Source organism: Piliocolobus tephrosceles, chromosome 11 (genome assembly GCF_002776525.5).
Source record: "Piliocolobus tephrosceles isolate RC106 chromosome 11, ASM277652v3, whole genome shotgun sequence".
Classification (NCBI taxonomy): domain Eukaryota; kingdom Metazoa; phylum Chordata; class Mammalia; order Primates; family Cercopithecidae; genus Piliocolobus; species Piliocolobus tephrosceles.
The window spans coordinates 74,694,573-74,826,070 of NC_045444.1; the positions used below are offsets into that span (position 1 = coordinate 74,694,573).

Here is a 131,498-nt window from a genome sequence, read left to right on the forward strand (position 1 = left end):
AAATTTGTATCATTTTCAAATTTGTTCACGTATGTTACATTATTGGATCTCTTGAATAGAAGTGATTGGATAAATGATGCACTTTTCTGTGTTGGTTTCTGAATGTTGGAAGTTCTCCTATATAGAATTTAGCTCTCTCTTTTAAGTATGGCACACTTAAAATCTCTGAGACTATTCTTCTCATACTTCTTTAGTATAAGAGAATAAAACGCAGCAGGATTCATGGATTTTAATTTCTTTTCGGGACAGCCTTTTGGCTGTCCATGTATCAAGACCTTGTAAATTAAATAGATGGGGAAGATAAGATTATGCTCATATGAAGATGGAATCTTGAAGAAGAGGGGTGGGAAATAAACAATAAACAAACAAATGAGATGATTTCAGGTAGTGATAAACACTATAACATAATTAATCCATGCCAATCAGAGTGTAACAGTGGTGTGGTGGCAGTAGAACAGGTAGCAGACCTCTTAAGATGAAAGGTAACAAAAAATGAGTCATATAAGATGAAGCTGGAAAGATAGGCAGGGGCCTGATGGGGAGCAGTTAATATTTAAACATAGGCCTAAGTCTAAAGTAAATATGGGGACAAAGGTGAAAACATGACACATAAATGTTATATAGTCGGGTGAAATAGAAATAATGCAAATAAAAATGGTAAGAAAAGGAGAGTGAAATAAACAACAGAATAAGCTCATTGATAGATTGCATAGGCAATAATGGAAATTAAAGACACCATCGAAAATTAGCAAATAAGTTAGTAAAAAAATAAGAAAAGCAGTAGACTAAGGGCATTTAAATAAAGAGTATATACAAAGGTAACAACTAGAACAACAATGAAAACATTCTTATATGCTAAAAGAAATATAAAAAAGTGTAAGAGTAAAGAAAACACAAGATGTGGAGAAACACACCAAATATGCCATAATGCTCATAAAAAGTATAACATAAAGTAACATGATAGAACTGAGCTTAAACATAAGGTCACATCAATATAGGTGATTGGAATTAACTCACATTTTAAACTAAAAAAGTTTTCAATTTGAATCTAAAAGCAAAACTAAAAGCTTAGACACACCTCAGGCTAATAATAAAAAGAAGGGTAAATGTAAAATATATTAGACAGATACAAAATATAGAAAACAAGGTTTGTAATCCTAATATCCAATATAGAATTCAGTGTGAAAAAGGACAGTCTTAATATAGACTATTGCAATTTTGACAATCATATACTAGTTATCAAGTATGTATGGAATATTCACAAAACTTGATAATACGTTAGGTCACAAAGAATGTGTCAGTAAATTTTATGAGGTACAAATATTTTTAAAAAGTATTTGATCCTAGTGCAAGAAAAAATTAAAAAGTTTAAGCCGGGCTCAGTGGCTCATGCCTGTAATTCCAGCACTTTTGGAGGCCGAGGTGGGTGGATCACCTAAGGTCAGGAGTTCAAGACCAGCCTGACCAACATGGTGAAACAGTCTCTTCTGAAAATACAAAAATTAGCCAGGTATGGTGACAGGCACCTGTAATCCTAACTTCTCGGGAGGCTGAGACAGGAGAATTTCTTGAACCCGGGAGGTGGAAGTTGCAGTGAGTCAAGATCACGCCATTGCACTTCAGCCTGGGCAACAGAGTGAGACTCCATCTCAAAAAAAAAAAAAAAAAAAAAAGGTTTATAAAAGCTCCTCCATTTGGATATTAAATAAAATTTTCTATTAAGCTTACTTGGCAGGAAGGGAAAATAACTTATGAATATGTAATTTATAAAAGGTAACATAAACACCACACATAAGAATCTATATGTTAAAGCAGTAATCAAAGGAAGACTTCTATAATTAATCATATTTATCAATAAGGACTAAGAAATGCAAATAAGGGAATAAAAAATATATTCTCAGGTTAAATACTAGAAAAGGAGCAACAAATAAATGAAAATAAAATAAAATAAGTAAATGATAAAGATATAAAAACAAAAATCAAGAAGGTAGGGTATTTAAAAACAGTAGATATATATAATAAAAATATGCATGTTTTGAAAAAAATTAGACAGTAAGAAAAGACAAGTATAGAAATATACAAAATGAGAAATAACAATGAACACAACTATTGAAACAAATAGAGCAAAATGAAACTATGCAAATAAATCTGAAAACCTAAATAAAACGGACAACTTCCTAGGAAAACATTCTACCAAGTGAACCCCATTAGATATGAAAAGCTTAAGCAGACTCTATCAGTCTAGGTCCATTCAGCGTCATATCAGCAATGTCAGAAACTAGCATGATGCCTGTACAATAAAAAGTTAATCAAATTCCTCAAAGATTATAATATGGGGCTGAGACTTCATTCATATATCCTTGTATTGTTTTCATCAAGGTATATTGCTAGCCTTTCTAGCTGAAACCAAAACACTTCTGATGGTAGAGAAAAAAAGACTCCATTTCTGAAAGCAAACTTATTGTTTAATCCTGCAGGTATCTGGATTGCCACAAATGAATTTTCCATCCTTTAATGATCTTTTTGATAAAGTTAGGGGATTGATTGGGAAGGAGCAGGATCCTGAGTATTAGAATAGAGACACCTGTGGGCCATGCGCCAGTAATTTAAGTATCTGATCTAATTATTTCTTTTCTCCAACTTATCCAGAACACTTAAAAACAACCAACCAGTCTTATTTTACATCTTGTTTTCAATAAGCTGTTCTATAGCAGCAAATGCTTAGTCACCCAAAGCCTTTCCTTATATTAACACTAAATTACAGATGTCTATAGATGATATTTATATACTTGTTTGCCACGGTGTGTAGTGTACTGCTCTTACCACTAGGAAGAGTCATTAATAACTAAATCTAAACAGTAGAGAGAATCAATTCTATATAGGTAAATATCAGTTCAGTCTTAAATTTCTGTTTATTTGGAACCACTCTTGGTTTAACTATATGCATAAGAATTTGTTGTAGGGATTGGTATATACACACACATACATGCACATGTATATTTAAATGACAGGGAATGTCTCCTTGGAAACCATGGAGTCCAGAAAGAAGTGGCCCACTATTTTCTAAGTTTGGAAGGAAAAGAACTGTCAAGAATTCTATATATGGAAAAAATATCTTCGAGGAATTAAGGGGGGAAATCAAGACATTTTCAGATGAGTAAAATCTTAATTTGTTTTTCACCAGCAGGCACATGTTAAAATATTGGTGAATAGTATTCTAAACAGAAAATGAAAGATAGAAGAAATCTTAATATTAGAAAGGGTTAAAGAACACAGCAAAAAAAAAAAAATGGTTGATACAATAGTCTTTCTACTCTTGAGTTTCTGAATTATGTTTAATGGTTGAAGGAGAAAAATTATAAAATAATGTCACATAATTCTAAATGTATGTAAGAGAAATATTTAAGGTAATTATATTATAAATGAGGGAGGCTAAAGAGATATAAAGAAGGAAAAGTTCCTACATTTCACTTAAATTGGTAAAATAGCACCAACGGATTGTGAAAAGTTATGTATGTAAAATAAAATATTTAAAGGAATCAATAAAATATTATACAGAGACATTGAAAATATTATAAATATATCAAAATAGAATTCTAAAACATGTTATTGTTTGTAGAAAGGCCAGAGAAAGAAAACAGAAGAAGGAAAAATAGATCAGAATACATAGAAATAAAATAGTAAACATGAGACCCTAATCAAATTAACTGTAAACAGTCTTAATACACTAAGTAAAATAAATTCTCAGAGTAAATTAATGATGTGGCTCAACTATACGTTGTTCACAAAAACTCTTTTCAAATATAATGTGAAGGCAGGTTAAAATAAGGAATGGAAAAAACATTTCATACAAATACTAATCAAAACACAGCACTGGCTGCATTAATATCATATGAATCAGACCTCAAAGTAAAGAAACCTACAGGGACATAGAAAGGCATTATGTAGTAATAAAAGGATCAATCCAACAAGAAGATATCATAATCCTATATGTATATGCACCAAACAAGATAATACAAAATATGCATAGCAAACCTGATGGAGCAGAGAGAAAAATCCACAATTACAGTTAGAGGCTTCAACACACCTGTCTCAACAGAACAACTGGAATAATCAACAAAGATATAGAACTCCAGAACACCGTCAACCAAAAGAATCTAATCAAATTTTATAGAATATTTCTGACGATAGCAGAATGCACATTATTTTTCAGTGCCCATAGAAGGTATTCAAAGATATACCACACTAGTGGCCATAAAACAATACTTAACAAATTTTAAAAAATTAAATTACACCAAGTGTTCACCAACTATGCAAACTGAACAACAGCACTCCTAAATACTCTTTTGGTTAAAGTGAGTCTCAAGAAAATTAACAAAGTACATTGACTGAGTGGAAGTGAAAATAAAACACATTAAAACTTTTGAGATACACTAAAACAGTACTAATAGGGAAATTTATAGCCCAGACTATATGCATTAGAAAGAGAAGAAGTCTCCAACTAATAATCTAGTCTTCACCTCAAGAACCTAGACAAATATCAAAATAAATCCAAAGCAAGCAAACAGAAGAAAATTATAAAGAGCAGAATTCAACGAAAATGAAAATAGCAAAACACTAGATAAAATCAATGAAACAATAAAATCGTGGGAAAACAAAATCAATGAAATGAAGTGATATTTCTTTTTTTTTAATTTTTATTTTAAGTTCATGGGTGCAAGTGCAGGTCTGTTACATAGGCAAACTTGTGTCATGGAGGTGTATTGTACAGATTATTTTACCACCCAGGTGTTAAGCCTAGTATTCATTCATTGTTTTCCCTAATCTTCTCCCTCCTCCCACCCTCTAGGGTGTGTTGTTCCCCTCTATGTGTCCATACGTTCTCATCATTTAGCTCTCACTTATAAGTGAGCACATGTAGTATTTGGCTTTCTGTTCCTGTGTTAGTTTGTTAAGGCTAATGGCCTCCAGCTCCAGCCATGTCTTTGCAAAGGACATCATCTCATTCTTTTTTGTGGCTGCATAGTATTCCATGGTGTATATGTACCACATTTTCTTTGTTCAGTCCATTGTATATGGTCATTTAGGTTGATTTCATGTCTTTGTTATTGTGAATAGCGCTGCAATGGACATTCACGTGCATGTGTCTTTAAAATAAAATGATTTATATTCCTTTGGGTATATACCCAGAAATGGGATTGCCAGATCAAATGGTGTTACTGTCTTTAGGTCTTTGAGGAATCGCCACATCATCTTCTCCAATGGCTGAACTAATTTACACTCCTACAGGATATAAGTGTTCCTTTTTCCCCACAACCGCGCCAGCGTCTGTTATTTACTGACTTTTTAATAATAGTCATTCCGACTGGTGTGAGATGGTATCTCATCGTGGTTTGAATTTGTATTTTTCTAATGATCAGTGATGTTGAACGTTTTCATTTGCTTGTTGGCTGCATGTATGTCTTCTTTTGAAAAGTTTCTGTTCATGTTCTTTGCCCACATTTTTATGGAGCTGAAGCAAAGTGATATTTCAAAAAATTCAATACAATTAACAAATCTCCAGAAAGATTTACAAATGAAATAGGACAGTAGACATAAATTATAAAAATCAGGGACAAAACAGGGAATATCATTACAGTTCCTGTGCACATTAAAAGAATAATAAAGGAACAACATTAATAACTGTACACACATAAATTTGACAACTTAGAAGTGGACCAAACAACACAAACTATCAGGATTCATCCAATATGTAATAGATAATTTATAGTTTTAAAACTTGCAAAAGTTAAATCTTCAGGCCCTTATCATTTCACTTGAGAGTGCTACCAAAAGATTAAAATAGAATTAACACTAATTACACACAATATCTTTCAGAAAATAGAAGAAAATGCTTTTTATGAAGCTAATGTTACACTGATACCCAAACCAGACAAAGGCATTACAGTAAAAGGAAATTAGGGGAAGTATACCTAATGAATATAGGCAGAAAAGTTATTAACAAAGCATTATCCAATAAAATTTAGTCATATATAAAAATAATTATACACTATAATCAAATATATTTTATTTCAGGGATCCAAGTAAGTTTCAATTTTTGTAAATCAGTGTAATCAACAGTATTAACAGGCTAAGAAAGAAAAAAAATCACATGATTATATCAATCAATCTAGAAAAAGTATTTGACAAAAAGTCAACGTTCATTCATGGTAAAAGTTCTCAGAAAAATGGAACTAGGGAAGAACTTGATGCAGAACACCTACTGAAAAAAAAAAACCCTTACAGCTTATATTTTACTTAATGCTGAAAGATTGAATACTCTTCTTCTAAATATTGAGAACAAGGCAAGCATATTTGCTCTTAACACTCTTATTTACACAGTGCTGGAAGTTCTAGCCACTGTAATAATGCAAGAAAATAAAATAAAAACATATGTATCAGAAAGCAATAAATAAGACTATTCCTACTTATATATATTATTTTCTACAAAGGATATTTAAAGGAATCTACAAAAATACATCTAGAACTTAAAAGTAAGAACATATAAGTAAGTTCCACATATTCACAAGATATAGATAAACATGCAAAAAAAGCATATTTATATACTATCAATGAAGTGGACACACAGAAAATTACAGTACTGTTTACAATGGCTCAAAAGTGAAATATTTTAGGTATAAATCTAATGAAACTTGTACAAGATTTTTATCTCTAAAGCTACATGATTCTGATGAAGGAAAACAAAGAAAATCTAAGTCTAGATAGAGATACCTTATTTACGGATCGGGACTCAACATAGTAAAGATAACATTTCTCTCCAAAATGATATGCAGGTTTAAGCAATCCCAATCAAAAGTCCAGAAAGACTTTTTTTTTAAGGTATAGACAAGAATATCCTAAAACGTACATAGAAATGCAAAAGAAAAGAATTCGTAAAACAACTTTGAAAAGGAAGCATAAAGTAGTAGGGATACTATATAGTCTTGGTTGTTTATGGTTTAAACTCTGTGATATTGATGGAGGGAACAGATATGTAGGTCAACAGAACAGAATGGAGAACCTAGAAATAGACCTCCATAAATGTGCTCAACTAATTTTTGACAAATGTGCAAAGCAACTCAGTGGAATAAAAGATAGCCTTTTCAACAAATGATACTGGAGCAATTAGAAATCGATAGGTAAAGGGAGAGGGACGAGAGAGAGAGATAAACTTGACCTCAGTTTTCTTCATTTTACAAAAATGTAGTTCTTTTGGTGATGGATATGTTCAGTATCTTACTTGTGATGATAGCATCATGGCTGTAAGCATGTGTCCAAACTTATCTAGATGTACATATTAAATGCTTGCAATTTTTCACATATCAATTTTACCTCAATAAAGTTAAATAAACCAAAATTAACCCACATCTTTCTTTGTTCTCGTTTTCTTTCCATAATTGGTTGCTTTCCCCTCCCCCTACATTTTTGCTTCATGCTTATTTTCCCTTCCATTCTTCTCTCATTCCTCTTCCTTTTCTCCTACATCTCTACTCCATCTTTGTTACATTGTTTAATTTTCATTTTATGCCTTTTTTTATTTATGCAAAACTATTTGGAGACACTTATAAGATCAAACATAATGCAAAATAAGAGTATTAGAGATACAAAAATCAGACATTAAGTGAAACAATACGATTAAATTGTATTTGTCACTCCTTATGTATTGAAGTGTTTGATATCATTTAAAAAATCTCTAAAGTTTCTGGGTAACTATAAAAAGAAAACAATTTTCATTATGTAAGAAATTAAAACAGGTCTTAGCATGTAAAAAAAACTATTTCCTTGAAACTAAACTTGGCAGGATAATTTTGCATTGGTTTGGATTTGAGAAACATTATACAGCTAAGCAGGCTCAGCTTAAAAAATTTTTTTTTGGATGAAGCTTTTCTCTAGGCAATAGGGTACTTTATCATCACTAGCATTAGGTCTAACATTTATCACTAACATGTTTTAGGATCTTCCTTGGATTATTCATTCCTTTAGTCTCAACTGTGTGGAATGCACTGTACTGCGAATACTTACAAGTTTACTGCAGCTGTCTTGGCATTAACTCTGCAATTCCCAGTATCAATAAACTTTCCAAGTATCTTGTATTCACAGTGCTGTGAGAATCCTATTGAAAATGACCTTCTATGTTCTTTACTGCTAGGGTGCTACCATAGTCTTATTACTCAAACAGTGGTCTGAGAATCAGAAGCAAGCATCACAGAGCTTACTTAAAATGTAGAGTCTCAGACCACACTAGACCTACTGCTTCATACTGTGCAATTTAACAAAATCTCCAGGTAACTCACATGTACATTAAAGTTTTTGTGCATATGTGGAGGCTCATTATATGGGGCAGACTCACTTGTTGCCAGGTTAGTACTTAGTGACCCCCTCTTGGCTAGACTATGGTGAGGACAGAACAGAACACTGTTGTATAAAAGCCTGCATCCAGGTATAAAGAAAAAAGTGTAAAGTAAAAACATTATAAGTAACTTTATATCGAAAAAAAGTTATTTTTGGAGATAATAGACAGCTTGAAATTGCATTTTTGTCATAGTCAGTCATATAAACCTACCTGTTAATTTTCTACATTTAGAATGAAAATAGAGTTCAAGGATATTATACACTCATAATAAGGCCACATCCTACTATTTAAAAAATTAAAGAATGGGTGAAGTTATCATCAAGGCAAGGTAGGTGCTTTATCACTATTATTAGTACTAGCACATATCACAAATGTACGTTTTAAGATTTTTCCTGAACTAGTCATTTCTTTAGTGCCAAGTGTAGAAATACATGGCAGTTTGGCTTTCATTGGCCATGTTACAGAACAAATTTAGGTCTGTATTTTATGTCTCATTTTAAAGTATAGAATAACATAAAAGCCCTACATTTTTTACTGATACTTGAAGGCACTATTTCTAAAATATCATTTTCCAATGCTGTGAAATTTATTTTCTTCTTCAGTAAGAAGAAAATTTCTATTTTCCTGAATGATTATTGGTGAAAAGGGCAAAAAAAGGACTAGAGTCAGAGTAACAAAGCCCTATTTACTTTACTCAGGCTTATTGGCTGGGTAGTACAAGAGTTACTTAATTTTGATTTTGATCCTTTGTTTCTTCACCTGCAAAATGAGATAATTATTAAAAAATAGCCAATTTTGTAGGAATAATAAATATATCAATATACAGTATTATTTCTGCCTTCATTTTGTTTGGAAACCCAAGATTTCATGGTATATTTTTAATTTTATAGGATCACATATAAGTGAAGGGGATCAATAATTATAAAAATAGTTTTGACTACTTCATTTTAAAGTCATGTATGAAAAATAGAAAAAAAATATATTGTATTTCCTGGTGTTCAATCTTAGGGAATTGTGGTATAATCTGTAAGGGTTTGATTTTGCAGCTGTGTTCATTAATATAACTTTGGAGTAAGTCTTGGAAAAAAATTATTGTTGCCAGGAAATCCATCACTAAGGTTTTTAAGTTTCACTAAATTTTCTAGTATCGGATTTCTCAGTCAGATCAAATCTTTTCATTATAGCACATATTTAAAAAGACAAAAAAAAACCTTGACAAAGTGTGAAGCTTATCACTTCACACTTGAGGCGTCTCATCTGTCTTCTAACTGCTTGCCATGATCCATCAGCTAAAATCACCAATTAGATTAATCTTGTTTAAGCTTTGGTTCGTTATGTTTTGGTTCACCATTTCTTGCCCAGAAACACTGGATGAGCCTGCACCGTCTACTAAATTAAGGTCAAATTCCTTAATCTGGTGATCACAGTCTTCTAAACTATGAGTAACCACTCTGTAGCTTTATTATCTATTTCCATGGAAATGGGAGACTCTATCCCAGATGTCCTAAGCTTCTTACGCTTTCTGTAAACACACATTAGGCTTTTCTTCCTTTAATGACTCTACAGCTTGTGACTAACACACTTCTCTACCATCTTAGTCTATCAAATGTATTTATTTCAAGGCTCACCTTACATGTCGAGAGTAAACATAAATTTAGATTTCCAAGAGAGTCTATTCTATATAAGTTTTAATGGGAGTCATCATTAATAAGATTCCTTTAACCCTCAAAAATATTTCATCAGATGGTCGTGAATTCAGTCATCTTAATAATCTCAAATATTTTAGTAGAAAGAGAATCTATTGTGGTATAAAGCCTTACCCATAATGAAAAGACAACAATTGTTTAAAAATAAGTAAAGCAGGAGAAGATAGTGTAGAGGAAATAATAATACAAGAGGGGTACCAACAAATATGAAGATTAACTGTGGTAAAGAAAGACTATACCTGAAATGACTCTCTGTTTATGGCGGAAAAGAAAAATAAGTTAGCAAATTAAAAATAGTATATGCAAAGCTGCTTATTAAATGCTTGTATGGTTCAAAGTGATTGCTTACATTGTTATTTAATGGTATCATGCTTTTAATGTTCACTTAATGTAGTTATAAATGACAAATTGAAAATGTTATTTTTTTAAAAATGTGAAACAAATACAAAAAGAAAATGATGGTAGAAATGGATAGTACAGAGTAGTAATTTGGAGAATAGACTCTGAAAGCAGACTGTCTAGGTCAGAGACCTGCCTTTTCTTCTTAATAGCTCTATCATTTTGCCAAGTTTTCTAACCTCAGTTTCCTCATTGTCTTGGTTTCCTTATTGTGAAATGGAGGTGACATATCGGTACCTACCTAATAGGATAATTATGAAATCTCACTTAGTATAATGCTCGGGAATCAATGAGCCATGTATTAGTAATTGTCAATAAAATAATTATATTTAATTTGAAAATCAGACTTGAATGGAAAAGGCACTAAGCACATTCTATTACTTCTTGCTAATCTGAGTGATAAGAAGATATTGTGCCAACAATGCTTTTTCCATATGGTGAGATTCATATACATGAAGCAGTGTTTATTAGGTAGCTTGTTTAGGTATTTAGGCAGCTATTTAAGTACCTTAATTTAAGTTGGTCATAGCACTTATGAGTAAAAACAATTGCAAGGAGAAATTTATGATTACTGCCATTGGTTGAACAACTAATTTTTTTTAGACAAAACATATCTTTAATTTGTCATCATTCTTAAATTGTAAATATACATAAAGGTTATGTTCTGTATGTGCTTCTTTCTACATTATATTTAAGTCATTGGAAGAATATTGAATGTGGAGTGCATACTTGATCTACTCTGACAAAAAATATAGGCTTTGTGCACCTCCATTTTATATATTTATGTATATCATCAAGGCAAATAAATTTAAGATTCTTGATCTATTGAGTTTAAGATGGGACTAGAGTTTGGAAGCATGCACTTACATGTCAAGTCCTTCCTCAAAATGTTTGGAAATATTTTAAAAATTGTTTTCTGTGGACTCAAATGCAAAATTATGGCAGAAAAGTGTCATTCTACAGATGAACAGATCATAGTTCAATGTCAACAAAGAGCTTAAAACAATGAGCCTTTTTAAGGAATCATAATTCAGATATTAGAAACTAACACCAAGATTAACAGCACAGAATCTCAAAGTTATGCTATAAAAAGAGATCAGTGTTTATCTCATGGTATATTTATCATATAGGTTCAAATTAATTTCTGTACCACCTACTTGAGTGATGCCTATGTTTCAGTTATCCCATCCATAAGACAGTACCATTTCATAGATTTTTTTTGTTATGTATGTAATCTCTCTTTCACATCTGGAAAATTTCCTGTTCACCCACAGTATATCATTTTAAAATGTTTTCAAAATAATTTTTTGGTTTATTTTAAATAATTTAATTTTTCTAGCTTTGCTACATGGGCAATCCTGTGTTTGAGCATTTTTTTTTTTAAGTGTAATATACTTTGTAAATCTCTTAAACCTCTTCAGGAGGGGAAATTATCGTATTTAATACAACACTGTCCCCAGTTTCTGGTTTCTTCATAGCATTAATATAAAACTATGTCTCTTTTCCAAACACAGTATGTTGTGCTACCTTTAAAACATAGAAACCAAATAAATTGGGATAGGACCCTTTATTTTCCTCTGCAATGAGTAAGGAATCCTCCCATCATCACCAAAAACCTGGAAATAGGCTGATAGACAGGAACTCTAGTGTGAGGAGTATTCATTAAGGTTTCTGTTATAGTTTGTTAACATTTCCTGTCCAGAAATCAATTTAATATTCTTTGCATCAGGAAGTTTGAAGTTCAGGTCTTTATCCTGAGGATAATAACTAGCTATAGAATAATAAGCAAATGCTACTGTGTTGTCAGTTTCACGTTGGAATGCTTTGAGATACAAGACATTGCTTCTGGCATAGTTTTCTTCCTTATTGGCATTCACTGAGATCTTTGTCAAATTATTGATTCTATACTGAGTCTGAATCTCCTTCACGGTATCTCCTTATCCAGTCCTCCACACTTCATTTTTTTCAGAAGGTCTTTACTTCCTTCTGTAGGGAAAGGGTGGAGGAAGGGAAATTGTAAATGCTCTTTTGTGCTCTTGTGAGGACAGGTTGGTCTTCTTACGCCTTGCAAGGACAGGTCAGTCCTCTTATGCCTGGAAATTTTTGTGCTCTTGTGAGGACAGGTTGGTTCTCTTATGCCTAGAAATAATATGCTGTCATTTCTCCCCTCTAAGCCCTCATACAGTGTTCTTGCAGGGAACTACTTCAACTCAGCAGCTTACAACAACACATCTGCATGACTCTGGGTTGGTGGGTGTTCAGCTTATGAAGGATGGTTTCCATTGGGAGTGACTCTGAGTTGTGGATCGGATCTATGTCTGCTCCACCTTGAACTAGTGGCTACCCAAAGCATGTGCTTACAGAGAAAAATGGAGATGAAAGAGGAGAAAAACATCCATGCAAACACATTTTAAACCTAGTTCACATCACGTCACTAATATCTCATTTGTCAAAGTCAGTCACAAGACCACACCCAAATTCCAGAGAATAGAACTATACTGTGCCCATCATGAGAGCATTACCAAGAGATAGATTTATAGTACTACTACAGAGAAGGGAAAAATTAGATCTAATTCAAACTATGAGAGAGAGAGAAAGGTAAAACTTCACTCAGTAATGTATCCCTAATTGTATTAAAATATCATATTTTCTTTCATATTTTGTCTTTTTTTTCTGGAACAGCAGAAACCAAAGTCTAGTCTAAACAAGGAGAAAAACCATGGAGTAAATAAAGGCATTTCAGGGAAAATATAGTTTAGCCAAAGTACAAAAACAAAATTGTAGATTCCACCATGCACTTTAGTTTTTTTACTTTATTTTATTTTTCTTCCTTAACTTTTATTTTAGGTTCGGGGGTACATGTGCATATTTGTTACATGGGTAAATTGCATATCACTGGCATTTGGAGTACAAATTACTTTGTACTACCTGTACATAACTACTACTTGTACACAGGTAGTGAGCATAATACCTGACAGGTAGTTTTTCCATCCCCACTTCTTCCCACCCTCCACCCTTAAGTAGGCCCTAGTGTCTACTCTTCCCCTCTTGTGTCCACGTGTACTCAATGTTTAGCTCTCCCTTATAAGCGAGAACTTGAGGTATTTGGTTTTCTGTTCCCGCATTAATTTGCTTAGGATAATGACCTCCAGCTGCATCTGTGTTTCTGCAGATTGAAAAACATGATTTTTTTCTTATTTATGGCTACATAATAGTCCAGGGTGTACATGTACCACATGTTCTTCATTCAGTCCACTATTGATGGGTATCTAGATTGATTCTATGTCTTTGCTATTATGAATAATGCTGTGATGAACTTATGAGTGTATGTGTATTTTCTGGTAGAATGATTTCTATTCCTCTGTGTATATACCCAGTAACAGGATTGCGGGTCTAATGGTAGTTCTGTTTTAATGTCTTTGAGAAATCTCCAAACTGATTTCCACAGTGTCTGAACTAATTTACATTCCCACTAGCAGTGTATAAGCATTCCCTTTTCTCTACAACCTCTCCAATATCTATTATTTTTTGATATTTAGTAATAACCATTCTGATTAGTGCAAGATGGTATCTTTAGGGCTTTGATTTTTCATTTCTATGATGATTAATGATGTTGAACATTATTTTCATATGCTTTTTGGCCACCTGTATGTCTTCTTTTGAGAAGTGTTTATGTCCTTTACCTGTTTTCTAATGAGGTTGTTTGCTTTCTGCTTGTTGAATTAAGTTCCTCTTAGATTCTGGGTATTAGAACTTTGTCAGATACATAGTTTGCAAATATTTCTTCCCATTCTGTTTTTCATAGAATTAGAAAAAAAAAAACTATTTTAAAGTTCATAGGGAACCAAAAGAGAGTCCAAATAGCGCAAGCAATCCTAAGCAAAAATAAGAAAGCTGGAGGCATCACACTCCCTGACTTCAAACTACACTACAAGGCTACAGTAACAAAAACAGCTTGGTACTGGTACAAAGACTGACACACAGAGCAATGGACTAGGTTAAGAACCCAGAAATAAAGCTTCACACAAACAACCATCTGATCTTTGACAAAGTTGACAATAACAAGCACCGGGAAAAGGACTCCCTCTTCAATAAATAATGTTGGGATAACTGGTTGGTCAGTTCAATATGCAGAAGATTGAAACTGGACCCCTTCATTTCACCATATACAAAAATCAACTCAAGATATAGTAATGACTTAAATATAAGCCCTAAAACTCAAAAAACTCTAGAAGAAAATACCATTCTGGACATAGGTCTTGGCAAGATTTCATGATGAAGTCTCCAATAGCAATTGCTACAAAAACAAAATCCAGACAAAAACCAGACTGTATATTACATATTTTTTAAAAATAAAGTAATATTGTTTGGAAGTTTTAAATTTCTCCTAAAATATTAGAAAAATTTGGCTTATCACAAAATCAACAATGGCAATATTTTAATTGATAAATACCTATCCAATTAGTTTGATAAAAAGTTAAATTTCATATTGACAATTTACATCCAAACTAAACAGAAAATATAATTAACTTTAGATTCTACTTTTTGTAATCTTTATGTGTTGATGACAGCTGAAAACATTTTCATAAATTATGTATTATCTTCTTTATTCTAAAGATATTCTCCTCTAACAACATGGACCAGGACCTAAAAACTTGACTGATTAAGGATTCAGCTGAAGAGATTTCAGAATCAATAAATGTTATTTTAAAGTTTAAGAAATATGTAACTATAGTGATAACAATGAAAATAATAGAAGATAGAAAAATATATATTCTGGGATTCATGGACGTTTTCCAGTTCCTAAGAAAACCATGAATTTTTTTCTAGTTCCTAGGAAAACATGGTTATACCATTGCTAAGCATTTGTTTGTGCATACTTTGAAGATCACAGGATTCTGTTAACAAGCAAACCTAAAAAACTGTCCCCTTTGTTGGGAAAAGCGTTTCCAGAATAATTTAATTTGTCTTTATGCTTGGAGGATGTAAAATAAGGGGAGGCAGCAGTCACAGTACCCAAAATATTTTTCTTTTACTTTATAAAAGTTATTTAGTTTCACTGTGCTTTTATTTCTTCAGGAATCTTCTTTGAATTCATTCATTCAGTGGTTGTGCTCCAAAAGGGTTTATAGATTTTTGTTCATCTTGTTATGTATTGCTTAAAATAAGGGCATATTGGAGTTCTTAAAGCTGTAAGTAACAGAAATGGGCTTTATTTAGTCAGCTAAAAGTGAGTTTGTACTAAGGATACAAGAAAGAGCAAAGACAAACAGGAAATGATTACACTGTACAATCACTGATACTGATACAGTTCTTAACAAACTTTAGCAAGAGAAAAGGAGAGAAAACACAAATAACCTTGTAAGCAAAGAAAGAGGGAATATCATTACTGACCCCGCAGACACTGAAGAAGATAGTACCACAAACAACTCCATGCACATAAATTTGACAATTTAGATGAAATAGACCAATCCCTTGAAGATACAAATTACCAATAGATAATCTGAACATTTGTCAATCTCATACATGAAAATTATGTATAAAAATTGTCCCCCTAAAAAAAAACACATTAGGTCCAGATGGCTTCATGGGTTATTTATATCAAACAATTATGGATAAATAATATCAATTCTACAGAAATTATTTGAGAAAAGAGAGGAGGTTGGAATAATTTCCAACTCACTTTAGAATATGTGCATTAGCCTGAAACCAAAATGAAACAGACATTACAGGAAATGGAAACTGCAGACAAATGCGTCTTAGGAGGAGGATTTTTGTTTTCTAAAATGAGAGTAAAGTTACATAAAAACATTTAAACCTAAATAAAGTACTGGTAATCTAAATGTGTATATTTCACCTAAATTTAAATATCTTTATAGATATTTTTGTTAAAATGAAGGGCAGCAATTAATAATCTAAAACAGAAAATTATGAATTTTTTTGAGTTTCTATTTCACTTTGCTTTTTTTGGCACATGACACTAGATTTTTTACTCATAGGAGACTATCCAGTTAAAGTTGAATGCACTATTTTAAGAATAATTTTGAAATTGCAATCTAAGATATTAATTCCTTAAAAAGTTTTAATACTTGAATGGTGTGGAATGCAAGGTATGAGCATATGATAAGAAACTGAGATTAGGTAACTAGCTAAAGGAGAATGACAGTGAGATTAAGATGGAAAAGAATAGAAAATTTTTATAGTCTGAGTCATCGTATGCTTCCTTGTAGTGTCCCCTGAAACTGTTGTCCCATAGGATTTGCCCAAGGAGATGACTGGGTTAGAAGGAATTTCTGAGGGAGAAGGTTGGATTAGAAGAAATTTGAATCTATTCAACAGTCTGACTGCAGTTGGGTCCAGTCTCCATACATCAAGATTACCACATACTCTTGGAGTATATCTTGTATAACCTCTTCTTGAACCTGTCAAATATCAAACTTCTTAATACATTATTTCCCATTCTTTGTTCCTCATCTCACTGTACACCCCCCATATCCAAATACCAATGTATTACAAAAAATGTAACTGAATTTTTTAATTGCAGAAAATGGTATACGCATGTTGAAGATAGAATAAGGACTGCTCTTTGAAGAATTCAAACACATGCATATTTTAAATAGCAAAATTGTTTACATTCCAGAATCCCTAGGCTTCCTTTCCTAATATACTTTGCTTGATTTTGCAAGTGCTTTACTGTTTGCAAGGAAAGGGGCCTTCATTTAAAGTTGACATGGATTATTTCTTCTTGTTTCTAAAGCAGATTCTTTATTATGATAATTTGCACAGAATGTGACAGTATGAGAATCTTATTAAGACACTGAAGATTTTTGATATATAAATAAAATATGTTTCAAAATTTGCAGAAGCAGTGCTTAGAAGTTAAATTCTCTCACTATTCATATCTTGGTAGAAATTGTGCGTAATCTGAATATTTCCACATATAATGATCTCCATTTTAGAGATTGCCATTAATAATAAATAATAATTGATAAATCCAGCTACTGGAACCTCGTCTGGACAAAGACCACTGTTATACTTTGGGGAAATTAAGGCATGACTCAAAATTTAACCTTAGGAGTAAAATGTTTTGGGAATAGGCTCCAAATTAATTTTCCTGCTCCCATCTACAAATTTTATAAACAAAGTAAGGAGAACAATGAACATTCTCTGCCACATCATTAATCATTCTTCATCCTAGTTTCCTAAATATTACTTGCTGATATTAGTTCACAATTAATTATCTTTGCCATTATAGGCTTATATCCATTTACAAATTCATTTACTGTCATTAATCCTAGGATTTCATGAGAGAACAGATATTCATTCTTTAAAGTTTTCATTTGAAAATCTCTATGAAATTCAACAAACACATAAATTCTTAAATAAACAGTAGACCATATGGCCAGGCATTGTCAACAATGTAGTTAGAAAATTTTGGTGTAATACACATAAAATAAGATTTGCTAATTTAACCATTTTAAAGTGCACCATTGCGTGGCATTTAGGACATTTACAACATTATGCAACACTATCTAGTTTCAGAGCATTTTTCATCATCCCAAAAGAAAATTCAATATCCATTTAGCAGTCATCCCACACTCTCTCTAATCCCTAGGCCTTGACAGCCATTATTCTGTTTTCTGTCTCTATGCATTTGTCTATTCTGGATATTGCATATAAATGGAATCATTCTATACGTGTCCTTTTGTGTCTGTCTTCTTTCACTTAGCATAATGTTTTCAAGGCTTATCCATGTTGTAATGTGGATCAGTACTTCATTCCTTTTTACAGTTATATGATATTCCATGTAACCATTCCAAAATGGATATACCACATTTCGTTTATGCATTGATGGACAATTGAGTTGTTCTTATCTTTTGACTGTTATAAATAGTGCTGCTATCAACGTTCTTATATAAGTTTTTGTTGAACACTTCTTTTAAATTCATTTGGATATATACTTAGGAGTGAAATCACTGTCATATGGTAATTCTATGTTTAACTTATTGAAGAACTACTAAGCTGTTTTTCACAGTGGCTTCACCATTTTACATTCTTATCAGCAAATATGATGGTTCCAGTTTCTCCACATTTTTACATTTTCCAGTTTTTCAATTCTAGCCATCCTAGTGATTGTGGTGTGGTATCTTCTTGCAGTTTTGATTTGAAAAATGCATTTTAAACATTATATTGATATATAGTGAGAGAAAAAAGATATAAAATGTATCTTATCTACCTCAAATTTCTTTTATTGAACATAAAATTTGAGTACAGGTAAATTAGAAATGAGTCTATGGAGGAAATAGTTTGGTTTAAAAATATGGCAAATTTAAAAAAGAATGTGGTGTTTGGAACCAAGGTCAATCCTATGCATAAACTATATATGCATTTTTCTCTGGTAGTTACCTACTATTGCAATCCTATGGATAAGCTGTGTATCCATTATTCTCTTGTGATTACCTACTGTTGAAGTAAAATTCTCTTGTGAATTGCTAATGAGAAATCTAATTTATAAAGATAAAAATATGTGAGAAAATATCAGAATTCCCAAAATTTGATAACAAGTACTTTTCCTTCTTTTCAACCTACTAATGAAATGATCAGATATAATTTTTTAAAGTACATTTCTGCTTATTCCTGTTGTGTTTTACCAATAAATTCTAATATTTGAAAAACTCAAATAGTTGACATTCTTTTCCTGAGTGATCTAAGACGTATCTTACTTAAATGGGGGTACAATTATTCTTTTATATGTTAAAAAGAAGTGCTGACACAAATATACCGGTTCTTATCATTGAATTATAAACAGTGTTAAGCAAATTTATGCTTCAATCTCAGGTCAATTTACATTGAAAAAGTGAAACTATCAAATGTAGACCCTTCCCTTCATTTGACTATATAGCTTAAACTTCACACTGTGGCACTAGTAGGTCCCAATGAGCTTTCCTTGAAATGTCTGTATTGATGCACTTAGAGAGAGTCTGTGGATCTTTACTGTCAGTCTATTTCCTGTCTGTGACATCTTGCTAGTAAACAGCATGAGTAAAATGAGTAGCTGTACAGACGGCTTCAACAGTTTCAGAAAGGAGATATATTAATGTGAGGTCAAGTTTTGCTCTGCCTGATAAATGTGGAAACAAGTAAATGATAATACGTCAAATAATTCTAGAGATGCTTTTTATTTGACAACACATCTGGAGTCCATAAATAAAATTTTGTGTTTTTACTCTGCTGGGAAGAAGATACCATTAAAGATGCTCTGAGACCTAGTTATTCAACATGAGATGGTTATAATCACACCATTTTATAATATACTTTTGCCTAAGTAGTACATTCCTTGTGTGAAATGATGGGAAATATAAAAGAAATAAATTTTGACTTATATTTGGTTCTATAGCTAAGTACTTAAAAAAACAAAAATAAGCCGAGATAGGTAATACATTTCACAAAGAATAAGCAATTAAAGGTAAAAGGAAAATACCTGATGAGGCTTTATTAAAATCAAAAAGATGAAAAATATGAGTATATAAAAATTATGTCACACAGACACAAATATAAATTACTTATATGTATTTATATGTTTATATATTTTGATGCTTATTTAATATAATTATGTGAAAAAACAACTGAGAAATCATATGTCCCTTTTTCATTGAACTACACATACATGATTCAGTGAATATTTTTTCAGTATCTTTTTCATGTAACAGAGTATTTGTTTTAAATTGCTTTCCAATTATTTAAATGATAATATTTGCATTCCACATAGCAGAGGTGTTAGGTTCTGTTCTAGCAAGCAGTTAACTTTCTATAAAACTAAAACCTTTTGGGAGACAATGACCTTAAGCAGGGCACACTAACTGAAGATTTCACCTAAGATTGGAGAATGTACCATTTAACAGGTGGGCCTGCTGTTTACCTGTTACCGGTCAGTGACTCTAAGGATGAAGTCTGGGACACTCTCCCATTATGCATGTGCCTGTATTTACTGTCCATGGCATCCTTTCTACTGAAATCTTCATTTATGCTGATATAATGTGTGATCATTTTACTTTTGGTCTCTTTCAAGCACAAAGAACTTGAACATTTAAAAAAAATGATTTTATTATTTAATTAGGTGTCAACTCGATATGTGTGCATGTCTACAACACAGTAACTAAATGCAGCTGCCTCTTTGGGAATTATGACATCTTGTTGTTGTTAGGAGCCAAGGGGCGTGGCTGCAAAGTAATTGGGTAGCTTAAGGGGAAGAACATAGACATAGCCTTTCTTCTGAAAACAGGAGAAAGATACGCCCAAATCCTTGGTCAGTTTTCACTGTGTGAGCCAATTTGCCACATCACATATCCCCACTTCACAGGAGCCGTGTAAAAATGAGTAATAATGATAAAGGAAATTGATTCCCTGAAGAAGTTGAATGAGTCTCCATATTTTTCTATATTGTTTATCAAAATGGTAAAGCTGAAACATTTATTTTCAAGGACAATGTCAACTATAAGGGAATATTCTTTACTATAACTTGTGACTGTAATTAGGTTTGAAATGTAAGCTAGATAGTCTCTTCTTGGATTTTTTTTAACTGTCTCTGGGGGAGATGATATCCCACATGGATAGATTTTTCCAGTAACCGAAACATGCTCTATTACACACAAAAGGTTTTCATCTAGTTTAAATGTCTTGAATCTTGGATATCTTTCTGAAATGCATTGTTCCAAGTTGAATTAAACATATAGGATGTACTAAAATACGTTTTTCTAAATTGTTTTTAACCATATTCAGCAATAGAGTAACAAAAATAAAAGTTATCATTAAGGTTTACTTTATGCCAGGGATTCTGCTAAACATTTTACGTGGATTATATTTCTTAAATCTTAAAATTAGTCTAAGGGGTAGAGAAGAGCTTGCCTAAGGTAATATTACTGGGAGAGGAAGTGGAATGTGAACCCAGGTCAACTCCAGAGACTGTTTTGTTGACCATGAAAGGTGGCATTTTTTTTAAAAATGTAGGTTTTTTTTTTTTTCTTTCCCTGGCAGTGAGTCGGTCTCTCTCTCTCTCCTGCAGCTATTGTGTCTGGAGCTCTGTCATCCTCATCGTCTTCTTGTAGTTTTGCTTTTTCAAATCTGCAGTGAGGACAAATATACAAGTGTCTTAAAAGAGTTGTTATGGATATCATTTGGAGTCTGAAATTATAAATCATTAGCTTTCTCTACCACATAGAGAAATGTATTTATCTTAATATTTGTTTCAAAACAGTGCTTAGAAGTCTAAAACTAGTTGGATATTATTGCACAGAAACTATTTCTTCATTTCCGTTATTAAAATTAATAATCCAATAATTCTATGAGGAAGTTTTTCTCCTTTGGAAAACTAGAATTCAACAAGACATAACATTTATTCACTATATATTTTTCATTTCTATTATAAGCTAGCTGCTGAGTAGAAAAGAAAACCGACATCTTTTCCTACACAGAGCTTAAAGTCTAGAGGGTAGAAGGATAACCATGATTTTGTATTTATGTAAGTTTACTTATAAATAAGTAGAGGATACATTTCTGTCTACCCGTTATATCAAACAGTTTCTTCCCTCCTTTCCTTCCCTTCCCTTCCCTTCCCCTTCCTCCCTCCCTCCCTTCAATATGAAAAAATTATTAACAGAGATTTATTTAACAAATTCTATATAGTAAATAAAAACCCTGTCATGCGTTACATGTTTTGAGATAATTTATTAATTTTATGTATAACTATAGATGATATAATATATAACATATATAATAATATGTAATATATATAACATATATTATATTATATCCATATTATAATATATAACATATATTACATTATATATTATATTATATCCATATTATAATATATAACATATATTATATTATATTATATATTATAATATGGATATAATATAATATATAATACAATATATATATTATATATAGTGACTCCTTCTCTGTGGATCCCTCTACTTTTGTAATACTCCCCCAAATTTTTGTCTGTCTCTCTGTCTCTCTGTCTCTCTCTCTCTCTCTCTCTCTCTCTATATATATATATATATATGTAAATTCCACATAACAGAGGTGTTAAGTTGTGTTCTAGCAAGCAGTTAACTTCCTAGATGATGATCTTGATCCAGTGCTGGCTTGGTTTTAGACTTTGTTGGGCAGGTCTATTCCAGGTTTGCCCTTACCTATTGGGCATGGCATTTACTCCTTGGGCATTGTTCTGGGAGTAAGGATGTGATCTTTAGTGCCTCAACTGAATGCCTAGGATGTTCACCTAAATTCTTCACTCTTCTTGCTCCAGTCTCCCAGGTGTCTCCTCAGCATTGAACAATCTCTGAAGTCACTGCCTCCCAGCACTTTTCTAGGTTGGTCCTCAGAATTACACCTTGTGAATTTTCAATTTAGGAGGTGACTAGGCAGTAGAAGTAAATTTTTATGCAGATTTTGTGACTCCTTCTTTGTGGATCCCTCTACTTTTGTAATGCTCCTGCAAGTTTCAGCTGCTTTGGCAGCCTCAGATATTGATCTCTGTTTATTCCTCCTAGGAAAATGCTGCTCTTTTCTTGATTCTCTTTCTCTGACTTGTAATTTTGAAAATTACAAGGGCATCCTAAACATTGGAATCCATAAACTTCTGTTAAAAATTTTTATTTTAAAATCAAGATTGTCTATTGGAGTAAAACTAAAACAACGAAAACCAGAAAGTTGAGAATATGCAACAACGCATGTGACATAAACAGTTAGGTTTTAAGTATGAAATTTCATTGATATTTTCTCATGTTCCATCACAATTAGAAAATATGACAGGCTGGATTTGCCCATTATAAGTATGAGCATACACCATGTTATTTGTGGTGAACTAAAGTAAAAAGTTAAGATGTTAAATTTTTAGAAAACATAAAAAATGGGAAAACAATTGAAATGTTTCAACTCATGAATAATGTGTCCGTTCTCTGTTGAGAGTCTTTTCTTAAATACATTCAAAATTATTGACACACTGAGAGGATGGTTTGTATAACTTGATTCCAACCTGCTTCTTTCTATAATGTCCGCTTCGCTGATAATCTGAGTCAAAGTGTTGATTTCCTGACATTTAGAGTGTTTTGGAGGGGTATGGGTAGATATTAGAATGATTTAGATGATAAATTAGAACACTACTCCATATGGGGAATAATTTTAAAATAATTTTAACCTAATACATTGGATAACTTATGCTCACAATATCCTACATAAATATAAACAAACATGCTAATTGATATTCGATGTTTTTCACTATTTATATAATTTATATAACACAGATAAATATTATCCTTCATGTTTTAATACCAATGTTCATGGAACCAGTTTCAGTCAGCTTGAACATAAGCTTTTGACAATGGAGACACTGCTTTGCCTTTCTCTTTTTGGTTTTCTTCATGTCAAAGACAGTGGGGATTGTATAGCTGAGTAAGTGTGCAGCAGATCTCAGTTCTGCTTAGAAATGTGACGGAGACTGTTTTTGTGAGTTGAGAAACATTATTTTCAATGTGTTCCACTGAATACATTTAATAATACAGTTTTTAGACAGGTTACAAGGTGAAGACATTTGATTCTCTGAATTTTTAGTTTAAAAGAGCATGTAGATAAAGTGTGTTACAGGGCTATCTATGCACACAGTCGACTTATTAAGTCACTCAGTTTTTAAGAACGTGTAAAGGAACCAACAGTAAACACTTGTACGATGCAAAATATTGCAGCTAAGGCTCAGAATGGAAAGTATTACAGTGTATACAGAGCTAGATTTCAAAGGACTGGAGGCCTGCCAAAGCTCCTTTGAAAATGCTCAAGTACCACATACCTAGAGCTCCCTAAAAAAGCTGCCCCACCAAAGCAACACTGGAGAAAAGAGCATCCCAGTATTACTCTTCATTTTGGAAGCAATCAGTAAAAGAAGAGGAAGCACAATTGTACCCGTTTCCTAAAAAATCTGCAGTGCCATAAGACTCTGACTCATCTTGGTTAGAGCCTCATTTAGCAAGTTTTTTGGAAGTTTCTATGATTGTTGATTTTCATCATTGCCAAAGGTTAATCTTTGACTTTCCACCAGACTATTCCAGAAACCTGTTTTGAAGTTAATATAAAAATCAGCTCTTACTGACAAAATTTTTCAAATATGACAAATGTAAATGTTTTTGAAGGCAGGTGCCACGATCTTCCTGGTTTCCAGTGCATTCCTCAACCATAGCCCCTACATTTAGTGAGTACTCAGTAAATATTGCTACTAATATTAATGTTAATTCTGTTGTATATGTAAGTTTTGCCATCATATAAGAAAGACAAGTATCTGTTTAATGCTGTGATAATAGTACTTCATCTATATTGTCAGTTAATTTTTGCTGCATAGGAAAAATCTCAAAACATAGGAGCTTAAAACGACACTTATTTACTAATGGTTCTGTAAGTCACTAATTTCAGCCAGGTTGCCCAGTGTGCTGACCTGGGCAAGACCTCGCCCATTTTGACTAAGATTTCTCATAGGTCTGTAGTCAGGTTGCCCAGTGTGCTGACCTGGGCAAGGCCCAGCCCATTTTGGATGAGATTTCTCATGGGTCTGTAGTCAGTTGACAAGTTAGCTAAGGGCTGGCTGATCAAAAATGAATAGATCCTACAGAGTATGGTTTGAGAGGGCAATAATTTGTGGCACTTATTTTGCTACTGATCACAAATATATTTTTTAAAATCATAGATTTAACTAATAGTTTTCATTATGTTTTTTCAGTAAACACAATAGCCCTTTTTGGGACTTGTGGGTGATACTTACACATGTTCAACTTGGCTAATTCTCTAATTCAGGGAGTGGCATCTATAGCCCACAGTCCAAGTTGAGCCCATTCGCTGTTTGTTTGGTTAATAAGGTTTTAATGAAAATAAACACACTTATTTATTTATTGTTTCTTACTATTTTCATGCTCCAATGGCAGAATTGTATAGTTATGATAGAGAACATGTTTCACAAAGGTCAAATATCTACTATCTGGCCCCTATCTACTCTGACTTTTCTCCTGAATAATGATAAATATGAACATATATTTTCAGGGCTTTCAATATTTTATTATTATAAATAACAATATAGTAATTATAGAGTACTTCGTTTGTGCTGGGTACTGTTCTAATATCATTTATTTCAACTAATTTAATCTTCGTGAATGCCTTATGATGTACGATTATCATCACTTTATAAATGAAAAAACTGAGGCACAGAAAAGTTAAACGTCTTCTCTTATTGAACTCAGAATAGAATTAAATTCATTTTCCATGGCTTGTAAGTCATAATTTATCTTCCCCATGAGTTTCTATTTCATGTAATGCCAACCATTTTTAACAGTCCCAGCCATACTAACTTTCCTTCGATTTCTTGAAAATGCTGAGCTCTTAACTTCTTTATGATCTTTACATATGAAATTTACTTTTTATGGAGTAATTTTCGTGCCACTATATCTGTCTTCTTATTTCTTAAATCACAGCTCAAATGTCAGTTTCTTAAAGTAGTCTTGCCAAACAATACTTCCAAATAAAATTTTTCACCCATCTTGTTATTCACTCTCAAAACATGTTATTATTTTCTATCACAGCACTTATCAAACCTGCAGTTTAACATTTGTTTGTACAATTGTTTATCATCTGTCTTTCTCAATATAACTTTACGAGGGCAGAAATCATGCCCACTTTATCCACTACTTCTTACAAAATGCCTGGCACAAGGCAGGTGTTTAATAAATGTTCACTGAATAATGAAGAAATATGCGTTATAGGAATTGAAAAATTATCATTTACATATTAATAAAATTGAATAAAATAAGATTTAAAAAGTTTTTGTTTTAAGTTCAAGGTACATGTACAGGATGTGCAGGTTTGTTGCATAGGAAACTTGTGTCATAGGAGTTTGTTGTACGGATTATTTCACCACCCAGGTATTAAGCCTAGTAGCCATTAGTTATTTTTCCTGATCCTCTCCCTCCTCCTACCTTCCACCCTCCAGTAGGCCCAGTGTGTGTTGTTCCCTTCTATGTGTCCCTGTGTTCTCATCATTTAGCTCCCACTTATAAGTGAGAACATGCTGTATTTTCCTGAGTTAGTTTGCTAAGGATAATAGTCTCCAGCTCATCCATGCCCCTACAAAGAACATAATCTCATTCTTTCTTATGGCTTCATAGTATTCCATGGTGTACATGTACCACATTTTCAGTATTTTTTTTATCATGTTTGTTCCTTAAATAGTCTTTTCTGAGCATAAAATCACCTCCCTCTACCATATTATCTTCAACTACCCATCCATCCAGTTATTTATAGAGATACACATTGGATTTGTTGATATGGACAAATAGATAGTATGTCTCCTTAAACAACTCTACTACAGTTATTCCATTTTTAAGGGCTTTACTGTGTCATTTTTTTACATGTATTATACTTTAACATTCCATCTTGATTTTTAGTGTCTATTCCTTTTACAAATATCAATGCCCTTAATTTCCATGTAATACATTTACAAGAATTTCCTTGCAATTTATACCCAGAAATAATATCTATCAAAAGAATATATACAATTTAAAATGGTAAATATTGCCAACTACCTTTTTAAAAGATGACACAAATTTTTACTTTCTTCAGAAGTGAATGTGAATATTTTTTCCCTACAGTTTGAGACTGCCAGACATTGTAAAGTTATTTTACATGTGTTTTCAATATATTTATCTGGTTATTAAATGTTCACATTGAACACATTTTTATACCTTTATTGACAGGGATTTTTTTTTTCCTTTCGTGAATTGCCTGTTCTTTTCTGAGCTCATTCCTATATTTAATTATAGTTTTTGGTCTCCATTTGTGAGAGAAATTGGTTTATAAATGAATAAATAAATAAAATTTTTGTCTTTTTCACATGGTGGACAAATTCCTGCCAGTCTGCAATTTCTTTCACTTAGTTTATGAAGCATATTACCAATAAGAAATATATAAATGGTCAAAGCTGTCAATCATTTTCTTCTGGTTTCTGTTAAGTTAGAATATGTGTGTTTGTGTATGTAAGTGTGTACATTTATATATTTTAGAATTTTTAAACATTTAATTATTTAATATCCCAACCTTGCATGAGGCAAAGATTCTTAACTTTGCATGCAATCTAGCCAATTCACATGAGTTCATCTCATGTCTTGTGAAACTTGTTAAATGTAGCCAATGGTACCACAGCAGGTATAAAACACTCAATTTCCCTATACGCCAAAGACACAAGTTGAGTCAATAATTTACCTGCTTCCAAAATTACAGCTGATGCAGTTTTTAAAAATGTTTGGCCACTGCATCCCATCACTGTCCTTCTAATTTCTAGTAGCACTTTTTCACTGTCTAGTACATGGACATGAGGCTAATGCCACCTGCTTAAGGTTTTCTGATACAGTAGTACTCAACTTGTCTATCAATCAGGAAACATAAAATTATGTAATCTCTCTAAAGACGGTGGTGTAAAGCTGTTTACTTTCTCACACTGCATATGTCCATTAGGAGTAAGACCACGCAAGAATAATGATAAATCTGTTATTAGATCCTAGAACATTATACAGTAGCAAAATATTTTGTAAAACAATAATAACCTGTAGTTTTCACTCCAGGAATTAGGCTGAAAAAATAGCCTCTCTCTAGACCTCATGACACAAGGACAAAAGAAAAATGGACTTGAAGCTTCTGTTCAGGAGTGGCACACATCGCTTCCACAAACAATTAATTGGCTAAAGCAAATCACCTGAAGCTCTTGTGTTTAAAAGGCAGATGCTCTGCCAGGGGGGAGAAGTAATAAAATACTCATGAAAATAATAAAAGATTACTTTTGCCTTTCTCCATCATTCACTATTTTTCAGACAGACATGAGCAGGGCAGGAGATGGCGAAGCCTCAACCAAGAATGTCAGGCGACCATCAGGTGATGTTCAGGCGGTTGTTAACTGTCTCTCTAAAATAATAATTGGTTGCAGCCAGCCCCAGAGAAAAGCATTCTCCCCCTAAATAGAAAATACCTAAAATTGGTGATCAACAGCTTGCCTATAAGATCTCAGGAGTTGCATGAGTGAACTCGAGCATGCACACCAAGAGACAAAATGGTGAAGTTTAACTGGTATATGACCTCCTAGGGACATTTGGCTGGTAAGGGAAGAATACCTCAAGTGAACATGCTTACAACTCTAGTAAACACACTGTGTACTCACCTCCCAAGTGCTATTAGGCTACTGCACATGCAGATAGCCCATCACAAGCAAAGAATCAGGGGAGAAAAGAGGCAGACCTCGGAAGTATGCCAACATATAAACCCCAAGTCAAAAGGTCAAATGCACACTTGGCTCTCTCAAGTCACCCACTTGGCCCTCTTCCAAGTGTAATTTCCTTCCTTTTATTTCTGCTCTAAAGCTTTTATAAACTTTCACTTCTGCTCTAAAACTTGCTTTAATCTCTGCCTTATGCCCCTCAGGGAAATTCTTTCTTCTGAGGAGGTAAGAGTTGAGGTACTGTAGACCCATATAGATTCGCCACCAGTAACGTTTTGGTGCGGTGTGACTGGGATGATTTCCACTCCTAACATATTCTGTCTGTGGAATTCTTGGTTTTAACTTTCTGATTGTTTTGGCTGTATGTCCTAGGATATTGTTCTGAATTTATCTTCCATATGATTAATTTAGTCCTCAACAGTGTTTATTTTGTTATTTTACTTTTAATCAAGCGTAAATATTAAAATTAATTCTGAAGTGGATACTTAGATTTTTTTATTTTTTAGTTTGTGTTTTAGTTTGTTGTTTTTTAGTTTGTCTCTGATTCTCACCAGTCTGCTAAATTTGAAGGTAAAAATCTGTGCAGATGTGTAGAGCATATTGATAAGAAAGATTCAATATAAGGTGAAGCATGCAGACGATGCATTTGACTTTCTCAACTATTAAAACAGGAGAAACTTGCTCTGGAAAGAGACTACTTTCATGATTTTTTTTCCTTCCTGGCATCTTCAGAAAGACATTCTCCAAATTTTTGTGGATTCCCCCAAACTCTAATTAACAAAAGAATGGGAAAAAGGAAAAGAACCTTCTTAAGAAATAAATAAGTATGAAGCATGAAGGTCTCTGTATTTTAGCCTGGAAAACTCAACCCAACAATATTTGGATGAGAATATTAAAGCTGCCTGTCTCCTTTACTTATACTACACAATTAAATGACTAGGCAAAGACCCTTAGTCATTCTCCCAGAGCAACATACTAATTTATGGGGCCAGATGAAAAATCTGAGTCACTCTTATTGTTGGGATAGATAATTCTACCAGGGACTGAGCCCAGTAATTTAGATGTATAGTGGTAAATAAATCATGGCTTTTTAACTCTTGTTGATCAAGAATCATTTACGTATTTATTTCCCTCTCCTAATGCTTAGTACTTAAATATCATGTTACTTTACTTTCAGCAATGGCCTTGTAAGTAAACAGTTATCAGTGGGGAGTGAAATAGTGGAAAGGGGAAGTAAAAATGTTGAGGATGCAATTTCTTAGTGAAAAATGAATGCGCAGATATGTAAAAATATCTTTTGATGTGTGACTATGGTTTTGTCTCACATGGGTTACTTCTGTAGTTCTGACTCAGACTCATGTGCTTCTCAAAATCCATTTTCAAAGGAGATTATCCCATGTTTTATTGTTATATATCAGATTACTTTCTCTAACAGTGGTCTGTTCCAGCATTCACCGGCTCCACCCCCCTGGGAAGTTGTGTTTCTATATTTTCAAACCATTCTACTCTTCTATAATGTTACTATACTTTTATCTGTTTCTTCAGTACTGTATACCCATATCCCTAGATCATAGCAGGCATTTAATATATTTTCATTGAATAAATTAAAAATGCATAAATTGGGCACCTAACTGTACATCTGGTGATAAATATCTCCCTAAATGTGCACTGTTCAGAGGACTCAAATCATAATTAAAACCACTTTAGGATGAGTGGCCAATCTCTTTGATGGTGAGGCCATTCTGTCATGCCATTTTAATTATAATGATTCTCGTCAAAATGTTCTAGAAATTTGATTCCAAGATTTTGGTAGATTAATGTCTTGTCGACATTTTAGGAATTGGAGTTCACCTTTCCTGAATTTATTTTTACCTTGAACTTGATGTGGTATTTGTTATATTTTATGTTTCAGGTATTTGCTTCCTTTACTTACAATTATCGAGTAACCAAACCTTAACTAGCATTGTAATGTTATGAGGTTTGTGCCATTAATGGTCATTAAATTAACATTTTTTCATCATAGAAATTGTCATTCACAGAGAATTTGACAATTGTCCAAAGTAATCTTAAACTCTTTCCACCTATCTAACTTGCAAGGATTCCATTTACTAAATAAAAAATAGAGCAGCTAAACCAAAGACACATGTTTATTTTCATTTATTTTTTCAATTTCCACTTAAATGGTTCATGACCTTCTTAGTTAGAAAAACATAAAAAATTCAAAATGATAGTGGTTATTTGCTTTATTAGCCCACAAAGAGAGAAAAAATAAATAAATGTAAGCAGATATTATACACAGATGTGCATTGCTAAAGCTAATAATATGCTATTCTTTCTCAATAGAATTCTCCCAGTACTTTTTTCCCTTAATTATACACCATTGCAGTTCAAACTCAAGAATTAGAAAAGAAAGCTCAATCATAATTCAATATATAATGAAGTATTTCCTCTATTCACTTTTTTTTTTTTTTTTGAGACGGAGTCTGGCTCTGTCACCCAGGCTGGAGTGCAGTGGCTGGATCTCAGCTCACTGCAAGCTCCGCCTCCCGGGTTTACGCCATTCTCCTGCCTCAGCCTCCCAAGCAGCTGGGACTATAGGCGCCCGCCACCTCGCCCGGCTAGATTTTTTGTATTTTTTAGTAGAGACGGGGTTTCACCGTGTTAGCCAGGATGGTCTCAATCGCCTGACCTCGTGATCCGCCCGTCTCGGCCTCCCAAACTGCTGGGATTACAGGCTTGAGCCACCGCGCCCGGCCTATTCACTTTTTTCCTCTATTCACCTTTTTCATGTGTTCCAACATAAAATAGATGTAGTAGACCTATCAGGAATGCATTGGGTCTTAGTCATAAGGTTTTATGGCAAGAGTCAGAATAATATATGATTAGTGAGTACTAAAGAAAGAAGGGAAGAACATGCTTGAATTGAATTTGATGAGCTAGCAACACAAAAATGCAGAATACACAATGGCAAAGATTATTGTCCCTGAAGTCAGACCCATCTGGCTTCAAACCCCGGCTCAATCATTTAGTAAGAGTGAGATTGGGAAAGTCACTCTCTATGCTCTAGCTAACTACCCTGTGAAATAGAGATAATAATATCACTTAAGTCATAGGTGATTGTGAGAATTCAATGAGTTAATACATGTTGCTCAAAGGAGTGATTAGAACAGAGGAAGAAGTGTTAAAATTACTTTTGTCATTACCATCTGAGAGAATGTAGTATGGTACTAATAAAAAGGTAGTGACAGGCTAGTTCTGTTAAATGTTTCAAAAGTGAACCCTAGGAATTACGTGTACTTTTTCGTGGCAATTATACTCATTGGTTGGACTGTGTTAGACATATAATTCAAAATTCTTCTAGTGGTTAGCAGAAAGCATGGCTAAAAGCATAATTAAGCAAACGCTCTAGTGACATTGTTGATTACTTATCTATTTGCCCCTTTCTAATTGAAAAACAATTTTCTTTCAGATATTCAATGTTCACCTAGGTAGGTATCCATTTTGTTTGAAAGGACACACCCCCATATTAATGAAGGGGTTTGATTTGGTCTGAAGGAGAAGGTAGAACATGAAGGAGGAGAGAGTGAAGAAAATAAGATGCATAGAGCCAGAGTCTTTAGTGAATGACAAAAGATCATTGCCTTACCTGTAGACTCTCTCAGTTATGTGATGTAAGATAATCCTTTTATCATTAAAACCTGTTATCTATTTCACAATTACTGCAACTAAAAGTTTCATAACCAATGTACACACATATTTACACCTTCTATACATTTATGTTTCCAAAGAAAATCTATGGTAGTTTTCATTTGGCAGCAAGTAACAGAAAACCCAAGCTGAAAGTAGCTTATTAATCTAATGATTAATTGATTATATACACATGGTCCCTGACTTACCAAGTTTTGATTTAATTATCATACAACTATTCTGTTTTTCACTTTCAGTACAGTATTCAATAAATTGTATGAGATATTCAACATTTTGTTATAAAATAGGCTTTGGGTTAGATGGTTTTGCCCAGCTATAGGCTACTACAAATGTTCTGAGAACATTTAAAGTGGGCTAGGTTAAGCTATGATGTTCTAAATTACTTGCAATGTAGAAGTTAGTAAAAGTGGATATTAACTGAGTAGATATGGTAATATGTTCCAAATGGTATCATAGGATTTTATATTTATGATATTATTTATGCATCACAGGCAACTCATGACTTAAGCACTGTTTATCAGGAAGTAACCTCATCATAAACAGAAGAGCATCTGTACTTGGAAGATGAAGGGTACAGTGTGCTTCAGAGCTGGCTTAATTCAGTCTATCCAGCTTAATTTTTCTCTGATTCTCCAAGGTCTGCTTTTATTTATTTATTTATTTATTTAAATTTTCTTTTGTTGTGTTTTGTCTCCTCTTCAGGCTGATACTAAGATGACTGGCAGACTTAAACAACTTAACATTCACATGTCTCCATTTAAGTATTGTTAGAAAAATAAGACACTAGAAAGGTCAAATAATTTGACTAGATCACAATTTGGAAGTGTTCTGACACATTCTCATATTCTTGCCCAACTCTAGAGGCCAGGTTCTTAAGTAGTATGTGATTTGTTTTTCTAAGACCACCAGAGCCAGCACAAAAGAACCAGCGGGTAGGCAAGTGTAGGAGCAAAACTGCACATTTATTTTTGGTAACCTAAGGTGTGGGGAAGAGGTCTGTCCGCCTCCGGCAAAGAAGGCCGACAGAGTACCCCCCCCGCGTGAAGCTCTCCCAGGGAGTTCCGGCAGTCCCGACATCCCGACAGGAGTGGCGCTGGGAAGTCCGTGTGGGATCCTGGCCAAGAGCAGCTTTTCTAGGAGTGGGAGGGCAATAGGCGGGCACGGGCCTGTCGGGGGCGTTCGGCAGGTGCGACCAGGTAAATCTTGGTCTCTTCGGATTGACATCACCTGGCGCATGCCCAGTTGGTCTGCACCCTCCCTGGGCACTGGCTGCATTTTTGCGCACCGCGAAAGAATTGGTGGTGAAGAAGAACCCGGAAGTGCGCCATCCTGCCTCCGTTCGTCCAAACAGTATGCAATACGATATTACTTGTAGTAACTGAAGGAAGGTAAGATACAGAACATAACAAATGAGAGATAATTCTTGGACCTTGCTGATTATTATAAATCCCTTTCAGTGAGAGAGTTCTTGTAAGAGTTCCTTGAAAGGAGGGGGCTACCTGTATCATTTGAAGAGTAGAGTTTGTAAGATTTGACTGTTGCCTAAAGTGAAAGGTATTCACTACTGAGAATATTCTGGAATTTTTCTCTGAAGATGTCTGCAGTTTGAGAATTTTGTTTCTAATTTATGAAGTATTAGGAGGAGACTTATTTTAGAAATAAATGTGAAATATAATATTAATATAAAAAATAAAATATTTATATGTATTAAATGTAGTAGCACAAAGAGCTGAAGAAAAAACATGTAATGATATTAACAAACAAAATGCCTCTATGAGAAAGCTTTTGTCTGATCAGAAAACTCATTTAATTAACAGTGCTCTTTATATAATAAAAACATGTGGCATAAACGTCATGAGAAGAAAGTAGAATATTGAAAAGATAAAATTATTTCTGTACCTACAAAAATGTGATCAAAATTTGTGTGAAATCTCACTTTCCACAGACAAATGCACAATAAACATATGTGCAATAAATATACTGTTGGGCTATGTTCTCTTTCCTAAAGACAGTGTGTGTGTGTGTGTGCGCGCGCGCATGTGCGTGTATGTGCTTATTTAGAGGTGGACCTCTAAATAATACTAAATTGGGCCCTACATCAATTTTTAATAATTCATTTTCCATATTTTTATTTTATTGGCTCTTATAACTTCAATTTTCATTCTAGTTTCAGTGGATCTGTGTGTAGGTTTGTTACGTGGGTATATTGTGTGATGCAGAGATTTGGGGTACGATTCATCTCATCACCCAGGTACTGCACAAAGTACCCAATAGTTTTTTAACCTTTCCCCTCCCCTTTCCTCCCTGCTGTAATAGTCCCTATTGTCTATTGATGCCATCTTTATGTCCATGAGTATCCAATGTTTAACTCCTACTTAGAAGTGAGAACATGCTGTATTTGGTTTTCTGTTCCTGTGTTAATATGCTTAGAATGATGACCTCCAGCTGCACCCATGTTGAGCAATGGACACGATTTCTTTTCTTTTCTTTTCTTTTTATACCTGCACAGTATTCCATGTTGTATACGTACCACATTTTCTTTATCAAATCCACCATTGATAAGCACCTAAGTTGATTCTATGTTTTTGCTACTGTGATAGCGCTGTGATGAACATGTGAGTATGTGTGTCTTTTCGTTTGAATGATTTATTTTCTTTTGGATATATATCCAGTAATGGGGTTGCTAGGTAAAATGGTAGTTCTGTTTTAAGTTCTTTGAGAAATCTCGAAACTGCTTTCCACAGTGGCTGAACTAATTTACACTTCCAACAGCAATGTATAAGCATTCCCTTTTCTCTGCAACTTCAAGAACATCTGTTATTTGTTGCCTTGTTAAAAACAGCCATTCTGAGTAGTGTGAGATTGTATCTCATTGTGGTTTTGATTTGCAAATTCTCTGATCATTAATGACAATAAGCATTTTTTTCATATGCTTATTGGCCGCTTTTATGTCTTCTTTTGAGAAGTGTCTCTTTAGATCCTTTGCTCATTTTTTAATAGGGTTGGTGTTAGGACAGAATTTATGACTAAGTCCTCAGAAACAATTGCAACAAAAACAAAAGTTGACAAATGGGGCTTAATTAAACTAAAGAACTTCTGAATAGCAAAATAAACTATCAACAGAGAAAACAGATGATGTACAGAATGGGAGAAAATATTTGCAAACTATGCATCTGACAAAGGTCAATATCCAGAATCTATGAGAAATTAAACAAATCAACAAGCAAAAACAAACAACCCTATGATAAAATGGTTTTTCTTAGATTTTCTTCCAGAATTCTTATAGTTTGACATCTTACATTTAACTGTTTAATCCATGTTGAGTTAATTTTTGTGTATGGTGAAAGGTGGGGATTCAGTTTCGTTCTTCTGTGTATGGCCAGCCAGCGATCCCACAACAATTTATAAAAAACGGAAGACCTTTCCCCATTGCTTAATTTTTATTTGACTTTATTGACATCAGATGGCTGTAGGTGTGCAGTTGTATATCTGGGCTCTCCTATCTGTCCTACACATTGGTCTATATGTCTGTCTTTCTACCAGTACCATGCTGTTGTGGTTACTATAACCTTATGGTATAGTTTCCAGTCAGATAATGAAATGCCTCTGGCTTTGTTCTTTTTGCTCAGGATTGCTTTGGCTATTCAGGATCCTTTTTGTTTCCATATGAATTTTAGAATTTTTTTTCTAATTCTGTGAAAAATGACCCTGGTAGTTTGATAGGAATAACATCAAATCTGAAAACTGCTTTGGGCAATATGGCCATTTTAATGATATTGATTGTTCCAATCCAGGAGCATGGAAGGTTTTTCCATTTGTTGGTGTCTTTTATGATTTCTTTCAGCAGTGCTTTGTAGTTCTATTTGTAAAGGCTTTTCACCTTCTTGGTTAGAGGTATTTTCCAGGTATTTTGTTTTATTTTGTGTCTATTGTAAATGGAATTGCAGTTTTTATTTGGCTCTCAGCTTGAACGTTACTGGCGTGCAGAAATGCTACTGATTTTTGCACACTGATTTTGTAACCTGAAACTTTACTGTAATTGCTTACCAATTCCAGGAGCCTTTTGGCAGAATCTTTAGGGTTATCAAGATTTAGAATCATATTTTCAGTGAAGAGAGATGGTTTGACTTCCTCTTTTCTTATTTTGATGCTTTTTATTTCTTTCTCTTACCTTAATGCCCTGCCTAGAATTTCCAGTACTATGTGGAATAGGAGTGGTGCGAGTGGGCATCCTCATCTCATTCCAGTTCTCAAGGGGAATGCTTCCAGCTTTTGCCAAGCCAGTATAATGTTGGCTCTGAGTTTGTCTTAGAAGGTTCTTATTTTGAGGTATGTTTCTTAAATACTTAGTATTGGGAGAGTTTTAATCATGAAAGGATGTTGAAATTTATTGAAAGCTTTTTCTGCATCTATTGAGATGATCATGTTTCTGTTTTTAATTCTGGTTGTGTGGTGAATCATATTTATTGATTGGTGTATGTTGAACCAATCTTGCATCACAGGAATGAAGCCAACTTGGTTATAGTGAATTAATATTTGATGTGCTGTGGGATTTGGTTTGCTAGCATTTTGTTAAGGATTTTTGTATCTATGTTCATCCTGGATATTGGCCCATAGTTTTATTTTGTGTGTCTGTGTGTGTGTCTATCAGGTTTTGATATTGGGATGATGCTAGCTTTGTAGAATGAGTTAGAGAAGATTCTCTCCTGCTCAATTTTTTAGAGTAGTTTCACTAGAATTGGTACGAGCTCTTTGTTTTACATCTGATAGAATTTGACTGTGGCTCCATCTGGTACTGGGCTTTGTTCGGTAGGTTTTTTATTACTGACTCAATTTCAGAACTTGATATTGAGTTCAGAGTTTCAGTTTCTTCCTTATTGAATCTTGGGAGGTTGTGTGTTACCAGGAATCTGTCCATTTCCTCTAGATTTTCTGTGCATAGAGATGTTCATAATATTCCCTGAAGATCCTTGGTATTTCTGTGGAATCAGTCATAAAGTTATTTTTGCCATTAGTAATTGTGCTTATTTGGGTCCTTAACTTTTTCCCTGTTAATCTAACTAGCAGTGTATCAATCTTGTTTATCTTTTTAAATAACCAATTTTTTGTTTCATTGATTTTCTGTATGGATTTTAAGGTCCATACAGATTTTATTTATTTCTTGTTTTCTGGTAGCTTTGGAGTTAGTTCACACTTCTTTTTCTAGTTCCTCTAGGTGTGATGTTAGATCATTAATTTGAGATCTTTCTAACTTTTTGATGGAGGCATTTAGTGCTATATACTTTCCCTTTAACACTGCATTTGCTGCATCCCAAAGATTCTGCTATGTTGTGTCTATTTTCATTTATTTCAAAGAATTTTTTTTATTTATGCCTTGATTTCATTGTTTACACAAAAGATATTTAGAAGCAAGTTGTTTAATTTTCCTGTACCTGTGTAGTTTTGAGAAATCTTCTTGGTAACACCCTACTGACAGCATTAGACAGATAATTGAGGCAGAAAACTAACAAAGAATTTCTGAACTTAAGTTCAACACTTTACCAATTAGATCTAATAGATGTCTGCAGAATAGTCCACACATCAACCACAATATATACCTCCTTCTCATCTGCACGTGGAACATACTCCAATATCAACCACAACTTGACCATAAAACATCTTAATAATTTTTTAAAAGCTGAAATATTACCATCCATATGACATTTTTGTTTTAAATTGCGATTACTTTAAAACAAAAATTGACTGACATTTGTTGGTGTACTCTAAACATAAAATTGCAACTTCCTCCATTCTATGCCTACTTGTTGGTTTCTCACATGGCAGCTAAAGTGTAAACTAGGTGGAAACTTGGGTCAAGTTTTTTAAATTAATAATAGGACTTAATATATAACATCAAAATGGTGTCCAATAGTGAAGATTATTGATCTTCTTTGCTTCGCAATTTGTCTATTCACTGCCTAAAAACAGTACATATTATAGAGGGTCTCTTCTGCTCCTTGCTTTCCCTTGGCTTGTCAATGGTATCTGTGGCAGTCATAAAGTTGTGCCACATAGACCTCCCTTTAAGATTGAACTTGTCATCGGGTGTAACGTTGATAATATTTAGCTGTAGGTACTTTCATTACCTACTTGAGCTCTCAAGGTGAAGCCATGCTTTTCCTTGAAACCACACAGACCATGAAACAGAGAATGAAAGAGCATGGTGAGAGCCCCATTTCTGTATAGCCTTTGCCCTGGACCTCCACATTTGGCTACGACTTTTCCCACTGTAGTCTGAGGCCCTTCCTGCTCTCTCCTCCTTCCTTCTCTCTCTCATTTCACAGGTTTCAGAACTATGTCATGGCCAGAAGGCTTTCCCTGCCTATTCCTGATCCCTCTTTTCTTTATCTTTCCTAGTCCTTTTCCACAATGAAAGCTCTTGCACTTTTAAATACGTCTTGGTATCTCCTTCCTAGGGAATGTAACTGACACAGTATCAAATGTGAGATTTTCATACTACTTTCTACAGTCTTTGTGATGGTATTCTCACAAGAAGCCAGGGAATCCTTGTTACTGAGTAGATTTACTAGTAAAACACAGTTATTTTTTGAATGAAGACATTATTCACTAATTCAAACATATTTGAGAGTTTACTCCACACTGTTCTATATCTTGAAATATATCAGATAACATACACGATACAATGAGTCATTAAGGGAGAAAAGATTTATGGCTCTGGCAAAGTGTCAGAAATTTGGCTATTTATCAAAAATACACTAGATCATCAGTTCACGCCACACTTCAGATAAGTACTCAATTTCTTAACCATTCAATGTAAAATAAAAATGACCAACAAAAATGTAAAACAAAATGATAAAAGTTCTAGAAGAAGATAGTTGCAGATTTGCGTCTGTTCTTGATGTAAGAGCAGTATTTTCCTAAGTATAAAAACAACTGAATGCATCATAAAAAATATCCCATCGTTACAATGATTAACTATAAAACTTTCTGTGCTTTGAAAACAGCAATGATTTAAAATGATTTTAATAATTCACTGGTGTGTGTCATGTTAACATTATCTAATCTGGAACCATCATATTATTTTCTTTTGTAAAAAACTTTTAAGTTCAGATGTACATGTGCAGATTTGTTACATAGGTAAACTCGTGTAATGGGGGTTTTTGGTACAGATTATTTCATTACCCAGGTATTAAGCCTAGTACCAATTAGTTATTTTTCTTGATCTTCTCCTTATTCCCACCCTCCACCCTCAAGGAGGCCCCAGTGTCTGTTCTTTCCCTCTATGTGTCCATGTGTTCTCATAATTTAGCTCCCACTTACAAGTGAAAATATGCAGTTTTTGGTTTTCTGTTCTTGTTTTAGTTTGCTAAGGATAATGACCTCCAACTCTATCCATGTCCCTGCAAAGGACATGATCTCATTCTTTTTTATGACTGCATAGTATTCCATGGCATATATGTACCACATTTTCTTTATCCAGTCTAGCATTAATGGACATTTAGATTGATTCCATGTCTTTATTTTTGTGAATAGCGCTACAATGAACATAAGTGTGTATGTGTCTTCATAATAAAATGATTTATATTCCTTTGGGTATATACCCAATAATGGGACTGCTGGGTCAAATGGTAGTTCTCCTTTTGGTTCTTTGAGGAATTACCATACTGCTTTCCACAAGGGTTGAAGTAATTTACACTTCCACTAACAGTATATAAGCATTCCTTTCTCTCCTCATCTTCAGAAGCATCTGTTATTTTTTGACTTTTTATTAATAGTCATTCTGAAAGGTGTGGGATGGCATCTCGTTGTAGTTTTCATTTGCATTTCTCTAATTATCAGTGATGCTGCACTTTTTTCATATGCTTATTGGCTGCATGTATGTCTTCTTTTGAAGTGTTTGTGTCATTTGCCAACTTTTTAATGATCTTTTTTTCTTGTAAATTTAAGTTCCTTATAGATGCTGAATATTAGGCCTTTGTCAGATGCGTAGTTTGCAAATATTTTTTCTCATTCTGTAGGTTGTCTGTTTACTCTGATGATAGATAAGTTTATTTGCTGTGCAGAAGCTCTTTGGTTTAATTAAGTCCCATTTGTTAATTTTTCCTTTTGTTGCAATTGCTTTTGGCATCTTCCTCATGAAATCTTTGCCCATTCCTGTGTCCAGAATGTTATTTCCTACCATGGTAGTTTCTTTTGCTGTGCAGAAGAACTTTAGTTTAATTATACCCCATTCGTCAATTTTTGCTTTTTTTAAATTGCTTTTGGCATTTTCATCATGAAATCTTTGCCTGTTTCTATGTACAGAATGGTATTGCCTAGGTTGTCTTCCAGGGTTTTTATAGTTTTGGGTTTTCCAATTTAAGTCTCTAATTCATTTTGAGGTTTTTTTGTCTTTGTTTTCATTTTTGTTTTTGTTTTGTATATGGTGTAACGAAGGGGCCCAGTTATCCCAGCACCATTTACTGAAGAGGAAATCCTTTCCCATTGCTTGTTTTTGTCAGTTTTGTCACAGATGAGATGGTTGTAGGTGTGCAGGCTTATTTTTGGCTCTCTATTCTGTTTCATTGGTCTACATGTCTGATTTTGTACCAGTACCATGCTGTTTTGATTACTGTAGCCCTGTTAGTATAATTTGAAGTTGGGTAGCGTGATGCCTCCAGATTTGTTATTTTGCTTGGGATTGTCTTGGGTATTCAGGCTCTTTTTTGGTTCCATATGAATTTTAAAACAGTAGGGTTTTTTTTGTTGTTTTTTTTTTCCTTGTTTTGTAGAGAACGTCATGTGTAGTTTGATAGAAATGGCATTAAATCTACAAATTCCTCTGGGCAGTATGGTCATTTCAATTATACTGATTCTTTTTATCCATGAGCATGGAATGTTTTTTCATTTGTTTGTATCTGCTCTGATTTCTTTGAGCAGTGTTTTGCAGTTCTTATTGTAGAGACCTTTTACCTCCTTGTATTCCTAGGTATTTTATTCTTTTTGTGGTAATTGTGATTAGGATTGCATTTCTGATTTGACTCTTGTCTTGACTGTTGTTGGTGTATTAGAAAGTTAGTGATTTTTGTACATTGATTTTGTATTCTGAGACTTTGCTGAAGTTGTTTATAAACTTAAGGACCTTTTGGGCCAAGATTATGACATTTTCTAGGTATATAATCATGTCATCTCAAAGCAGGGATAGCTTGACTTTCTCTCTTCCTATTTGGATCCCCTTTATTTCTTTCTCTTGTCTAATTGCCCTGGTTAGGACTTTCAGTACTATATTGCATAGGAATGGTGACAGAGGCCATCCTTGTCTTGTGCTGGTTTTCAAGGGGAATGCCTCCAGCTTTTCCCCATTCAGTACGATATTAGCTGATGGCTCTTATTATTTTGAGGTATGATCCTTCAATACCTACTTTATTGAGAGTTTTTAACATAAAGGGGCATTGACTTTTTTTAAAAGCCTTTTCTGATTCTGTTGAGAAAATAATTGTGTGTGTGTTTGTGTGTGTGTGTGTTTTAATGGAATCTTGCTCTGTCACCCAGGCTGGAGTGCAATGGTGTGACTGCTGCTCGCTGCAACCTCTGCCTCTGAGGTTCAAGCAATTCTCCTGCCTCAGCCTCCTGAGTAGCTGGAATTACAAGCATGCGGACCATGCCCAGCTAATTTTTGCATTTTTAGTAGAGACGGGGTTTCACCCTCTTGGTCAGGCTGGTACTCCTGACCTCATGATCCATTCCCCCTCGGCCTCCCAAAGTGCTGGAATTACAGACGCGAGCCACCATGCCAGGCCAGTTTTTATCTTTAATTATTTTTAAGTGATGAGTCACATTCATTGATTTGTGTATGTTGAACCAACCTTACATGCCAGGATTAAAGCCTACTTGATTGTGATTGATAAGCTTTTTGATGTGCTCCTGGATTCAGTTTGCCAACTTTTTTTGTTGGTGTTGTTGTTGAGATGGAGTGTCATTCTATCCCTCAGGCTGGAGTGCAGAGGCATGATCTCAGCTCACTGCAACCTCTGCCTCCCAGGTTCAAGCAAGCCTCGTGCTTCAGCCTCCCAAATAGTTGGGATTACAGATGTGCACCACCACACTTGGCTAATTTTTGTATTTTTAATAGAGATGTGGTTTCACCATGTTGGCCAGGCTGATCTCAGGCTCCGGACCTCAGGTGATCTGCTCGCCTTGGCCTCCCAAAGTGCTGGAATTATAGGTGTGAGCTGGGCAAAATACCGCCCAGCTGGTTTGACAGTATTTTGTTGAGTATTTTTGCATCTTTGTTTATTAAGGATATTGGCCTGATTTTTTGTTGTTGTTGTGTCTCTGCCAGATTTTTGTATCAGGAGGATGCTGCTGACCTCATGGAATGAGGTAAGGTTAAGTCTCTCTTCCTCAATTTTTTGGAATAGTTTCACTAGGAATGGTACTAGCTCTTCTTTTTATATCTGGTAGAATTCAGCTGTGAATCATCTGGTCCTGGACTTTCTTTGCTAGGTAGGCTTTTTATTACTCATTCAATTTTGGAGCTTGATATTGATCTGCCCAGGGGTTCAATTTCTTCTTGACTCAGTATTTGGAGAGTGTCTGTATCCAGGAATTTATGTATTTTTTTCTAGATTTTCTAGTTTGTGTGCACATAGGGGTTCATAATATTCTCTGATGTTTATTTGTATTTCTGCGGCATCAGTGATAATATCCCCTTTGTTATTTCTGATTGTGTTTATTTGCATCTTTTTTCATTTCTTCTTTAATAGCCTAGTTAGTGTTCTATTTCATTAATTTTTTAAAAAGCCTAACTCCTGGATTAATTGACCTTTTGAATGGCATTTTATATCTCAATCTCCTTACAGTTTACCTCTGATTTGATTATTTCTTATCTTCTGCTAGATTTGTGTTTAGTTTACTCTTGGTTCTCTAGTTCTTTTAGATGTTAAATGGTGAAATTGAGATCTTCCTAACTTTTTGATGTGGATATTTAGTGCTATAAATTTCCCTCTTAATACTGGTTTGTCTGTGTCCCAATATTCTTGTATGTTGTATCTTTGTTCTCAATAATTTCAAAGAACCAATTGATAACTGCATTACTTTTATTATTTACCCCAAAATCATTAAGAAGCAGGTTATTTCATTTTCATGTAACTGTGTGGTTTTGAGTGATTTTCTTAGTCTTGATTTTTAATTTTATTACACTGTGGTCTGAGAGAATGGTTGGTATGATTTCAGTCCTTTCACATTTGATAAGGATTGTTTTATGTCCAATTATGTGGTCGATTTTAGAGTATGTGCCATGTGGTGATGAGAATAATGTATATTCTGTTGTTTTTGTGTGAAGAATTCTGTAGATGTTTATCAGGTCCATTTGATTTAAGTTTAGTTCATGTCCTGAATATCTTTGTTAACCTTCTGTCTTAATGATCTGTCTAATACAGTCAGTTGGGTGGTTGAAGTCCCCCATTATTACTGTGTGGGAGTCTAAGTCTCTTTCCAGATTTCTAAGGACTTGCTTTGTGAATCAGTTAGATCCTCTTGTTGAAGTGAACCACTTACCACTATGTAATGCGTTTCTTTGTCTTTTTTTGATCTTCATTGGCTTAAAGTCTGTTTTGTCTGAAATTAGGATTGCAAACTCTGCTTATTTCTGTTTTCTATTGGCTTGGTAGATTTTTCTCCATCCCTGTATTTTGAGCCTATGAGTATCATTGCATGTGAGATGGGTTTCTTATGGTAACAAATTCCCTAAGCATTTTCTTGTCTGAAAATAATCTTATTTCTGCTTCACTAATGAAGCTTAGTTTGGCCAGATACAAAATTGGCTAGAATTTCTTTTCTTTAAGAATGATGTATGTTGACCCCCAATTTCTTCTGGTTTGTAGGGGTTCTGCTGAGAGGCCCACTATTAGTCTGATGTACTTTTCTTTGTAGGTAACCTGACCTTTTTCTCTAGCTGCTTTTCACATTTTTTCCTTCATTTCATCCTTAGAGAATCTGATGATTATGTCTCCTGGGGATGATCTTCTTGTGAAGTATCTGACTTGGTTTCTCTGCATTTCCTGAATGTGAATACCGGCCTCTCTAGCTAGGTTGGGGAGGTTATCATGAATGATATCCTGAAACAAATTTTACAAGTTTCTCTCATTCTCTTCCTCTCTTTCAGGGACACCAATGAGTTACAGAATTGGTCTCTTTACATAATCCCTTATTTCTTAGAATTTTGTTCATTCCTTTTCATTCTTCTTCTTCTATTCTTGTCTAACTGTCTTACTTCAGAAAGCCAATCTTCAAGCTCTAAGATTCTTTCATCTGCTTGCTCTACTCTGATGTTAATATTTGTGATTGCATTATGAAATTCTTAATAGTGTGTTTTTTAGCTCTATCAACTTGGTTACATTATTTTCTATGCTGGCTATTTTGTCTGTCAGCTACTGTTTCATTTATTGTCATTCTTAGCTTCCTTGGATTGGGTTTCAATGTACTCTTGCATCTTGATTATCTTCATTTCTACCCACATTCTGAATTATATTTCTGTCATTTGAGCTTCTCAGCCCACTTCAGAATGCTTGCTGTAAACTTAGTGTGGTTATTTGGCAAAATAAGGCACTCTGACTTTTTGAGTTGTCAGAGTCCTTGCACTGGTCCTTTCTCATTTTTGTGGGCTGATGTTCCTTCAGTCTTTGAAGTTGCTGTTATTTTGATGTTTTTTCTTTTTTTTCTTTTATCCTATTTGATCATTTTGAGGGTTTGATTGTGGTATAAGGTAGGTTCAATCGACTGATTTTATTTCTGAAAGATTTTAGGGGGCCAAGGCTCAGTTCCCAACTCCTCTACTGCATGCTCTAACTCTGCGGGACTGGTATCAGGCTCCAGATTTGTTCCTTGCACAGGGGTAGGGTGCTGGTGGGGCTGGGGCTGGTAGGCTTTGTGCCCAGCAGGCTCTGAGTGCAATGACAGTATGACAGGAAGTGGGGGTAGAATGCACTCATACTGCCAGCAGTGGCAGGGCAAGGTACATACATACACATGCAATGATGGTTCAGGGAAGGCAAGATTTATCTCCCACACACATGCACCACCAGCAAGGAGACGTAGGGGGTGGCCATGGGCCTGGGGGAAGCTGCAGCGTAGAGAGGGAGCAGGTGGGTTGATGCATGTTTGTTGGGGCTGCTCTGCTGGAGCTATCCTTGTCAGGCAGGTCCAACAGTACGGGAGGTATGAGTCAGGCCTCCAGGGCACCCATGGCTACACTGCAAGTAGGTGCAGTCAGGCTGGGGCCCCAGGACATAGCAGACCAAGATGTATTAATATGTTCTCACATTGCTATAAAGAACTACCTGAGACTGGGTAATTTATAAAGAAAAAAGGTTTACTTCCTACAACCTGTGTAGGAAGCATGATGGGGAGACCTTAGGAAACTTAAGCCAAGGCAGAAGTCGAAGGCAAAGCAGGTGTGTTCTACATCACTGGAGCAGGGGGAAGAAGCTCAAGGAGGTTCTACAGACTTTTAAACAACCAGGTCTCATGAGAACTCACTCATTATCACGAGAATAGTGAGGGGAAAACCCATCCCATTATCCAATCACCTCCCACCAGACCCCTCCTCCAACAATGGGGACTACACTTTGACATGAGACTTGAGCAAGGACACAGATTCAAACTATGTAACAAGGGGATGCTCAAGTTGGACCAGCTCTGTCTAATGGCCAAGACCGCCTTGCAGAGTTCAGGTCCAACAGTTTCCCTATGGCGAGAGTTCCCACTGGGAACCAGTCAAGCCTAAGGGGATGGGTTTCCCTGGCTGTGCTCCACTACACGCGCTCTTGCATCCAACCCTGTGAGCTCCACACTGACTGGAGTGCTACCCCTACCACTTTTCTAAGCAGCTCTCCCTGCTGACTCAAGTATCCAGGGTTGTCAAGGGGTCTCTTCCTGTCAGGATTCCAGAGGTCTGAGAACCACCATATTCTTTTCTATTTCACTGGAGGCATGGGGGAAGAATACAACTTATAAAAACAAAGAATTGGAATGGACAATTGAGGAACTAAGAAAGAAACACTCATGGTCTACCCTATATCACATATTGCCACATATACTAGCTAAACAAAATTACTAAGCTGAGATGATTCCCAGCTTTTCTGGAAGAAATCTATAGCTGAGCTCTTCATAATCATCCCTCTCTCTGCTCCTTGAGTCAATTACTTTGAAGTAGGCAGAGTTCCTCCTCCTTTTTCTTTCATAGGTCTTTGTTTACCTTCACTACCTCTATGTCAGAAGTTATTTACCTTTTTGGGGTACAGTTGATGTCTTTGGCCATCTAAAGGAGCCTATATATGTCTCAATATAATAATTTTTAAATTTATAAAATAAAATGTCATATTGAGGACATTTGCCTGCAAAACTACGATGGCAAAACTAAACTGGCCTACAAACAATATACATTCAACATGTTTGAAATCCAAAGGCAACGAGAATGTTCTTTAAGCATCAAAACACAATTCATTCACACAAATACTACTGGTTGGCTACTGATAAGGCACTAAAAGGAAGCCAGCCTCACACTCTCTGCCACACGAATGAAGAGAACAGAAAGGAATACTATTCAGCATTGTTTCGGCAAAGTTGTCACTGAAGACATAAATACTTTTACATATTTTCTTTCATAAGGAAAGCAACAGAAAGACATAAAATTGCTTGAATATATAATTCAAAAAAATGATCATGGTAAAATTGATAGCATAACAAAGGAAAAATATGAACATTAAGCAAATGGACAACCGCCAAATATGTCAAGCATCAATACAAATGTCAGAAACTTTATATATACTTACATAAGTATACATTTATAATTATTCACTTATTTACTACTTTTTAAAGTGCAAATTATACTCTAGCTCTAAAATACCAAATTAACTAAACTCAATTAAATTAACTAAACTATAATTTTCATAGAGAATTGGGAAAGGAAAGAAGAGAGAATGTTAATGGCTGCTTAATTCCTGATATCAACGAGGAGGTATTTAAAATGCTGTTGGACAGAAATCTAGAATTGATCAAATCAAAACCAAAGTGAAACAAAAGGCATTTAAAAAGATGAATGCCTCATAAATATAGGATATCTAATATTAACACGTCAGTAGAGAAACCAAAGCAAATTTCATTAAGTAGGAATCACAGAATATTTATTAAAGGCTTGTGCATGATGAAAAAGTAATTGTTTATTTGTGCATGACAGTAGACAAAGCAAAATATATAGGAAAAAACACACTAAAAAAGAGAGAAAAGAAAACTTACTTCACTTTCCTCCTTCATAACTCATTGAAAACATTAAAAGGAAAGAAAAATAGGGGGAAATACCTCACCAGTGATACAGCAAGACATCCATAACCTCAAACCACAAACCATCATATATACTTGCCAAAACTGTAAAACCTGGACTCAGATGGGAACATGATGAGAATTGACATTTGTTGTGTTTAAACTTTAGCCAACTACATATTTCCCAAAAGTAAACATCACCTTCACAAAAGGCAACACAACTATGGTTTGCTTAGAAAGCTTAGCTCTAGCTCAGTATTAGACACAGGTTTTCTGTGGAATGTCTAGAAAGAAACACAGTTTAGAGCAAAGAGGTAGAGAAGTAAAGAGAAAAATAAAGCTGATAGGTAATTTCTTTTATTTAGGATTTGGTTTCCCAGGTCAAGAAGACTGCAGAGCGTGGAGTAGAAAAATAAAAAGAGCAGCCACACCACAAAACAAAGGGTGTTAAAACTGAACAGGATTTGCTGTGAGCCCCCATGAGTCCCTCAAAGATAAAACTAGAAAGGAGTTGTGTCCTTAGCATGAAGAATTGAGTAAGAGTACAAAGAAAATAGAAGGATGCAGTGTTCACTGTTCATGTAGAGCGGGGGTCCCCACCGCCTACCAGTCTGTGGTCTGTTAGGAACTGGGCTGCTCAGCAGTAGGAGAGTGGTAGGAGAACAGGCAAAGCTTCACCTGTATTTAGAGTCACAATCCATTACTCGCATTAATTCCTGAGCTCCATCTCTTTTCAGATCAGCCACAGCATTAGGTGTTTTTTGTTTGTTTGTTTGTTTTTTGTTGTTGTGTGTGTGTGTGTGTGTGTGTGTGTTTACAGAGTCTGTCTCCAGGCTGGAGTGCAGTGGCACCATCTTGGCTCATTGCAACCTCCATCTACCAGGTTCAAGCTATTCTCCTGACTACAGGTATGTGCCACCACGCCCAGCTAATTTTTAGTGCAGATGGGGTTTCACCATGTTGGCCAGGATGGTCTCAATCTCTTGACTTCGTGATCCACCCACTTTGACCTCCCAAAGTGCTGGGATTACAGGTGTGAGCCACCACACTTGGTCAGCATTAGGTTCTAAAAGGAGCACAAACCCTATTGTGAACTGCACACATAAGGGATCTAGGTTGGATACTCCTTATGAGAATCTGATGCCTGATGATCTGTCACTGTCTCCCCTTACGCCAGAAGGAACCATCTAGTTGCAGGAAAACGAGCTCAGGGCTCCCACTGATTCTCCATTACCATGAGTTGTATAATTATTTCATTATCTTACAATGTAATAATAATAGCAATAAAGCATACAATAAATGAAATATGCTTGTATCATCCTGAAATCATTCCACTCACCCCAGTCATGCTAAGTATATAAGGAGCACAAACATGTTTATTAGGAAAAAACTTTAATAATTGTTTAAAATTATGGGCAAAAGATTTGAATAGACATTTCTCAAAAGAAGATATACAAAAGGCAAACAGGCATATGAAAAGGAGCTCAACATCATTAATCATCAGATAAATACAAATCACAGCTACAATGGGACATTATCTCACCCTAGTTAAAATGATTTATATTTAAAAGACAGGCAATAACAAATGCTGGCAAGGATGTGGAGAAAAGGAAACCCTAGTACACCGTTAGTGGGAATGTAGATTAATACAACCACTATGAAGAACAGTTTAGAGGTTCCTCAAAAAACTAAAAATTGAGCTGCCATCTGATCTAGGAATGACACTGCTGGATATTTAACCAAAAGCAAGGAAATCGGTATATCAAAGAGATAGCTACACTCCTATGTTTTTTTCAGCACCTGTTTATAGTAGCTAAGATTTGGAAGCAACCTAAGTGTCCATCAACGGATGAATGAATAAAGAAAATGTAGTTTATATATATATAGATTTCTTCCAGAAAAGCTGGGAATCATCTCAGCTTAGTAATTTTGTTTAGCTAGTATATGTGGCAATATGTGATATAGGGTAGACCATGAGTGTTTCTTTCTTAGTTCCTCATTTGTCCATTCCAATTCTTTGTTTTTATAAGTTGTATTCTTCCCCCATGCCTCCAGTGAAATAGAAAAGAATATGGTGGTTCTCAGACCTCTGGAATCCTGACAGGAAGAGACCCCTTGACAACCCTGGATACTTGAGTCAGCAGGGAGAGCTGCTTAGAAAAGTGGTAGGGGTAACACTCCAGTCAGTGTGGAGCTCACAGGGTTGGATGCAAGTATTTACTGAGTTTTATTTGTGGTTTACTAAATGGCTAACTTTAATAAATGTGCATTTAACAATGGAAGTAAAGTTGTAATCTTTGTTTCAATGAATATATTTGCTTAATACATGTAGATGTTAATATAGATAATATAAGCACATTATATATTTAACAATGTATGTTTACAGTTTTCCATTTTATGAAATTCCTATACATTTTGTATCATATCATCCCAGAAGAGTATTCAATTTGAAGTTACTTTTCTGGTTGTTTGATTTTATTGTCCTCAGTCATTCATTGAAGTCTTTTAAAGCATCACAACCTTGTCATCATAACCATGGTAATAAACTGTAGGCTGCTGTCATGTCCGTGCATAGGGAAAAGTGTTCATAGCATAAACAGCAGGAGCCTTAGGAATGTTGACCAGGGGCCAGCAAGAGGTGACCCCAGGGCAAAGCGCATTGGAGGCCAGATGCCAGCTGTGGACTCAGTGACATCCAACATGGATTTGTATAGCAAATAAGAATTCCAAGAATTATTGGAGAATGGGATTCTCTTAAAAGTTTATATGATTCTTAAGCCATTGTGATTTTTTTTTCATTAAAAGACTTGTAAATTCATAGTCTATTGAGGCTCAGAAGAAAACATTACAGTGATATAGTTGCCATTTACTTAATTTTCAATATATGCTAAATTGTTTGATATACCTAAAATTTCTTCCCCACAATGTCTGTACCTTTTACAAAATTGTGAAATTAGGACATGTTTCACAAAATGTACCCAGAACAAAAAGTACATTAATTAGCTTGTATTTATGAATTTCCCACTCAAAGAGAATGTTGTCATTGCCAGCATGTATTTCTCCTTCTCTTCCTCCTAAAATTTTTAGGGTTCCATCTTAATGAAGACTGACTATGTTAACTTTTATAATAAAAGATTAGAGAGATAGAAAAATGGAGATAAAGTTTTGAAAAATCTGTTGAGATGGAGGAAGAGTGACGATTTGAGATGATAAAAGAGGATGGGAAGTGGGAAGAAGCTGTTATAAATGTTGCTGAGAATACTTTGATTCTCTTCAGAAGCTGTGAAAAATATGTCAATGATTTTTAGCTGGGGAAATGGTTTGGTTACTGAACTGCTTTTGTTTGACTTCTAAATGATACAAACACAACCACAGATGTGAGTAAAATGGCTGATCCTATTTCACTATAGCAGCATATTAATAAACACTTCTGTAATATTCAGTAAATTTACTGAATTTACTGAATATTCTGTAATATTCTGTAAAATTCAGTAAAAAGAAACTGAGGAGCAACTATCAGATGGCTGCTGGGAACTTGCCTGGCTCTTTGGCAACTATTTTTTTGACTTTGGGTATGAAAATACACCGTATTTAAAAAACAAGCAGTATTGCAAGTATTTAAAACTCAGAGTTATTGTATAAATTACGATGTATGTAATATTTTTAAGCCATATTGAGATAACTGAGTTGATTTCTATCAGAGAATGATGATTCAGGAAGGATATGTTTATTTTTTAAAATGCGAAAGAGAACTGCTTGTATTGTAGGATACTGCATCTTCCATGATAGTTTAAACTTTTTCTCCTGAACTTAACAGCTAGTGGGTCATTATTATCATATTTCAATATTAATATTTTTTAAGTCAGAATAGACTTACAACTCAATTTTAGCATAATTTTGTGCAGTTATAGCCATCTTCATTGTTTTTTATTAAAAATTATGACCCAAAATATTTTGCCTTTCAAGTGGGAGACTCAGAAACAATTTTATAATATAAATACTACATTAATATTGGACTATAATTACAGTTTTCTTTTATTTCAAATAATACTATTTCCACTAATCACAAACCAATTATTTGATTTATCTAATACCTAACTGTATAAATCTAAAAATCATTTCTGTTTAGCAATCTTTGGAATAACATCCAACATATTTATGTTTTAATTCTCTTGATGTTGAAATTGAACTTGCTTTTCAGGACTCTGTTCGCTTTATTTCTAAGCCATTTTGCACATTCTGTAAACTGCCTAATTACTAAAGAAATTTTTTCATTTACAAAATTTTGAATCCAGCTGTTTCCCATTTTTATGTTTTATGTACAAACTTGTTTACAAGGCACTAAAATAGAACTACATGATTCATAAGAAAATGTTTTCTTATATTCTAAAGATTGCTCAAAATTAATCATTGAACAAGACCAACCTAGTTTCTCAGAGAAGGAAGACAAATTTATAAAGGAATATGGCTTATGTAGACTTTTAGTGAAGCACGATTTTCTGGAATCAAGACTTTAAAACATGCATGACTTCAATAACCTTCAGAACCAACTTCTTTTCTTGAGACAATCTGTGTGAATCTGGAAATTAGCTGCCTGTCCCTTTCTCCACCACAGCCAATAAATTTTGCACTGCTATTTAGCGCCATCATTTATATGTGAATATAAGTTACTGTAGCAGTGCCTTCCAGAAAAACCTGGCCATCTAGTTGCAAAAAGAGCAGCTGGCTGATAGTCTTTAGCTATCAGTATCTTCCAGATCTGCCTCAGTTTTTGAGCCAAGGCCAAGGACTTAAAAGCAGTCCCAGGCAATGATTGGGCATGGTTTGGATAGTAGGATCTGGCAATGTTTGCAAAGTGTGAGACTTATCTGACTAGCAATCTTTGCTCCAGAGAAAAGATTGGGCTAAGTCTTTGCTACAAATGCATTATAGTCTGAGACTCTCCCTGCCCAATCCTGCTTCCTCTGTTCAGGGTATTACCTCTCAATAAATCTCTAGAACTTCTAACTTCATTTCATCATCTGACCGTATACTAGAAACTCCATATATCCGCTGTCAAAAATACATTTCTAGATCTTGTTTGATGAAGTAAGAGGAAAAACAAACTCTAGACTTGGAACCAGAGGATATGGGTTTAAGTCTTGTTTCCTAACATTTTCTAATTTTACGACTGGTAAAATTGTTTGGCCTCTCTAATGACTAGTGTGCTTATCAATAAAACAAGTGTCATAATATCTACATGCCCAGAGAATAGCTTGAGGCTAAAATGAGAGCATGCATGTAATGGATTTTTGAGGAATGTTCTAATGCATGGTCTTATTAAATTAACTAAATGGCCATCAATTTATTTTTGTGTTCTTAAATCTCACTCTTATCCTATCCTGTTGACACTATTGTCCTTAAAGTATAGAGACAGGCCAACCAGCCGATTTCTAGATTCGTAGGAACTTTTAACATGAAAGACAACATCAACATTCATTTATCTGTAAAGGTGATATTATCCTATTTCTGCAGTCTTTTACAGTATAATGGATATATCCTATGCAGATCTATCCAAGCAAAAAGGTCAACTGAGGACTAACTGCTGAGAAATCAAACATGAAAAACATGAGCTTTCTGCACTCAGATTTCTCAAAGACTAATGAAGCAATTTGCAGTGTAAACAAATGATGGGTTTGTTAAATTAAATGGCTATCAATTTATTTCTTTGTTCTTAAATATATTAGAAACTATATTCAGCACATACAGGAAATATGTAGAAAATATATGCATATATGTAGAAAATATATACAACACAAGTTATAGAAAGAGGTGTAACTACACATTAGCAACCATAACAGTATAGGAATAAGTTGATAATTAATTCTTGCAAGATTGAGGGGGTGATTTTATATAGGAGGTGGTATTTAATCTTAATGTGAAAAGGTAAATTAGATATTCTTCAGCCCAATAAATATAGAGTGAGGAAAATAAATTCCAAGCAGACAAACTAGCATTTCTAAAGGCCTTAAGATAAAAATAACAAGTTTCTTTCGGGAACATAATTTGTTGGTACATATGGTGTTTGTGTCAGACAGGGGGACATGAGTACCTTAAGAGAGATGGGAGTGAAAAAAATACAATTGAGTTATGAGAGGTCCGGTGTACTATAATTAAAGTCTTTGAACTTGGTAGAGTGTGTGAGAGAGTGAGAGAGGACAGCATTTTTAGGAAGAAGAGACAAAATTAGCTGCCTTTCAATTAAGAAGTTTTACTCTGACAGTAGTGTACAAATAGGATAGAAGTGGAGGATGAAGAGGCAAAGACTATAATAATGACTCAGGTGTGAAATCAAAGTGTAGTAGTGTAATAGCTCTATGCAAAAAAAGACAAATGTAGGTAAAGAAATGACAAGTATTGCCTGCTGATAGGATGGCGAGAGGAATTGCCATAGCACAGGGAGAAGGAAGAATCCTGAGGTGAACTTTCTTACTTACAGGTTAGGTGATTGGTTGTGAAAATGCAGGACATGGAAGATAGTTTTTCTTTAAGTTTTTATTTTCAATTTTGGAAGGAGGGAAAGGAGTATGGATTAGAGCTCAGTCCTGGATGTAATGAGTCTGAGTTTTCCCTAAGATATTCTAACATGTGAATTAGGATTTGTTTCTCTAACACTTAGGAGCTTTGCTGAGCTTCAGCCTACATTGAGTCCTTTAAGAGGCTTAAGAATGAGCACCATGAAAGTGCTAATTTAAGCCTTGTGAGTATTTCATTTGGTCTATGGGGAGGGAGTGAGGTTAGAAAGAGAATTGGGATGCCACCATAAAAGGGAAGTTAAAGGAAAAAGATCTATTTGTAACATAAAAGTTCCACTTCTTCCATCCAGCAAAATTAATTTGAGAGTTTATAGCTGCCTGTTTGCTCAATGCAAAAATGCAATTACATGCGTAGAATAATTAATCTTTGCTTAATAATACATTTTACTGAAGCCATTATTTTTTTCTGCGATGAATTTTGATATAAACATAGGTTTAAAAATTCTATTTTCTTGTCCGGGCGCGGTGGCTCAAGCCTGTAATCCCAGCACTTTGGGAGGCCGAGACGGGCGGATCACAAGGTCAGGAGATCGAGACCATCCTGGCTAACACGGTGAAACCCCGTCTCTGCTAAAAAATACAAAAAATTAGCCGGGCGTGTTAGCGGGCGCCTGTAGTCCCAGCTACTCGGGAGGCTGAGGCAGGAGAATGGCGTGAACCCAGGAGGCGGAGCTTGCAGTGAGCTGAGATCCGGCCACTGCACTCCAGCCTGGGCGACAGAGCGAGACTCCGTCTCAAAAAAAAAAAAAAAAAAAAAAAAAAAAAATTCTATTTTCTTTAATTTAAAGTTTAAAGATAAACTGAAAATGACAGCCTCTAGCTGGAGCTCCAGCTGTGGAGGAAATTCTTGGCAGCTACCAACAGTGGCCTTCAATCTTCAGGATTAGACCCATAAGTAACTCCATCTTCGTCACTACCACTTGCTTATGGTGGACTCATCTGGTACCCAAAGGAAGCAGAAATGTCTGTGTCACCCACTCCAGCTGACAGATGCCTCCCCTTGCTCTTTATTTTGTGATGAGAATAGACATAGAAAATATAATATGATTTTTCTATTTTAAGAGCAAATATCTATATGGAAGAAAGCAAATCTTTTTAGAAATAAAACAATTAAAACACAATTTTCTGCACCTACAAGGCTTTCTTTGTGTTTGCAAGTTAATTGCCTTCATCTCATACAAGCCTATGTTGCTTTAACTATCTTTACATTGAACTTCGTTGTTAGAAATTTACCTGTATCATGTCTTACAACTGGTTTCTATAACAAAGACACGCAAATGGTGACCAGGTGTATGAATGGATGGTCAATATCACTAAAGATCAGGGAAACACAAATCAAAATCATAAATACCACCTTGCACTTGTTAGGATGGAAGAAGAAGAAAGAGAAGGAGAAAGAGAAGGAGAAGGACCTAACCTCTCTAGGTACTGCCCTCTGGCAATGCCTGCTTATCTAATTATGCTTTTAAAAAACTCCACACCAGGGGTAGCAACTCACACCTGTAATTCCAGCACTTTGGGAGGCCAAAGAATAAGAAGAGGTAGCAGCAGCAGAAGAAGAAGAAAAAGAAGGAGAAATAACATGTGTTAGCAATTCTGTGGAGAAATGGAACCTCTTCTACACTGTTGTTAGGACTCTAATGTGAGGCCACTATGGAAAACAGTAAGGAGGTTCCTCAAAAAATTAAAAATGGAGCTACTAAATGATCCAGCAATCTCAGTTTTGAGTATATAGCCTAAAGAATTGAAATCATAAGATTGCAGAGACATCATCACTCCCATGTTTATTACAACACTACTCACAATAGCCAAATTATGGACACAAACCAAATGTCCATCAGCAGATGAATGCACAGAGAGAATATGGTATATACATATAGTGGAATATTACTCAACTCTAAAAAGAAAAAAAAATCCTTCCATTTGCAGCAATGTGGACGAATTTAAAGGACATTATGCTTAGTGAAAAAGGCCAGGCCCATAAAGACAAATACTGCATGATTCCACTTACATGAGGCACCTAGAATAGTCAAACTAAAGAACAATAGTTACTATGGGGTGGGGGAAAGGAAAAATGGAAAATGAGGGTCGTTCGATTCATATGAAGTTTCAGTTGTGCAAGATGAATTAGTTCCAGAGTTCTTCTGTACCATGTAATGCCTATAGGCAACAATGCTGTATGCTACGCTTAAAAAAATGTTGAGGGTAGATCTCATGTTAAGTGTTCTCATTACAAACAAACAGAAATCAATGGAATACAAAACCTTTTTGTGGTGATGAATATGTCTATTAAATTGATCCTGGTGATTATTTCATGGGCGTATACACATGTCCAAACTCATCAAATTGTACACATTTAAGTGTAATTTTGTATATCAATTATACTTCAATAAAGCTATTAAAAGTAAAGATTAGTAAATTATTCCCACTTTGAGTTAGTCTTTCAAAGCATTGAAATTAGAATCATTAGCTCATTAGCATACATTTAAAGTTACAGTTTAGATAGAATCAAAATAAGGAGTCCTTACAGTAATCTCCTTTAATATATGCTAGATATCTACCTCCATTTAACCAAAAAAAGCACTGGATTTCTCTATGTACTAGGTGCTCTTGACACATAAAATAATCCTTTTTACATCTTTTGCTTCTGCTAAATTGCTCATTATTTTCAAATACATTTGCCATATCACCTACTTTCTTTGTGCTTAACGTACATGCAAATTGAAAACTTATGTTCTGGGTTGCTCGCAAAGTCTATCTACAGTTCCGGAAGTCTTCCACTGGGGGAGAAAATTAGGAATAAATAAAGTAAAATTACTCCACCTGGATACAAAAAAATATATAATCTGTATTCAATTTTTTTTTGCATTAACTTCTCAACAACCATGAACAATAAACAGATCTTAATGTATCAATGTAAAAAGATGCTGATTTTTTAAGGCATCCTTATTAGTGTTGGCTATGTAACATTTCTGCAAATGTTTCCATGTGTTTTGAAATTCCTTTAAAATAAGTATTCTGGAATACTATGAAGAGAAATAAAGATACTTTTGGGAGTGGGAGTGGGAAGGATGCTTTGGAAATCATCACATTCCAAATTCCCATTATCTTTTAAAGTATGACCTACATCATCTGGGGATAAAATAATATCAAGAAGTCAAAGCCTGTGAGATCACTTAAGTCTTCCTTCAAGCACCTGGAAAAGGCATCATGATCTTGCCTTACACAGTGTACTCACAGTGAATAAATATATAGGGATGCATACCCAATATCTTATATTTTAACAGTTTTTTTTCTTGTTTTCAACCTATTTAAAATACGTACATAAAAATGACAAATTAACCACTTAAAAAGTTTTTGTAATTTATCTTTCAGTAGGACACCCAAAATGTATGACTCATGAGAAAGGAATCTACTGCATGAAAACATTTAGGGAGTAGACATGCTTACTAGAGTTTTGCTTAAGTATCAAGTCAGTTGTAATCACTTTGTAATCTAAAAATTATTTGAGGAATGCTCATCAGGTGAAATATTAGTTCTGAGAAGACTTTGTGACAATTTTCTTATAATTATAATTTTAAAAAATACTATCTGAACATTTAATATCTGTTAATTATCAAGGTATATTTTAAAAATCAGATCCTGCTGAACTATTAGAAGTAAGTTAAAATATAGACAAGTTTAAATATAAAGCAAAGTGAGGCATTTAAAGGACCATTTCCTATCTTTAATTTTCTGAGAAGTTAGGCAAACCTACTTTCTGTCTCACTCCCTCCCCACAATAAAATAATTTGTCATATTAAATAGTGAGACACATCAAATATCAATGCAAGAGAATACATTTCTGAGCTGATAGAAACAGAATCAAGAAGAATGATGGCCAGATAGCATGGAATCAATTTATATCTGGCAATAACACTAAAAGAATAGATTTTCTTTTGTGTGATACTTTTTACATTGGGTCCAGCAATTTATGCATCATTAGTAACATCTGTGACCACAAAAAGATCAGTTAAAGCAAGGAAGGAGAAAGAGAAAGAGAGAGATAAGAGAGAATCGAGAAAAAAGTTTTGAGTAATTCAGTTTCTTAACTGCACCTCTAGTTTTTTGTGTTGTTTTCTAGTAACACGAAGTCATAAAGGAATCTAGAGTACGCTAGATATGTGCAAATGTTTCCACTACAAATCCACAAGAGTGTACTAAATACAATCATATTTACACCCCCTTCAGGGAGGTGGAGAAAGATAGCACTTCTTTGGATGCTTTGTTTGGTTACAGGACAAGCTTGAACATGATCACTTAATGCCTCACTCCTGTTTGTCAGGCTTTATATAATAGCTACTTATGCTAAGAAACTGTATCATGTTCATCAGATATAAATTATGTTTGTATTGCTACCTTTCTATTTAGATAATATTTTCAATGTTTATGTTGTTTATATTAGGCAAATCATTGTAGTTCTTCATAAGCAATACATGAAATGGATTATCCTGCAAGTTAAAGAGTTTTTTCTTTTCTCTTGGGCCAACTTAAATCTTAATTGACTGTCCACACCATGAGCTTTGGTTTTGGTAGTGTCATGTTGTGGACAAAGAATTTCAGTCTGAGTCCCACCTGACTGACAAAAGCATTTTGGCTCATTCTGAATGCCTGGATGTTTTCTTTCAAAATATTATTTCAACTGTAACCTTTCAAGGTACCAGCACTAATGCTTAAAGGAAGCATAACATTCTCCAGGGATTTCACAGAAAGAGTAACACAAAGTGTGTTCAATTAAATTTATTTACCACGATTTTAGTTCCTAGTATGTGCCTACTATGTACCTGAAAGTGTTTAATGCAGATTTTTTTAAAATATAAAATTATAACTTAAAAAATCCCAAATACAAGATGAATTTCAAACTTTGGTAAAAGAAGAAATGTCTTCACATTTTGCAGCCTGCATGTCATCATATAAAATTGGCCCCTAAAATTAATATCTGAATATTGAGGTGGTTAGTCCTTTGCTCTGAGGTATGTCAAGCAGTTCAGAAACAGAGTAGCTAACATAGTTTATTGCAGGGTAAATATTCAGTATCTTCAGCAGCCAAAAATATTTCTAAGATTACCTCAGGATAAATACACTATGTATGGATTATTCTACATCGTGGCCATTTGCTGGCAATGAGAACTCTTCTCAGTTGGTGACTTAATAATATGGGGTAGTGACAGTAGCAATCAGACAGAATGATGAAATTAGAGTTAACACTGGCACCAGCCCCCGAACATCAGTAGAAGAAACATCCTTTCTTCTCACTGCAGAAACATGACAATATTCACAAAACACAGAGACAGACGTAACATTGGCTTAGAATTATTGACATAATTCTTAATTATGTGCAAGCTACCAAAGAAGTCAGAAAGAAGTTAAATGAAAAACTTTTAGTTGTAGAAGCTACTTAGGCTCCAAAGTAAGCATCACTACTCTATTGAAAAGTTATTTTACTAAGGGTAGAAAAGTATTAGCTCTATTAATGAGGAGTCTATCAAAAGCATTAAAGCAGTTTATTTTAAAATTATAGAGCAATTCTGTAGTGAAAATAAAGGACTGTTCTAGAAGACAAAGGTATGAATTACCGTTCTTTTTTCTGTTTACACACACACAAACACACACACATATACATGGAGAAACACATCTCAGAAGGTTGAGTCTCCATAAATTTGTATTTATATGGGTGGGTATAAATATTCATGCCTATATCCATATATTATATTCTATATGTCTATATTATACATATGATATATATACAATGTATATAACCCACGTTTAAAAAATTTGTACACCCACACACACTCCTCTAGAGACTCAAGCTTTCTGGTTCATTTTCTTCATCTATAAAATCAGAAAACTGAACAATTTCTAGGAATTTTATGGCTATAAGCATATTATTTAATAAATTGTATCTCTTTCCCTCTGGTAAAAATGACCACTGTAGACTGGTATGAGGCTAGAAAGTAAAAGTTGTCATTTAAGAATTCTATATTTGCAGGAATCATTTTCCTACCTACCTAGTAGAACCTTTTCAAATTATTTGATAAGAACTAAAAAGTTCATAAAAATATTAATTTCTTAAATTTCAAGATAGATGTAAGAGGAGGCAGTTAATATGTCTAGAGGAAATATAATCTTGAATAACTGTCAGGGCTGCTATAGCTGAACTTGAATAATCTGGAACAAAGCATGTATGTACTTGCCAAGAATACTGAAATTTAATAAATCTGTTAACAATGGTCTAGATGAAAGATATTTTGAGACCTTTCACTTATGGGAACAGCCTTACATCCCACTATGTAGACAATATTTTTCTTTGATGTGCATTCTTAGTTAAGTGCATTCGTCTAGTATTTTAAATATATAAGCACGATAACCTGCTGGATAGAATGAAAAACCACAGGTAAATGCAGCTGGTCTAAATAAAATATATCTAAAGTGTATTCTCATTTTCTGTCATATAGCCCTAAAACATTGACTATTCTTTCCTTCTATTAACAACATTAAGCAATACTTTTCCCATTTTCCTTTTAGATAGGCTAATAGCAACTGATTGATCCATTCTAAGAAATGAAAAGGAAATCTCAGCTCCTCAGAGACTAACATCTGAAGGAATAATCAGAATAAATCTTATAAAAGATTTTTATTTTAATTATAATTGTTTCATTTTAAATATATATGTATCATTATTGTCCCCCAGTTGTATCCAAACCCACAGTTACACTTTGAAATATACATATTGAGTATATATTTATTTTTAATATGCCAGTATGATTTTAGAGTAAAAATTTTCAAGGCTTACTATGTCTATAACTTGAACTTAACTTTTAAAATCTTATTGTAATAGGAATTTGTTCTGAGTTTCTTAATGACAAGGATACTAAAACTCTTCCGAATATTAGCTTTGAACTTTGAAGTATTGATACTGTTGATCAGTTGAATAAAGCACACAGAGGACAGACTTTCCGTTTCTTTATTATAGAGAATATGGACTTTCTGAACATGCATGATAATTTATGCCTTATATTTTCCAAACTTGATAAGCCACGGTGACAGATAAATAGGAAATGCTTGAGTATTTGTATTTTGGCATTGGATGGTAATTGGATGACAAAGGTTTGGAAAAGGACTAGAGAAAATAGTGGCTTTTTTGTAGTCTCAGGCAGGCAATAAAGACATACCTGCCCTGTTATATTTAGTTTGTTTATTCTCTCTCTCTGTCTCTTTCCTTTCTTCCCTCCTTCCCTCCTCCCTCCCTTCCTCCCTCCCTTCTTGTTTTCTTTCCTTCTGTCCTGTCTTCCTTCTTGTTCTTTCTTTCTCTATTTCTCTCTCTCAGGATTAATGAACGAGGGAAATGAAGACTTAGCTGTTACAGGCTATCCTTTGAATCAGGTGGGAGCAACAGGGCACATACTCTAGAATCACTGGCTAGTCTGGAGTCTGCATTAGTACCAGCTCTGGTAGGCCAGACCAACTCACTCAGTCTCTCACTCTGTGCTTAGGCACAATTTATACCATTCCTTTTTATATTCATTCTACCACCATTTTTTGAATAAAAATTATGTGTAGTATATGAGTTACTGGAGATGTTAAAGGAAAAACACGCACACACACACATGTTCTTAACTTAGTTGATTTACATTTGAAAGAGGAGAGTCTGTAAATAAGCAATTACAAGTATAGAGCCCATGTGGAAAGCTGGTATTGAACGTAAAACTACTTAGAGACTGGACTCAACATGTCATCATGTCCCAACCCTTTCACCATTATCACCAAAGCAACTGCAACTCTGGAAGCATTCTGGTATGGAATGTATTTTTTCTATATCTGTAATACTTCTTTAAGAGCTGAGGATTCCGTTTTATTTTCTAGGCCCATTATCTCTCTAGTTTGTCCACTTACCCCACTTTCTCCCTTCCTCCTCTCTAATATCCTTCATGGGCTCAGGTGATTTTGTGCTGGCCCTCAACTTGCATCTGCCACTCAGCAATAGTAAAAGAGTGGCCAGGCTTAAGGAATCTTCCTTTAGGAATATTTCTTCAACTTAGGAGCATCTCAGGTCATAACTCTAGCAACTTATAAGTAAACGTTCTCTCTTTTAAGGGCAGGGGCTGAATTCTCCTGCTAAGAAAATTAGACTTTCTTTGTCCTGGTAACATAAAACAGGATACTTGCTTTTATAAAGGTGTGTGGAAAATGAAATAGAAGATGGAACAATCAGGGAGGACTTCATAGAGGAGGTAGCCATTGAATTGCAATTTCGTGGTTGAATAACAGTAGAAACTATCTAGGGCCATTGTCTCCAGCCTTCTTCCTTCCTCTGAACCACTTTCCATGCCAATACAGCCCTACTCTCCTTTCATCCCTCATCTAGCTGACCATGTTTGTCTCCTCTCAAGCAAACTCATACACTTATGGCCCACATTTTTCCTGTGGGAGTCTCGCTCTGTAGCCTAGGCTGGAGTGCTGTGCCGCGAGCCGGCTCACTGCAACCTCCGCCTCCCAGATTCAAGCAATTCTCCTGACTCAGCCTCCCTAGTAACTGGGACTACAGGCGCGTGCCACCATGCCCAGTTAATTTTGTGTATGTGTGTGTGTTTAGTAGAGACAGGGTTTCACCGTGTTAGCCAGGATGGTCTTAATCTTCTGACCTCGTGATCCGCCCACCTCCGCCTCCCAGTGTTTTGATTACAGGCGTGAGCCATCGCCCGTGGCTTCGCCGGCTTAAAGTGAAAAACGGAATAAAACTCAGAATTTCTTCAAATGACCACGGTGTCATGGGTGGGGAATGCTACGTATGTGTTTGGAGATGTAGCAGGAGAGTGGTAGAAGGGCAAAACAGAAGACCACAGGGAGGGATTAGTTGAAGTGTCAGAGGCAAAGGCACAGAGGACTTGTGGAATTAAATATTTGCCTTTCACATGTGTCAGTGACTTATGCATAAAGATTTAGCCATGGAATAGGGAACATTGCCAACAAATCCGAATAACCAAAAGATATATTAAAAATAATAGTCATTTGGCTGGAAATGGTGGCACATGCCTGTAATCCCAGCACTTTGGGAGGCTGAAGTGGGCGGATCACTAGGTGAGGAGTTCGAGACTAGCCTGACCAACATGGTGAAACCCCATCTCTACAAAAAAATAAATTAGCCGGGCGTGGTGGCGCGCACCTGTAATCTCAGCTGCTTGAAACGCTGAGGCAGGAGAATCGTTCGAACCAGGGAGGCGAAGGTTGTAGTGAGCCGAGACCATGCCACTGCCCTCCAGCCTGGGTGACACAGTAAGACTCCATCTCTAAATAATAATAATAATTATAATAATTTATACTTTATGTAGACTGTTTCATTTTTTCTAGTTACTCTGATGAATATAATGCATATACAAAGCACTAAATGCCATAGTAATTTTTTAACAAGTTTTCTTTAATCTTAAAAGTAATTTTTAAAAATTCCCAATCAATACCTTCAGTAGTAACATTCAACATCAAACTGGTCATTATATCTGCCTATCTTAATTTTGCTATCTCACATTTAGGAATCTGGATTTTCAGAGAAGAAATACCAGAGAACAATTATTCATCTTATCAAGGATTCATTCAAGAATTCCCTTAAATCATAAGCTCCTCTAGGAATTTATAAAATTTGTATTTATTTGAAACTTTTTAAGGGAGAAATTTGTTATAAAAAATGAAAACATGTGATTCTATTTTTTCCTATAATTTCCAGATGATATTTAAGTATTAGTCTTATGTAATGTGCACAGGAAATGTCAGCTCCCCAATGAGATTTTTTTCAACCCATCAGAGTTGGAATTAGTCTTTCTCCTTCCTGTGCTTTCACTAAACTTTTATTTTTTAACCTCTTTTAGTGTTTACCTGCTGTTTAGTGTTAACCTGCTTTATCCTTCTATGTTTGTTTTACACATGCTGCCTCCCCAGCTAGTTTTTTGAGGTCTAAGCTATGTTGTATCCATTTTTCTTCCTCTATCATTCATAGCAAAATGCATGAAACATAGTAGATATATAATAAATGCTTGCTAACATGCATGTAGGAGTAATAAAAGTACATATTGGAATTTAAACATAGAAATTGAAGGAAATTGGATAAGAAAAAATATTTGATAACAAATGCTGTATTAGGAGTTATTTTAGGAATGACTTAAGCTAGATCTCTGTTCTTCGGAGTTAATTCCTCAGACAATAAGCATATGCATTCCAAATGTTTCTTTTTTGCTTCAGTAACAAGAAAATCACAGGTGTAACTGTCAACATAACATATTATCCAGAATAACATTTTTATGTCATCTAAATGGAGGATAGAAAATGTTTTTTGACAAAAGAATTCAATTCAGAAATTATTTATTAAAACCCAACTGTGCGTGTACATGTATGTGTATAAAACAACACCAGGTAGAGATAAAAATGGAAAACAAATTTATGATCTAGAACCTCCAGTCAAGCAATGCATACCCTAGATAATTAATGTTCTTAACAAACTTTTTGAAGTCAAATTTTCTTACCGAAAATCAAATTTTCATACTAAAAATCTGGCCAATTTATGTTTTTAGTTCAATAATTTGAACATTGCTTTCAAATTGTTTTCTGACACCTTTACTAACAATTGATATTATCCATCTTTTTCTTCAAATTTCATTAATATATGGAATAAAAAAAGTTTCTGTTTTAATGTGCATTTTTCTAATTATTAGTGAGGTTGTATGTCTTCTAAATGATTACTGGCCAGTCCTATTTATCTGCTGTTAACTATCTATTTATATATTGGTTTCTTTACATTGAGTTTTTTATGTTTAGGAGTGAAATTTTAGATCTTTTAAAATGTATTTTATATGTAAACTCTTTAGTACATGTGCATTAGTCTGTTTTCACACTACTATAAAGATCTACCTGAGACTGGGTAATTTATGAATAAAAGAGGTTTAATTGCCTCACAGTTCCACAGGCTTAATAAGAAGCATGTCTGGGAGGTCTCAGGAAACTTACAATCATGACAGAAGGGGAAGCAAGGACCTTCTTCACATGGTGACTGGAGAGAAAGAGCAAGCAGGGAGGTGCCACACACTTTTAATCCATCAGATGTTGTGAGAACTCATTCACTATCATGAGAACAGCAAGGGGGAAATCCGCCCTTATGATCCAATCACCTCCCACCAGGCCCCTCCTCCAATTTGACATAAGATTTGAGCAGGGACAGAAATCCAAACTATATCAATATGTATTGCAAATATTTACCCAGCATTTTCACTTATTGTTTAATTTGTTCTACAGCATATATTGTCACACAGATATTTTTATTTTAATGCATGCTAACTTAACTATCTTGTTTCTTGAATTTACATTTTGAGGGTTACTTGATATTGTCTTTAGTTCTACACATCAAAATCTTGATTAAATTCCTCAGTTATACATATAACATGATATAGGTTTTTAAAAGTAAATGTTTGGGTCTTACTGAAATTTATTTTTATTTTGTTTAGATTTTAGTGTAGAGATTTAACTTTATATCTTTTCCTAGATGAAAGTCAGTCAAATATGTCAACATGATTTAATGTCTTTTCCAGTTTTTCTCTGAAAGAAATTCAGAACAATTAAGGAGTACATTATGGAATGGTCTTATCTAAGAATCAAGGAAAATTGTTATTGAATGAAAGGGAAAAAATCACAACCTCTTTTGGATATGAGTACAAATGAATAAAGGGAGATGAGCAGCAGCAGGGCATTGTAGTTAGGTAAGGCTTATTTGGGTTAATATTTTCCACCCCCTAAATGAGTTAAGACGCTTTAGCCTCACAGTATTCAATTCAGACCTAGAAGAAAGTTGATCCTTTGTTACTGGTTTACAAAAGCGTGTGTGTGAGATGATGGACAGCTCCAATGTTGCAGCAGCGAAATAACAATTTTGCGCATTCTGGACCTGTATACACATGGGGTGGGCATTGCTGAGTGGTGGCAAGTAACAGGAAACAGGCTTCTTGCTTCTGTGGTCTGTGGTGGGCAGTGATGTTTGCAGGCTGCATGTGGGCTTCAGGCATTTGTCAGGGTAGGTGGTCGGGCTGTTTCTCTGCATGAGTCAGAAGGAAGAGACCCAGTTGAGTATACGAAATAAATTCATTCCATTTGATCTCTCTGTTGCAAGAATAATATAAATATTAGCTAATGTTAAAATTGATGTCTACCAGAGATGATGCTAAAATTTACAAATATATATTTGGTTAAGATCTCTGAAAGAGAGATGAATAGATTGGGATCAAAGAATAAGCAAAATAAGATATATTCCATAAATGAAAGTGTAATAAATTTTATTCACTATATGGATGCTATTTATCTCCCCGACAACATATAGAATATCTTCAGAGAATAAATTGCTTCTAAGCCATCTTAGAAATTTTCAGTTTTTTTCCCCAAAACTTCAGATTACAAAATATTTCTATTTACATAATATGGTTTTTGATGAATTGCTGAAATGAGTCACTTTAACTTTTTGGGTTATTTTAATATTAAGTATAAGAAACTACTTAGGAAATATAAATGTTATTTACTAAATGATAAGAAAAAGATATAGTTTGATATATTTTGAAATTTTTATTTCATAGAAAATGTATCATCATAGATGTGTCATATCACCACCCTTAATCTTTGCACCTAGGTTGGCTGAAGTCTGAAATCCTCAGTCTAATTTAAGTTTTTATTTTAGTCTCTCAGGCACAGTCTTGAATCATGAAGTTGTCTTCATTTGTATTAGCAATAGTTATGAATCCAGTTTAGCACCATGGGTGACTTTTATCTTCATCCTTACTGATATAAATATCACAGTGTACTAGGGATTGAAGAGAAGCCTGCAGCAGAATCAAATACAGGAGAAAACAACCTATGCTGGACCTGGGTATTTGCAAACTTGGAGTATTTGAGAAGAAATAAATTGTTTTAGTGCATCTTCTCCAGCCTTCTTGATAATAGACAAGAAAAAAAAATAAAAAAAAAAAAAATTGGCAAATTGAGAAACACAAAAGATAAGTGAGTTGGTTGATAAGGCAAAGCTAATTTGTTCAGAACTGGGACAAGCCCCCAGTCCCCTGAATTCCAGTGTTTCAGGATTCTTTTCTGATGTCTAACTACCTGCTTAGATATAACATATTTCAATATTTGAATTTATATAACATTGTATAATTGATACTCTTAATTCTAGACAATATCTCAGGGTGAAGTGTGTAAGTTCTAGAGAAATATGATATATTTCACATCCTGACTATTGTTTCCTAATTGTATGACTCTGGCAAGTTACTTAACCTCTCTAGATGTCTATTTCTTCCATTGGCAAAAATAGAACTCCTAATTATTAATGTTATATCTACCATAAAATCCATCATAAGGCTCAAATAGGGTAATCCCTCTAAAGCACTTATATTAGCACTCAACACATATTGATCAAGATAAATGTTGCTGATTATTAGTTTCATCACAGTCTCAAACTTTGCTATTGTGACTGTTCTTTATCACATGTTATTTTGAACTATATTTACTTTATCCCATATATAATGCTCTCTGATGGATAATCTGACTCATTCTGGAAATTAGCATATACCCTCATCAGATGGATGCTTAAGGATTGAGGTGTCTTCCTTTGAAAATTATAATTTAATAAAAGTTGCTTTATATACATTATTAAGAGAGACATTTAGCCTACTTTTATTATTCCATAAATACTTATTAGCTTGCCTTCCAGTGAGACTATCATTTGCATATATTTCAATCTGAAATAAAATCATAGGATATATGTGCACCACACCTGCATTTGGAAGCATGGTATATATGTATAATAAATTGTATGTCTTTGGAAGTCTGTGATTTAGCTTAATTTAGTTTTTCCAATTTTTAAATATTTTTCATTAATTAGCTGTGATTTCTCTATACATTATGCCTCTTTTGTAACTATGAGAATGTCTAAGTATATTTCAGAAATTTATATTTTAGCAATTTGGCTCAAAATTAGACTTTGCCAAGTACTGTTGTAGATGCTAGAGATAAAATTAAGAAGAAATGATTCCTCAAAATGTTTAAATACCTCCTAGTTTATTTATATTGTGTTAGAGAACAAATGCTTATATTTTGGAATGTTAAAAAGGCACAGCATAAGGGAGCAGATAATCAAAGTTGATAATCTGAATGGTTTGGGATTTTGTGTTTTCTGTCTGGTACAGTTGACTTGATTTATATGCAAATTCCTACTTTTTGCACATGAAACTGAAGGTAGAGAGTCGGAATAAAGAGGCAACATGGTTATCCATCTGGTTTCTGCAGTCCGACTTATCTGGGTACAATTAATCCTTATTCATCACGCATTTGGACAAAGTAGGCACATTACCTAACTCATTCAAATCTTACTGCCATCATAACAAGAGTATGCAACAAATTGTTATATGGATGAAATAAAAAGTGATAATTCATTAAAATGTTTTAGTACAGTATCTGGCATATGGTAGGTACCCAATAAACATCAGTTATAATTTCATGGATATGAAATGTTGGCATAGATATCTATCACCAATTGAAAATATAGTGTTTCTTTCATACCTTAATTTTTGTTCTCCTCTAATTCCTGGTAAAAAAGACTAGACAGTCTTATAACAATAAGACTCTTTTAAGTGGCCTCCCACAAAACTTATTACATTCTTGACAAATACTTCCTTTTCAGGATTGACATAAATTCAGGAAAATCACCCTAAACAGCTGGGTAGTACAGAATAAAACAGTGACCTTTTGAACTTACATTCTTAATATTCCCGATTACAAAATATTCTCTTGTTTCTAAGAATAAAGTCAATGCAGTTATTGTTTTTTATAATATGGTTGTTAATTTTATAAAATATCTTCCAAATTCTCTTACAGTATATAATAAAAGGAACTCTGTCTATTTTTGTAAGTTCGAAGTCAGATAGGGCTTTTTGCCAGTGACACAAAATAGAATGCCATTATGTTTAACAACACGCAGCCCATTATTCAAGGAAGAGCATAAAGGATCAAAAACCCTACTGGATTAGAAATGCTGAATATCGTCCTCTAAATATTGACTGCTCAAAATCTGATTTAAAACCATACTATCTAGTCCTGACAATGGTGAGCCTGCTCAAGAATTAACTAAATAATGTGCCGTGGGAAGGAAGTAATGTTCCATCTGTCCAAAAATTCCTTCTCTAGCTTTAACAAAGCAATATAAAGCTGATACCACAAGAGAAAACAATTTTGATTATTACTTATTAATTTGAAATGAGTTCAGTTGTCTAACATGGTAAACTCATTTTCACTCTTGCCCTTTGAAATATGAGGGTTTAATAAAAGCATCTACATAATTCTAAATTACATTATGATAAAAACATTTTTCTTCTTAGCCAACAGTGTGTTCTTTGATTTAGAAACAGTGGACCGTTAAGACTGGAGTGGATAAAGTGAATTAGGTCAAGGAACGGGATGGAAAGGAAACATGAATTGAACAACAAAATAATGTATCCTTTTAAAATTATCTTGATAAAAGTAATCTTTAATATTTATCACAGGTATGGATTTTATTTTTATTACATTTCAAAGAGATACTCAGTAGTAATAACTGGATATCCAAAGCCTCCTTTTATATTCATTTCTGTTTTTTTTTTTTTTTAGATTTTGTAAATGTATCCTGCAGACTTTTCCTTTTTACAGGTTTGCTACATGGGTATTTTACCTAAGGCTGCAGTTTAGGCTTCTAATACACCTGTCACCCAAGTTGTGAACAAAGTACCTGGTAAGTATTTTACCAATTCTTCCTCCCTCCCACCTTTTGGAATCCCCAGTGTTTATTGTTCTCATCTTTTTGTCTGTGTGTGTACAATGTTCGGTTCCCACTTTTACGTAAGAAGGTGTGGTATTTGATTTTCTGCTTCTGCATTAATATGCTTAGGTAGAATAGTTGAATTATTAAATGATACAGAAATATTAATATTAAAATTATACATAGAGAGGAAAGGTCTAAAATTAAGAATCAAAATCTCCACATTAATAAAATAGAAATAGAAGAAAAAATACATTTAAATTAGGCATAAAAAGGAAATAATAAAGATAAGAGAAGTAGAAAAAATGGCACATAAAGAAAAATAATAAAGCCAAAAGTCAAGTTGTGAAAAAGTTTAATAAAATTAATGATCTCTTCCCTAGACTGATCAAGAAAAGGGAGAAAGAGTACAGGCAAATATCCAATGTAATATATGAAAAATAAGAGTACTTCCCAACTCATGAGACTAATTCTCATAGACAAACTGATAAAAGTGTTATGAGAGAAGGAAAGGGTAAAATGATACTTTTCAGAAACATAGATACACAAATTCTGAATCCAATAATAGCAGGTTAAATCAATAAATGTTTTAAAAATATGATAGTTAATGATCATAAGGATTTATCCCAGGTATTCAAAGGTAAACATTTGAAAATTAACAGGTCCGGCGCGGTGGCTCACGCCTGTAATCCCAGCACTTTGGGAGGCCGATGCGGGCGGATCACAAGGTCAGGAGATCGAGATCACAGTGAAACCCCGTCTCTACTAAAAATACAAAAAATTAGCCGGGCGCGGTGGCGGGTGCCTGTAGTCCCAGCTACTCAGGAGGCTGAGGCAGGAGAATGGCGTGAACCCGGGAGGGGGAGCTTGCAGTGAGCTGAGATCGGCCACAGCACTCCAGCCTGGGCGACAGAGCCAGACTCCGTCTCAAAAAAAAAAAAAAAAAAAAAAAAAAAAAAAAAAAAATTAACATATAAAATACATGATGTTAACAGAAAATGGAGAAAAAGTATATGATCATCTAAAAACATGCAGAAAAAGATTTTGACAAAATCCAAAAGCCATTCAAGATTTAAAACTCCCAGCACATCACAGACAGAAATGCAGTTCTACAATTAAACCAAAACTCAAGGAAAACTTATAGCTAATGTGATAGCTATAGTGTAGCTATATAATAGCATTAATTGTAGTATTGAATGCATTCTTTCACAATCAGAACAAAAGCAAATGTATCCATGACACCATTTTCATTCAAATAATATTAATTTCTCAATCTATTTTTGAACTGTGTTATGCGGAAACAACATTTGGGGAGAGGCTCAGGGACTCTAGGCAGAGAAAGATACTAAGAGGCTGAGTGTGTGAGCTCCAGGAAACACTTCCAAAATTTGATCAGAGAGATCTTGCCTCTATCTGTTTTATATACTGGGTGCTATGTAAGAATTAGTTTTAAATGGAAAAGTTTTAATTCAAAAATGTTGGAATTTTGTTGCAAGGAATACTCTCTTAAATATCTCAAATTCTGAGATTTCATGTTAGAGATAACAATCACTAAGTAGAACTTGTAGGAAGTAACAAGTTTCTGGCAATAAGAAAAAATTCTTATTTCAAAATGTAGTATTTCTGAAATTTGGAGGCATTTTGCCTGCCACAGGTAAGGTCACTTGTGATATACTTGTTTTTATGTGAACTAGGCAAACATAGTGACAGAAAAAATACATATTCATCTGGCAGTCACCACACTTATTTACACTGATACCACCACATGAGATTAAATCTGATTTCAATTTGGATACCAAATTTGTAATTCAAATGCCTGAAAATATTATAGCAGTGAGGTTAAAAAAAAAGTCTGTATACTATATTTTCATATGACAGAAAATGAAAATACAACTAAATGTTTTGAAATAGTTCATAACATGTTCTTGGCTATGTAGTCTACAATGGATAACTCAATCATTCCAAAGTCAAGAACAGATCGAGTCCTGTTTTTGTCAAAAGTTACCAGTTGACCTTTAAGGGAAGCAATTATACTTCTGGAAATATACAATTTAATAAAAGGGGAGAAAAGTTTGTTAATTCAACCAAATTCGAAATTCTGATAAAACATTGATATTCTTCAATAAAACTCAAGATTACGAAGAATTCTAAATATGAAAAAAAGATCAAGATTACAAAAACAAAATATATCACCGTGATACTCAAAAGAAATTCAGAACACGCTTTATCTTTTGAAAGTTCAGAAGGCTCAGATACAGACTTCTATTTGAGTCTGCAAAAGTAAGAGATATAACTGTGGCAACCGTGAAGACACTCCTCTCCTATCTCAGATCTCCACTGCAGGAAGCATAACTGATCAATGACCAGTGGTCTCACATGCTACAGTTTGAGATGCATCATTGCATGTGCACAGAGGCCACAGGTCCCAGGTACCCTCTCAACCAATGATGTTGTAAGGCAGAGACCCAAAGCCAGGCACTTTTCTCCCAGGTTACTTTGGCTTGAAGACCCCGCACTGGTTTTGCTGAAACTTTCTTAATTATTATTATTGGTAGTATACTTTAAGTTCTGGGATGCGTGTGCACAACGTGCAGGTTTGTTACATAGGTATACACGTGCCATGGTGATTTGCTGCATCCATCAACTCATCTACATTAGGTATTTCTCCTAATGCTATCCTTTCCCTAGCCCCCCACCCCTCAACAGGCCCCAGTGTATGATGTTCCCCTCCCTGTGTCCATGTTTTCTCATTGTTCAACTCCCACTTATGAGTGAGAACATGCGGTGTTTGGTTTTCTGTCCCTGTGTTAGTTTGCTGAGAATGAGAATGATGGTTTCCAGCTTCATCCATGTCCCTGCAAAGGATATGAACTCATCTTTTTTTTTTTTTTTTTTTTTTTTGGCTGCATAGTATTCTATGGTGTATCTCTGTGCCACATTTTCATTTTCTTTATCCAGTCTATCATTGATGGGCATTTGGGTTGGTTCCAAGTCTGCTATTGCGAACAGTGATGCAATAAACATAACTGTGTATGTGTCTTTATAGTAGAATGATTTATAATCTTCTGGGTATATACTCAGTAATGAGATTGCTGGGTCAAATGGTATTTCTGGTTGTAGATCCTTGAGGAATTGCTACACTGTCTTCCACGATGGTTGAACTAATTTACGCTCCCACCAACATTGTAAAAGTGTTTCTATTTCTCCACATCCTCTCCAGCATCTGCAGTTTCCTGACATTTTTATGTTCGCCATTCTAACTGGCGTGAGATGGTATCTCATTATGGTTTTGATTTGCATTTCTCTAATGACCAGTGATGATGAGCCTTTTTTCATGTTTGTTGGCCGCATAAATGTCTTCTTTTGAGAAGTGTCTGTTCATATCTTTTGCCCACTTTTTGATGGGTTGGTTTTTTTCTTGTACATTTTATGTTCCTTTTAGATTCTGGATATTAGTCCTTTGTCAAATGGATACATTGCAAAAACTTTCTCCCATTCTGTAGATTGCCTGTTCACTCTGATGATAGTTTATTTTGCTGGGCAGAGGCTCTTTAGTTTAATTAAATCCCATTTGTTAATTTTGGCTTTTGTTGCCACTACTTTTGGTGTTTTAACCATGAAATCTTTGCCCATGCCTATGTCCTGAATGATACTGCCTAGGTTTTCTTCCAGAGTTTTTATGGTTTTGGGTCTTATGTTTAAGTCTTTAATCCATCTTGAGTTAATTTTTGTATATAAGGTATAGTTTCAGTTTTCTGTAGGTCCAGTTTCAGTTTTCTGCAAATGGCTAGCCAGTTTTCCCAACGCCATTTATTAAATAGGGAATACTTTCCCTTCCACCTAAACTTTCTTTTCTTCTCTCCTCCACTAGGACTGAACTTACTTTGTGTTCTGAAAACTCTCCTCTCCTTTTCTGTCCCCAATAACATTTTTCTTCACAAAGAAAATGTGTTTAATCCCTACAGCAGATCTGCTTCTCAAATAACCCAAGTTAAGATAGTAACCTAAAATTCCGTTGGCAAAACTTCTTTTTGCTTGTAAGTCAATTAAAAATGCAATATATAAATGATTTCCAGAAAAATCTGTAACTACATTAGTATATATCTTATAATTTACAGCATCTTAGAACTGAGAAATTACAGTAATGGTTGTAGTTTGTTGAAAATGTGTTGAATGTTATTCTGTCCTTTGAAATTTTTGTGATGTGAGCATAAGCCCTGTAACCCATTTAGTGTGAAGTCAAATGTGTTGCTCATGATTTCTCCAAAGTGCCTTGGGCTTACATTTGAATGACCATTGCTAATTCTCAGTTACTGCTTCCTCTGCATTCTTGATTTCATTTTTATCTCCTCTTGCATGAAAGAATTTTCTCATGTCTTCTTTTGAAATATAGGACTCAGTTACCTTGACCTATTTTAAAAATGCACATGGACACACACACAAATAAAGACTCCCACACACAGACCCATAAGGCACTTATATATGTGCAATAGAGTTTACAAAATGTTTAAGAAATCTGAGAGACAGATTATAAAGAAATAGAATTTAGTTGAATATTAGATAAATTTATTTTAAAAGTCTTTGGTCAACCAGAAACCAGATTTATACTAATCTACTTTGTCTTTAAGCTCCATCCTTCTGCTATGATGCCCACATCTGTTTGTTTGTGTATCTCTCCATCTTCCTCCTCTCCTTTCCCAACTTTCCTCCTCCCCTCAAATTTGTATTTATTTCTTAGAGACTTAAGCCATTTCTTTACTGACTCTTGCCCATTCATACGTTCAGACCTCTCTCTTCTAGAATCGTCAGCAATTCATACAATAATGCTATCTACTAGCCTCAAAATTGCAATAAATTATAATAACAAGATATATATTTCTCATTTGTAGGTCTCTGAGTTATAGTCCAGTTCATCTTATCTGGGTTTTTCTGGGCTTACCTATGCTACAGATTGCGATTCTTATCAGCAGCTATAAAGGGCAGGTTCTTTTCTTGGTGGAGACCCAAGAGGTTAATAAATACCATTTGACCCAGCAATCCCATTACTGGGTATATGCCCAAAGGATTATAAATCATTCCACTATAAAGATACATGCACAAGTATGTTTATTGCAGCACTGTTCACAAGAGCAAAGACTTGGAACTAACCCAAATGCCCATCAATGATCGACTAGATAAATAAAATATGGCACATATACACCATAGAACACTATGCAGCCATAAAAGAAGATGAGTTCATGTCCTTTGCAGGGACATGGATGAAGCTGGAAGCCATCATTCTCAGCAAGGTAACACAGGAACAGAAAAACCAAATACCGCATGTTCTCACTCATAAGTGGGAGCTGAACAATGAGAACACATGTACACAGGGAGGGGAACATCACACACTAGGGCCCGTTGAGGGGTGTGGGGCTAGGGAAGGGATAGCATTAGGAGAAATACCTAATGTCAATGACAAGTTGATGGATGCAGCAAGCCACCATGGCACATGTATACCTATGTAACAAACCTGCACGTTCTGCACATGTATCCCAGAACTTAAAGTATAATATAATTTAAAAAGTAAGCAAATGTAAAGCCTTGCTTTGTGTCATATTTGCTGATATTCGTTTGGCTACAGCAACTTATAAGACCAAGCCAAACCAAAACCAACAATGTAGATAAATAATTTTTACCTGTAATGGGAGGTACTATAGTCACATGGCAAAGTATACTTATATGTATAATTCCTTAGAAGGGAAGAACGACAAGTAGAGAAGAATAGTCCAGTCTAACATAAAATGCAACTCACAGAAGACATAACAAGGTATTTTCCTAAGTAAAGTAGGTTTGCTGCTTAAGAGGACTTCTTTTCTATCAATCATTAAGATAAGATAATTTTAAATATAATGTGGCTATTTGTTTAAAAAATACCTGGTTCTGACACGTTGGGCCTGAGGATATGCAAGAAAATAATGACAAAAAATGTGAAAAATTCTTCCAAGTAAGAATTACTACATGAATCAATATTCCAAAATACATAAAGAAAACTAATGTTAAAATGGATGGAAAATGAAATCAACAGTTGCTAGATAAGTTCATTCCAAATAAAATAAAAATGATAAAATAATCTGAAAAAATCCATTGTATAATAAATATATTTATGACTCTTAAAGAGATAAATAACAGCCATATGCAGAGAACAAAAATTTCAAAACAAGTAGAATTAACACTTGTAGAAGAAAGTAGGAGCCCTGGAAATGAAAACTAGAATCATTGAAAGTAACAACAACACTAATTAATCAATTCAGAGATAGTATTGAGGAATTCTCCAAGGGCACAGCATAGAGAGATGCAAAGGTAAAATACATCACAAAACAGTCTAAGAAATGGAGCATAGGTTTGGAAGTGTCAGTATAGGTCTATGAGGAGTTCCAGGAGAAAAAAGCAAAGAGCAGATCAATTTTTGGAGAATGCGTGGGATTTTTTACAGAATTAAAGACATGTGACCTCAGATGGAAAGTGATAATTGAAAGTACAAAGCAAGATATAAATGACAAAGAAGTAAATACCCATAGCTAAATGCTTTGTGAATGAAAACATTAAAGATGATGAGAGAAACGATTACAAACAAAAGAACAGATTATCAACAAAAGAACTACAAGCTGGACTCTGACATCCAATGAATCTACCCTTCAAACATGAAGATAATATAAATAGATACACAAAGATGAAGTTGGGAACAATAGACACTGGGGATTACTACTGGGGAGAGAGAGACAGGCGGCATGGTTTGAAAAACTCCCTATTGGGTACAATCAATGCTCACTACCTGGGTGACAGAATCCATACCCCAAACCTCAGAATCACATAAAATACCTGTGTTATGAACCTGCAAATGGACTCTCTGAACCTAAAATAAAAGTTGAAGAAAAAATAGATGAAGAGAATTTTATGATCCATAGCCCACACAGTAAGAACTTTTATAGAAATAAACAATTTCTTATAATTTGTCAAATTAAAAGTGATTTGCCATTTCCTATTTTATTCAAATTCTCAACAGTCAGAACCAGTATTATTTATATAATCTTCAACGAAGAGCAAAATTGAAGTTGCAGGAATAACAGACTCTAACACAGTGTTTCTTAAATTAATCCTCACTCTATTTCTCGTACAAAGATATTTGCTCAGTTACAGAACATTTGATCTCTCAGATAAAAGGAGTGATTCTAGAGTTGTAATACAAACCAGGGATTTTGATGCTAAGCATAAGTTCTGCAAATGTAAGTTACTATACATCATATACTATCAGAGAAAAATCAGCAGCTAAGCTTTTTCCTGATATGTTTATCTAGAGAACACTAAAAGAATCTTCTGATTTCATGAGAATTATTTTCTGAGGATTTGGCATGGCTGCGTGTGGAGTCTGTATGTAACTATTATTGTATTTACTTATTGTCATTTATTTTGTTTACTTCACTGATGGAGTCAACTGTCAATGGACAACTGCAGTGATTATTGGAAAGCCTCTTGTTTTCCTTGCTGGCACAGTAGAGGCATCTTTCAATTCATCTCTTACCCTTGACTAACTGATTTAAAAGGATTTACCTATCATTTAAAACAAATAAATAGAAACCAGACAATTTTTTTTCTTAGGGCCATAATACTGTAGACTTCTCAGTCTTTTAAGAAGACAGAATGGAACTCATTTTCTGAGCTCTGCATAAGTTCATATTACATTTATCTTTCAGGTATTTATTTTCTGGACAATAACAGAGTTACATAATTGGCCCCATGCTTTAAAATAATCAGTTACTCTGACCTCATGAGAGGCATATAGAATATGGTTAGTGGATGCCAGTCATTGTTATCATAAAATATAATAAATATATTCCCCAAAGCATGAGAGAATTAACCACTGGTTGTTTTGGGGTGTGGCATAAACTAGTCACTAATATTTTTGGCCTTGAGTACACCTCTGAGACAAGTGCACTAAAATCTAAACCATTCCCGTAGCTGGTATGTGTTACTCAGACTACATGTAGTAACTGAGAACTGTGTCATCATGGGGAGGAAAACTAATTATTTCCAGTACCCTCACCCAAGTTTAAGAGTGTGTGAAAACATACCTGCTAGATTTTAATAGGGCTGGTTTTTTCAAAGCTCTCTGTGGTTATGTGATCATGTCTATAAAAGAATATAAAATTTACTGAAGTTGGTAAAGTTACAAACCTACAAAATGAAAGGCATGAGATTCAATGACTTAACGTTGACATATTTCAGAGGCAGTTTCCAACCAAAGAAAATAGAATTTCTGATTTCAAAAATTTAATACATGTTTGAGAAGAAGACTGAATATAAGTTATATCCTTCCACTGCTGGCTATTATGGAACCTATAGAGCAAGACTGTGCAAGTGGGTTTATCTAGAATAAGAAGAAAAACACTAATAGAATCCGGGTGTGAGTATAGATTTAGAGCCAGATAACTCTTAAATTCCTAATTAGTGGCCAAGGAGTCAGCCAGCCAGGAAGATTGTGGCAAAGTAAAAAATATTGAAATCAACTCAGGAAATAGTAACTAAGCAGCCTTGTTCATGGAAGAGCTATTACGTGTTCTGCAGAGTATGACTCCTGGGCAGGCCACAAGGTGAAATAATCAAAACAATAAACGCAATAGCTAACAGATAATGACTTTTCCTATGTTCTAGATACATATCTCATTTACTCTTCTAACCTGATGATTAGGAAGCTATATTTAAACCCTTTTAACTCATGCCCTTTTAATCTCAGCATGCCTCACTCCACCTTCTGAGTCTGGTCTCATCTCCCCTGCATACCCATTCTCCTCTGTTTCTATGAAGATCTGCTTTCTGTATACTATAATTTGTGTTTTTTGTTTGTGTGTGTGTTTGTTTGAGGCAGGATCTCACTCTGTCACCCAGGATTGAGTGCAGTAGTGGAATCTCGATCTCAGCTCACTGCAACCTCTGCCTCAGGGGCTCAATTTGTTATTTTGCTACCCATCTGTAACATCTAATGCATGTTTCTTTATTCTATTAAACAACACACTTCCCTCTAAGTTTGAACAACAAGTCAAATACATGAAACTTTGCTGACTTGCTCCATCTAGCTTTAAATTAGGGGGCAAGATATCCTTTTAAGAGTTGATCATTAAATAATTTATTTTGAATATATAAACCCACAAATTCAGGACCTTTATTTTAAATAATATCCTATTCGTAGATATGCATGATTGATTTACTCTGCTATCAGTTACTAAATGTACTCTACGTTCTTTGTTGAGTTTAGTAAATATCAGTAATTTTAACATTATTTCTTAAAATAGTGTCACTTCCCAAATTAAGTGTTAAAGCTGGAACTTCTTAGAATGATGCACACCACCCTTTCACGGCCTTTCTCTGCAACTTCATCTCCCAGTAACCTTGCCTTACAGAATATGCTTTAGCCAAATAGTTCCCCAGTGACAACTGGCTGTTTCATGACACTATGTGTTTGCTCATATGTTGTCATCTTGCTTTTTCACTTTACTGATGACTGCTTCTTTCAGACAAGCTCAGAGTTGTGTTGATTATCTCTCTTCTGTGAACTCCTTAAGCATAATATTTGCATATACACACACAATCTCTTAGTAAAATTACCTATTTTTGTGTCAGTTTCCTCCAGAGTCATTCTAGCTCTCCAAAGTGAGACAGATTCTTATGCAACCCTTTATTTCCAGTACTTATTCAGTGTCCATGACATGGCACACACTAAACTAAATAGAGCTCATGTCTCGTATCTCCCTATTACCTCACATTTACTCTTATGATGCAGGGAAAATGCATATTGATAGTTTTTTATTTTTAATTTTAGACTATTTGAATCTGTTTCAATTATGTTGTTTTCACGTGCAAGTAACAGAAAGCTCAATTAAGTCTTTTTTAAACAATGAAAGGTCTGTGCCAGTTCATATGAAACTATAAGTGCAGAAATAGGTTTTGAAGAATTACTTAATCAGAGTTCCAGCTCAATTTCTAAATGATTCAGTTCTTTGGCCATAAATTACTATTCACAAGGGGGGCAAGATGACTACAGCAATTCTGGGTATCACCCATACATATTACACTGCTCAGGAAAACAGACAGAAATGGCATGTCTTCTCCATCCTAGTGAAGAGTGGATTTATGCTCGTATGGTTCACAGCTGAAGCTAATGGTAGACACCGTACCAGGAATTAATTAAAACCAGGAATCTTAAGTTTAGCACTGTCTGAATATGACTGTTTAGAATAATATCTTTTACTTTTTGAGATAATTAAATTAAAAATCAAGTTTTATTACATATCACACAGTTCTTGGGATTCCTCACAGGTCAGGAAAATAAATAAAAGAGTTACTGTTAAAAAATATGTTTACACAAAGTTGTTTGTGTTAACACTTAAAATGTTCCAAAAATATTTCATTTTAAAAATGAATTTACTCAAGTAAATCTCCAGGGGATTCCTCAAACTTCAGAATGACAAACCAACAGACAAGCAAACAAACATACTATAACTCTTAGTCATATACATATTAAGAGTACAAAAGAAATATTCTTGAAAAATACAAAAGGTATTATATATTGTAATGAACTAGATATTTCAATACAATGCTTCTCACTAAAAGCATGACTAAAAATAATAGATAAAATTACCAGTTTTTTACAACATTCTATGAAACAGTCTAAATAAAATTACAGTAATAAGATTAAATATTGAAGAATTAAACTAAGATGAAAAAAGTAGTCATTTTATAGAAATCCCTGCTCACAATAATTTATACATTTCAAATAAAATTTAATTTTCATATATGCTTTATTTTTTAAAAAAAGGACATTTCACAGCACATTTTATAACCCCTTTGTCTTCACGTTGGAAGTACGCTATACATATTCAATCTTTTGGAAATGAAGTAACTATGATCTTCTGGCCAAGGAGAGACCAGATTTCTTTTGAACTTTACAAGTAGGAGTTCTTTTTTTAGTATTCGAGCACTTCAAGCTCTGCACTGTTCATTGGTGCATTTATACAATATTTTATAATTTATAAAATGCTCACAGACTCTTCTAACTCTTCTTAAACTGTCCCTGTGGCTCAAATATCTACAGAGTAAAATTCATACTACTTACGGGTCCATATTACTCATGGATCTTACCTATGTCCACTTTAGCAATTGAATCTCACCTCATGCTTTCCCTGCTTACTCTTTTGAAGGGTTTGTGTTTTTTTTTTTTACTATTTTCTGCAATATCATCTTTATAAAATACTTCTAGGTATTTGTACCAACCGTTCTTCTAGTACTTATTACCTCTCTCCTCTTTGCTGTTTGGTAAACAGTTTTCCTTTAAGAAATCAGTTCAAATGTAACCTATGTGAAATATCCCTAAACCAGTTTCTATTAAAATTTCCTCTATGGTGTCATAGAATTAGCTTTATATGTCCAGCAATTCAAGGGGCATGAACAATAGAATGTATTTAACCAATGATTATTGAATTAACAAATCTATTAATCTTGTAAATCAAAAACATAGAAACAAATGTCAGCTTTATGCCTCTATGTTGTTTTTGCTATTTTAAAAAAAATCTATGAAGATAAAAATAGTAGACTAATATTTATGATTACAAATAAAATATTTGTTGTGTATCATTGTAATATTAAATTATATTTTAATCATAAGTTCCTATCCTATAAACTTAACATTAATTTTAAAACATTTTCTGAAACTTATCTCTAGTGAAACGTTAAAGACCTGTAAAACTCAAATATCTCTTATGAATTTCTGAGAGTCCTTGAAAATTGCCTACTGCTGTAGTCTAAATGTATCCCTCTAAAATTCACGTTGAAAACTTATCCCCATGGCAGGGTATTAAAAAGTGGGGCATTCTGGGAAGGGATTCATGTTTCATGAGCAGAGCCCTCAGGAATGGAATCTGTACCCTTATAAAAGTGGGTAAAAGGTGCTGCCTGCTCCTCCTGCCATGTGAAGCACAGTGTTTGCCCCTTTTGCAGTGTGAGGACACAGCTAGAGGTGCTGTCTATGAGGAATAGAGACTTTACCAGGTGGAGAATCTGCTCGTGCCTTGATCTTGGGCTTCGCAGCCTTCAGAACTATGGAAAACAAATTCGTGTTGTTCATAAATTATTCAGTTTAGGGTTTTTTTGTTACAGCAGCTCAAACACACTAAGACACCTACCCAATTGCTTTTCTACAGATTCTGCTTGATGTGGAAAAGTGTCCAGGTAAAGATAGCAAATTTCTTTTTTTTTTATTTTAATTTTTTTTTATTATACTTTAAGTTCTAGGGTACATGTGCATAACGTGCAGGTTTTTACATATGTATACTTGTGCCATGTTGGTGTGCTGCACCCATCAACTCGTCAGCACTCATCAACTCGTCATTTACATCAGGTATAACTCCCAATGCAATCCCTCCCCCCTCCCCCCTCCCCGTGATAGGCCCTGGTGTGTGATGTTCCCCTTCCCGAGTCCAAGTGATCTATTGTTCAGTTCCCACCTATGAGTGAGAATATGCGGTGTTTGGTTTTCTGTTCTTGCGATAGTTTGCTGAGAATGATGGTTTCCAGCTGCATCCATGTCCCTACAAAGGGCACAAACTCGTCCTTTTTTATGGCTGCATAGTATTCCATGGTGTATATGTGCCACATTTTCTTAATCCAGTCTGTCACTGATGGACATTTGGGTTGATTCCAAGTCTTTGCTATTGTGAATAGTGCCGCAATAAACATACATGTGCATGTGTCTTTATAGCAGTTTTGATTTATGATCCTTTGGGTATATACCCAGTAATGGGATGGCTGAGTCATATGGTACTTCTAGTTCTAGGTCCTTGAGGAATCGCCATACTGTTTTCCATAATGGTTGAACTAGTTTACAATCCCACCAACAGTGTAAAAGTGTTCCTATTTCTCCACATCCTCTCCAGCACCTGTTGTTTTCTGACTTTTTAATGATTGCCATTCTAACTGGTGTGAGATGGTATCGCATTGTGGTTTTGATTTGCATTTCTCTGATGTTTGTTTCTGAGGATTGTCATGTTTCTGATCCCAAAGGAAAAACAACGAGGATTTCTGGGTAAATTTTTGCTTTTTTGTTATAGATACTACATATTTTTTGCCTCTTTTTACTGCTGAAATCTGGTCATTAATTGGAGGTGAGGAGGCACCATTAAGATTCCAATAATGAAAGTTGCATGTAAAACATGGTTGGTCATAAGTTTCTGATCTTTAATGACAACCTAAGATAGCTACAGCAGTCCTGGCCCGACTAGTGTTAAGACTGCTCAGAAATTCCTTTTGAAATTTTTAAATAGTTTTATTGTGCTATAGTTCATGTATCAGTTCTCCTGTTTAACGTATGAAGTTCAATGGTTTTTAACACTAAAACAGATAACATGCAACCATAACCAAAGTCAATTTTAGAATTTTTTCATGAGCTCAAAAGGAAAACCTGTGCCCTTAGCCTATTACTTTTTATACTCTGCTATCCCTAAGACACCGCTAATGTATTTTTGTCTCTGTAGATTTTCCTCCTCTGGACTTTTATGAATGAAATCATTTGATACATGGTCTTTTGTGATAGACTTCTTTGATTTAGCAAAATGTTTCCAGGTTGATTGATGTGGTATCATGTACCAGTACTTCATTTTCTTACGGCTGAAAAAATATCCCATTGTATTGATGTGCCATAATTTGTTTATCCATTTATCAGTTAATGGGCATTTGGGTTGTTTCCACCTTTTGGCTATTGTAAGTAATGTTGCTATAAATATTTATGTACTTGTGTGGATTTGTGTTTTCATTTTTCTTAGGTAAATACCTAGAAGTGGAATTGCTGAGTTATGTAGTAATTATATGTTTAATTTATTGGGAAACTTGCAGATTATGTCCTGAAATTAGCTAAACTTCCAAAAAAGAAAGTTTCATAAGGGTATGACACTTTAAAATAATAACTTGTTCTGTCTTCCCTTTATGTTTTGAAAATTCTACCCAATCTTTGCTCACTGTAATATATGTAATGAAATGTTATATTGATTTGCAACACAAATCAATGTGAAAGAAATGAATAATTTATATGTTTCATTTTACTACTTTCAAAAAGAATACATTATATAACAACTTAAAAATTTAGAAAGAAAACAATCAGGCAGTATAATTTACAGCTCTAAAATAATTACTCCCTGGTTTCCTTAAACTGTATACCTTTCTATATTGATATACATTAATAACAAACCTTGATTATTAAACATATTTTCAGAAAATGTTAGTTGAATAAGAGAAATCATATATATTTATATTTATATTTACATCTTATTGGCTGGTAAAACGAGATATTGAAATGTGGGGCAGTGAGAAATAACAAAATGAAAGCACAGTTTTGTGTAAGTAATCTTTGAACAATTGAGTCACATTTGGCATAGACCCACTGAAGGGACTGTTTTAGAAATGTACTCGGTAATTTTATGGCCAGTCCTTAAGGCATAGAATATATTCCATATTACTTATTATCACAGTGTGCCAAACTAATAAATTAAAAATTATTAATGTTGAAACTTAAAAAAATAAAGAGATCTTTGCCAAGTTGAGAGAAGTGGATTTGGACTTGCCCAAGCACTAAGGAGCAGAAACATTTACCATGTGCTTCCATCACTATGAGTGCAGGATACGTGGTGGGATGTATATAGGCTGTAATTTATAACAGATGCCAAAGTAGAAAAAGATTTGGAATTTATAAAAATCTTACATTTAAAGGAAATATTTTGCTTGTTGTATTGTATCTGCAATTTAAATATATTTCTTCCTACTGTTGTAAGAAGGAATATTTTTTAAAGTGCTTAATTCATGAAAAAGATACGTTAACAAAATGAATATAAGTTCTGTTTATGGTCAGGAGTCTGCTTTGAGGAGCCCCACCCTCACTCACAGCCCAGACTGAGATCCACTAAGGAACCTGACCTGCAGGGACTTGTGTTTCTGCTACTTCCCCGTGGACTTAGGATAGTGCTGTTCCCTGTAGAAAGAAAAATATATTTCCCATTAATTTCTTTATTGTATATAAGATGGCTTTTCTTAAATGTAAAAAAGGACATTTCATTTATTTAAATAAAATTTTAGAAAATGGCATTGGATAAAAAAGGAAGGTTTTGCAAATGTGAGAGATAAGGAATTTGACAGAATTGGATCACTAGGTCCAGCAGTTTCTAAGCCAGAAATATGCAACATCTTCTATGTAACTTTTCGAACTACCCACACCCAAATGACACAAATTGATTTTATTTCTTAGTTGTCTATTGAGTTTACCATCCAATCTAAGGCAGACATTATTTGTCACCTATGTTACTGAAATACCTTCTGATACAATTGTATGTGTAACATATATTGATAAGGAAGAGAGGTTATATGAGCTACAATTAGGTTTTTCTCAGTATTTCTCCATGCCCCCAGCTTTCCTCCACAACAAATATTCACAAAATTTTCTTTTATATCTTTCAAAAATACCCCATGGAAATACAAATTAAGTTATACACATGAAAGCATATTGATACATGTTTATGTTGTTTATACAGTATTTTCTACACTGTTCTCCAATTTGTATATTTCACTTAAAAATATATATTAGAGATGATTTAATGACAGTTTTTATAGAACCACTATTTGTTTTAATGGTAGCATAGTATTCTTCTGTATAAACCTAATGGCCAGGCATGGTGGCTCATGCCTGTAATTCCAGCACTTAGGGAGGCCAAAGCGGGCGGATCATGAGGTAAGGAAAGCGAGACCATCCTGGCCGACATGGTGAAATCCCGCCTCTACTAAAAATACAAAAATTAGCCAGGCGTAGTGGTGGGCGCCTGTAATCCCAGCTACTTGGGAGGCTGAGGCAGGAGAATTGCTTGAACCCAGGAGGCGGAGGTTGCAGTGAACCGAGATTGCGCCACTGCACTCCAACCTGGGCGACAGAGTGAGACTCCATCTAAAACAAAACAAAACAAACAAACCAAAAAAACCTAACACATTTCGTACATTATACAATAGGAAGTTCTTGTTACATTTTACATATACATTATACAATGAATATCTCTTATTAATGAATATATTATATATTTCCAATTTTTTGGTTATTATAAATAAACGTGTTCCAATGTATATTCATATTCATACAATTTTGGACACTTGGAGAGTAAAATAAATTCTTGGAAATGGTTGTATATCTTTTACTCTTTGATTTATATTGGCAAAATGCTCTCCATAGAGGCTCTGTCAATTTGCCCTCCCACCAAAAATGTCTGAAGTTGTCTGCTTTTCTTCCTCCTTGTGAACAGAATATGTAACAATTTTTTAAATAAATCTCTATTGATGTGATTGGTGAGAAATCAGTTAGTCTAATTTTCCATTTTCCTTATTGTAAATTAGTTTATGTATATTTTCACAAGTTTAAAAGCCCTTTGTTTTTCTTTTTATGTGTACTATTTATGTCATTTTGCCCATTTGTAGTTGGGCTGTTGGGTCTTGTTGATTTTTAGGAACATTTAAATATAAATTAAAATCTGGTCTTTTTTGGATATAGATGCTTGTCTGGACTTTTTTTTTTTTTTAAGGCTCTATTCCAATCATTTTATAATTTGTATGGCATCGTATTTATACCTTTTGATCTGTTAGAGCTGTGTTAACTTTCCTTCTCATTAGTCTCTGCCGGCACCCAGCCCAGTGCTCAGCCATAGAAGACACTACATAAACTTTAAAAATGGAAAAAAACTGTTTAATTAAAGTGTGAAGATTTTTTTAAATGTGAAAATCTAATTTATTTCTACTTAGTATCTATGAGATTATAAACTTTTTGAAAGAAGAATTAATTCTTTAGTCTTATTTCCCATTTTTCAAATAAAAGTATACATTGAAGTTTGGATGGAAGCATGGACCAGTTTGTGGAAGGCAGACATTTTTAAATGTTGAAAATTAAATTAGATTTTTAAAAATGATATTGTCCATGTTTCATAAATAGAAGTTATTTAAATAATTTTAGTTTCAGCCAAAAAATAGTTGAAATGACTTTTAACCTCTCACAAAAGAACTAACTTACAACTTATGGTGAAAATTCATGAATGGAATAGATCAGATTAGGTTTACTATTGACAGTTGAATTAAAGCAATTAAAGTTAAAACAGTTGAATTTAGTTGATGTCAAATAATTATTTCAAATAATTAGCATGTGTTGAACACCATTTAATGTCCTATTGTATCTTCCAAAATTTTAGGATTTAAAAAGACATTTCCGCTGCACTTAAACATCAAAACAAATTTTGCCATTAAAAAAACCAAAGAGACACATCATCCATATGCTGAGTTAAGGATACCAACAGTGAATCCCACATATGAAATAGATTCAAATATTTGCTAAATTACTCATATTTTTATTATTAATTATTTTCCTTTTTAAAATTTATCAACCTACTTATCAACAATAGCCATTCTGACTGGTGTGAGATGGCATCTCATTGTGGTTTTCATTTGCATTTCTCTAATAGTTAGGGATGTTGAGTATTCATATGCTTTTGGCGGTATGTCTGCTTTTGAAATGCTTTTATTCATATTCTTTCCAATCTTTTTAATGAGATTGTTTTTTGCTTGTTGATTTGTTTATATTCCTTATAAATTCTGTATATTAGGCCTTTGTCGGAGGCATGTTTTGCATATGTTTTCTCCCATTCTGTACATTGTCAGTTTATTCTGTTGATAGTTTTGCTTGCTTCTTTGTTTGTTTTGCTGTATAGAAAGAAGCTCTTTAGTTTAAATAGGTCCCACTTGTCTATTTTTGGTTTTATTGTAATAGCTTTTGGAAACTTCATCATTAAATCTTTGCCAAGGCCTAGGTCTGGATTGGTACTCCCTAGATTTTCTTCTAGAGTTTTTATAGTTTTAGGTATTATATTTAAGTTGTTAATCCTCTTGAGTTGATTTTTGTGTATGGTGAAAGGATGGGGTCTAGTTTCAATCCTCTGCATATGGCTAGCCAGCTATCCCAGAGCCATTTATTGAGCAGGGAGTTCTTTCTCCATTGCTCATTTTTGTTGACCTTGTCAAAAATCAGATGATTGTTGGTGTGCAGCTTTATTTCTGGGTTCTCTAACCTGTTGCATTGTTCTGTATGTCTGTTTTTGCACCACTACATTGCAATTTTTGTTACTGTAGCTTCGTAGTATAGTTTGAAGTCAGGTGGTATGATGCCTCTGGCTTTGTTATTTTTTTGATTCAGATTACATTGGCTATTCGAGCCCTTCTGTGGTTCCATATGAATTTTATAACAGTTTTTTCCAATTCTATGAAAAATGATAGTGGTAGTTTGATAAGAACAGCATTGAATCTGTAAACTGCTTTGGACAGTATGACCATTTTAAAAATATCGATTCCTCCTATCCATGGGCATGACATGTTTTTCCATTTGTCTGTGTCGTGTCTGATTTCTTCCAGCAGTGTTTTATAACTCTCATTGTAGAAATTTTTCATCACCCTGGTTAGCTGTATTCCTAGGTATTTTATCTTATTTTTGGAGATTGTGAATGGGATTGAGTTATTGATTTGGCTTGATTTGATTCTCAGTTTGGACATTACTGTAGTATAGAAATGCTACTGATTTCTATACATTACTTTTGTATCCTGAAGCTTTACAGAACATGTTTATCAGGTCTAGGAGCCTTTGGGCAGAGACTGTGGTGTTTTCTAAGCATAGAATCATATTATCAATTATGGAGATTGTTTGACTTCCCCTCTTTCTATTTGAATGCCTTTTATTTGTTTGTCTTGCCTGATTGCTCTGGCCAGGGCTTCCAGTACTATTTTGAATAAGAGTGGTGGGAGTGGGCATTTTTGTCTTGTTGCAGTTCACAAGGGGCATGCTTCCAGCTTTTGCCCGTTCGGTATGCTGTTGGCTGTGGGCTTGTCATAAATGGCTCTTATTATTTTTAGGTATGTTCCTTCAATGCCTAGTTTGCTGAGGGTGTTCAATATGAAGGATGTTGAGTTTTATTGAAAGTCTTTCTGCATCCATTGAGATGATCATGTGTGTTTTGCTTTTTGTTCTGTTTATATGATGAGTTACATTTATTAATATTAATTTGCATATATTGAACCAACCTTTCATTCCAGGATTAAAGTCTATTTAATCATGCTTTAGCTTTTTGGTGTGCTTTTAATCATGATTAATAAGTCTATTTAATCATGAGTTTAGCTTTTCAATTTGCTAGTATTTTGTTGAGGAGTTTTGTGTCTATGATATTTGTTTATGCCTAAAGTTTTCTTTTTTTTGTCATGTCTCTGCTAGGTTTTGGTATCAGGATGATGCTGGCATCATACAACATGTTAGGGAGGAGACTCTGCTCCTCGATTTTTTGGGATGATTTCAGCAGGATTGGTACTAGCTGTGAATTCGTTTGGTACAGAGTTTTTTCTAATTTATAGGGTTTTATTATTATTATTATTATTATTACTGATTCAATTTAGAACTCATTATGGTCTATTTAGGTATTCAGTTTCTTCCTGGTTCAATCTTGGGAGGTTATAGGTTTCCAGGAATGTATCGATTTCTTCTCTTGCTTCTAGTTTCTGTGCACAGAAATGTTTGCAATACACTCTGAGATTTTCTTTCTTTTTTCTTTCTTTCTTTTCTTTTTTTTTTTTTTTTGTATTTTTGTAAGCTTGGTGGTAATGTCATTTTTGTCATTTCGGATTGTGTATATTGGGATATTATCTTTTTATTGCTCCGGCTACTAGCTATCAATCTCATTTATTCTTTCAAAAAAACCATTTTTCCATGAATTTTCACATCTCAATTTTGGTCAGTTTAGCTCTGATTTTGGTTATTTCTTTTCTTCTGCTAGCTTTGGGACTGATTCACTGTTGTTTTTATAATTCCTCTAGATGTGATGTTAGTTGTTAATTTGAGATCTTTCTAACTTTTTGATCTAAGCATTTAGGACCATAAACTTTTGTCCTAACTCTGCTTTAATTGAATCTCCAAGATACTGGTATGTTGTATTTTTATTTTTATTAGTTTCAAATAGTTTCTTGATTTCGCAAATGTCTGTGGGGATCATGGGGTCTTCTGCAGCTAGGATTCTGGAAGTCCATTGGTGAGAGTGAGTCACTCCACACCTATTTCACTTACTCCTTCCTTGGGAGCCACTTGGGCCCAGAAATGAGTCCTGGTGCTTGGAATCCCCAGGTGTTTTTTCCAGCTTTCTACTCTTCCAGCCCAGGGTCTGCATCCTTCCCCTTTCCACACTCAATGCTATCATTCTGAAAATCTGTTTGGAGTGTGCCAGTCTACTGAAGATCTGGTCTCTCTAGGTAAGAACAACTCTTCTTGACTGTGCCTATTCAGCCATCTTGGCTCTTCCTAAAATTTGGGTAACCTACAAATCACAATTTTTTTTGAACTAATCTAAGATTCTGAGGACAAACAAGTAGTCTTAAGTCTAAGGAAATATAGGCGCTTTCCAAGAGAGCCAGGACATGAGCACTGGTTCATCTGCACAAAAGTATACAAGAAAGGCACATAGGATACAAGCAAACCGGTAAGAAATGAAAATAAGCTAAATTTTTTTAACACATATTTAAATGTTGATTTTTGTTTAGTATGAGAGTATAGAATTGTAGCCACAAACACAAAGAAAGATTGCACTTAATCTTTTGTCCATGTAAGTCTCCAGGTGCTCACAAGAAAGGTTTAGGTCAGAGTAGGATACCAGAGACAGCTCCTGCTTAATGCCAGCATTGGGGAGAAATTTACCAACCACTGTGAGAAAGGCACAGTGCACCCATATATCATCATTGCCTTTTTGGCACAAAGTCCCAACTAGATTATTCTTGTCCGTCTACACATTGGAAAAAAAAAAAAGCCTTGCACCACTGAAGGAGGGACGCAATATCCTGTATCTTTCAGGAAACACATGGAAATCCATTGTAGTGTAGGAAAATAAAGAGGAAAAAAAAAGCACTTGATGTTGGGACAAAGTAGGACATTAGAGGTCCTCTACCACAGTGGAGGCAGGATCACTGAAAAAGACCTAAGACCTGGGAACATAGGGTTTGCCTAAAACTGATGCTAAAGCAGAACAAGAGAAAAGCCTCTCCATTCCCCAGCACCAGACTACCAAGTAATGTGTGTTAAGTAATGACAATCTACTGCTGAAAGAGAGGTAACAACGCAGAGAGAGAGCTTCTCTGATTAGTAAGGCTATAGAAAAGTATAGAACTAAAAACAGAACAGAATCATTGAGGAAATCTCCCTGAAACTAAGGTCCTATCATAAGCTCAAAGAAAACCTAGAAAACATTGAAACCAATGGTGTTCCCAAATCACTGCAACAGCAAAACCTAAATCTTGCTCAAACCCTGACTAGATTAACTCAATCTGCCAGGCTAAAATTCTAGCATAAAAAGAGACATGTTCATTTCATACATAAATGATATTTATTTTCGTCTATATTATCTCAGACACAATGTCCAGTATCTATCAAAAAATTACAGAACAATAAAGTGAGAAAAACAATGTGCTGGCAAGATATATTGGAATCAATAAAACCAGGTCTATATATGATCCAGATGTTGGAACTATGAAACAGAAAATTTAAAATAACTAAAATTAGTGTATTTAAAAAGTTAAAAAAAAAAAGTGAATAGCATGCATATACTACAGTTGAGAAAAAAATTATAAAAACATATTTTATTTATTTATTTATTTTTAGACAGAGTTTCCCTCTGTTGCCCAGGCTGGAGTACAATGGCACAATCTCGGCTCACCACAGCCTCCACCTCCGAGGTTCAAGTGATTCTGCCTCAGCCTCCCAAGTAGCTGAGATTACAGGCATGCGCCACCAAGCCTGGCTAATTTTGTATTTTTAGTAGAGATGGGGTTTCTCCATGTTAGTCAGGCTGGTCTCAAACTCCCAACCTCAAGTGATCTGCTCACCTCAGCCTCCCAAAGTGCTGGGATTTCAGGCATTAGCCACCATGCCTGGCCAAAAACAGATTTTAAATTTCATCAGAATGATGAAAACTGTAAGAAAGAAAGAAAAATGCTGGGTATATGAAACATAGTAATTGAAATAAGAAAAATGTCTTTGACAAAGAAAGAAGAATTGGTAAATATGAAGATAGTTCAATAGAAAGGAACTAGGCGAAATCACAAAGAGTAAAAAGAAAAGACTAATGCAGACAAGACCTTGGGGACAACATTAATCAGTCTAACATAGGTGTAATAGGAGTTAAAAAAGAAGAAGAGAAGCAAAGCATGGAAGGGAAATACTATAAGTTAGTGGCTGAGAATTTTTCAAAAAATAATGGAAGACATGAAACCACAGATCAAAGAAATTCATAGCGAACCAAGCAGAATAAACTGACTAGCTAACTATCTAACTAAATAAGTAAATCACCTAAAATAGCATATTAGAAATGCTAAAAACTAAAAGTAAAGAGGAAATCTTGAAAGAATCCAGAAAAAACATATTTAAATACAAAATAATATATATTTACATATCTTTATATATATGTCTATGAATGATAGCAGACTTCTCAAGACTGCATTCAGAATTATAGAAACCAGAAGAAGTGACATGTTTAAAATGCCAAAACGACCAGAAAAGGTCAACCCAGAATACTCTACCAAGTATAAATAACTTTCAAAAATAAAAGAGAAGGTTTTTTTCAAACAAACAAATAGGAGATAATTTATAACAATAAACCACTACAACAAAAATGTTAAAAGAAGTTCTTCAGACAAAATTAATATGATAGCAGATAAAAACTTGTATCCACACATCTGACTGAGGAGCACTGGAAGTTTTATGTATAAATGAAAGTACACATAATACAAAGAAAATTAATTTTCTTTCTTATTTTAATTGCTCTATCAACTCCTGAATAATGAAGCTTAATGAGAGCTTCAATATATTCAGCTCACAGCTGGGCTCTGTTTCAAACCTGAAATGTAGTTATTCTGGGTGGTGGGTTGTTAACCAAAGCTGAATGTTAAAAATCAAATGCTTATTATTTGCTTTAATGTAGATTGGTGTCTAAAAATATTTAGTCAGCAAGTGAACTAAATGATAATTCTTATCCCCTGTTACTCATCATCAATACTGAATAAGACAATTTAAAATTATTAAAGTTACTTCCTTCTTACTGCTTGTGAAAACAATTATAAGGAAAATGTTGGAGAAGAGAAAATGGAGATATAAGAGAATAATGATTGTCTACTTGAAAAAGAAAAATTACTGTTTTCAACCAGATAGATTTAATCAAATTTCAGTGATAATAAAAAAATCTTATATGAGGTAGGATATAATTTTGATAACATGGAAGCCAACAATTAGCAACTAAAGGCCTTAACACTCATAGTTCATAATTCAAAAGCAAATAGTGCTTTTCCAACAGTGTCTGTCATTGAAATCCAGGTACATGTTTGTTAGTAAAATAGAGTTTAATAGCAAGGTGAACAATTCTATTCAGTAGTCGCCCTAGAATTTTGCTAATAAAGATTTAGAGGAAAGAAGGTTGAATGCCAATAAATCTATGTTCGCAAAATATTCATAGAGATTTAATGTCAAATGTAAATCTTTTACTTCCGATTTTATTAAAAACCCCCAAAACTATACATAATTTAGAGATCAGTGCATAATTCCAACATCCAAGGTTATTGTAACCTAAGGAAAAACCATTCTCAGTGATGAAAACTTCTAACTTATCAAATATTCAATTGGTTTATTTTACAGGCAAATTATACTAGCAAATATCTCTGTGTGATGCAATATTTATATGTTCTTCTTGACAATTTTGGATAGGAAACTGTCAACTAAGGAACAAAATCTAAAACACATCACAAAACAGTATATTTTGCAAAAATATGAGTCTTTCAATAAGAGCCGATTCAAGGGAACATATGAGATCTCTCTGAGAAAACACAGTATCTGCAATACAAGGAGAAAAATTAAACCAATGATGTAAATGCGCTAATCTTCAAAGAAAATGATTCAGATTTAAACTACAATTGACAGAAATAATTGCCTGGTCTTATAGCTTTATCAAAGTATAGCTTTCACTTTCTTGTGTTTGGTTTTGAAAAATTGATATTAATTATGTATTATTAAAATTCCAGTGTAAAAAAAAAGCCTTCTGAAGGTTCTTAAAACACAGTGACTTTCTTTACAATAATTTGCAAGTAAAGTAAAATGAAATAGAAAGTATGGGAATTTTATGAATTTACTCTTCAAACATGAATGTCATATGTATCATTTGAGTTATTAAGTTTAAAATGTACAGATGCCATTTTAATTTTAGATGTAACACTAAATTATGAAATTTCACGGGCACCAATTTACTTACTGAAATATAAATGGATATGCTATTTTAGCAGGAGTTGTTCTGGCAGTCTGTGTGAGCAAGCTCAGCATCCTCTTCTGCATATAATATAATATATGCTTTAATAGGCCAGAGATCACCAGGGAAATAACACAGAAAAAATGGAGAGTTTCAAAATTAAATGTTTGCTTCTTTATACACAATAAAGAAAAAAAATCAGTACTTAAATACCATTAAGATTAGAAACTTCTTCATCTTAAATACCATTAAGATTAGGAATAGAGACAACAGATGTGTTGAAGGAAAATTAACATAGAAACAAAACAGCAAATATAAAATTGAATAGAAAAAAGTAGCTAATTACAGGCTTTCATCTCTGCTTACTACAGAAGCAAAGCCTAATTTTAAAGAAATGGAAATTTTTAGTGAATGCCAAGTGGATTTTTCCATGTGTTAAAGCTCTTTGGCATAGAACCTATATGTATTTATCCAGATGTTAAATGTGGGAATTATGGTGTTTAATGGTAACTGGAAGTGCATTTGAAGTACAGAATAGTAATAAAATATAGGTAACTATTTTTTCAAAAAACAATTATATTTCACTCCTAAAGGAATCTAGGATCATGCCATGTTATAAATGTTAAAAAAAAAAAAAAAAATGGAGGTACAAACAAATACAAAATTGCATTACTTCTAAAGTTCACACCTTAGTTCACAAAATGGATGGAAATTTTCTAAAAACAGTTGGATGTGAAGTATTCAATAGCCTCTAAAAGATACATTTTGATATTATATGTTTAGGAGTAACATTTTCTGAGTGTGCTCTGGGAATTCTTTCCATAGGAGGTTATAGGAGTGAGGCAGTACTGTACGGTGGGTAAGAACATGCACTCTGGGTCACCCAGCTGTGGGTTATAACCCAGTTCTACCATGTATAAATTGTGTGAACTTGAGAAGGTCACTAGCCTCTCAGAACCCCAGTGTCCTTATCTGTAAAAAATGATGAGTACCCACCCCAAGGAACTCCTGTGAGTATTAAAGTCAATCAATTCAAATTATTATGATTATTATAATCAACAAGAAATTCTGTTCACAGTGTACTAGGTTGATTATGATTATTCTGACCATCAAAAATGACCAAATGTATAACAGAATAATTACACTCTTCTTGTTTCGTGAAAGATATTACCACCAATGGTGCTCCAAGGCTTGGCTGGCACCACTGAAAGATCTGTTGCCACATGAGAGGTGCCCCCAACCCCAAACCATTCAGTCTTCAGTGAGCTTCGAGATCATTTTACCTCCATGCCTTGTGACTCCGAATGTCTTTTAATCTCATTAGTTTCCTTAGTCTTCAGCAGCATAATGAGTATGTGAAGAATCTAACATAAGATTGAGAAAAGTAGGCAGGTGCTAGGTTCATATAGATTCTTGAAGACCATGCTAAGAAATTTTGTTTGTGTGTAATGATAAGCGCATGAAAGTATCAGCATGGCTCCTTGGAGAATGAAAAAAAAGTGGCACTACTATTTAGTAAACACATATGGTACAATGATAATCGGCTGTGTTAATTCAGACTGAAAACTAAAACGGGAGAGAATCTCATAAGAATTTATATAAAAAGTAAATGCTTTCTAAAGATATATAAAATACAAATTATCTAATTCATTTTTCAAGATTTAACTTTTGCTCCAAAAATATGTTTGAGAAATGATTTTCAAAATGACTAAGTTAATAAAAAATTAATATTCAATTAACTTCCATTTAGTAACTTCCATGTTTCAGATACTACATTTTGTTTCTGTTACTTATTCCTCTCTTTGCTTTAACCATTATTAGTATTTTTAAAAAGTTAAAATTATATCAAGAGCACATTAATCCTTCATATTCTAGTAATCTTTACATCATTCTGAAACCTATTGTTCAGACTAAATGAGCATGTTACCATGAAGTACTAATAAGAATAAGGTCAATATTTTCATCTCCATAGTAGATTAAGTAGCTTTGCTCAAAGCAAAACTCATGGTCCCAGACTCACCATTAATTCATCTCAATTCATTTAAAAAGTTTGCATTAGTCAAGGGTTGGGTTCCAGAACTTGATTATAATTCCTAGAAGTCAATCACAGAGGGGTAATTAAAAATGAATTGCTCCATACTTAACTGAAAAAGCAGAAACTCCAAAAGCAACATTGGCTCCCACTGAAGAGAATGAGATTGAATGTCAATGACCCGGCTTCCAAGCCCAGTACTGTCATTATCTAATTTCCAAGAATGAGTGGTTAAAACATTTTAGCTTAAAATAAAGTAAATAGTAATAGAAATATCCTTAGTGGGGTCTATGGTAGATTTACTTATTTTGCATAATATGATTCCCAAGTTCAAAAGGAGAGAATTTGCCAAAAAGAATGCCTCTGGTGGCTAAGCAAGCAATTACTTAGTATTCCACAACAACAAATGCAACAAAGGAAAAATAGAATACCAATTATATCCAATGCAAAAGATTGGAAAAACAGACCCTCTTTGGTCAATAATGTCTTCTAATGATAGAAATCCGGGGAAAGTCACAAGCAGAAAAGTATGAAAAAGCAATGAGAAATAAAAGAATGAAAAATATAAGAGAAAATAACATTGTCACAAGACAGCAGGAGTCATTATTTAGTCCAGTGCTCCACATTCACAAATGAATCTCTCGCTTTTTCTATGCAGCACAGTAAAATGATTTAAGAAAATGGCACAATGTTCTATATTTGGGGGGAATGGTTCCACCATGAAAGGTTTACATTTTAAAAAAGAGTGGTAACAAAGTTTTATAGAACATTAACTTGCCTGACATCACTTATTTCTCAGTGTTGTTGCATAATTGAGTTTTTAACTTTTCCTTTCAATGATGTAGCATGAAGTGTTGCATTTATTATTGTTTAAATTATATTATTATGTAAACATTTGCTTTCTTCTTGTTTAAAAAAACTACATTATTTCTTACAGAGGCGTTATGTGAAAGTACAATAGTTTGTACTTGGTAAGTCTTCAGTAGTTACATATTGATTATATTGTACATTTATTACTGATAAAATTATGTTTATTCCTACCTTCTTAGCTAAACTTTAGCTCATTCATTCACAGTGTAATTAAACTGTATATTGAATTTTTAAAATTAGGAATTATAAACCTAAAACACATTGCTAATATTTATCAAAAATGTATAGTTAAAACATGAATAGATCGATACTAATGCTGTAACATTACACATAAAATACTTCTAAATATTTTCACTAATTTAATTATTAGAATTTACTAATAGATTTCCAACTTAAGTAAATTAATATTGAAATATATTGCCAGTGTTGAATTTTAGAAATGTATTGTAACACCATTCAAAAAAAGTCCTTTCCTTCCTTCCTGTGTCTTCCTTCTTTTCCATTCTTGCTGCCAGCCCAATAGTTCAGTCTCTTTTTACTCTCATTTTAATATTATGTAGTGGCCTAAAATTATGAAGTCAACTTCATGCCTACATCTTTTACCAACTTCAGCTATTCCTGCATATTGCTGAAAAATTAATTCTTCTAAAGCATGTATATGTCATTGTGTCACTAGCCTGTTAGTATCTCCATTGGCCTTTCTGATGAACAAGGTCCACACTTGTCATCTTAGCCTTCAAAGTTCACCACAAGGGGGCCACAATCTAACATTAGCACTGGCTGTGTACCAAACACACTAAACCATTAACTACTTTATAAACTACTCATGACATGTGGATACTCGACTCCATTCTCCCTATCTGAATGCCTTGCCTTCTGTATTTCTGTATGCCAAAATATTATTCAGCCTCAAATATGAGCTAGTTATTTTCCGGTGAATACCAATAGATTTTATTTGTGTCTCTCATATTGCTTTTATCATCCTATCATAGTTTTGTGAATATGTTTGATGTCTCAATCTATTTGGAAAACTACCTAGTAGGGGTTGCTTTTTTTCCTTGGAATCTCCTCTCTGCTCAGCATTGTACTTTTTTCACAGTAGATTCATTAAATATTAATTGAATAGTTGAACTGAAATGTAAATGTGCCTTATTTTCCAAGTTGCCTTGCTCAGAACTGAATATCAAATGTTTTGAAGTTGATGTAATTTGTATCCCTATGTTACTAAACCAAAATAGAAATTGTCCCATTTTGCATTTGTTCCCATTGTTTTCCATGGAATTCTCAAATGCTAAAATCTGATTTCAATTAGAAGAAATAGATAATGCCTATAATTAGTGGTCTTGGAAGGATAAAATAAAAACAAGCCACATTCCTATCTCATTAGAAATATGAGAATTTGCTTTCTGAGGTACTAGTTAACCATGAACCAAATCTCTGGGAGAATTTTTACCAATGAGTAAAGTCTCTCATTCAGTGGTTGTATTTATGCCTGAAACAGTGATTCTTAATTTTTTGGAGTTTATTTTTGTTTCACGATACCCATTCATCCTAAATATCCTTTCTTTAGAGTATTTGTGATTTCAAAAAAGATTAAATAAATTAAGAACTACTTTGTTTTGAAATCTTTAAGGGATAGTGGGGTTTGAGATTTCTATGAAGCTATTGAAAATAATCTTGGACATTCTGGGTTACTGCACAAGCAGATTGAGAAGCTCTGGCTTATGTCATTCAATGGTGTCACTTTCTTAACAAAAACATATATTGTGCATTTTATAAACATCTAGCCAGAATTAAATACGTAACCAGATTTTCAGCACTTTGAATCAAAATTTAATGATATGTTGAATCTAATAAAATTTTTGGTTTGACTTGCATAATTCATTAAGTCTCTCTAAATAAATTTTTACATTTATTAATAGCCACCAAAACATTTGACATTTCTTATTTGTTAAGTTTAAGTAATTCAAACAATACATTTTCCATCCAATGATAATTCCTTTTGTCTAAATATCATTTATTAGAACCAGAATTTTTCCTGCATGTTGTTGCTTTACTCGGTGAATATTTGCATAATGTTAAACATTTGCTGTCCGTGTTTTTTGATCACACCCTTTAAATTCTTTCAGTTCTTTTCTCTCTTATTCGTCAGTTGGTTTAGCTGAGAAAAATTAGTTCCTTTTACTTGTTTGAATATGTCAATTCCATATATTTAACAGAATATTTCTCTTCTTCATATTCCCATCAACTCTGACACAAATGTACCCAGAATGATACTTAATGTGGTTTTAAAAGAAAACTACATAAACAATACTTATCATTAAATTAATTATTCAAGGATAAAAATGGCTTTTCACAAGTGTTCCATTATCCATCCACACAATTAAGACAAACTGTTCTCTACTACTTTACAGAATTTGGCAGGGGAAGACTTTGAACTGTGAACTGAAGAAGAGAGAGGAAAGAATTCTATACAAATAGTTTACAGATGTGTCCACGAGATTTTTTCCTAGTGTGTACTAAAGTCTACAGAAAATAACTTACAATTGTCCTTGGTATTTCATGTGCTGTTTTATGTCAGTGTGCTAAAGTTTACTTGGCATAATTAATTTTACATTAAATCTCACCTTCCACTTTTGTGAATTTTTGTAAACAGTTGAGAGAAAACACTGGGTAAACAGAATTTCTTGGCAGCCTTGTATGACCTATGTACTCTGAGAATCAGAGTTGGTGTGGTGGCCACCTCTCACTTACTTTCTCCCCCATGTAAATTCTACATTTTGGCAAATGAAAAAATGTTGAATGCCAAAGTTATGATAGAAAGTTCATGATGGTAATTTGTGAAATTTAAAATATAAAACAATTATGGAAAATAGTCACCATACCTTATGTGAAAAATATCCTTGATATGAGCATATTCAATGTTGTTTAACAATATTTTAAAATGAGTTAAAACAGCAAAATGCGGATTTAATTCTCAAGAGAGGCCTTTCCAGATTAAAATACCTAAGTAGACACAAACACATAGATGACAGAATTTGATATGAAGTTAAATCTACCCACTGGAGCATACATCTATTCATGGCTCTGCAAGACTGTTGGCTAGGTCTCCTATTTTTAAGAACATCTTACTATCAGAATCACTTCTCATAATTATACAACAAAGAGAGATCTTTTTCCACAGAACATTCCTGTCAAATTTTGTGTTTACCACTTTGGGACAGAGGTTAAAACGAGGACTGTCTTATTTTCTGTTCATCATCACATCAATGAACTAAGAGCTCTTCATCTTTACAGCCCTGAGAACACATTGTTATGAAAACGATATGCAATTATCTATCAATTGCTCTATTCAATAATAATTTATTATAAGTATTCTTTGTACCTGGACTGAATTAAGTGCTGAGAACACAGGGGATAATAAACACACATTCACGCATGCACGCATGCACACAAACACACACACACACCCCGCATGGTTTCTGTCCTGTGAGCTGTGAGACCCTTAGTTTACTCAGGAATATAGATATGTAATATAGTTATTATTGTAAATACAATAAGAGTTTTGAAATACAATAAAGATTTTGAATAGTGTTTTAAAGAAATTGAGAATTACTTTATTGAGAATTCTAATTTTAAATTTTATATTGAGAAATAATTCTCAATTTTAAAGAAATTGAGAATTATTTTAAGCTGGGAAGTTAAAGGATTAAATTGAAAGTTGGAAAGATAGCTTTGTAGTCATAAGGCAGATATATTGAAGTAGAAGAGAAAAGAGGCATTACTTTAACCTTGGTATCCTTATTTCTTTTTTGTTCTTCATCTCAGAAGGTATAAAATTAAAAATGCAACGGAAAAAGGGGGTGATGTAGCAAGTAGACTTTAGGGATTGAAACAAAAGTAGGATAATGGCAGAGTAAAGAGAGTAGAAAAGAGGTAACAGATTAAGAGGAAGGAGGAAGATATGGGCATTGAGTTATTGGCATTCCCTATGTGTCCATAATCAGATCACAGATTAAGTGAGCGGGGAACCCAGGTCATCTCTCTAAGCATTGCTAAAACATGACATGAGCCAGTCAAATATATGGTGACTGCTGCTTGGCTCAGTTGTCTCACTATTACTCTTAAAACATACATTGATGTGGCTCCTCCCAAAGAAGACAACATTTTCATAATAAATTAAAACTACCTAAACCCCGCTTTATATTCACTTACTCTTCCCCAATTACATAATATTGGTTGTATCTTCAAACAGTATCTGTTTGCAAAGATATAAAATTATTAACATTAGCGTTCTTGTTGCAGCAAATGACTAACTTGTCTGGGAAAGCACCATGTCTCCATCAATCCTGAATACACTTTTAGATATTTTGTGCTTTCTATAGAAGTAAATAAGGGAAAGGAATTCAGAAAGGAGAAAGTTATTTGAAGGAAAAAAAAGCATTGGCTTTAGTCCAACTGTACATAAGTAGAAATACATCTGATATAACTTTTAAAAGTTAGACAATCTAAGAATGAAATAAGATCTAGTGAGAATCAGAAAGGAAATTCTGAACTTCAAAGGTGAGCTAAGATATTTTACTCATAAAAAAATCAAGTTAAAATAATCTTACTCAAGGTGCAAGAGATAGTAAGGAAGAATAATAATGCCACAGTCATTGTAAAACAAGAAATGGGAAACAGTATGTGAGCAACCTGTGTTGATGTGTATTATGCCGACAAGATATAGTTTTTAAAACATATCAGTTGTATAGTTGTGCTGTTTCATTTTTTGTCAGAGAATCTGGATATCAATACTGCTTATTCTCCATCATGTTTAGCATGTCATATAAATATTTATATTAGTTCCTTTATACCATTTTATTAAATATACACTAATCAAGATGAAATAAGCCTACCAAGATCATTTGAGTCTGCTCTCAAAATAAATTTCCTGACACTTTAAATAGAGTATCATATTTTCTATAAGTAGTATTCTTTTCCCCACTCTCACTTGTAAATAGTCCCTTACTTAATAACGATTTCCTAGGCTTGCTAATTATTCAGATGTGCTTGATATGCTGCACAATGTCCACCAACATGCCACAATCTAGCCTAAATCCCAGTTTAAAAAAAAAAGAAAAAAACATGAAAGGAGGAAAACAATGATAGAGGAAAACATGGGAGATGTATTGGAAAATCAAACTCACAAAACAATTCATGTTCTCACCCATGCTGACATTAACTCATTTCTAAGCTCTTGCTATTAACTTAGCCATTGACCAGGCAACACTCTCACTGCTAACGGCATCACATTTATACAGAAGCAGATAATTATTATACTTTTATAATATTGGATTATGACTTTTATAATAAACATCCAACTCAGCCTATTCCACTTGTATTTTGGTTGCCTAAAGCATAGTGTTAGGGGGAAAGGAGTTTGTTATATGTTATTTTTTAAAATTACTTACTTCTCATCATTTGAATTTAAAGAATCTGTTTTAAACTTAACAAGAAACAGTTTTGAGGTTTCTTGTCACTATTAGGTCTAAAGCTGGGTAGAATATGTTCTTCTAAATGAGACGTGGGTGAAAGTGGTGTAATGGACACGCATGACGGGAGCACAGCTGGCTGATCTGCCTGCCACAACCGCGTTAAGAAAGGCGAATAAGAAAGAGCTAACGTGATTTTTAAAGAGACGCATATGTTCAATGATGGTTTCTGCCAGATTTAGTCATGTGCAAATTTTTATGTTTTCAGAATTAGGCCATTTGTTATTCTGCTCCATGAAAATTAATTAGACACTAATTAAATCCCAGGCATGGTAAGCAAACCATGGCTTCATGGAGTTTATAATCTAGGGAGAAAGACAAACATTAATTAAACCAGCATACATATATACTTTTTATATATAGCAATAAATGTATTGTTGGATACTATGGAGAATTAGATGTGTGATACTGTGAGAATGTAATGTAAGAGTGTTTGACCTGACCTATAAGGCCCAGAAAGTCTTCCCTAAGGAGATGAACTATGAAATATAACTGAGAATGAATTAAGGAAAGAAACCTGTGGGTAACAACAGATATGCTACACACAGAGGAAATATCATGTGCAAAGTCACTATGATGAGAATCAGTTTGCCAGTTTTCTTACCCAGCAGCCATTGGTTAAACAAGATGTCACATCCCTCTGATGCTTGAACCAATACTATAAATACACTACTCAGAGGGGCTTGCAGTCATTTTCCAGAACGATTGTTACCTGAAGACAAATATCTCCCAGATTTTTGAGAACCGTTGTATCTGATTCTAAGCTCTACCTGACACCAGAGAATCCCAAACCCCATCTTGCCCTTGGGTTGAATTACAGATTTTTGAATACAGGGTGATATAAGGAGAGTTTAATATGTCTCTGAACCACATTGTAGTGATTTTCCCTGTCCCAGAATGTCTACATGAGATGGATTTAAATGATGTCTTGTAGAACACTCAATTGGTTCTTTCGTGGCTGGAATAAGAGCCATTAAGCCAGGAAAGACCAAATGGGAGCCCTTGTACCGTACAATGACCACCATCACCACCAGTATGAACCCAACAATCCCTGACCTGACAAAGATGTTGAATTAGAACAATACTAATACTACTGAAGACTGTAAAAAGCAGGATAAAGTTGCCATGATAGGCCCACTCAATTGATTTATTTAGCCCTAACCCAAACCAGGACTGTAGCAGATCTAAAGTTAACTGCATTGTAGCTCTAATAGAAGTAGCTGAGCAAGAAGTACTATTGTGGCATATCAGCCCAGCCTCTCACACTTGTTAATTTCAAATCTTATCAATAAAGGGATAGTTTGCTAATTTATGGGAAAGTAGTGCACATTCACCATCTTGATCACTAAATTAACACCCCTGTGGTCTGTCACAATATAGTCTGTAGGGTCATTGATTATTTTAATGTTCTATGGGATATAATCCTTGTCTTCTGTGTGAATGACATCATGCTAACTGAACATGATAAACAGTATGTGGTAAGTATTTTGTATGCCCTAGTCAGATACTTATGAACATAGAAATGGTAGGATATAAACTCTATGAGAATTCAGTGATTTGCTAAATTAGTCAACATTTGGGGTGTCAGAAGTATGCTAGAATGCTCTTTGGTGAAGTTAAATACAAGTTATTGCCTCTTTCACCCCTTATCACTAAGAAAGGGACAGCCACTTGGAAAGTTTATGTGGATGTTGAAGGCAGTATATGGTACATTTGGGAACACTTCTCTTCCATATTTATCAAGTGAATCCTACAGTTGTCAATAGAAGAAACTAGCAAATCAAGGATGCCATACATGTTGTTCTGCCACTCAGGTTGTAGATATGGCACATCCAGTGGTGCTAGATACGTGCGTGGTAGATAAGGATGCTCAATGGAGTCTTGGTAAAAATAATAGCAGTATAGCACAAACTCCTAGGATTATGGAGCTTCTCTATCTTTAAAGAGCAAAATGAGGCTAAATACAATAGATTTTCTTTCTCTTGAGTTTTCTAAATTATGTTTGACAATAAACACCAAGGTAATAACACTGTCTGATTTGGTTCTGAATATCTGTAGAGAAAAATATTTAAGACAGTTATATTATAAATGAGAGAGTTTCAAGGAACGTAAAGGAATATAAGGTGTCTACATATTACTCTAGTTGGTAAAATGACAACAGTATGAGGTGTGTGTGTGTGTGTGTATGAGTGTGTATATATATGTAGTAATAACTGGAATAGTTAGTGAAAAGCTATACAAAAGGACACACTCAAAAACAGTATACATCAAAATGGGTTTCTCCAAAATGTTCAAGTAGCACATAGAAAGATAAGAAAAAGACAACAGAGATGAAAATAGAAAGAATAGCAGAAAAGCATAAAATGGCAGACAGAAATGCTAAATATTGTTATAATAAATGTAAAGTCTTAATGAACAAATTAAAAAACAAAGATTGACAGGGTAGATTAAAAAATGCAATCCAAATATATGCTACCTACAGGAAACTAACTTCAAATAAAATGGTAAAGTGAAGTTGAAGAAATTAGGAAAAATTAAATATCTTGCAGACATTAATCAAAACAAAGCAGAAGGGGCTAAACTAATATAGTAGCATGCCATGAAATGCTATTTTAGTCATTGACAGACTGTGTATACCATGGTAGTCTCATGATTACAATTTTATATTCTTACTGTACCTTTCCTATGTTTAGATACACACATACTTACCATTGTGTCCCAGTTGCCTACATTATTTAGCACATAGCATGCTGTACCGGTTTGTAGCCTAGAAGCCATATTATATATAATATAGGCTAGGTGTCTAGTCAGCGGTACTATTTAGGTTTATGCAAATACACTCTACAATGTTTGTACAATAATGATATTGCTTAATCACTCATGTCTCATAAAGTATCATGTAATTAAAAGATGCATGCCAGTATTACATACAGTAGAATTCAAAGTAAATTACCAGAGATAGAAGGATATTATACAATTACCCCTCCATACCAGTGGGTTCTGCATCCGTGGAGTCAACCAACCGTGGATATAAAATATTTATTTTAAAAAAGGATGATTGCATTTCTACTGAACATGTAAGATTCATCTCTTGTCATTATTCCCTAAACAATAAAATATAACAACTATTTACATAGAATTTGTATTATAGTAGGTATTATAAATAGTCTAGGGATGATTTAAAGTATAGAAGAGACTATGCCTAGATTATATGCAAGTACTATGTCATTTTATATAAAGGACTTGTATTTTGGTACCCATGGGGGTCCCAGAACCAATCCTCCATGAATATAAAGGGATGAATGTATGGTGATAAAATAGCCAATCTACAAAGAAGACATAGTGAACCTAAATGTTTATGTACCATACAACAGAAATGCAAAATGTATGAAGCAAAAATGATTCACATGAAAAATAAATAAATAAATCTTTAATTATTATAGTTGACGATTTTAACACTCCTCTCTCAACAACAACAATATCTGTCTAAATGATAGAACATTTAGACAGAAAAACAGCAAGGATATAGAACTCAACAACACCACTTCTAAACAGAATCTAATCGACATTTATTGAACACTTTCCTCAACAACAGCAAAGTACATCTTCTTTTCAAGTACTCATGGAACATATACCAAGGCAGGTCATATCATTAGCCATGAAATAAATGTCAACAAATATTTAAAAACTGAGATAATATGGAGTGTGCTTTCCAAATGCAATACAATCAAGCAAGAAGTCATCAATAGAAAGATAACAGGAAAATCTTCTAACATTTGAAAACTAAGCCACACACTATGAAATAACTCATAGCTCAAAAAGGAAATCTCAAGGGAAATCACGAAATGCAGTGAACTGAATGAAAAATGAAAATACATCAGAATTTTTAAGAGACAGCAAAGGCAATGCTGGAAGGAAAATTTGTAAAATTAAAACGACTATAGTAGGAAATTAGAAAAGGTGCAAATCAATAATCCAAGCTCAATAATCAAGAAAAAGAAGAGTAAAATAAACCCCAAACAACTAGAAAGAAAGAAATAATAAAGATAAAAGCAGATATCAGTGAAATTGAAAAAAGGAAAGAGAAAAAGCAATGAAACAAAAAGCCTGTTCTTTAAAACTATTAATAAAATATTCAAACCCCAACAAAACGAAGAAATGAGAAGACAAAACTTACTAATATCAGGAATGAAACAGGGCCTATTACTACAGACCAGATACAATAAATGTTAATAGGACAAAAAATGAATAATATGAGTAAATCTCCACTGTATCCTCACCACATTATTACCAGTATCTTGGCCATCTCTCCTACTACAGTTCTGTATTGCTTCTGTGTGCATGAGATCACTCTGTATTATTTCTTACAACTGCATGTAAATTTAAAATTATCCCAACGTTTGAAGTTTATTTATTTATGTTTATTTTTATTTTTGAGACGGAGTTTCAATCTTTTTGCCCAGGCCAGAGTGCAATCTTTTGCCCAGGCCACACTGCAACCTCCGCCTCCCGGGTTCAAGCAATTATCTTGCGTCAGCCTCCCAAGCAGCTGGGATTACAGGCGCCCACCACCACGCTTGGCTAATTTTTTGTATTTGTAGTAGACACGGGGTTTCATCATATTGGCCAGGGTGCTCTCGATCTCTTGACACCCTGATTCACCGGCCTCGGCCTCCCAAAGTGCTGGTATTAGGCATGAACCACCGCACCCGTCCCTGAAGTTTATTTTTAATAACAAACAGGTACTGATGCTACTGTTTTTTAGTGAAGAATTTGTCTGTAGTTTATTGAGTGACTATGAAACTATAATTGCTCATCATTCCTTCTTTGTGGGGATACAGGGTATTTCTATCACCCCAGGTGGAGTTCTGTGACACAATTATACCTCGCTGCATTCTTGACCTCCTAGGCTCAAGTAATCCTTCCATCTCAGCTTCCTGAGTGACTGGGACTACAGGTGTGTGACACCACGCATGGCTAATTTTCAAATTTTCTGTAGAGACAGTGTCTCACTGTGTTGACCAGGCTTGTCTCAAACTCCTGGGCTCGAGCAACCTCCCAATATGCTGGGGATTACAGATGTGAGCCACTCTACCTGGACTCATCATTCATCATTCCTTTTTTAAACTAAGGAAGGTAAGATATGTGTTTATATATAATTCTGTATTTGTACACAATTTTGTTATATATTTTATTGATATGTACATAACACAATTCCATCACTTAAAATGGACAATTTGATAGTTTCTAGTAAATTCACAGATTTGTATAACCATCACTACAATCAATTTAAGAACATTTTCATTACCCCCAAAAGAAACTTCTTACCCATTAGCTGTTTCTCCTCCAATATCCTTCCTCCCCACAGCCTAGGCAAGCATTAACATACTTTCTGCTTCTACAGAATTGTCTATTCTGGGTACATTATATAAATTGAAATATGCAATATGTGTCCCTCTATGACTGGCTTCTATTAGCATGTTTTCAAGATTCATCTCATGGGAGGTCACTATTTTGTTCCTAAAGATATCCATGCCCTAACCTCTGAAATTTGTGCATGTGTTAGGTTATCTAGAAAAGAGAATTAAAGTTGCAGACAGGATTAAGACTGCTCATCAGTTACCTGAAAATAGGGAGATTGTCCTGGATTATCAGGAAAATCCAGTGTCATCACAAGAGTGCTTAAAACTGCAAGAGAAAGGCAGAAGAGGAGGTCTGAATGATGTGTTGTGAGGACTGGATCCACCATTGCTGGTTTTGCAGGTGAAGAAAGAAAGTCATGAACCATGGAATGTGGTCGTCTCTACTTCCTGGAAAAGGTTTTAAAAAAATGTTCCCAGTGGAATCTCCAGAAAAGAACACAGCCCTGCTGACACTATCTATGAATTTAACTCAGTGAGACTTCCAATCAATAGAACTGTAATAGAATAAATTTGTACTAATTCAAGCCACTAAATTTGTGGTACTTTGAACTAATATATTTTTAATATAAATCTTTAGAGTTATACATTTCTTTCCAAGCACTGCTTTAACTCCATTCCATAATGTTAGCATGTTGTGTCTTTATTTCCATTCATCTCAAGATAGTTTCTAATGTTCTCTGTGATTTATTTTTTGATTTACCAATTATTTAGGATTGTGTTGTTTACTTTTCACATATTCATAAATTTCCCAAGTTTCTTTCTGTTATTGATTTGTAATTTTATTCCATTTATATCAGAGAGCACACTTCATATTATTTCAATCCTTTTAAATTTTATTTATTTATTACGGCTAGCTTTGTGGCTATCATATGGCATATGCTGAAAAAATATTCTGTGTGCACTTGAAAAGAATGTCAAATGTGTAATGCTCCTGGAATTCAGAAAGTAATCAGAGAAAACATTATTAGGCAGAGAGATAGAAACTTGTAGAATACACATACATATCAGATAATACATATGCTTGACTTGACTCTAATTTTTAGGAGTAATGTGATTGAGAATATGTTATGGACAAACCATGGGCAAATCTTGAACACCAGAGAAAAGAACATGGGGATTTTTTTCTAAGCTTTATAAAAGCAGTGGTTGATTTTGAAGTTGGAGAACAAATGTTCAGTGCTTCACTTCAGGAGGAAGAATACTTGGCACTAATGTGGAAAGAAATCAATTCAAAACTCTGCTACTGATCTACAAATTAAGTGTCCCTGAATGAAAATGCGTTCCTTATATATGTACTTCAGAATTGACAGCAGGGATTACAATCTCATGCGTCATTGCTAGCAAATATCCACAACTAGCTTCCATCTCCACCTTCTGCCTATTGAGGACTCATTCTGTGACCTCAAGAAATGCACCTGATTTCTTTAACCAAACCCTCTAGAGATCACTTTGGTTGCATGTAAGTACAGAGAATTTAGTTTGGTATACTAAAGTTGTAAGTAGCAGTAGGACTCAAGCAGTTTTAGATTCTGAGGTTTACATCTATATCTACCAACCTAGATTATTAAATGTTTTATATAGTTTTTATAAACTGGAATTATAGTTTTGAAGCTAAATTTTGAGATAACATTGTTACTCAAAAAAGTTATTCTTCCCTGGAATCTTAATTCAAATGATTTATCCATATGGGAGCATTGCTAAATAAATTTTATGATATCGCATGACTAATTTTTTTAAAAAAAGAACAGCATAAAAATGGAAGAATATTTTTTAAAAGAATTTTCTGAAACTCTTGTTGGATCTATTTGAGATTTGGAAAATAACCTTAAAGGTGTTTTAAAGTTGAAATTAAATTTATAATGTTACTTCTTGAGCATTATAACACATGAATGGGCGATGTAGGGTTAAATTATAAAAATAACAACAGGCACACTACTCCTTCACTGCAGTTCTACCCTGAGTACAGATAGTTAAATTCTATAGAATAGACTTGCAGTCAATTCCTTAAATGTTGTTATTATTTGAGGTTCTGTTCTAGTCATCTCTTGGATATTTCCCTGAACCTTTAGTAAATCACATTGTTCTATGAACATGGTTGCATAAGAAACCATTATTTTGACATATATTTATGAATTTTCTAGACTGAGTACAGATTTACTTGTAAGATGCTATTACTTGCAGAGAAAAATATAATTTTTATCCCAAATTCTTATTTTACTCCAATAATCAACACCACAAGAACATAGAACCAACTGCAGAAAATGATTTTCATGATATGTTCTCCTGGAGTCAGTAATATGCATCTTAGGAGTTTGGTTTCACTAATACAGAGGTACTTAGATGGCTAATGCTGCTATCTCTAAGGAGAAGCTTATCTTCGCATTAAACTCAATCTACCTACAAAAGTGGACAGAAGCTGAAGTCAAGGGTGAAAAAGTGCCTCTATTAAGTTACAATTAGGCCAATCAATATCTGACAGAGATTAAAAGCAGTGACAAGTTTAAAACACATTTTATTCATGGACAACCATAAAATTATAAATTGTAAAGAATATTAAGTTTTGCCTATGAGTTTCATTTTTACCAGAATCTGAAAATAATTCAAGAGTAAATATTACCTTTGTTATTTAAAATGGCAATCACATCTAGTCATTTTTTTAATAACTTGAATTATAAGAAAATGAAACAGAGCCAGAAAGAGGTTTTAAAGCCCTAAACACTGAAAAGATTATAGGTTTCCCTGTTTTGGTTTAAAATTTTAAAAAGATGAAGTAATTGTAAAGAATGACAAAATGCTCTGATTTTTTTTCATGAAAACGACTTCAAATTTTTTTTTTTTTTTTTTTTGAGAGGGAGTCTTGCTCTGTCACCCCAGGTTGGAATGTAGTGGTGTGATCTCGGTTCACTGCAACCTCCACCTCCCGGGTTCAAGCGATTCTCCTGTCTCAACCTCCCGAGTAGGTGGGCTTACAGAAGCAGGTGGACACCACCACCACACCTGGCTAGTTTATATATTTTTAATGGAGACAGGGTTTTACCATGTTGGCCAGGCTGGATACAAACTCCTGACTTCAGGTGATCTGCCTGCCTTAGCCTCCCAAAGTGCTGGAATTCAACGCACCTGGCCGAAAACTACTTCAATTTTTTTGAAGTACCAAAAATAAAATTATTTCAAAACATATTTAGTGCCTTGAATTTCTGCTGCATTCACTTGGCCTCCCTGAGAATTAGATTAATTGTCATGCTAGGAGATACTCTTCTATTCAGTCTGAAGGCCTAAGAAGTCACACATAATAGTCTTTGTTTTGTTGGGAGGATGGGCACTCTGTGGTTATGAGAATGGTTACAAATGGGGCAAACAACAGAAAAATAACAATCCTACAAACTGTCTTTGGCTTCTGCTATTATAGTCTTAATGAAAAGCCGCTAGATGCTACTGGCCCAAATGAAAAGTTGTCATTGTATCAATTTAGTCCCATAATAAGTTGGCACAGTCTATTTTTTAAATTTATGTATTTATTTTTATTTATTATTAATTAATTGATTAATTAATTAGTTTGTTTGTTTTTGAGACGGAGTCGCGCTCTGTCACCCAGGCTGGAGTGCAGTGGCGCGATCTGGCGCGATCACTGCAAGCTCCGCCTGCCAGGTTCACGCCATTCTCCTGCCTCAGCCTCCCCAGTAACTGGGACTACAAGCGCGTACTACCACGCCTGGCTATTTTTTTGTAGTTTTTAGTAGAGACGGGCTTTCACCGTGTTAGCCAGGATGTTCTCGATCTCCTGACCTCGTGATCCGCCCACCTTGGCCTACCAAAGTGCTGGGATTACAGGCATCAGTCACCGTGCCCAGCAGTGACCACTTTTATCTATACCAAACAAAAATATTATAACCTCCACCTCCCCGGTTCAAGCGATTCTTCTGTCTCAGCCTCCCCAGTAGTTGGGCTTACAGAAGCAGGTGGACATCACCACAACACCGGGCTAATTTTTATATTTTTAGTATGTATTTTTATTCTCAAGGACATACTTAGTGCTAAGTAAGTGTTGTGTCGATATGTGTTTTAAGATAAATGAATGTATAAATCAATTCTATGTAATATCACTGGGTAGTACCAAAGAGTGTAAGTTGGGCAGAGCCAATTTTGCAGTAAATTGTTAACTATAAAAGCATTTTATTAAAAGAATGGATATTTATCTGGCAGTTAAATTGTAGAAAATATTGCTTTACTACATGAGGGATTGGACTGGATAGTATCTAAACAATAATCATCATAATAACATACTAGTAGCAATGGCTTTATTCCTTTATGACCTCCCACAACAATTAATGAATGCATATTATGGGTCAGGGACTGTGCTAAGTATTTTTTAAAATGATGTCATTTACCAGAAAAAAAAAAGGAGTGGGTCTTGAGATAAATATATTGACTTGTCTCTGTGCGGCATGACTGAGTAAAAAGAAAGTTAATTTGATCTATTTCTGAACTTTTGCTTTTCCAACTATTTTGCCACATCGCTGCATTCCTATAATAGCTTAGATCCAGAGCCCTGACACCACAGAATCTCTCACCTGATGACTGTGTAGCAAAAAACACTGAAAAAACTAGGGCTAAGACTTAGGCCAAGGTCAAGGGAAAAGGAAAATTGAGAGGGCATCATGAAAATAACATGGATTCCTGAAATTCAGATCTGGGGAAAGAGGAACAAGAGCTGAGAGATTCAGGTTAGTGAGAGAGAGTAAAAGGTCTACACCTGTTGATGGAGCTAGCTGAGCAACCTTTAACCTCTTAAAAAAAAAAAAAAAAAAGTAGTTTTTATTCCAGACTTCAGCAACAAAGAGGTCTTCTTGATCCCTCTCATCCGTTTGGCACCACTCTCAACCCCACTCATTTTACCTGCACCCTCTTGTCTAAAATTCTTTTAACTGGAAAGAAAGTTTTTCAGTTTACGATATAACATAAAAGTTGGGGAATTATGCCTTGGACCCACAATAATCCTTAAAGTTATTACATTATAAATACCCAAATGTTGTGTTTTATTTTTTTTCCAGAAAGTAAAATGATTGCCAGACTGTACTACATAATTTCCTGAATACATTTATAAAATATTTGTCTTCCTACCTCTTGTGTTAACCTAGAGCATAAATAGAAGAAATTTGAATTTGAGACCAAGCCGTGGAAGTAGTAAGGAAGAAGTACATTAGACCACGAGATGTAATGAAAGTGAATCTTCCAAATGCCATTATTGCCACTCCAACTGAAGCAAGAAATAATATGCCTTGGAGATTGCAGAGAAAGGCATGTAATTCATCAGGACTCAGTCAACCCCACTAGGAATTCCATCCTTTCTTTCCCAGTCATGATACGCTTTGCTGCTCCCATCTCTCCTTTAAATGACATGCATACTTAGCTCCATAATAAATTTTCTTTACCAGGGCACGGTTATATTAGAAACTTCTTTTTAGTAATACTTCTCATTGTTTAAAAATTTTATTTTTTATACTTCAAATTATATTGGCTTTAATTTAAACTAGATCCTGACTTATTCTGAGGTGAATGAGAAAAGGAAAATGTGACTGTTGTTTTCTATTTCCCAATAGTTTATAAATCTCATCATGTGGTAATATCTGATTTTTTTCAAATAGTTTTTTTTTTTTTTTTTTTTTGCTAACAAAGTATAAACTACCAAACATCAAAGTGATTCTAGATATTTGTAGCAGATTACTTAGAAAATTCTGTTGTATCTTTTTTTCCTGTCAGAATACCCTGGAGTCATAAGCTTTATTTAATTACAATTTTGACAGTGTGTAATATTTTATATACTCTTTGCTGTCCCCATCTCTCCATTAAATGACACTCACACTAATCTGGGTGTCATTTTATTTATTTATTTTTTATATTTTATTTTCTTTTATTTTGAGATTGAGTTTCGCTCTTATTGCCCAGACTAGAGTGCAATGGCGAGATCTCGGCTCACTGCAACCTCCGCCTGCTGGATTCAAGCTATTCTCCTGCCTCAGCCTCCCGAGTGGCTGGCATTACAGGCATGCATCACCACACCTGACTAATTTTGCAATTTTAGTAGAGACAGTGTTTCTCCATGTTGGTCAGGCTGGTCTCGAACTCCCGATCTCAGGTGATCCCCCCCACCTCCTCAGCCTCCCAAAGTGCTGGGATTACAGGCATGAGCCACCACACCCGGCCTTGCTGGGTGTCATTTATATGATAATATCAGTAGATAGAAAAGTTGATGTTGACCAGTAAATCTGTGGATGTTAAATATCATTTTTGGAAATAGGAGGTATAATGTATAGAGTATTGTTGTTTTTAAATGTATCTGAATTATAGTAATGTTTCAGCATGACCACGGACAAAATTCAACATCTCATATAAAGGAATTCAGTTTGGTCTGACTAATATAGTTATCTTTGTGTCACATAACACAACTCTGAATTCAAAAGTCAACATCTCACATGCTTGTTCTTGTTTTCATGACCCTCAGTTCTAGCTAAGATCTAAAGGATTATGTGTGGATGCAAATAGACTTCAGTAGTGAATTATTTTTTAAAGGAAATCTCTAACAAATCAAAAATAATTTTTTATAATAATGTAATGTCTGACTCAGCTGAACCTGCAATATTCTATCTGACAAAGTAACTACAATAAAAGAAGACAGAGAGGCCCCATTTACTCATGAAATAACTTGGTGTACAACTACTTTATTAACCGGCTTTAATGTGCACATTTGTTCCCGGGAAATAAACATCTATTTCAGGTTTGGAGATATGATGTGTTCCCCTTCAGGTTCTGACTGAAAAAGACAACTTGTAAATGGGGCCTCACTGACTTAGGCTCTAATTCTGGAGAGTTTCACTGTTATTGGAATAAAAATCATCAGAGAATAAAAGTCAAATGCAAAAAGATTCTTTGACAGTCTAGAGTAATCCTAGAGGTTACTAGAGGTAGTAATGTTGTATATGCTTCTTAGGATCCATAACGAAAATATGTGCCTAAGAGTTCATGTATTTTACATTAATTGATCAAAGTGTCATAACCCAAAGATATCTTTCTAAGTTTTCATAATATTTTTAAGATTTCAAGTAATTCAAATGTTAAGATTTCTCTTTGAATTTCTTAACTTAATAAACTTATTTGATAACGTATTAAACAGAAGGCACTCCAGGGTTCCAAGAGGATAAATATATAGCCAGCTCCTAGAAACTTACAGCCTATTCAAATCAACTACATAAAATCACACTAAAATAATTACTCGCCTAAACTAGATTTATAAAGATAATATAGTATTTGATTCTTTGTTCATAACAAATAAAGTTCTATAAAGTGTGATTGCTAGGTATTCTTTTTTTCTTAAAGATCAAAGATTCACATTTCTAATATTTCTCAGTTATTCAATATCCATGAACCATTAAATGAGATGGAAATGAAATTTTTTATTTTCTGAATTTTCTATTTACAATTTTAAGTTCAGGGGTACATGTGCAGGATCTGCAGGTTTGTTACATAGAGGGGCCTGTTGGAGGGTTGGGGGTGGGAGGAGGGAAAGAATCAGGAAGAATAGCTAACGGATGCTGGACTTAATACTTGGGAAATGAATCTAAAATATGTTTAGTCCTTTAATGATATTCTTGAGGACAGTACAGAGCCATCACTTTTAGATGACTAAACACATGCCTGAAATTCAGAGACTGACATAAACCAGCCCTTAATTTTTTCCCCAGCAACATAATCATCCATACCATGATCACATCAGATGGGCAACAGAGACCACCTTATCTCTTTGGTCACCTTCTTTCTTCTTCCATTTTCTAGGTCTTTTCAGATTACAATTATTTGCTTTATAAACTACTCGAAGTATATTACCTTAGAAACACAATTTATAAATATTTAGGCATTCTAATTTTAATTTCCAAGCATCCTTCAATGATTGGATAATATATTTCCCTATGTAATCCAAATGTTCCAAATCCTCTTGCTTTCATCTAATGTAACTGTATCAAATCCAGAAGCCTTGGCCATAATTCCAGGGATTACCGAGACACATATTTTTTCTCTTGTTCACTCCCCTCTCTTCTGAACTTCTGGCTTTTCTTTAATCACCACTGCCTCATTGCTCATTTGCTCATGCTGGGTGTTGTCCTCTCCCTATACCACTTGGTCCCAAGTTGGAACATAAACCGTCCCTAAGGCTCTATTAACACACAGCTATCGTGTGCATCTGACTGCACTGAAGCCTTTGGAGATGATGGAGAAGAATCACAATGTAGGACATGAAATAATCTAAAACTGGATATAGACATCATGTTTCTTAAGTTTTCTGTTCATTCCCATTGAAGAGAGCTCTTTTGTGCCTGTCCTTCTCCTTAGGTATAAGCCTGTTCTGGTGGCTCTGGGGCCTGGTTGCTCAGAACTGAATGACGCCCACTGCTCGCCATTCCTACCCCCCACTTCACTAAACAGTAATTTGTGGAATGTGGAATAAATCAAACAAAACCAAAACATTATCTCTCCAAGGTTAAAACCTTTTACTTCACTATCCAGGGAATTTGTGTATTTTCTTAACTTTTCCCTGTAGATGCTTCACTTTCTGTAACTGAAAAGCCTATTAAAGAAATCCCATAAATACAAGAACAACATTCACCAGAAGTAAATTTTGTCAAGACATAAGATGGAAAGAATATACAGACAATGATCTGCGATTTTTTAGTTGACATTTTCCCTCCTCTTTTAACATGAATTTGCATTTCTGTGTTTGCATAATCTCTACTTCTCTACTCAGAATTTCTAAGAAATGATAATCTTCTCTGGGAAAGAATGGTAGCCAGAAAATCATCTGAAATAAAAGTGAGTCACTTGGAAGTGAAGGACTGGCCTGACTGGGAGGAGTTAATTACACATGACACAAGGGAAACGCAAACCCAAACTTTATATTGCTCTGAGAGCTTTGAGCACCCTTGTCATTAATAACTAGGCTACAAATACATGAACATATCTACAGGCTCCTCGATTTTTGTCTTTGAGCCCAGAGTTGCAAATAAATCTTTGGCAGTGATCCATTTGCTTCCATCTCTGTGTACCAACTTCATTTGTCAGAGTTTCCAAGCCAAAGTTATATCCAAATCAAAAGGCAATACCCCAGGTTAAAAAACTGCAATCACAAAAAGCCACTTTTAGCTCCAGAATTTTCTCCTCTTTCCCCGTTTCCCCAAATCCCTCCGGTTTTTCTTTTTGTCTCTGTCCATTTCTCTTTTCTTCTTTCCATTTCTCCACTCTCTGTTCCTTAACACCACGTCTTAAATTGAAATTAAAGAGAACAAAAAGGAAGGCTGCAATGTTCATTGTCCTTTTCTTCCCTAGGATAGACATTTATACCGCACTTTACAACATTTTCCCAGAGCCAATAGGTTTTCTTTTTTCATGACAACTTTGTAAAACTGCATTCCTAAGGTAGTTCATCACTGTTTTTTATTGCATGCTCTTGAAACTTTCCAGAACTGTTACCAGAAGAGGCTTCAATAAATGGAGTTAGCATTTGAGCTCTACAGAGTCAGAGTCAAAAATAACGGTAGTCACATGGTCAACAATATTTATACAATACTTAATCGTCTGAGCTCACAAGATAAAGAGCAGGCATTTCACTGTTCATAACATGTTCAGAAAAAGTGGGTTTGTAACAAGGATTTTAATACCTTGTTCCTGCAAGTGTGCAGGAACGCTAGGTTCTTCTCAAAAGAGAATTCTACATTGATTTAAACTTAGTGACATGCAAAGTATGCATCATGGATATATCTGATTACATAACTACATAGACATCATAATAGACCTATGTCCCCTTTCTTCACACAGAAGTAGCTCTGCCTCTAGACAGCACTGCTCACATTATGAGAAGCAAAATTACTATCATGTTTTCAAAAATGTTAATAAAGCAATTAAAGTAAGTAGAAAAATTCAACTTATAGTTTGGAGACTCTTGCAGAGATAGGTAAATTTTAAGAACTTTTAGAACAGGATTTATGTCTGTGTTGCTTTTCTGAGATCTGAAATGAGTGTGTGTGTGTGTGTGTGTGTGTGTGTGTATTTCCAAAGAGCTAACGTGGCATATCTTCATCCTCAAATTCGCTTTTGCCCTTGGACTCTTTCTCACCCTTCTCCTCCTTAGGGAGACGGGGGAAACAAAAGTACTGTTTCAGCCAACTGACTTTATTAAATCTTTCTCATCTATGAGGCATGAGAATATGTTTGTGAATCTGTTTCTCTTTTGTTTGGCAGTGAAAAGTGCAATCGCTCTTTAATTAGAACCTTCTGTGTATCATAAATATGGTTTAACCCAGGTGTTTAATCTACCTCCAATGCAAGTGCAGATTAGTGACATGGGTCAAATGACAATTTTATTTAATTGTCAGACAAGTTAGGAATAGCTAAACGCCAGCCACCAGTGATTCACTGAGTTAAGGAATTTTACTAATAATTAGAGCAAAAAAGAGGGGGGTGATAAAGGGAGTTTACTGGAAATCACAGTAGACAAGATCATGAGACCAAATGTTAGACTTGATGATTCTGACAATTTTTATCTGTATGGGAATGGGCAAATATTTTAAGAATATTGGAACTTGATATTCTTATCTGTAAACATTAGGAATAGTATTTCTAAAATATTTCACCATATAACTTTTAAGATTATACCTAGCTCTGAGATCCTGTAATCTAATCAACACATAGAAAGACATGAAAAAATAGAAAGAGGTAGACCAATATTTATTAATGGTCGGCTATTATAAGAATTTATGGATTTAAGAAACCCGTATTCAGTCTTCACTTTATCACTGATGTTTTGCTTTTATGTCATTTTAGTAAAAATGTTTGCTGATATTGTCAAGGGATTTCCTAGCTAAAATATAACCAAGAGATCTCTCAGTGTCATTTCTCTTCTAATTACATTTCCATCACATTAATCTCTTACACCTAACTGAAAATAGCAATGTCATTCACAAATAGAAAGAAATTTATCTAATCAAACTTCATCGAAAATCACACAATTACCTCCCTTCCTAATGTTTGGCTGTAAGCAAATTCCAAGAGCTGTATCTTTTATTTTTCTTTGTGTTAGTTCCTGTTCATGTGTGGGAGAACATTGGTCAGTGACTCACATTACTGACACATAGCCAGCACAGCTGGATAGGCACAGAATGCATTTCATAATAAAAGGGACAAAGAAAGAAAGAGAAGAAAAAATCTATGTGTTTGGTTTATTTTTAAAAATCTATACAACTTAATGCTAAAAAGCAAGAACCAAATTTTTCCAAACAAACAGCTTCGAGGAAAAATAATTTTGGGGGGACTAATTAAAATTACTTTAATAACTCTTAATATGTGAAGTACTTCTTTAAGGCAGCTATTCCGTGTGGAAATCTCACCCTCTCCCATGAAAAAGAACCAGCAATTTATGACTATCACAAGAGTAAAACTCTAGTGAGAATTTAGAATTGCACACAATAAAATAAAATACTCCACAATAGTTTTGAACTCTTGAGGAAAATGACAGGAATAGTATTATGTGTAAACAAATATATATATTATATATATGTGTATATACACATACATATAGATAGATACATAGATAGATAGATAGATAGATAGATAGATAGATATACATCTCTTTAGAGATCTGATAAATGATGAACTCAGAAATATCTGCACTCCAGATTTGAAAATGTGAGTTAGCTGACACATAACAATGTCAAAGAAGACACATTTTTACAGAAGAACTTTCCACAAATAAAATAACTTTTCCCAGGCCATTAAATGCATATGACATTGTCACTTATTGTATATTTTGTCTATGCTGTATAGAAGTTAAATTAAGTTGTTCACTGTATAGTTAAAACAAAAGGTTTTAGGATATGAGGTAGTTTACAGCATGTCTATTTTCACTAGTAAGAAAATACTCTATAAATTTAAGAGGAAAGATCACTTATTCAGACTATGTTAATAGAGTAGACTCTCCTGGCCTAAAATCTTACGTTTGAGAAATGAGCGCCAAACCAACCCACCATTTTGACAGAGCTCACCTGAATTTTTCCTTCTGGTGATGAGAAACAATGCCAGAATATCAATTCCAGCCATCTTCACACTTGTGGAGAGAAATTCAATAGTGATACATTTGTAGTGAGGTGAAAGATGTGTTAGCTTAACAACTGATGCAGGGTTTCTCTTTTAAGGAAGATATTGTGTATGTGGAGGGAAACATCTTGGAAGGTATTTAGAAGTAGAAAGTGAGACCTTAAGGGCAAGAGAAACTCTGCTATGACAGGAGACACAACTAAACTGCTTTGTATTAGAAATCAATAGGAACTTGGAGAGAGAAAATAAAAACAAGAGTAATCAACAAAAGATGATTTAACCAACATGATCGGAATCTGAAGCCCAAGATTTGAAAGGAGAGAGGGAACTTTAGGAACATCAATATCTAACATGGAATATTAAATCATGAGCCTTTTGGCAGTATAAATCTCTGTATCACCTATCATTCAGTAGTCCTTTACACATATAAAAGTTTCTATAAGTAGTTTGACATAACTAAGAAAAAGTATAGTGATCCACATCTAAAACGATATAATTCAAAACATAATAATACATATTGGACATTTAGTTTATCCCTAAACTGATTCACACTAAGCAGGACTTAGGAGCCAAAAGTGATCATAAATTCTGATGAAACTTGAAAATTCTTGAGATATAGGCTGAACTCAATGGAAAATACATTGAATCAATCTTACTTCATCTCAAAAGGCAGGGAAATTGCTGTTGAAATTTAGTTTACATAATTATTTTCTCTTTTTCTAGCCTTCTTTAAAGCTAATATTGGCATGATCCTAAAAATATCGTTTTAAAAGAAAATCTATTGTGGACAAATACAAGGTTTAGGAATAAATTAAAATGTTTAGAGGAATTAACATATCTGTGTAAAATTTTACATGTGTGCCAAATTGGTCACCAAGCTAAAACTAGTGGCATATTAAAACCAACATACTAGCTCACACATTTACAATGAAATACAACACTTTTTGTAAGACTATAGTTTTTGACAATTCAACAAGTGATAATTGGAAAACATGTTATGAAAGGCATGGCAATTTAAAGCTCACTCTGGACAATCAGTGATGATTAATCTTAAGAGGATTTCCAAAGTTCAGACAACAAATGATTAAAAATCAACTTCAACAATAGTCAATGATGGCTGAATTTAAGATATTTAAACATGCATTGGAAAATACAATGGAACCAGTTGTAGGCATGGACATTGAGAGAAGACTTGTGGATTCAGACAAATTTTTACTCATTCAAATTCCTGTAACATTATTTACCTTATATTACATGTCACAAATTGACTATGTTATGAAATAGGAAGGGTAATATCTATTTTTAAATGTAATAATTATAAACAATGTATAAGATGTTTCTACACATTAAACTGGCAGTTTATAGTGACTATTGTATTATTATTTTGATTTTAGTAGTTGTAAGGAAAAAAGAACAGCACAGACTGAAGTATTTATATCTCAATAATTAAACGTACTTAATATTTTCTATTGTACATTTACCTAAAAAGTATAAGACTGATACTTCTATATTTGTATGGAATAATAGTGCTTAAAATATATAAAGCAAAATATTACTGAAATAAAGGGACAATAGATAAACTTGTAAAATTATCATCAGAGATGTAAATACCAACTCTACAATAGGTAGACCAAAATTAATAAAGACATAAAATAATTTAACAACACAATAAACTTGAACTAATTAAAACACAAGGTCTCTATCCCAAAGAACTACAAAATAAACATTCTTTTTAAGTAGAAAAAAACTTTCACTAAAAATGTATATTTCAAGCCATAAGACGAGTCTGAATAAATTTCAACAACAGAAATCATGCATAGTACAATCCCTGACTACAAAGGAAGAAAGTTAGAAATTGATATTTATAAGAGTAAAAGTCTCCCAATTATTTGTAAACAATGCATTCCTAATCAACCCAAGAATCAAAGGAGAAATCAGAATTTGCACAAAGAAGCTGAAATAATTCTATCACTTATCTATTGATGTGTAGTGATCCACCCCAAAATTTACTTGTTTGAAATAACCATATTCTTTGCTCATAATTCTACGACTCAACAGTTAGAGTTGGGGAAAAGGAGTGTTGCCTGAGCAATTCGCCTGTTGGTCTCACATGCAGGAAGTTTATATACAATGTGGATCACTGATTTCTTCTCTACATGGTCTTATTTACTAATTAGCTAGCTCAGGTGTCTTAGTAGTTGTGCTTGCCATTTAAAGTGGAATTATTTTAGTTTGATATGATCAATTATTTGGTGCTAATATACGGAAATAAAATTCAATTTAATACCATAGTCTTCTGAAAACTTGTCACATTCACTTATTAGTTAAGTAGGTTTTTTTCTTGGTAGATATCTCAGGAAACAGGTCAATTATCAGTAAACAAAATTTGGCTCCATCATTTTCAATGTTTACACATTTTATTTTTTTATCTTGCTTCATGAGACTGTGTAGGACCTCTGTCACAAAGTTAAATAGTAGTGGCATGTGCCAGGTTATTGATTTATTGCCTCTCAGTTCCAAATCCACACTTCTTTGTCCTATTCTGTGATACTGTAGCTAGACCATATAAACATTTCTCCTTTGGCAGCTGGCACAGTGGTTCACAAACTAATTTTGAAGTTTTAAATATTCAGAGAGATTCCTTGGCTGGGCGCGGTGGCTCACGCCTGTAGTCCCAGCACTTTGAGAGGCCGAGGTGGGCGGATCACCTGAGGTTGGGAGCTCCAGACCAGCCTCACCAACATGGAGAAACCCCGTCTCTACTAAAAATACAAAATTAGCTGTGCGTGGTGGCACATGCCTGCAGTCCCAGCTACTCAGGAGACTGAGGCAGGAGAATCGCTTGAACCCGGGAGGTGGAGGTTGCAGTGGGCTGAGATAGTGCCATTGCACTCCAGCCCTAGCAACAAGAGCAAAACTCCGTCTCAAAAAAATAAAAAATAAAATAAAATAAAAAAATCTGAGAGATGTTGCCTATACACTAAACACTGCAAAAGTTTGCTGAGAGAAAATAAAGAAGACATAAATACAGTGAGAGGCCCGCCAGGGTCGTGGATTTTAAAAGTTCTATATTGTTAACATGTAAAATCTCCCCAAATTGAAATCTAGATTCAGTGTATGCTACCGAGAATTTCACCAAGACTTTTCTACTGGAAGTTGAAAGAGTGATTATATTTATATGTGAAATCAAAGGAAGTGTAATAATTAAGCAATCTTAAAACACAAGAATAAAGGTGTTGGTCTTACATTCTGGACTGGGGAAAAAATCCATTCAACAAATGGTGCCATAACTGTTGTATATCCATATGTAAACTCAATGAATGTCAAACCTTACCTTATAAAATTTATTCTGAATATATAGTGGAATTAAACATGGAACTGAAAATCAAAGAAGATAACATTATAAAATTTTTTTTGAATAGGTAAAGATGTATTACAAAGGATACAATAAGAATTAGTAATAAAAAATGATTGGTTAGACTTCATAAAAATTAAATGCATGTGTTAATCAAAGATACACTTAAGAAAAGGGATAAGAAGGACAGACAACAATAGAAAATAATATCTATGTGTATATTGGACAATTCAAATCCAGAATATATAAAGAATTTGTACAGCTCAATAATAAAAATACAGACAATTAAAAATTTGTAAAGCAGTTGAACCAGCACATTGTAAGAGATAGTAGAAGAACAGCCAATAAGTTCTTTCTGTATTCCAGCAGAAGGTTTTGAACCACCTTAGACATGTATGTCACATTCATTCAGGGATTAGTACAATTCAATTTTTCTTAATCTTATCACTTGGAAAGACACATCTGATTTTATCAGAGTACTTGTTAGGATATATGTATAATTTCTATGTGTTTATTTATTTTCTGTGGAAGTTATATTTTTATATTTTGAAAGATCTTAAGTAATTATTGAAGAGGCGGATGGACAGATAGATGATAGATAGATAGATAGATAGATAGATAGATAGATAGATAGATAGATAGATAGATGTAGATGGAGCTAGTTCAATGACCACAAGAATTATCTTGGTTTTATAAAAGGACTAACAAGTTTAATATCTCCTACTTCCTTTTAATTAAATTTATTATGTAATATAATTCAATAATATATTTTTGCATACATTTTTCTTCTAGTTAATGTTATTGAAAGGGAATGTCAGTAAATGAGAAGAGATCCTTGAAAATTGAGAAGAAAAATTAATATGCTTTATCTTCCTTAGCATTCATTACAATGACTTTTATTCTTAAAATCATTTTTCAAGAAGTAAGTTGTTATATACTTGTTTAGTAATAATGATCAAGGTATACCATTTAACAAATGCTTAGATCGGGCACAGTGGCTCATGCCTGTAATCCCAGCCCTTTGGGATGCCAAGGCGGGTGGATCACAAGGTCAGGAGTTCGAGACCAGACTGGCCAACATAGTGAAACCCTGTCTCTACTAAAAATACAAAAAAAATTAGGCTAGCGTGGTGCCTGTAGTCCCAGTTACTCGGAAAGCTGAGGCTGGAGAATCGCTTGAACCCGGGAGGTGGAGGTTGAAGTGAGCTGAGTTCGCACCACTGTATTCCAGCTTGGCTGACAGAGTGAGACTCCCTCTGAAAAAAACAAAAACAAAAAACAATAAACAAACAAGCAAAGAAACAAATGCTTGCAGCCTTGGTTCTTTGTTTTTAGGGTATCAGTAATATTTAAGTTTAGATTGCCTAAGCTTATGACAAAAACAAAACAAAACAAAATATCTAGCATACCTATTTAATATACCTACTATTTATTTATTTATTTATTTATTTATTTATTTATTTATTTAAGAAAGAGTTTCACTCTCGTCACCCAGGCTGGAGTGCAATGGCCAGATCTCTGCTCACTGCAACCTCCACCTCCCGGGTTCAAGTAATTCTTCTGCCTCTGCTTCCAGAGTAGCTGGAATTGCAGGTGTATGCCACCACACCCGGCTAATTTTTTGTATTTTTAATCGAGACGGTGTTTCACCATGTTGGACAGGCTGGTCTCAAACTCCTGACCTCAGATGATCTGCCCGCCTCAGCCTCTCAAAGTGCTGGGACTACTGGCGTGACCAGCCATATTTTAAGACAAAAAAATTCCACTTCCTAATCATATTCTCTTCAGCTTTAACATTCTCATTCATTTGTGCTCATTGAGAGTTCATTGATATTCATAACTACCTGCTATTCAAAGATAGGCAGAAAATTGGTACTGCAAAGTCAAATAGTATCCATTAGCCTACCTCTTGTTTCAACTTCCTCTACATCATTCACAGGTCACTGAGGAAATGAAATATTATTTGGCTTTCTGAACTTTCTCCCCTCCTTCTATCTGTAGTTCTTGTCTGGTCCATCCACTTTGTTCATGAGTGCAGTACTCTTCATGAGGTGGTGCTTCTGAACATTTTCGAAGAAATACATTTCACCAGGTAGTTATTGTGGTTTCAAATTCACCAAATTATATCAACTAATGCTCCACCATTAAGAAATTTAACATACTCTTATTAGTGTTTTAATGGAAATTTAGTATTTTTTTCTGTTGATTAAAAAGACTCTCGTTCCACCTATTTTATGAAAAATGATACTGAAAAGTCCCCTTGAACATGATAATTTAAAAAATACACATTTTGGGCTTGTAATTCATTATCGTGTGCCATTCAGTAATTCATCCATTCAACAAAAGTTTATTTAATACAAAGAAAGCAATACATCATATGGCAGGTGCACGCTGGAAGATTTTCATTACTAGACTGGCTAGAGAGACATTATATTCACATAGATTATATTCCCTCGATGACTACCCAAAGGTAATATCATACTCACACCTCATTATTATAAGAACATGCTAGATTGGAAATTATTTTGTCACAAATGAAAAGTTGTACTTAGACCAATTTATTTGCATCATAGGAGTGTAAAATTTTCAACATGTAAAAATCTGCTACAGGAAAAGGTGAAACCAAGCATTAAACTGTCCATATGGCTAATACATGTGGATAACCAACTCACTGTGCTCTTCTATGACACGTGTTTCTGTAAGATGAATGAAAATGTGTACAGTTGGGGAATTGGGAGTGATGTCAGTAAAATACAGAATTCAGGTAGGTCCATATGGAATTTTTTTTGTAATGCATCAATCTGTATGTTATAAAGCAATACCAGTTGAAAGCAAAGTGAAGTAGAAGAATTAATGCACTAGACCACAGAAGAATACACTGCTGTCCATAAGCCCATTTATACCTGACTTTTTATCTTGGCTCAGTTTGGTCATATGTTAATGTTTTGAAGTGCTTATTGTATAGTTTCTCTGGTTATTTACATTGTACCTTTATCTTAAAGGCTCAAGCCTTTTTCACACCATCTTTTATCTATCCACAAACATCTTTTTAAAGGCAAAACTTCATGTTTACAATAACTTCTCTTTACTTATTAGAATGTAAAGTCTTTAAAGCTGTACTAATATTTTAAATAAGATAGCTATATTTTTGTTGGTGCTCTGGATTCAAACAAATTTTGTTTGCACAACTCTATTTTTTCCATAAGCCCACTTGTATATACTATTCAATATTACGTATGTCAAAATTTTTTAGAATTGCGTACACTGTGTTAGATTTGAAATATCTCTGCTGTATAACATTGAAAAAATGACCATTAAGTAAGTAAAATTCAAACACTTCTGAGAACAATTGGCAGTGACGAAACATTAGTCAACTAATGCTGTCAGTTTGGATGCCAAGCAACTTGTGAATAAAGCAAAATTCTAATGAGAGAAAATGAAAAAATGGAGGGATTTTAAAAGAGATTTACATCAAAGTGAGAGAAAAATTAATGGGAAACTTTATTTAAAATGTTTCCAAATAAGTGAAAAAAAAAATGGCTGCTAACAACACACAAGCAGGAATCAAGCTGCAAGCTTTTAAAAAATAAAATACTGCATTCACTATAGCTAAACTTGAGCACATATTGAGACTTTAATCAGGTATCAAATGTAACATATGAAAAATGCAAAGGTCATGTTTAGGCAAAAGTAACATTGTGGAATACATTGGATTTGTGCCAGAGAAGACAGAAATAATAAAGAAGAGCCTTTTGACTTATTTTCTTGTTCATCTATTTATCAGCTAATCTACCTATCTACTTACCTTCTCACATGTGCTCATACGCATGGCCCATAAATGTTGCCAAGCATGTTTTGATCTTATTTTATTATTTTTTTTTCCTCAGGCCTAAGTAGCTATATTATTGCCTGGTGCAGGTAGAGGCTCAATAAATATTTGTTGAATAATTTAAAAATCAGTACATATTCCAATTGATTTCCTCGTTTGGAAAGATCTACTAGATTACAAGTCTTGTGAGGACAAGAGCAATGTCTATCTTATTCGCCATCCCAACCCCAGTGCCCAACATACAGAAGATACTCAACGAATATACAGTGAGTTAATAAATTCAGGCATTGCCTACCACATAAATCCTGAAAAAGATAGTTTTTAACTTTTAAAACCAGTTTCTGCATTGCCTTACGAGAGTCCTAGACATTAGCTGAGTTCCTTGACTAATAAGACCTACATCTCTTCAGTTATATTCTGGTTCTCCTTTACAGTAAGTTTGTCCAACAAACACTCATGAAATAGGTTGTGTCTTTTGATATCTTTAAAACACTGCTGCCCTATTCCAATAATTCGTCATGGGTGCCCTTGAAGATAGCTGTAACATAACGAATACATCTGGAATTTGAATGACTGAATTAGAATCCTATCTCTGTTGCTTGCTGGTTGTGCAAAATGCTCAAATTCTCTGCAACTCACTTTCCTTGTCTATAAAATATGAATAAAGTCATACCCATCCCAGAGGATTTCACAAGAAAAATATGAGTTAATTAATACACAAGAACTTCTCAGTAATAAATCTAACACACATTAAGTGATCAATAAATATGCCCTATGACTGCTACTTTTTGTGATACCATTTCCCCTTTTATTGTTATCAAAGGTAATTCCCTAGGTATCTCTTCCACATCCACTTCTCAATCTCAGACACGTTAATCCCTTAATTCCTGCAAGTTATTAATGGAAAAAACATATTAACTAATATAATATGTGACTAATCTTACATTTAATTTAAAACTTAACTTTAGAAGATGTAATCCTCCAGATATTCCCATATATACTCACATTTAAAGAATAAATAAAAGAAGGTAGTGGAAAGTAATCCCTGAAAAGTTGCTAATTTCCTTCAAATATTAAACTGTAGAGCACTACCACTTTTATTCATATTCATAAATGTTTGCTCTTCTCCCATGCATTTTATTTAAATGATGTATCTATCTTTAATTTTATTACTTTTCATGCATGTGGTGACCCACATTTGTTACTGGCAATAAATTATTAATAAACAATGAGTCAGGATATAGCAGCTTCTTGGTAGTTGTTTCATCCATGTGTTTGCAATATGCTAGGTCACGCCATTTGCAGGATGTTTGTATATTCACTAGGGAGCCATGAACAATGGAACTGTTGGAAATATCTGGCTTTGTGGCGTACTATAGAAAATGAAAAATTCTAGAGACAGCTGTGTAATATAAGCAACAGTTGGAGAAACTATGTCTAGAAAAATGCAAGCCTTGAGCTTCTGTGTTATAGATGAACTAGAATAAATATCATGCCTTTTCCTTATTGACTATCTAAAGTTTATTTTTGTAAGATTTGGAGTAAATGTTGCAGTACTGAAATATTTGTAAAACAATATAACATGCATTCTATTTCTTAAATTATACATACATGCACACATATGTATGTATAGATACACATACACACATATATATTTATGTATAGATACACACACATCTCTACTTAATTTTATTATTTTTACATACCCACTATACAGAATAAAATATATAAAAGCTAATATTACAACATGCAAAAGGAAACTAACTTTTATATTGTGTTCTTTAAGTACAATTTTCTACTAAAACAAACCAGGGTTCTTTGGAAAAAGCCAGATTACAAATCTGGGGCCAAAAAAAATGCACAAGTTTAACCTAATATATCTTATTAATGGATGGAAAAAAGTATCAAAATCTATAAGCTCATACATGGACATTTCTAAAGTTTGTTGTGGTTGCAACTCATTGCTAGAAATATTGATAAAGAAAAAAGCTCAAATATCTTCCTTTGTGGATTATATTTCAGACAAATCAAATAGTTAGTGTGAGAAAGTTTTTTTTTTTTTTTTTTTACATAGAAAAGCCACAGTTAATGGAGTTGGAAGAAATGATAGCATTAGAAGATTATCATTTTAAAATACCAAATGATGGACTATACTCCTAATGACTGCTAAACCACTGGAAGACAAATTCATGGCAAACTCTTCAAAAAGTCACACTGACTACACCTGAACCCAGATAAATCTTAGCATCACTAAAAGTGAATATTCATACATTAAACATTTCCTAATGTGAAGCAAAAATAAACAGCATCCATGTAAAGTTACTTTTGCTAAAAGTGTGCACCTAAATATAAACAACTTTTTAATAGCACTTTACAGGAAACACATGGGAGAGAGGATCTAAATGATGCCATGAAGATCTAATCAACCAAATTACAAATCAGAGGCACTGTTGGAAACATATCTCAGTTTCAACTCATAAAGTGCACAAAAAATGGAAGAAACGATGTTACAAATTTAAAACAAGAGACATGTCAATCAAAGCACATATATATATATCCTGTTTAGATATGCAACTAAGGAAAATATGGTGAGTTTCAGATAAACTAATAAATTATTTGTAATTCTATTGAATGTGATAATGACATTGTGGCTATATTTTATAAATATCCAGATATGTTACAAATATATACTCAAGTATTTGCAGCTGAAATTCTATATCTGCAATTTGCATTTAAATACTCTGGAAAAACATGAGGGATACATGAAATAAGTGTATGGAATAATGATAATTGTTGGACTGATGGGTTACTGATTTAATTATATAATGCCCTATTATTTCTAAATGTTTGAAAAACATTATAAGGTAAAGCTAAAATATACAAGAAAACAAGTAAACAGGACATCTTTGACTGAGTATAGAGTGCCTACAAATAAATATGAGTATATTCGAAAGTTTTAGTGAATATTATATATGGTAGTTGAGATATGGGTAAAGGATGCTTGTTTTAGTATTAGGAATGGCATAAGAATTTTAGCACCAAAAGAAAATATTGAAGTCATTATATAAAAGGATACATACTGTCCACATAAAAAATAATGATTGCTTTAATAATCACTTTTAAGAATTTGAGTGCACGGTTGACTGATCAGTCTTACAGCCACATCCTGTCATTGGTTAGATTCCAATCAGCTATGAAATTTCACCACTTTGCTGAGGGATCTGTTAGATTTCAATGGTTGAAGTGCTTGGTGCAACCAAAGAGAAAGGCATGGACTATGTAACTTTTATTCCCTTGTCAAACCACGGAGCAATAGTAAGCCTGGAAAGTTAAAACAATTCCTTTTCAGTGTTTGTAGAAGAATCCGAATCCCTGGGAGAGATCAAGAGTGCGGTTTAGGGTGGAAAGCCAGATTGGTAGAATTCTCTCCTGGCTAGATACCTTGACAAGTGTGGTGAAAGGAGCAAAAACTTGTAATAGCTAATGACTAGACACAATCTAATTCTCTACAAATAAAACGGGGGTGTTTGAAGATACATAAATGGATGGATGGATGGATGGATGGATGGATGGATAAATGGATGGATACAATGGATGGATAGATGGATGGATGGAGAGAGAGAGAGAGGTAGATAGATAGATAGATAGATAGATAGATAGATAGATAGATAGATAG

At 34.1% G+C, this 131,498-nt stretch overlaps 1 non-coding gene across 1 annotated transcript; it reads right to left on the reverse strand.

Moving 5' to 3' along the window:
* Nucleotides 1-65,706: 65,706 nt before the first annotated feature.
* On the reverse strand, nucleotides 65,707-120,846 carry LOC111542746. The gene is made up of 2 exons (XR_004229197.1): nucleotides 120,587-120,846; nucleotides 65,707-66,493 (listed from the first exon to the last, which is right to left on the reverse strand). It is a non-coding gene; the product is annotated as an uncharacterized LOC111542746 (transcript).
* Between the last annotated feature and the right edge of the window lie 10,652 nt (nucleotides 120,847-131,498).